At 41.3% G+C, this 144,179-nt stretch overlaps 1 protein-coding gene across 6 annotated transcripts; it reads left to right on the top strand.

Moving 5' to 3' along the window:
* Positions 1-14,811: 14,811 nt before the first annotated feature.
* On the top strand, positions 14,812-97,895 carry CCDC85A (coiled-coil domain containing 85A). Of its 6 annotated transcripts, XM_075035380.1 has the most exons (5): positions 14,812-15,719; positions 18,442-19,357; positions 79,147-79,223; positions 88,636-88,755; positions 95,868-97,895. In XM_075035380.1, exons 1-5 carry the CDS (start codon positions 15,501-15,503, stop codon positions 95,955-95,957), a joined length of 1,422 nt encoding a protein of 473 aa, XP_074891481.1. In that variant the 5' UTR covers positions 14,812-15,500; the 3' UTR covers positions 95,958-97,895. The 6 variants fall into 6 exon arrangements, with proteins under 6 accessions (XP_074891481.1, XP_074891486.1, XP_074891485.1 ...); XM_075035385.1 differs by lacking the exons at positions 79,147-79,223; positions 88,636-88,755 and adding an exon at positions 71,294-71,367 and having other exon boundaries at positions 14,813-15,719; positions 95,868-95,896; XM_075035384.1 differs by lacking the exons at positions 88,636-88,755; positions 95,868-97,895 and adding an exon at positions 28,838-28,914 and having other exon boundaries at positions 14,813-15,719.
* The last annotated feature ends 46,284 nt before the right edge of the window (positions 97,896-144,179 follow it).

Raw genomic sequence — 144,179 nt, forward strand, 5'->3', positions numbered from 1 at the left:
GATCCATATTTATTTATGTATTAAGGAAAACATAAGAAGTGTGCTATTGATTTCATTGATTGGAAACATGTAACTAGCACCAAAAAAGACAAGTTAGAATGGGTACCAGCTGCTCAGGGCCTTCTACAGCCAGCTAAAGAGTTAAGACATGAGCAGAAAAGTCATTTGAAAGAGGTAACCATCAGGCTGGATAAATGCTTTTGTCCCTCTACACTTACAAGTTCAAATGTAATGCTTGACAATTATGTGGGGACATGTGAAAAAAACCAGATTCTTACAGGAGAGTCTAGCTGGGCAGTTTGCATTGGTCCATAAAGACAGACAGAGAACAGCAGAGCAAAGACGGTCTCAGCCTACACATCTAGCAGGAAAAATGCTGCAATATGAATTAATTTTCATTAAAAAGGTGTGTGAAACAGCAGGAGGACAAACTGAAACTCTGCACATGGAGAGGGCAGTGGTAGGAAGGCATCAGCAGTGAGACGCTGTGCTGCAAATTCTTGTTGTGGAGGAAAGGCAAATACATTTACCCTGCCAGCTGAGGCAGGTTTCTTTTTCTTGTAGGGTGTGTATGACAGCTAGTGTATATGGGTGCTTCTAGTTTTGGGGATTTTTGTTTTGGTTTGGTTTTAGTACCTGAAAACCCTTGAAAACTGTTGGAAAAATCTAATAACCGTGAGTTATCCAGGCACTTGGTCTGACATCTGTGCAGACCAGTGGCCTGCAAAAAAAAACAGAAGGAACTTTTCCCTTCTCAAAAAGGTCAATCTGTTAGCCACAAAAACAACAGATGTTGAAAGGAAGTAATTTTAAACTGTAAGATTTAAATTGGCAGCAGGGGAAGATGAGTTGCCAAAATGTGTCTTTGTTTTGTGTTTCTGAAAGCCTCAATTCCTCCTAGTGGAAGACTTCCATGTTTGGCCTCTGCACAGATATACTTGCATTACATTTAATCTGCTGTGGCGCAATCAGAAGGCTCAGGCTAAAAGAAAAATGTCCCATAAAGCAGGTCCAGAGCAGTTAGCCTATGGCAAGCTCTGTACTGCTCTTGTTTTAGCACTAGTGGCACTAGAAATGGTGATTTTTGAGGTATATCAGTCAAGGCTGCAATCACTAGGAGTCAGGTGAGAGTACTTGCCACGTGGAAAGAAGCGATGGGGATTTGGTCCCTGGAACTTCCCAAGTCTGCATGTGAGCACTTCAGTCCCAGGGTAACGGCAGCTCCAGTGGCTTTTCCTGAGGAGCTTCACCTTGTTTCTGATGTGGCATAGCTGCTGTAGGATTGAAGTTACTGCACAGAATCCCCTGTGCATGAGCAAAGTTTAAGAAAAAGAGATTACATTAATAGGGGTCTGTGGAAATCAACTAAAAAGGCAGAATTTCAAGGAGAATAAGAGAGCAGATGTGGTTTCTCATTGAGTGTATAGAATGGTTTAGAAACTCTATAATTACTTTGTAATAAGTTGTACAGAACCCTTTTTAATTATTACACATACGTGCAAAGAAACAAGCAGCATTTTGTAAATGTAGTGGTCAGAGAAGGAGAGTAATTGAAATGTTAATTCTAATCATATGCTATGCTCATGCATTGATTTTTAAATTCATGTTATCCATTAATTAGTTTATGCCTGTAAAGTGCATTGAAGATAGAAAATGCTAAAAATTACTATGTACTATTGTTACTATCGTTATCTACTAGGTTTAATTAGTTCTTGTACATTTTAATTGGATTATTGAGATGTAAACTTAGAGAATATGATCTTGGACCAAATGCTATCCTCAGAATCCTGGTGAAGTGAGCAGATGCAGTGCTTGTACATACAAATAAGACTAGCTTGTTTATGCGGATTGATACACAAGTCTCATTATATTTGTCCTACATGAACACGTGCATCTGATGGCTTCCCTCTTGCCTAAAATGATCCTTGTCTAAGGCTAGGCCGGGACACATTCAGCCTGGGCTAGTGATGGTATTTCTACAGAAGGCTGTGTCACAGTGCTAAGCAGTGATTTATGGCCCTGGAAGACTAAAACCAAGAAGATTATAGCACAAAGATGAGAAGATTTTCAATTTCCCTGTGGGGCCAGCACATTTCTATTACCCTTTGAAGAAGGGGAGTTGGCTTTAAACCAATAGTATCTTTAACAGTATCTGGTTGTAGCTTTCGCTTTTTTCTTTGTCTGTAATAATCATGAAACTTGCTGACCTTGTCCTTCATTCTTGCCTGTGTTTCAGAAGGTTGTATGGAAAATAGCTGTTTGTATTCAGCCTTATTTATTTATTTATTTAGAAATAACTGTTTTTGAGGGAAGCATTAACATCTGATCCTCTTGGAAGAAAAACTTTGGGAGGTTTTCCTTTCAATTTGGTCCAAACTGCTTCCCCCTGCAAGATCAGGGACTTTTTGGGTTTGTTCAAAGTTGTAGATGATCTAGTTCCAGAACCTGCTTTATTTCCCAAACAGTAATTGGGCAGCTGGCAAATCTTCCCATGTCCGCTTGCAACAAGGCTCTGCATTCCTCATTTTTTCAGAATGTTTTGGTGCTTATAAGTGCTTATAAGACCCCTGCTTAAAAATCTCCCCCCCCCCCAAAGCATTACAATAGAAAAAGGAATAAATTTGCTCTTATTATGAAAGACATTTATCAAAGTTAAATCAGCTGGGATTTTCCGATACATGGCTGACTTGCAAAATTCTCTAACATCTTTGCATTTTTGGCAATGTGAGGAAGTACTTACCACTTGGATTACTGGAACTGTAGGGGGATTCCAGTTGACAAGAGAAAAAAGTAGGCGATGTGATTTTTATTTTTTTTTCTTCATTATTTTTTATTAGCTGTTTCCCTCTTCTAATTTTTTTCTGTCATTTTCTCTGTGCAAATGTCAGCCTGCTTCTAATAAGAGATCAGGAATAAGGCTGATTGATAGGTAAATAATTGAGCAGGGTACCGATCCAGTACTCCTTGCAAATAATGGAAAGTCACCTATTGAAGCCAGTGAGTTTTGGGACAAAATCTAAAACATCTAACAGCTGTCTGTTTCCATAGCACTGAGTTCCTGATTAAAAAAATATTGAGGTTTATCCCTCTTTTTAATCATAGCTTTCTGTTAGTCAGTTCTGGCATCTTATCCCCAGTTCTTTGGACTTTGTAGGACTGAACCAAATTGTCCCTGTCTTCCGATATTAGGAAGTTAAAATCTTTTATTTAACCTTTGATGAATGTTTGCTATGTCAGCCCAGGAAATCAAGTTTCTGGATTAGATCCTCTTTTATTTTACATGGTGCTGCAGTTGCAAGAATTTCCTATGCAGTGATCTTGCTTTGTGCACATAGTTTAGCTAATGTTACAAACAGAGAAAATACTCGTCCCCTGAAGATCGGGGTTTGGTTTTTTTTTTTGGCCTCTAATATTTCCTTGTCGGAAGCAGTTGTTTCAACTGCAGCCTATCAGTTTATCTTCAGAAACACTTGCCCTTGGCAATTGTCATACCTCAGCTGTGACAAAATGTACAGCAATTTGATTCTCTTTCCTTTCCTCTCCCTGTATATTCCAAACGTTACGGTGTATGTCATCCCTAATTGCTGGGAATTGACTGAGGTTGGCAAGATTTGCTGGCAGTTCTGAAGCAATGGTTTGTGCTGTACTTAGGTTAAACGTTGTTTCTCAGTATTGCCAAGTTGCCCCCCTCTCTGTTTTACCTCTGTTTCATTCATTCTCTACCAATGAATTCATGCCCCACTTAAAAATGCAAACAAGCAAAAAAACTCCTCACTTCAATGCCCACCTATTAGTGCTCCAGCAGTTTCCAGAGTTCATGCATCTCCTCTTGAATTGATTAAATAATAATAGCTAAAAGGAGTATGCTTAGATGAGAAATCCTGATTTCGGTATTAATTTTCTTTTTGCTTTTACTGTTCGTAAGCAAATAGAACAAAATCTCCAATAATGTGCATATCATTGCAACACTATTTTGTGCAGAATGTTATGATACAGCATGTAATGTTAAGCTAGCACTATATAGAATAGTTCACTTACCTAATATATTGAACACAGTGTAATTAAATATTTAATGGATTTTTCCTGCTGAGAGGAATCAGCAGAATAACTGAAGAGTGTGTTCATGGAGATGAAAGTTGCACAGGAAGGTGATCTGTGGGGATCACTGTTCATTCAATAACCTCGTGAGCTGCCTTTCCAATTACTGTATACCTTTCTTCCAAGTGTGGTATTGCATGCATTAATATGTATATGCATATTTCAGCAGCCCCAAACCAGTAAAGAATTTCAAAGTATTATTGCATGACAGGATGGTAAATATTAAGTTGATTACTGTTTGCTGAACTGACAATATAGTTGGAAGCCAATATATAATTTGAAAACGTTCAAAGAGTCAGAACAGAACATGGAGTGAAGATGATTTTAGCAGTGATACGGAAGCAGACGCCTGCAAGCATGGGATTCACGGGCCATTCTCTGCACATTTCACCAATGGTACACTTCCAAAATGTTTTATAAAGCTTCACTTACTGCAAGCAGCAGAAATGCTGTTAGGAAAGCCCAGGCCAATGCACAGTGTCACTGACAAAGCCATCTCTGCCATCACTGCACCAGCTAAACAATCACTTCAGCCAGACTGAGTGAACCAATATAAGAACACTCCCTGTTTAACGACAGTCATCTTTTCTCCCCTGCAATCTCTACAGACCCTGTAGTCTCAACTTCTAAAGGCTCTTATCACTTGGGACAGCATGCCATTCTTCTCTCAACCACTTCACATCAGCAAATCTCCCTGTGGCTGCCCAGGTTGAGTTGTATTCGCAGAAGGACCACCCTTGCTTTGAGGATTTAAATACTTCTGTCATTTTACCTGTTACAGCTCAATGCCTTGTGTCCACAATGGGTCCAAGTTTTTCATAAAAATCATCTGCCCAGGCATTTTGAGGTAGCTGTTTTGGTTTTGGTATCATGGGCTTCATAATCTTTTCAGGTTACATAACTGGGTTTATAACTGTTTGACATAATTCTCACTAATACACTCCTTAGAATTCCAATATCCATTTTTCTTCTCTTTTCATTGCAAACCTTATAATCCTCCTGTTTGACTTCTGCTACTTTTTTAGTGTGGTTTGTTCCTTCATTAGTTTAATGTGTGTGTAGGTTTACAGTGAAAAATGACTATAGGTTAAACAGGACGGTCTTACTTAACTAGTTCTGCCCCTCCCCCTGCACTTTGCAAGAACCAGACGTCTTGGGGTGTAGGCTGTAAATTCTAGGAGCATTGTCTTTTTATGTACTATATTAAGGACAGTCTTCTCATTTTGTGTTGTATAGCTCCAACTCAAAGGGGTCATACTCCATGGCTAGAGGTCTCAGATGCTATTGCAGTACAAATAAATAAGTAATGCTCAAGGTGACTAAATGCACTACAGTCTTTATCCCATCCTGAATGGCATTGTCAGAACTGATAATTAATTGCTAGAATTGCTAGAGCCAGTGATATCTGCATAAGGCCTGAGCAAGTGAAAAGTGTATCTATTAGCAGGCAGCTCCCTTCTACATTCATGTACTTTCTAACTGATGTGAAGGTAATGACTGTACAAAACTGCTTTAGTTCCAACTTAAGCTTGCAACTTCACTAGGCATTGTGATAGTTTCACTGACATATCATTAACTCTCCTTTCTTCTCCAACAATTTTTCTTGTTTTTTCTCATCAAAAGTAATCTGTGAATACCAACTTTAAAAAAAATGACAAAAGGTGTCTGCTCTCCTGTGTTGCTTTCACTGGACAAAATGAGAACCAATCAATGTTTTGAATAAGCCCAAAGGGCTCTGAATGCTGGCTTCTTCACCCATATTATTAGCATGTTGCACCAGATCACTGTGAGGAATTACCAGTGAACTGGAGACTGAGGGTTTGATCAGATGTATGATATATACTCTAAAAAATATTGCAGTAGTTTTTAAACTGCTGTAGCAACACAGGGAGTGCATTCAGTCAGAAGTATTGCTTTCTGTTAGATAAGCTCTGAATGCTTCACTGCGTAGGCACCCAGACTTTGAACGTTGTTTTTTTGTTTTGTGGTTTGGTTTTGTTTTTTTTTTTTTAATTAAAAAGGAATGGGGGGAAAAGCCCAATTCTGAAGAACAGGGAGAAGGAAACAGGAATTATCAGAGCTGCAGCTGGTATAAAGGAAGTGAATGTTATCACAGCCACATCTGCTAGAGAGGTCATGTTACTCCTGCTGCTTTTTATTAGATAAATTTGAAGGGGTTTTGTCTTGGAATACTGTCTTGCAGAAAGAGCTGTACAGAACAAAGCACCCCTCAGAAGAAGCATGGGTTTAGGGCTGGCAAAGCAACATTGCAGGTTAACTTAGAAAAACACCTGTTAGTAAATGAACTGTTCCCAAGTTGCTGTCTTGGCTCTTGAACCCAAACAAGACCTCTGAGAGGGCCCACTGTGAAAAGCAGCACTCTAGATGCTGTGGTCTGGCCATCAGGTTGGAGAAGTGCTGTAGGTGAAGTCAGAGTTGCACTGAGGACATGAGACTTGTATGGACTGATGTGTGAATGTCTTCAGCATGGGTTCCCTGGTTTTATGCTTTGCTTTCATTACTTGGTTTCCAATTTTGTACTCAAGAACCAATGCTTGCCTGGAAAGAATGGTTTTGTTTGTATTTTTAAGCTAGTCTAGTATTTAAAGTGAGTCTAGGGAAATCTTCAAAATAATCTTATTTCGCTTCTCTCTAAATAGGTAATCCTGGTAAAGATGTGAACACCTCAGAATGAGAAGTCAAGATAAGTTGGAAATCCCTGGAATTGTTTCCCACTGAGCTCCACTGTGGAAGCTGTCACTGTGTAGCAGCAAGAGATAGGGAGAAATCAGCTTCAGTGACAGACTGCTAGTGTCTCTCTGGCAAAGGGGTAAGTGATGGATAAATAACCAATGATTTCATAAAAGCCCATCTTATTGCAGACAACAACTGCATTTTGGGGAGATTTGTGGAAACTGCAGAGTCTATTTACAAAATACCATCCTACCAAGGAACAGGATGGATATAAAAGGCCTTCATGTAGCCATGTGGCAGCCAGAATGAGTGGGTGGTGACTGATTTAAATATTTTGGGATAAATGAAGATGATTCTAAATGAAAAGTACTGTGTTACAAACCATTGAAGATCTGTCCCATATAGTCTTGTTATAGATTAGTTTTATTTAAGCATACATAGCTTTACAAAAATGCAATGAATAATCTCTTTTTCACAAAAAGGGTTTATTAACAAGTGACAATAATGCCACCGAAGAGACAGATTAAAAAGAAGCTTTTAGCTTGAAAAGTTCCAGTCTTTTGTTTCGCAGATTCAGGGAAAAGATAATAGAGTATGGAGGCTTTCCTCTTCACTTCATTAGATAGCTGGTTTGGATCACAGTTCTTAGGACTTAGGAAGTCTGGCTTATTTGGTATGATAGCTTATGTGAATGGACATAGAGTCTGTTTTCTGTATAGTTATCAAGGCACCCACTACTCCAGTCAATTCATGTCAATTTTCATTCATGATACCAGAGCTTAAACTTGAAAAAAAAAACATAGGAAGGCGGGGGGACGGGACGGGACGGGACGGACGTCATTTGAAGTATCCATCAGGGCAAGAGATTTTTTCCATGTTTCTCCTTCCAGACAGTGGTGCCTGTCTTCCTAGCATGGTATTGCTTAATTTCCAAAACCTTTAAATTTTTTTCCAAGGACTTACCCTACCTTAATCTCATCCCAGTGCCTGTGCTTACTAAGTATATTGTAAATGCTTAAGTGTATACTTTACTACAGTTGTGTTGGTGTCTTAGAGGAGAACAGATCTCCATCTTCATCCCTGTATATACTGTGCCAGTATTTGCCACTTGTACAGGGCTGGGAGAAGGAAAGGGTTATGCTGTAGGGCGTGCACCTTTTCTCACTCTGCACCACACAGTCATCTACTTTACTTCCATCAGCAATAGCGGAAAGAAGCATCTGGCCCCTTATTAGCTCACTAATCAAATATGAACACAAAACAAAGTCCAATGTTACTCAGACGATGAACAGTACAATTAAAACAAACCCACAGATGCTCTGGTTATGCATCTATGTTGGATCCCAGCCAGAACAAACTGTTAGCTGTGCAGAAAAGTTGCCAGGCTCTTCACGATAAAATCAACCCCATAAAAACGTTACAATTAACGATTTCATTCTAACATCTTTGGATGCCTTTAAGTTATTGTTTCAGGTATGTTTTCAACTGAGCTGGAAAGGTGCCTGTTTCTATATTTTATTTTGTCTCCAAGGATCAGTCATCTAACCACTTGTTTAACCTTGAGCAGTTATAAAGCATGTTCATTTACATGTACCTCACTGAAATTAACAAACGGGTTTAGGAGTATTGGCCAAGACTTGCAAAAGCAATTTCCGAGTCAGTATCTGTTCCTGGCACCTCCTGTGAGTAATCCGTGACCTGGGGAGCCCAAGTTTGTCCTGGAGGAGGGCCACAAAAGTCTCCAGTTTTCCAATTGAAATAAAAAGCAAAGTGCCCACATAAGTCCTTTCAGGATTTTTCATTCTATTATAGATTCCAAGTCAAATCTGCAAATCTGGCTGCGCCACAGTCACCACATAAACTCAAGCAGGAAGTGCTAATTGCTCTCTCCTTCTCTCGTCTGGGCCCTGTTTGGTGGCTATTCTGAAGGCTCACTGTCATGAGCATGTTTAATCTGCTCTAAATGCAGGCTGCCATCAACTGGGATGGTCTTGCTCCACCTCCATTCCTGGGGTTGTGTGTTCCCTCCACCTCACTTGCATACGATATAGGTACTGTGAGCCAGATCAGTGCAATCATCCACTGGAAAATCAGTCATTCTTTTTAAGTGGTTGATTTTTATTTATTATTTTTAAAATTTTTTTTCATTGACTCACCACACGGTTGCATGATAGCTAGATCATGAGAAATGTGTAGGTGGCAGTAGGAGGAAGTTCATAGCAAACTTTGTTTCATGAGAAATTCTTAATTTTGAAAAAAGGAGAGAAACTTTTCAACAATCTCAAGAAGAAAAAAAGTTTTTATTTCATTTTTTTCCTTACAGAATAAATAGAAACTATTTATCAGAGGTAATTTGTAGGGTTCGGCGTTCGGAAGATCTCGCGATGTCACGGAAAGTTAGAGGGTTAGTCGCAGCCTTGTGATGTACCTGTAATCCCACCTCCCCTTGTTAGTATAAAAGGAATTAACTGCGCAATAAAAGGGGGAAGTTGGCGCTCACACTGTGTGTGTTATCTGTCTCTTTCCCTGGTCCGGGCCGACCAGTGATCTAAGTGTGGCACCTTGATATGTAGCGAATGCTACAGTAATTAATTAAAAGGTTCAAAGTTGAAACTTCCTGAAGTTTTAAAAAGCCCAATGACTAACTCAAGCTGAGCTTTTTTTCCCCTCTCCAGATTGTTAACTTGAAAACATTTTTTTTTCTAGATTTCTTTTATATTTTATTGTAGTTGGGAATACATGAATCTTTTTCTCTTGCAAAAATATTTCTGGGATGAGAAAACTGCATGTTGCCTAGTTTAAAAAAATGCTCATAGTTGCACTGGAAATTATATTTGTGGAATTGTTTGTCATCTAGGTTGCAGTAAAGCTGAAACATCAGCAAGAGGGTTTAAGAATCACACAGTGTGCCCTCATGTAGCCAGCCTTGTCCTAGGCATCTGCAGTCTCTGCTGTTTCCACTCATTTTTCCCTTTCTCCAGCTGTTTCCGGTGCGTTGGCTTTGCTGTGGTGCAGTGCTTGGTGGCCAGTGTTGCTTGGGAGGGAGTTCACAAATGAAAACCTGTCAAAGTAGAGAATGGCGAGAGGCCTTCTGAAATGCCAAGGGCACGTGGGCACAAGAGCTGTGGAAAACCAACCAATATTTTGAGTCGCTTTCCCTTTCACATAACATACTGTCTTTAATCTCATTTAGAGCTGAAAAGGATGCTGGTGTATCTATACCTGTTACAGCTTTATTAAGAGATACAGTATAAATAAACCATGCCTAAAGAATGGGTTTAAGCCAGAGAATGTGAGTATAGTTCACATTGGGTTGTGAACATAATGAAGTTTGGGTTTGTTATTTTTACCTATCGTAAAGTAAGGAGCAAAAGACGAGGATTCCGTCTGTAAATGTTTTGAATACCAAGGTGTCTGTAATGAAGGATTTTGTTTCTGGCCAGCTTTAGCTAGACACCTTTATCCATAATATCCCTTGTGTGATGGAAGTGTGTATGCAATGAAGTAGAAAATATTACATGGACTGCCTAGTATCAGTCTATTAATTTTTATATGTACTAACACTCTACAAACACTGTATGAGACTCCGTTAGGAAAAGTTGTTCTATACTGTATTGTAAAATATTCTTACATGAATGCATTGATCTAACTTATACTGGTATAGTGAATAAAGGAGGGACAGCCAGGGTCTGTGCTTGCCAGGTTGGAAAATGAAGGCTCCTACGATGGTGAAAGGGCTTGAGGAGGAGTGGATGAATCCTGTGGCCAGCAAGTGCTTGCACAGCTGGTGTTGACAACAAGGATTTGGCTTTTATGACCATGGGACCCTCTTTGAGTGTCAATGGCTGTTAGGAAGAGATGGGATCCACCTGACAAAATCAGGCAAAAGCATTTTTGCCAAGATGCTGGCAAACTTGGTGAGGAGAACTTTAATCTACGAATGGACAGGAGAGAGCTGACGACAAACAGACAAGTGAGGAAATAGTGGACCAGATTGATAAGCAAGGGATGCGGGGTGATGCGGACGAGCGAGACATCAGATATTACACACAGGACTGAAGGGTGCCTACCTAAAACATATGCACCTAAATGAGGAGGTGCCAAGAGGACAGCATTTGCAGGACAAGCTCTACCACTTTTCCTGGGAAATCAGCACAACCGGGTGCCTCTTTGAAATACCTGTATGCTAACACAGACAGCACGGGGAACAAACGGGAGGAATTAAGAGGTCTGTGTGCAGTTGCAGGGCTATGATCTCATTGGGATCATGGAGGCACGGTGGGATAGCTCACATGACTGGGGTGCTGCCATGGATGGATAGAGGCTTTCTAGGAAGGACAGGAAGGCAAGGAGGGGGAGTCATCTTTTTTGTTAGCAATGGGAAGGTATGGAGCTCTGCCTAGGGACGGGTGGTGAGCCAGCAGAGAACTAGTGGGCTAGGATTAGACCACAGCCAGCGTGGGTGATGCTGTGTTGGGTGTCAGCTACAGACACATGAATGATGGGTAGAACATCTAGAGGCAACTATAACTAAAATTACTTGAACTTTTCATTTTTAAAGCTCTTTCCACTTCCTTCCAATTTGGGAATGACATTTTTCAAGTCTGAACTCTTCTCAGAAGTATTTTTGGAAAGTCTGAACAAAAACAGTTTAGCCATCTTCATGTAAAATGATTGCTATGAAAGTATTCATTTGCTATGACACATTTTTGGCAGACAGCTATTGAACAGCTTTAGGGCCTCATTGGAAATGTCCAAAAATGTTTTTAAAATCATTGTATAATTATTATTGGTTATAATAGTGCTTAAAGATGCCGCCCAGCAATCAGAGACTTAGAGCACTAGGTAGTCTGCAAGGGACAATGAAAAGCCAGTGCTAGCCCTCAAGGACTTGCAAGAAAATTTTCCAGTAAAAGTGACTGCATATCTGTATATCCAGGGGTGAGCAGGACACAGCAGTGTAAATGTTACCAAGTTGGCAAACCATGGTCAATGATGGAGATTTAGTTGGATGCAGGTCCACATTGCTGCTAGCATTTGGCGCACGGTGTGAAAGAATTGAAAGGAAGGGGGACCACCATCCCCCTTGCCACTGGACTGCAGCGATGCCAGCACTGCAATCCCCAAGCTCATCTACCTAGTCTCTCCACTTCAGCCTGTGAATGAGAATTATTCAGGGAGTAAGACAGCATTGCAAAAAATCAGCTTTAATGTGAAAAATAAAGTGTTTGTTTTGGGGCAACTGTTGTCATCGCTACTGATGATAACAGCCCAGGCATAGGGAAGTACTCGGCATTTGAGCAGTAAGGTGGACTATCTGAAAGTAAAGTTAAAATTGCCAGGAGATGGGAATAATTATGTCGCACTTCCCACTCTCATTTTGATCTTGTTACACAAGCGTGAGTGAATGTGAAATTAGGTCCTCTCCTTATAGAAGCGTTCCAGATTAGTTTCACTTGATACGTTTTTGGTTCCATTATTAGAGCTACATTTGTCCCAAACTTTTGAAGTTTGACTTTATTAAACTATTTCTAATGGCCATACTTTATGAATTCTCCTTTCACATTTGTGTCTATACAATAAAGCTGTGCCTCCTGAAGATACAAATGTGGAGGTGTTTCGCATTTGTGGAGAATGCAGCGTTCCCTGAAGCTGTTCATCTCAGATCCATGCTTTCCGTGGCACCGTGTGACCAAAAGCTATGAAATGCTACTCCTGAGAAACGCCATTAAAGTTGAGTTGAGGCAAGTGGACGTTCTTCCCTGAAGCTTTTTGATTAAAAACTTTCAGACATTTTTCAGTCAACTGTTTATTTCATGGAAAGAAATACATTTGAACTTTTAAAAATCTAACATCATATGACCTTTCAACTAATATATTGCTGAATTAGAAGAATAAGAAAGGCCTTTATTTATTGGTGCCTTTTCCCCAAGCTGTTCTTCTTTCATTGCATTAAAATGGAATATATTTGGGCATAAAAGATGACAGCTCCTTTTCATGGCCTTTTACTGTATTTTTGCTGTGGTTGGTCAGATGCTTTTATCTAAAGCTTTGTTCTTTACAGTGGAAGAAATTTCAGAGGATTTAAGAGAGTGATAGAGTTTTCAGAGAAAATAAATTTTTCACGCAATACTTAGCGCTGATCAGGAAATAGGATTTTGTGATGGCAAAGCTCCATGCTTTGCTGAAGTTCTTGTTGACAGTGATGGACTTCAGGGTTCATCTTGCAGCTCGGCAAACATGCCCGTCCTTTTGCGCTTCACTCTGCGGCACAGGGACTGTTTGTAGTAGGGTTGGTGGGTAATTCTCCTGCATCCTGAGTAAGCAGCCTGTACCTATGGCAGCAGCTCAAATGTGATTCCCACACCAGGACTTTAGCAAGTGACTGTTACGGCAGGAAGCTGGGATGGGCTTCTGGGGCTGTCCTTGCTGGGTGGTCCTCGGACCCAGCTGGATAGAACCCAAGGGTCTGGCATATTGCCAGGAAACTGGAGGTACATGAAAAACAAATCAGCTGAAAGACCATCTCTGAATGGCGCTTGGGAAGAGAAAACATGTAGGACTTTTTGGCATGGTGAAAATGCAAAGTGTAGCCCAAGACGGATAGGAGCAGAACTTCTACTGTGATCAAGTGACAGCTGATAGTTCAAGGAGAAGAAGAGGAATAAGAACAAAGGAATAGCATTTGATTTAACCATTCTCGTGGCAACTTTTAAATAGGACCAGAGCAGAAAACAATCCTTGGCTAGTCTGGTCCTGTGGCATTGGCTGATCTTCCAGCAAGCAGAGCAAAGAGTTCCTGAGGCAGCAAAATGCCAAAGGAGCCAGCTGGGACCGTGATGGTGGGACCGGCAGGGCACATGTTCTGCAGCTGCCTTCTGCAGAGCCAGCCCTGCTCACGGGGCTGCAGCCTTGTGATCTGCCAGTGCTGATATTAAGTACTTTCCATTTTCCTCTCAAGAATCAGAAATCTTCTTTAATGCTAAGTAATTACAAAATTGCAAAATTGGAGGTAGTAAAGGCCTATTAAGTGAGGCACCCTCCTCTGCCTGCAGGGGATTGTTCAGGGGGAACTAGGTGATTTAAAAATGGGAATTATTCACCTAATAGTTTCAGTTCATCCACTTCTGCTGCTGAGATATATCGTATCATCTTTCTTTGTAAGCGGCATGAATGGATTATCAAGTTTCATTCTCAAATCATCTGCAAGGCAGATTTATGTAGAGTCTTTGTATCTTTAAGCAAATTGGGAAACGTAAGCCTCTCGCAACACCGCGACTGAATGTTCCCAAGGAAGAAATAGAAATATCCCCATCTCAGTTCCTGTGGGGAGCTCATTTCGTGGCACGCGACCTTCAGCTTGAGTAAAGAGTTGCAGTAAGGAACTGTAACTACTTCTGCCAGATAACAGCTCTACAAGGCTTAAGTCTTCTCGCCGTAAATGAAAGATGAGGTGAACGCTGAGGCGGTGCTGGCTTTTGGTGATGTAATGCGACCTCTCACAAGCCGCCCCAGTGGAGGGATCTGACTGGCGTGGGGGTGGATGTGTTCGTACCCTCATTTCCAAGCGTAAGCCTCCTCACCGACGTGCCCCCTAAGCCCCGGGCCGGGCGCCGCCGCGCTGCTCTCCCCGGGCGTGCCTCCAGCCGGCTGAGGGGCAGCCCCACCGCCGCCCGCGGCCCCGCCCTCCCTCCGCCGACCGTTCCCTCGCACCCCCGCGAGGCCGCCCGCGGACGCAGCCCGGGGGGCGGGGGGGGAGACGTGACGCCGGCCCCGGTGCGGGCGGGAGGGACCCTGGGTGCCCGGCCGGGCCCCGTCCCCCGCCTCGCTCCGCGGGGGCCGCCCTCCGCCGGGCTGGCGGGAAGCGCGCGGCAGGTGGCGCCCGCGAGCCGCGCGGGGGACAGCACCGCCCTCCCTCTCCCCCGCCCGCCTCCGCCCGCGCGGGCCCGCACGTGGCGCGCGCCCCGGTGAAAAGCCGCCAGCCGCCCCGCGCCCGCCACTGGCGCCGGCAGCGCCCGCCCGCCCGCCCCGCTCCTCCCGCTGCGGCGGAGCCGGGCCGCCCGCCCCGCATCCCGGCCCGCCCCAGCCTCTCTGCCTCCCTCCGCCATGGTGCGTTGGCTCGGGACTTCGCATCCTCCCCGCTCGGCGCGCCGGCATCCCTCAGCCGAGGGGCGTCGGTTACCGTGAGAGAGGCACCGCTCCCAGGGCCGGGCTAGCCCTGGCGCAGCAGGGCCGACGAGGCACGCGCTGCTACCGCTGACCTGTTGAAAGAGCCGGGCTCGCTGGGGTTTCCTTTGTCTTGGTCTTTTTTTGGTTGTGGCGTTTTTTTTTGTCTTTTCCTTTTTTTTTTTTGTCTTCTCGACGGGGGAAGTTTGCTCCCCAGACTGTGGCCCGGCTTCCTCCACACCCTTTCCTCCTCCTCTTCCTCCTTTTTTCCAGGATCCGCCGCCTGCGGCCAGAAGTGATTGCCCTCGTAACCCCCCAGCCCCGACCCCAGCCCGGCCCAGCCGCCGCCAGCGCCGGAGCTGGGGACGCCCCCTCCTCCCGCAGGAGCTCCCCGCGGGCTCCGGGCTCGCCCTTTCCCCGGCGCACCGCGGGGCGGTGGGGCGGCCCCGGGCGGGCCGTAGCCCCTTGGCGGCGGGCTGCCGCGGAGGCTGCTGCCGCCGCGGGTGCCCGCTGGGGTGCCCCCCGGCTGCCGGGCCGCCACCATGTCGAAAGTGGCGGCGGAAAGTTGCGGGGCGGCGCCGGCCGAGGACTTGTCCAAGGTGTCGGACGAGGAGCTGCTCAAGTGGAGCAAGGAGGAGCTGATCCGCAGCCTGCGCCGCGCCGAGGCCGAGAAGATGAGCGCGATGCTGGACCACAGCAACCTCATCCGAGAGGTGAACCGCCGCCTCCAGCTCCACCTCGGCGAGATCCGCGGCTTGAAGGTAGTGGGGTGGGCAGGGTGGGACTCCTGAAGTTTCTGCGGTGTCTCCGCGTCCCCCACCCGTCCCGCCGGGAGCGATCTCATCAGGTGGATGGATGGTCTGGGAGGAGCCGTTACCGAGAATCGCTTGAAAAGTGAACAAGGACTGGAGTCAATAGTGTTTGATCCCGCTTAAAAAAAAAAAAACCAAACAGTGTCCGGTTAAGAGATGACCGACTGTTCGGCAGGCTGGGGAGCACAGCTGCTGTATGCTCAGCCCAAGTATGCTTGGGGTGGATGAAAACACTTGTCACTTTTGTGTTAGACTTCACTGGTTTTCAGTAAGGTTAAACGATCCTCTCTGAAGTGCACGTGAAAGAATACCTGCAGAGCTGTAGACTTTCAAAAGGTTTTGTGTAGCTTACGCTGGTTTCTGTCACTATTTTAAGATGACTTACTCATCTGTCAGGCAGTCTGGTAGGCTGCTGGAGAGAGTTGGTCATGTGCAGGTTGCAGGGCAGTGTATGGCGGGTGATGGCAAACCCTTGGGCTCGGTTTCGGGATGATCAGAACCAGTCCCTAGTTTATTGTCTGAAAAAGACATCTGGTAACGCATCTCAGATCAAACCAGTTTCGATTGTGTACTTATGCAGGCTACAGTCAGAGGCAGACCAAGTCTGTAATGACTTAGCCCTTCTTAATTTAACTCCTTCATTGGTTGAGAAGCATCATCCCTGATGTTTCCTTCCCAATTCCAGGGCTTGGGAAGGTAGTGTGACTGTTTACGGATAATCACCCTGATGTAGCATGTACACGTGCATTATAGAGCTAGAAAGTTATCTTAAAGTAGGCATGGCTACAAAACATTTTCTGTCCCATTGCTTTGAGAAAGGACATTGTTTTTAGGAAATTCCTCAGTGAGGTGAGGTTGGAGGGAAGGAGAGGAGAGACAGAGATGCAGTGTGGGCTTTTGAATTATTACCTGAGAGTACATTAGAAAAGATTTCTTCACTTGTAGAATGGCTTTTAACAACTAAATTATTGAGAAAATGTCTTTGATAATAGTGTGGCATAACATAAATAGCATTTGGGGGAAGATTGTTCCTGTCTCCCAAGTTTTCCTGTTCTGCAAAGTATGAGTGTGTGTGTCTCCCCTCCCTCTTTTTGACAATATATGGTATCTGAGGGTAAAAAAGACCCATCCGTGGTAGTACTTCAGTAAAAATAAAGTTTACATTTTAAATACAAGTTACATTACAACAATAGTATCTTTCTCCCAGTTATGTACAAAAGTGTTGTGACCTCATATGGGTTTATGCGTCTTCCAGATAAGTAACAAAACACACCAAGATGTGTAGGAAGGAGTGACAAATTCCTCTCTCAATTCTGAACTCCTTAATTGATGTTTAACTTCCACCTTTTGTTCAGATGCCTGAGCTGGAACTTTTAAAAGGTATTTGAGAGAATGTGGGTTTGAGCCCTGTGTTGGTGTCTGGACATCTACCTCCTTTGTCCTGTGTGAAATAACTGGTCCATAAGTAAGAATGACCAGCTGCGCCTAGTTTCGGTGGATGGGTGCCTCCTGCTTCTTCTGACTGATGAATTGTGGGCTTCCACAACTTTTTTTTTATTCCACTGTGGGGTCATTTTAACTATCTCTCACCAGCACAGATTTTTAAGGCTACATTGTGGCCTCACTGAGATTTTTCCTTTGTGAAATATGCATTGAAATTGGTCAAGTTCAAAGTTATTTTGGGGCAAAGATCAGACAAATGCATGCATGCATGCACACAAATCCAGTGGAGTTACAACAGCTTCCTTTTCTTAAGCAACATTGCTAAAATGGTCTTTCCTAAAAAAGGCTAAATTTTTAACAATTGTGGCTAATCTCTACTTCTAATATCATATGTAAGAAGGAATGAATATTTAGATGGGAAAAAGATAAATATGGTCACAAGCCAGTTTTATTAAACTAGGAGGACGAAATACTGAAAATGTTTTCTTTGGCGTATTATTCTGCTATAGCAAAATCTTGAACACTTTTGCTTCAGAGCATTTGCTTCAGACTGTTCCTCACTTAGAGAAGGGCATGGAATCATGTACTTCATTCTGTTAGGAGTGAAAAATCTATTAAAGCAGATTATTTCATTTCAGAGTGGTTGAAGCAATTCTGATTAAGCGATGACTGACAAGGTTCTTTTATGGAAATCTGAAACAAAATCAAACAAACCCCAATTTTTTTAAATCTCTAAAATGTTCATCTTTATATGTGAATATGCTTTAGGGAATAGAAGGTATAAATGTTATCAATTAATTATTTTAGTGAGATTACAATTTCCGTTGTACCTTGCAGTTTTATTCAGCAATAACTCGCAGGTGAATATTTCTCAAGGGAGTGAGATCATCACGAGAGCGCTTATGATCTTTGCCCAGTTTGGGAGATAAATTATTCTGGTATTTAGCATGAAAATTAATTAAGCACTTGAAACTTTTATGCTGTATCACAAGTTAGTCTCTGAACCCTTCAAGATTATCTCCACGTTAGTCACTTTTTACTGGACAGCAGCTTTGTTTGTTGGAAGCATGATGCTGTTATAATATGCCAGATCTACACACACAATTATTTATGCCTCACTTGAGTGCTTAGATGATGAGTATATAGCAGTGCTGTTCACTGGCTTGTGTAATGGTATAATGCTAATTCTTTTAGACACTTCTCTGTCATGATAATCTTTCTTTTAAAGGATATCAACCAGAAGCTGCAAGAAGATAACCAAGAACTGAGAGATCTTTGCTGCTTTCTGGATGACGACAGACAGAAGGGCAAGAAGGTGTCCCGTGAATGGCAGAGACTGGGCAGATACAGTGCTAGTGTTATGCACAAAGAGGTTGCCTTATACTTGCAGAAGCTGAAAGAATTGGAAGTGAGACAAGAAGAAGTGGTTAAGGAAAACCTGGAGCTGAAAGAATTGTGTGTGTTGCTGGATGAGGAGAAAAGTGGTGGAGCAGGCAGCCGGAGCTCTATCGACAGCCAAATCAGCCTGTGCCAGTTAACCGCGACGAGTGCTTACATAAGAGATGTCGGTGATGGGAGTAGTACTTCTAGCACAGGAAGTACAGACAGTCCAGACCATCATAAACATCATCCAAGTACTAGTCCAGAACATCTTCAAAAAACTCGGGGCGAAGGAAGCCCTGAGCATCACAAACACAGGAATATCAGCCCAGAGCATCTGCAGAAGCCCAGGAGTTCTGGCAGTCCTGATCATCACCTGAAAGGACCAAGTCCAGAACATCACAAAACCATTGTCAAAGCACCTGAACAACAAAAGCACAGCAGCAGCAGTCCAGAAACTATCCCAAAGCACGTTTTGAGTAGTAGCCCTGAACACTTTCAAAAGCAGAGGCCTGGTAGTAGCCCTGAGCATCAAAAGCACAGCGGTGGCAGCCCAGATCATCTTCCAAAGCACACACCGAGTGGAAGTACAGAACACCTCCACAAAGTGAGGGGTACAAGCCCTGAGCATCTCAAACAACACTATGGAGGGAGCCCAGAGCACCTCAAACATCTCAGTGGAGGCAGCAGAGAAGGTACCCTCAGGAGACAAGTAACAGATGACCTGTCACCTCACCACAGAAGTATATACAATGGAATGAATGGTGGGTCAACACATTTAGTGAAAACTCACTTTGAAAATTACTAAGGTAGTTTCAGTGCTATTTAAACTGTTTCTGGAAAAGGGATAATGTTTTATGTGAAATGAAACTTAACAAGTCTGGTGTCACCGTTATTCCTTTAGCAAGTGAATTAACTGGAATATACCTGTTTGTCCATCCAGCATGTCTTGGGTGGATTAAAAAAGTAGAGGAAAAGTGCATCTTGAGTGTTGGTGTAAGGTATAAAGAAGCAGCTCTTGGCCTTGATCCTGCTCTGTGGTTGGTAGACGTAAACTGTTTGTCCCTAGGTAGATTTCTGTTTACATCAGAGAGGAATTGCATATGTTTCTTGTCCTGCCTATATTTAAGTCAGCAGAATGGAGGTGAATGTCTACAATTCCATTTCCACCTTCCTAACCTACCCTGTCTGTAGCTTTAAAGATTTTAAAATTTCCTGTTTATTGATGGAAGGCTTCCTATATCCTTTTCTATAAACTTTAGAAAAGACCTCAGATGAAGAGCTAGGCTCAATATAAATGAACCTGATAAAGCTTTTCAAAGCCTTGAGTTTGCATGTGTTTAATTATAACAAATGAAAAATTAAGGAAGATCTTAAGGGGTTTTTTTTGTGTTGTTATTGCTGCATTTTAGAAAGATACCCAATAAACATGCCTAGCTTTTAAGAGCTGTGTATCTTCACAGATTGAAATTAATTATTTTTTTTAAGATAGTCGCTATTTAAGTATTTTGTTATTTTGAAAGACAAGTGGTTACAAATATATTGAAATGAATGAAATACAGCAAATGAAATGATTAAAACCAAAGTTCAAACATCCTGCTATGCTGTAGAAGTAACTGTTTCTAGACTTAGTAGAATTTCTATAGTCTGCTCCATTTTGTTTCTTCTATGTGCTTTGAGATGTTTTCATGGAGGAAATTAGCATCACAGTTGAAAACCCACTTCTCAGACCTTTACTCTTAGATTTGAAGTCAAGCTCTGTGAAAGTGAAGATTTTGCCTTAGTAAATTGTCTTGGATGGAGTTCATGTGTTTCCATTTTATAAGCAGCTGTGAGAAGTTGGGTTGACATTGGTGGAACTGGCCACTTGTTGTTGGATCTGCTTGTGAGACGGAGGGGACAGTGAGCTCTGTGCTGGGTGCTATCCTCATCATTTATCACATTGCTCCCTCACATTGGTCCATTTACCTATCATGTTTGATTTACAGAATGCCTTCAGTTAAGATAACCTGCTCTGTAGCGGTAAATCCAGATTACTGTCAGTGAAATTCATATACTTGATGGGGCTGACAAACCCCAAAGTGGTAAGGGTAGAGACTCCTCTTTTTAATGATTTAAAAATGATTAATAAGATGAGTGTATGGCAACTGTGTGAAGATGTGTAATACATAAGTTATAAAAGTTGGTCTTACAAAACTTCCATTAAATACTGTATTTCTTTCTCCATTCAGTTCATTCTTTTTAAAATTGACCTCACTGTAAGTAGCGTGACGTATGGAACCAGACTTCCTGAAAGCGGCTTCTTACTTGCACTCATGATGTTCATCAGTCCAGTCACTGTTTATGTAGAAAGGTGATCGACCTGAGGTTTTAAGTATGTATTTTTAAAACTCATGCACAGACGAAGATAAGGTTTTTCTGTTCCTGACATGGTGGGCTTTCTGATACTTCTTTTTGTCCAAATAGTCTTGTTAAGAACTCAGCCATATTATTAACAGTGCAATGAAAGCAGTTGTTACTTCAAACCTGGTGTCCTTTGTGCAGAGTATTTCAACTATCTACGATTTGGACTCGGGCCATAAGATGCTGGAGAGGGCAGCTGGTGATTTGGGAGTCTGTTTATTGACTTTAATCACAGTTTTGCCTGTCCTACGCTTTATATAATCATTCTTGCAGAGGACTTCTTTAAGCAGTAAGTTGTCAAACCTCTCTCCTTTCATATTTTTATAATTTGGTGCAAGCATGAAGTTTAATGCTGACATTTGTCTGACCTTGGTCTGGTAAAACTCTTGACAGCTTTGCTCTGAGGAAGAGGCCTTAAACTTCAGGATAATACTTGGTCTTCACAGCAAGGTTGAATCGTTTTGGGGTTTTTGTGTTTTGATTTTGTCAGCTACAGTAAAATTGTGGAGAAGAACAGTTAATATGGAAGTGGTAAAAGTGCTGGCCATTATCACTTGTTACGGTTGTGAAAGTAATGTGTAAATCTTAATTTGTGTGTTCTGTGTATAGCTGTATACATGAACCTGCCAATCAAGTATCAGTGAGGAACTGTGCATTGAGCTGTAATGAAAATCCTGATCTTTTGCATCTGTTGTAAGGAATAGTGAAATCGTGAGAACATAAGTTAGAAAGTGGCATGGAAACCTGGCCCTAAACTCTGGTGAGCAATATAAAAGGATGCTATTTTTTATTCTTATCCCCAAATCATATAGCAAGTAAACTATATCATGTTGGTGGAACCTAGTTTATTTTAAAATTTGGAGTATATCTAGCTAGTAGATGTTTGATTGCACATCTGTGATTACTTTACAGGGCCCTTCTAATCTTATTGCAGTACTTGTGGATTGTCATTTGAGCAGCAAGTGAAGTGTTTGTGGTCCTAACTGATGAATAGCAAAGACTGACATCTTTTGACTCCTTTGCAAATAAAGGAATAAAATAATGTATTTTAACTATGTAATCAGAACTTACCAGACTCAGTACAGGCCTGTCGCATCTTCCTTGGTCTTAACTGGATTCTGAATTGGATCTGAGAGAAGGTATTCAAACCTCATTCTAAAAAGTACTATACTGTCTACCTGAAATTGCTGTTCCTAATTGGAAAGCATGTTTCTGAACAGCCTAGCTATTCCTGTTGAAATGAGAGCTTCCATATGCTGCTAACAGCTCCCATTTACACAGAGTTCTGGTCTTGTCAGCACTTGCGTGACCACAGGGAAGCGAAGTATTCAGTTACCTATACCAGAATTTTCTATGTAAAGACATGGGAAATGGAGGTAGAGTATTTACAGATTTCTGACAAACTGTTAAGCTAAACTTAAAGCAGTTGCAATATAATATTACAGTGCTACCAGAAATACAATGTGTAGCTGTAGTCTGCTTTACAGGATGAGGTATATGCATTAATCATTTGGGCTTCATGCATATTTTAAGCTGTCATGAGGTATGCGGGAAGTTATTTCAGTCTGAGGCTGTCTTTGGTCCATAGGCACAGCTGACGGAATAAAGGATGAGTTGATAACATTTCTTTCATAATTCTTCTCACTTTCTATGCTCAAACGTTTGATCTTGGTATTTTTTTCTTGTATGTCAGCTTTCATTTATAAGATTTATAAAGCCTTAAAAAAAAAAAAAATTACTTCAGGGTTCTCCTATGTATTTTTCTGAAATGGGTGTCCTCAACCTTTGGAGTGACAGAAAATGGGATGTGAGAGCTAAATTTGGCTTGATGTGTGTTAATTGAAAACATATGTATTTCATTTTAAAGGCTCTAACCAAATAAAACATGGTAACAAACTTTTGCTGTGATCACACCTAAATGTTCTGGATAATGAGCACAGAGATATTTGGGCTAGAAAGATTGCTGAAATTAGAAGATGAAATACCACCAGTAAAAACATTTTAAAGAGAATGTTTATGCAACCTAGAATAATACATGACAGTTTAACTCTGACACAAATATGTGGGCTATAAGTGCCTCTATATAAATTCATGTGCTTTCAGCATTTGCAATCTAAGTGGTGTTTTTTATTCTAAGCAATTTATTGTAAACTTTCTATTTTAAGAAGTCCTTTGCTTTACTCTGGGCTTTGACTTTTGTGTGAAAGGAAAGTATCAGAAGGCTTTCATATGTGCTTTTTGCTTCCTGCTGAGGTTATTAATGAAGAGAAGTAAAACTGCTGACTAACACTATATATACTGCTGGAGGTGTGAGGATTCTTACAGAACAAATGCAACAGCACCTCTCCTTGAGCAAAGGTATTTGTAGGCGAAATGGAGACTCAGCTTAAATTTTGAACAATTTCTGCTATAAATGTGCTTCTTATAAGGAAAATAAAATCTAAAAATACTGCACTGAGTAAAAAGAGGAAACTGCAGTATGACTTCAGAGAGAAAAAAAACAATGTTACTGAGTTAACTGATATCCTCTCTGTGGAAATAGCTCACATCCTGCTGGCCAAATTGTGAAATGATGTCATATTTCAGTGTAGGTTTGCTTACATGTTATGTTTCTTAAAGTTGAAATGGAAATAATTTGCCTGTCATTAATAGCAGTACGATACTTTGTGTGTGACTTCCTGATGGCACCCACCACTGTACATCTGCTGTTCAGAGCCTATTACAGCATTAATTACTCTTGACAGTAACCTGTTGTATAAACAAAGGCTACAGGGCTGATAGAATTTTTTGCTTGCCAATATGAAGTAATCAACTATTTATTTCAGAGGTTTATTATTTTAAGTGTAGAGCTCTCAAACTTCATGTCATTCGGAGTCTTTCCATTGAATTCCATAGGTTTCATATGAAACTTGTAAATTAGTTTTAGCTATTACATGCTGTAAGAGAACTGGGGCATGATATGTGAATATGTATGTGACTAGAGCATGCTGCATTTATTACCAAACTAATTTTTTGTGGAGTAATTTATCAAGTTGAAAATGTGGCTTGTAATATCACAACAATGAACCTCCTAGAAACTCATAGGGCTTTTGGGAGAAGTTTACACTTCCATATCTTAACTTCACTGACAAAACCAGTTTTGGTTTGAATGTTTTAATATAAGGTGGATCATCCTTCCAGCAAAACTAGTGCTATGCTAATGGGAAGCATGATGCCTCTCCTTATCAAGAAACTTGCCTAGTTTCAAATGGTTATATGGTTGTTCCAGCACTCTGATTACTGAAAAGTTCAGTGGGTGATCAGAGGCAAACAGTGGTGTTGATTGCAGAGGTTTACTTCTACCCTGTCTATTTGACGCTAGGTAGGCAGCGGCACTACATGTTACAGTGGGAAGTATAGGAAGGATTCAGCTGAACAGCCTCTCTTATTACAGGACTATGAATACACCACAGCCATGTGTGATAGACAGCAATTTCTGTTAAGTCACTACTTTCAAGTTTTATACTCTTTCCCTTAGGTTGCATGTTCTACTACACAAGTGGCTTGGTTTTGCAGTAAGGACTTGATGCTAATTCAGTCTTTCTTTCATGGAAGCAAAAATCAGAGTAGAATATAGATATATTATCTTTAAACCATCACCAGTGTACCATGTATCTATTAGAACAAGGTCTATGTTAGTCTGTGATGAGTGTGTGTTAATAAGGTGGGAGGGAACTGGTGCTGACTAGACAGCTTCTGCCAGGGAGTTGGTTGCGCATCTCCCGGTTCATGTGGCATACCACAGTTACACAGAAGCACTGATACAGCCCGTTCAGTAACTCTCCCTTCAGACCTGTAAATAGTGCCCTTATCTTCCAGGCATTTAACCAGTATGACGTGGAGGCTAGCAGCTATGCTGGCTGGCTGATTAATTTGAGATGTGTGGCCATAACTCTTGTTTTGAGTGTCTGTTGGAACTTCACTGACATTTGACCACAGACCTCCAGAAGTGAAAGGCTAACAATAAATCACAGTGCCATTATTGACGATGTCTTGACAAACACTCTACAAGCCAGCACTTTTGTGCATCCCCTAACTTTACTAGGGTCACACCTGGGATGGATCTGACATGCTAATTTTTCTTTTGTGTATGTCATTGTATGTTTTTAAAAAGAATGTATTTTCTGAGTAGTGAGGGGGAGTTTGCTTTGGTATGTACAGAAGACAATAGAAAAGCTTATTTATTTTTCGTGGTGATTGGGTCAAGATGCAAGACATTTGCCTTTACCTCTGAGAGCTCATCAGTAGCTTGCACAGATGGCTGTTAGTGTTGTCTGCCTGAAATATGTGTGCAGATTTTTATTTTATTTTATTCTTTTAGTGCCAGTATGGAGAGTCCTCACATTAAACCTTGTCTGAGTCCTTGCTTGGAGAGAATACCTTTAACCTGAGGACAGGACCTCATGTAACAGAGTCCTTTGCACAGCTTTCTGAGTTACAGTGTTATGATTTTATAATAGTAAAATATGGGTTTAGAAATATTACAGTGATTAAACTGTCAAATTATCTGAACTCTGGTGGTTATAATGCGGAATTTGAATATTATAATAACTCTTGGCAAGTGCTGCTTGTTTAAGAACTTCAGCCTTGTAGTGTATATTATGTGTGTTAATGAAAGGTTGTCCTGTCTCTTCTGTTCTATCTATTGATGGGATCTTTTTTTAAATTTTTTTAAATTTTTTTTTAAATTTTACTTGGAAGTTAATAATGGAGAGTTGCTGCAGGTTGTGCAGGGATTGGAGCTGAATTGGTTAACAATTAGGGAAGAGCATAGCAGTATAGCATAGGGTTAAAATTTTGTACTACTATTCACACACAAAGTTTGTAGATGTTGACAGGAGTCAAGGACAGTGAGGCATTCCAAATTATAGGTTATTTAATGAGGTATAATAAAGCTTTGTGTACATAAGAAAATGACTCTAGGAATGGAAGTTCATTGGCTTTTGAGGTAGTAAGTCATGTCTTAATCAGTAAACTGAAGCACAGCTTATCTTAGGTCTTATTGCCATATACACAGATAAATAGTTACTCAGAGAGCATTGAGCATTATCTTCAAGTCATGATCTTGATGTAAGTCTTGTCTGCATGTGCTTCTTAAAGAGTTAAAGGGTGAGTTCTGTTAAGAGAAACAACTAGGACTGAAACACTGAGCTTTGAATTTTGCTTAATGCAGAAGGAAGTACATCTTAATATACCACATCCATACTTGTGAAAAGGTTATAAACCAAGTTATACAGTGCTTGTGGTATGATTGGTTTTACCACAAGCTTATACGTGAATCTGTAGAAGAATCCACTGTGTACCCATCAGTGTTCTTGTCTGTCTGAAGATAGTTGTGGCATTTAGCCTTAGTAAAGAAGAAGGGGTAGAGCACTGTACCATGGAATTTGGATTATAATAAGTGTTATAATAGGATGCTCAGTTGTAACTAAACTCTTGAGCCTCACTAGCAGATTTAGCCAGACTCTCGTTGCTGTGAAATGGCACAGAGCCCAACAGCAATTAAAATCCCGAGAAGTATCATACATTCCTTTGGATAATACAAAATGAAAGATAACATTTAAAAATATGGAAATCCCTGGTGTTTGGGAGAAGAGATCTGATTTGTTTGGTCTAAGGCAAACATCAGCTTCTAAGTAATAGAAACTGAAGGTGAACTTCACTCTGGGGTGTTATTCCATTGCTGTTAATGGTAAAAGTTTTTGTGTGCCTCTAAACAGCCGGTCCTAGTCCCAATGGGTGGGATGGGGTGGGAGAAGATAAAATACTAATTGCATTGGTGGTCTGATCCAGTGTGGCAATTTCTAATTTCTGTAAGGTGGTTCTTTTGGTCAGTGTTCCTTTGTATGTGGATGTAATTTTCCCACACACTTGTTCTCCAACTGTGGCTTGTAATATTCCTTGAGGACTTAATAATATGGTCTTCATTGTTAGTGCAAACTTGAAGTACTGTGAAGGGTTTTAGTAATGTACTTTCGTTCCTTTATATACATGAATTAAGAATCTTCTATAATCTTTGGGGCATTTACAATCAAGAAATCTAAAAACATATTTAAGTAAATGAGGAGAAAAATCCACCCTTCTCCCTTTCATCTCTTTGTGCTATTTCTTCTTTCGAAATCTGATCACTTGTGATGGGCTTTTCAGACAGTTTCATAACAGAAAGATACCAAACAAAATGAGAAAAGGGAAGGATTAGCCTGGAAGAGGCCTTGAACAGCGGGACTGAAAGACAGTAAGATATACTAGTAATAACAGTAATTTGTTTCAGAGGAAATTAATTATACAAGTATAACATGTATAAGATGAGTATACAGTGTTTTTTAAAGAATAAATACACCAAGGATACTAGTCTGTGCACATTTAGTGTTTTTGTAAATTTTTTTGTTGGTTTTTTTAGTACTTTTAATTCTGCAAGATATGCAAAAAAGACTGAGGATTGTGGTTTGAGATCTATCCGTGAGCATTTGGTACACAGCATGAAAACGTTTGCAAATTTATTGGTTGTGAATGGGAAAGCTGCTATTCTGAGCTAGGCTGTCTTAAAAGATGAGCAGTGATGTGAAGGCTGTGAATAACAAATAGTCTTAGTTCAACTTGTCAGTTCTGCTATAAAACTTCTGGCATATTTGCATTGTTTCTGTACATTCTTGGAGAGAGGAGGGAACCAGCAGTTTTGCACCTGTATACTTCAGAAGTACATGTTTCTTCAACCCTTTAGTTTTTATTTGCATGAGTTATGTGAACTTTGCACTGAATTATTATAAATATTTTGTCAGATCACAGAGGGGAAAAATGGTGACAAAGTTTGTAATGCTGATTTGTAAAAGTCCATTTAATAATTTAAGTGGTTATTTAGACTAATCAAGCACAATAGTGTTCAAGCACTGTCAAGACTAAAAGATATGCGATAGCTGAAGAAGTGGAGTGACCCATGTGGTAAGCAACAATATTGAATGTCTTCTAAAGGTCTCCATTTTGGTACTTCCTCAAGGTTGCCCAAATTATTCCAGAGCTTTTATGCCTGTAATATCAAAATTCTCTAATTTGATCAGTAATTAGATACCTCCTTCAAATGTTTGACCTCAAAACTCTCTAGATTTCTTTCACTGTATCTCTTTAAGTTCCTGTGAATTGTGAAAATTTGCCTAGAACAACACTTGCTGTAGGCTTTTGGAGCATGTACTTGTAATGTGGATTCAAAGTAAAAATATATATGCTTTTTACAAAGGTTACAGGGCTGATTCATCACTATGTAGCTTACATTTATGCGAAGTTCAGATAAGCGTGGAGAAAAGCATTGATAGGTGACCCACATCCCCTCTTGGTTTCTGAGTCTGTTTTTGTTTTACAGTGAGTGAATTTTAATGATGTTAAAAATCCATCTTACGATTTTTGTGGTCTGAAAACATAACCAATGACATTAAGATGGGTCTCTAAAAATACTGTTTGAGAAGGCAGCTGAATACATCAAGCACAAGCATATGAATGCTGTGAGGTAGAACCTGAAAATTGGCTTAGATCCTTCGAAGTATTTGAGCAGTTCACTCCTCGTTGGCACCTGACTTGCACTGAAATTGGATGTCCAGAGAGAAGCAAGATGCCTAAATATCCATGCTCTTGCAGTGCTCTGAATGAAGTCACTTGTCTCTTATTGTCATTCATCTTGCTTGCTTGTGTCCGTTTTAGAATTTTTTGTAACCTGAAGTTAAATTTTGAATTTTAGTTTTTTGCAATACCATTAAGTCCATAAAGAAAACATGAAAGCAAAGCATTCCAACAATGTTTTTTTTCCTAACCAGCTCTCCAACCACCAAGACCAAAGGCTCTGCAGTCTTAACTAAACAGCAGAAGATGCCAGAATCTATGTCTCCTCCAGGTACAGGTGCTAAGAACTTTTTGATTTATTCCTTGTTGTTGGAACTTGACAGCTGGTCTACACTCCAATCAATAATGCTGAATGCTACATTTTGACAGCTTGCAATCACAGCATATGCAAATAATTTGGAGAACTAGGAGGACAAAAGCATCCTAAGCATATTAAAATAAATCCTAATTTCAGCATTAAGACATTGGTATTTGCATATTTTACCTTCTTTATGAATGTAATAAAATGGAAAGATTTCTTAACCTTTTGGAGCGTACTGAGAAGTTGTATTCAGACTGATAAAAATGAATTGCTGGATTGCCTGATAGCATGGAAGTGACTGATCAGACTGTCTTGGAAGCTTGGATCTCAGAGTTTTATCCTCTCAAGTCACTCCATCATCCTGTTTTTGTCAAGAATGAATTCGATAGTGCTAACTCCTTGTATTGATCACACTGCACCAAGTACATCCAGTCGTAGACCCATAGAATACTGAAAAGATACTTGGGGAAGTACAAAAAGAGATGTAGCACAAAAGGACTTCCTTGACCCTCTTTCATGATAACTCTACAACAATCCAAATTAAACAAAGGGTATTGTACTTAAATGACAAGTAACACTTATCAACTGCCACCTGGAAATGTGTACTTCAGGCACTGAAGCTAAGTTTCCTGGGCAACATATTCTATTCCACCTCTGTTGCTTGATGGTGTTTCTATTTTATTTTTTTTTAACTAATCAAATTGACAGAGTTGCTTCTGATATCAGTTTAGAAAATGGATATTTGAAGGATTAGTAAAGAATGTTTGAATGAGAAATAATTTGTTTGCTTTGAGAGCAAAACACCTGTTGAATTTGTCAATATGAAAAGATCTATACTTTAAATGTAGCAATCCTTGGCTTTGTCTGCTTTGTGTTTCGTAGAGGTGCACTTAGCAGATGTATTTTTCAGTAAATTGGTGTTGGATATTAATCCTACATGTCACTAAACCTAATGTGAGATTCTTGGATATTCATTGACCTTGTTACAGGAGAAACAGGGTGTTGACTGTGAAGATGCAGTCAGGTGACACTTGCTCTCAAATTTAACATTTTCAATTAAGTGCTTTTAATACACCCAAAATTTTGTTAGGTTTTAATTGATTTGTCCTTGTAGTGCTCCTCAGAAATACATCACGATGCATAGGAAGCAAGAGGCTCTTGAAACTCATGGGAAAGGATCTGTAATGGAAGATGAAAGTGATAGTAGATTTTCACTACCCGGAATGAGAAAAATCCAGATAATGTTTGTATTCTGTTTATTAGGAAATGCTGTTTCCGAGGGAACCAGGAGTATCTGAGTTCCAAACGCTGAGCCTCACTGGTCTGTGTTTTTACCCATCAACATAGTATTCAGGTGCTTCAGGAGTGTGAATAGTCGTGCTAGTTAAATGATGTATAAACCAGCCAGTTGGTTTACTCATCTAGCTAGCATGACCGTTGATACGGTGCTTACTAAGTGCTAAATTTGTGTCCCATTATATCTGGTGAAACACAGGGGAAAAGGTTCTTTGAGAGACAGTTCCTTCACTGCTCCAGAAGTCTGATCAGAAATCTGGAAAGGATAAAGCGGAGAACAGTGTCAGTTTTAGCCACATCCAGAGACATTTGTTGCATACATAGAGAACTGTTTGTTGAAATATGTTTCTTTATTTTTAATGGTGTAAATCAGAAGTAGCTCTTTGACCTACAGATTGCAGGCCCAGTTCTCTTCTGCATGTAAACACCATCCCTTTAGCAGTCCAAATATATTTCTGATTCAGTACTCAAGCCAGCTGCAAATCTGTGGAGGTTCAGGGATGGATGAGACTGTAAATCTTGGCTTGGCACAATGCTGACTAAGCTGTCATCTGTGGCCCTGTCGGCTTTCAACTCTGTCAGGGCTCATCCTCCAAGCCATGCAAGATGTGGCCTGGTAGCTGCAAACCAGTCAGCTGGGCTAGAGACTGACTGTGTGGAAGTGTGAGATTTTAGTGATAGCTGGTCAGATGAGGCTTGGTATCAATTTCATTGCATGCAAGTTTGCTAATGCCTGTTCCCATTGGGTGGGGAGTATTCTCAGAGAGATCTGAGCATCCTCTGCCTTCCTCAAAACCAAGGTGTGCTCCTCACTGCACAGGTGACTGGCTTTCTTCACCTTCTGGTATGGCATCACTGCAGTGGGATCATCAGATCTTGTATCCTGTTATCTTGCTCCGGTTTTGTGAAAACGTGTTTTTAATTACATATTGTGCAGAAAACTTAACTTAATCCTCAAAACCATGAAGCCAAACTCTGAAAAACCCAAACCCAAGTATATATCAGATCTGAAAGCCACCAAAATAAATGTTCAGTGATATCTATTTTGTGTGTCTGTGGTACATTTAAATTTTGTTTAATTCATGAATATCTGGCAGAGGGAAAGACTGAAAATCTGTAACATGTTGGTCATCGGGCTAATGATATTTATGCATCTTCTGGAAATTATCATTGCACTAAGTCCATTCTTTTCAGGCCCAATCTGTTGGGCCAAAACCTTTTGCTTTGGTTCATGCTGCGTAAGCTCGCTTCTGTGTTTTGGTGAGTCCTGTGAGCTTCTGAAAGGTCCAAAGCAAGTCTGTGATCTCAGGGGTGGGGACTGTGGTATCAGGCAGAGGAGAGGAGGACGTTGCTGGTTTTCTTTGCTCACTTGGTTGTTGTGGAAAGCCATCAGAAAGTCCTCTCCTTGCTCCAGCTTCTAACTGTGGAGTTTGAGCCTGTGGAGGCTTGTGGACCAGTCTTGCATGACTGTTAGGAGATAAAGCAGCCCTGACTAGAGAGCTTTGGCTTTTCAGCTGGAGATGGATTAACTCATGGTAGTTCTATCCCTGGAGATCTCTCGTGTGTAGATCAAGATAGCATCAATGTGTGGAACTTGCATAGATTTACGTGCGTGAATGCTCCCCCTAATTGTAGCCAAGGTATTGGTTGCACAAAGTCAGAAAAAATGACTTCATGAAGTTGAGACCTTGATGTATGTAGAGAACTATGGATATGCTGTTAACCTGAGTAAATGCTTATACCTGTTAGTAATGCCTGGTTATTACTTAGAGCTTTTTATCAGTAGTTCTCACAACAATTTACTGATGAAGCAAACATTGTGATCATCTTGTGTATGAAGAACCTTGAGCTAAACAAATGACAAGACAGGATTAATCAGCCACCAACTAAACCTTAAATCCAGGTTTCCTGAGTTGTAGCTACCGATTATCCTGTTGCATCATACCACTTTTCTAACAGCTTTTTCTTAGATTTGTCTGGTTTGTGTGGTGTAAAAACTGGGGCTGAGGTTACTCACATGCCTAGAAAACACCTTTAGGAACAATTAGCTTGATACAAACATTTTCAATGTGTTTCCTCTCAAAATCAACTTTTAAGGCAATATTTCCTTCCTTCCTGAATTTCCTGAATTATGCTAACCAGGCCAGTGGGGAACAAAGCTATTCCAAATTATTTTGTGTGTGTGTGCAGCAGGCATATTGGAAGACGTTAATGTACCTTTTGCCTTTACAGGGGTGCTTAAAAGTGTCCTTGCACATATAGAAAGTGATTTACAACGAATCTAAACTTGAAGTGCTGTGATAGAAAAATATAGCTTCCTCTAGTAAAGCTGTCTTGTTTCTTGTGGCCTGTTTTTAATGTTGCAGAATAGTTGTGTGGCTGTAGTTGTCTTCATTTGGGAAATCAAGATGCTGATACAAATCGGATGGCGTGGTCAGCTATCAGCTGAGGATTTCAGCTTGCTAACTGGTACAATCAAAAGGAGTATTCATCTTTCATCAGGATGAAATTTGAAAATGAAAGCTCTTATACGCTAAAAAAAATGAGAACAGAATATTTCAGCAAGATGGTAATTTGGCCCTTAGTATCAATCAATAGTGTGGCATCTTGTGAATATGCCAGGGAAGAGGGGAAGTGGTACTTAGCAGATATAAATCTCCATGAGGACTCTCAGTCTGAATATCTGTGTGACTTGGCAGATGTGGAAGATAGGAACTTGGTGAACCAGCGTATTTTGATATTTTTTGGCTGAATGCTAGTAGACTCATTTCTAGCAGGTAGGTGGTTGCTGCTGCTATCTATCAAATACTGCAGCCTGAAATGTTTACTTAAAGTCATGTGAAGCAGTGGCTGTGTTCGAGGGAAGACTGGGTAAAGGTTCTCGCTGTCTGTCAAAAGATGGAGGTTTCTTGTACAAAGTAACTGTAGCAGAGTCATTTCTAAAAGTGTTTATGAATGGCACTGATCAGAATTCAGTCCAGGATTTTAAAGCTCCATAGTAATATACACTCACTCAGTGGGGAATCAGGCTTTGACGTTCAAAAATGACAGCCTAAACATTTTCAGTCGGTGATATGTGATGACAGGACTACAGTAACAATTCTTGTTATGAGTAAAAAGTTACTGCAATTACAGCAGCTTCCTGCCATGCTAAGTAGTGAGGTTTTAATGGCACTTCTTATGGTGAAATGTGGTCTGAGTGCAATTTAATGTTTCAAACCTGTGCAGAGATTAAAGAGACATTCGTACTGTTACTATTTTAATCTTACTTATAAACTAGAACAAACACCAGGTTGTGTGTCCTGAGCATGATTTAGCAAACTGTTAGTCTTTTAATTATCTTCTTCCTAATTAGATTGGTCTGATTATTTGGTACTTAAAATAAATGCATATTTTTAAGTTCTCAGGGCAGTAGCTTTTGGAAAACATTCACTGCTTTTCATTTTACAGGCATTTTGTCTTTCATGCTGAAGTATGGGAACATATGGTGCTACTTCTGATGTAGCACTTGTCTAAATATCTTTGCTTGTAAAATTTTCTGCAGAGCCATATAATTTTCTCCTGTAAAAACATTCCTAATGTATTTAACCAATTTTATGACAACAGCATGGGATTATCATGTTTTTGTCATTGTAAACTTTTACTGGATGTAGGTCACGAAATTCAACTGTGAACCATGGATAAGAAAAATGAACGGTAAGTAGCTAGAAATTCAAAGAGACTAGTAAGAAATTTAATAGTGATAATTGCATAAAAAAAAAAATAGTTTATCAAAACACTTCCCAGATATTTTGAAAGGGTCAAAATAGTAATTTTATTTTTAAGCTGAACCTTTGGGATATCACTGACAGTCAGTTGACACGGAATCCTCTAATACGGTGTCCATGATACTCACGTAGTAACTGGTTACGTCTCACATTTTGTGTTCAGTCAAGTGAACACATTTTCCAAGTGACGGTGTTTCTTCCGTCTGAGCCACGTGAAGCTTGAGTCATGAGCATGCATTAAAACATGTAAAATAGCAACACATTCATCTATATACAAAGAAGGGAAACTGAAAATATTTCTGAGACTGAAGAGTTTGGCATAGCTGGAAAAGTTAGAGGAGAAGAATAGCCAGAATACTTTTGTATACTTTTGTCTACAGTGCTAGACTGTTATCTGGCATGAGAGATGATTAGCAGGAGGCTAATTGACCTGTTAAATAACCTTCTTCAGAAATGAGCAAAAATGTTTCTCTCAGGGAATGATGCAGACCTAAAACTACTCTTCTTACATAGCAGTGGGAAAGCAAGGATTCTGATTAACATGGTCCTCCTGAAGTAAAGTAAGTTGCTAAGGTAGGGGTATGTGATACACACCACCCATATTACCTGCCACTCTAGGAAATGCTCTAAGGTGTAGGACTGGTGTGGTGCCAGGCTGATGATGGGGTCTTGTGCTGCCCTGTTGCTTCCCAGCAGCTATGTTATCCAGGAGCCAGCAGCTTGAGTGCATATGAGGATGGAACTAGGCAGACTTTGAAAGACAAGCTGCCAGAATACCCTAGTGTGTCTTCTAGGAGTACGGGCAGGTTGTATTAAATGAAGACCTGAAGCACCTGCTTAGAATAAATGACCGCTTGTCTGCTTTAGGCTCTTGTGTGTAGTGCTATAGAAATGTGTGTGTGTGCTGATATGTGTGCTGTTATCTTGCTTCTTGTGAAAACAAAATGACTCACCGTGTTGTCATGTTGGAGATACTGGTTTAGTTAATGAAATCATTTGGGTTTGATACTGCTTCTGTTTATGCAGGTGGCTGACTTTATAGACTTGCATGTTCCCACTGAGTTCACAGACTTTTAGAAGCAGGGTTGGTTGGTTTTTTTGTTGTGGTTTTTTTTTTTTTTTTACTGGTGTCATGGAAATATGAGCTGGGACTTAGAAATTTATTCCAGGGGAAGGAGGCAGCAATCCCTTTTTACCCATAATGTTCTGATCTGAAGGAAATCTTGCAACTTTTCTTTCAAGAAGTTCTATTCTTTCACTGTCTGCTTTCAATAAGATTGGGATTTGCCATGGAGAGTCTCAGTCCACATTTGAAGACAGTCAAAAAATTGCAATGCCTTTCTCTCCCCAGGGTGCTGCCTTCATTGATCACCCCAGAGCTGGGCTTGGGCCCTCACTGAAGACATGGTGGGAGCTGCCTCTGCAGCTTTTAGTAGAGCAGAAGCATGTCAGGCTCTCTCTCTACTTCACTGGAAACAGTGAACCAAGTACAGAGCTCTTGACAACCCCTATACCTTGTAAAACAGTGCAATGGATGAAGCATCTTCAGTCTCCATGAAAAAGGAGAGGGAGAGAGCAGCTCCACCAGTCATGCTTGGGGGCCTGCAGCCCGGAGGCAGCGAGCTCTCTTACCCAGAGCTGTTACAGATGGAGTAGCAAGTGCACAATTGCTGGAAGCGGAAAGGAAGGAGGAGGATGAACTGAACAGGATCTCCTTTCTCTTCACTCCTGAAACTGGGTTCAGAAGCTGATTGCCATCTGTAGGGAAATGTCACTCAGGTGTGAAGGTAGTGTTGTAGCTGTAATGGGACCAGGCTGTGTTTGATGCTGAAGGTTCGAGTTGCACCCTAGTGAGCACAGGTGATAAAGTTGCTCAAAAGAGAAGTTATAGTTTCTGAGGGTTTTTTTTGAGAAAAAGAAGGTAGATAAGGTTAGACAGATTCAGAGTTATATTAAGGAGTGCATAGGTTGTAAAGTGAAGGACTCTGAAGAAAAGAAAATATCAAAGTGAAGGACTCCAAAGAAGGGAAAATGTAATAATCCAGTTACCCGAAGTTGGATTATAGTGGATTTACACTGTTTTTTAACAGTATCCCTGCTTCCAGAAAATGGAGGTGTGGGAGAGCAGAATTAGATTATAGGGGCAACCAGAGCTCCAGCATTTCCAAACTTGAAATGGTAGGAAATGATGTAGGTAATGACCACTTGATATATCACTTATTTGTGGGTGACAAATATAATAATTGAAAGGTTTTGTTAATGACTATGCAGTTTTTAGTCAGTCTCAGGTATCAGATTGATATCCTGCCCACCTTGTTCTGCTATCAGATGAGAAATAGGACATGTATTAGAGTATCTGCCAGCCATGGTGTAGCTGCCATCATGGTAGTGTTGATCCTGACTGACTCACAGTGGGCGCTCAGGATTTTTACTTCCATAGCATCTCTGAGCTCCCCCTGGCTTTTGGTGGCTTGAGCACTTGAAGGTGTCTACTGCAAGTCTTCTCTTGAGGTTGAGAATGGAGTAGGACTACAGCTACTTTAGCATTCCTAGCAGTTGATAGTGTAGAAATGTGAATTTCTTTTTATATAACCTCTACTCCTCTACCAGAGTTTTTTGTAAGGCAGGATTCTTCCCCTGCGTATTGGAAAGCAGAAATCTTTCATTACAAAATATTTAATTTTTCAAACAATTGCTGCCATGACATAGGTGAAAAGTCTGTGTTAGTTGAACTCTGCTAATAAATCTGAGCTTTCCTATTTAAAAGGGAGAAAGCAAAATATGTTTTCTATCCACTTTTTACTAAATTAATCTTAACTATTTGTGAAAGTCATTACTGTGAGTCCTTTGATAGTTACTGCTGTTGAAAAAGCAATTACATTGGAAGACCAACTAAAAATCTAACATGAGGTTAAAAACTACAGTGCTAGTTTCGCTATCAGTTATATGGGGCAGAGATGGACTCCTGCTGCCTTTTATAAACACAGTTTAGACTATCTGCAGACAAGAACGGAGGTAATCCAGTTATTTGGATTCTCAGTTTTGCTATTAAATAGTTAAGTTCTTCTCTTTTTATAATTTCTTGCTGCAACAATATATATTCTTAAAAATCAATTTGTCAGCCATCTCTCTGCAAAGTGCGAAATCCATTGCACCCGCTTTAATCTGCTGGGATTTGACTGAAGATTCAGGGACAAAAATTGGACAGATTCAGCTATGTGGCAAAAGTGGCAAAAGAGGTTGAGTCTAGCAGTGCAGAAGGATCTAATAAAGATTTTCCATGGAAGATCCAGATGGCTTTCACTGCATTGCTCTTTCGGCATTGTAGAGCTGCTTAAAAGCTTAGTGATGTGCATGTAAGCATAATCAGAATGATCCATCAGGCCAGGGACAATGCACGTTACTCTGAAGTAAAAAAATAGCTTAGCAGATACGTTTGGTTGCAGTCATCTTAATGCATTGAAGTTGTAGTTTCAGTATGTATAGCCTTATATCTTTGGCCCTGATTTGTGGTCATTTACAAACAGCTGTAACCTAATGTGCTAAAGTGATGCTATTGTCTTCTGTAAGCTTTTCTGTGTGTTCCTCGTTTTAAGTACAAAAGCAGCATTTGCTGATTTGAGGACCTGGTCTTTTAAAGGGCAAAGTATTCTTTACTAAACTTGGCAGTACAAGAAATCATGTGGTTCAGGGAGTCTGATACAAACTTAAAGTTCAGACCATGTTGATAAGTAAACTTTAATTAAATTCAGATTTGGAAACTATGCTTTGGGCATTGCAAAAAAAATGTTATGCAGATCAAAGTAATAGATATTGTTGACCAGAATACTTGAAAAGAAGAATGGTCTGTCCTTGTTTCCTTACACAACACAAACCCAGCTGAGAGTTGGGTGTGAGAGTCCTTGTAAAACACGGTGTTGTCCTCCAAGTGCTGCTTTAAGGCAGCAATTAATTAATGTTTTCTATATGGGTTATATTTTGTTTCCTTTTATACATTGGGTGCAGTGTAGTAAGAGGCTTCATTTCCTTTGTGTATTGGTGAAAGATGAGTGCATGTGTTTTCTACCTCTGTATAATACTGCTTGTCAGATAAACTTGGTATCATATCTAGACCTGACACAGTTTTTGTAGTTTTAACAGTACTATGCCTGTTCCCATGAAGGCCAGCTTTCACCTGTACCAACACCGAGATGTATCACTGCAAACCTATGAGTAAGATAAGACTCCTGTAAAATGTTTGGTTTTCCTTGATTTATTTTTGATAGTGGGCTGTATAATATTCAGTGTGAGACAGATGTAGGAATTCCTCCTGGTTCCTCTTGTTAGTCCTTGTCTAGCAGCTGTTTAAATGACAGAGTGCTGTCTGGTTAATATGGCAGCATGAAGTTTATGGTGGTATGAAGTTCCTATAGGTGCCTGTGCTTTACCACTTTGGAAAAAAATCTCAGATTAACTGCATGGGGGAAGAATTTGATTATTCATTTTATGTGTGTCCATACATGGTAGCTTTTATTAATTTAGGGGGCCACTTATTTCAAATCAAATAGAAAATGTTCACTCAACTGCACAAATAGGACTATTCATCTATATAGCTATTATCAGATTAATTAAAGTAAAAGCGGTGAATTAACTTCAGTTACAAAGGCTGCTATGCACTACTTGATAATCATTTAATTATATATTATATGGATATAAGGTACCATATAACTAACATGTTAAATTACAAATTTTTGGTCAATCATTAGGAGGGTTGTTTTTGTTTTGTTTTCTAGATTATCAAGGAACTTAGCTAAATAGTCTTAGAAAGGTTGTAGGTTTGAAAGATTTCTTGAATAATTTGTAATGGTTAGTTTTAGCCTTATGACTATTTCTAACTATAGCCTTAAGTACCTTTCATCTCTTAGTTTGTCTAGATGGTAATTTTGATAAATTTAACATGAACCAAAGGTACTGTGAGATAGAAAACTTTCCTGGAATGTCACTGAGAAGAGAAATAGATTTTTTTAATTTTTTTTTTTTTTTGATTGCACAGAGCTAACATGAAATTGCCTTTCTGTTTCAAAAAAGTGTAACCCCTGTCTGAGGCAGAGAGTACAGAGAGTAATCCAATGCAGGTACCTGGGGACTGCTATCCCACTGCCAGGGTATTTGGTGGAAAGTTAAAATGTTTATCAAGAGAGGATTTTTACATTTCCAATTTCATTGTAAGGTAATATGTGCTTCTCGGGAAAATATATAGACGTGGGCTACATTCACACACACCACACGCCCCCTTCCTTCCATGCAGTATATATGCTTTTGTACAAAACTCCAGATAGGATGTGAACCTATTTGTGGGAAATTCTGAATCTGTTTCAAAAGAATAGGTCAAATGCAAGAAAGCACACGGTGTGGTAACATATAGGTTATATTGTAGCTATACAAATAAGCTCAATATTCAAATATACAGGCTGTGAGATTCAACAACAAGAGAGAAAGTAGAATTAATACAAGTGTTGCCAATCTATTACTGTACCAAGGGCAGGAAATTAGACCTGCTCTCTGCAATAAATTAATATTCTGAATGCCTTGCTGTGTGCCAGGCTATATCTAATGCTTCAAAAGAAGAACTATATGTGAGTAGCACTCGAGCCATTATGTCAGGAACTGTGATTACATTTCTGGAGATTGGAATAATTTTTTGCCTGTTTCCTTTTGACACTGCTTTGGTGACCGCTAAGGGACAGCAGTGTTTGCTTGCTAAATAGGTAATGGTAGGCTGGTAAGATAACTGTTCTCCTTGAGGAATTGCAGATTTTAGTCACTGATATATTAAAAGTCACAAGTACTGTGAATATGATTTTGACTGTGGTTTGGTGCTTTTTCCTCAAGTCAAGGAATTGCATGAAGTATTTAACTGCTGTTCAGGAAAATAGAACTAGATGGGGAAATGCTATGGTGATGGTTGTTGAAGTTGTGGAGAGAAAGAAGTACAGGATTGTGCAGCCTTTAGATGAGGTTCTGCTGTGCTGCAGTTATTCCTGTCATCACTTTAGGTGAGGTTAAAGTCAGTGGAAAGACTTACGTTGACTCCTGTTTCTGACAGTTGGCCTGATAAGCATAGGAATAAAGCCATATGAGTGGGACTTACCTAGCAGTGCAGTGTAAAAGGACAGGCAAAGAGAAATTTGCGGTAGGTGCAAAGCTTTATAACTTCATATAGATGAACAAGGTCTTTCTAAATTTATTAGAGACTTTTCTTTTGAAAACTTTTTATTTCTTTCTTAATACCTCAGATTAAAAAAAAGGCAAGAGAGTTGCCTTGGTTATGTTTTGGTCGCTTCTGAATGTCAGTGTGATGAGCATTTCGGATCCCAGTCCTGTGACCCTGTGTTCATCACAGTAACAGACATGTTGAAATGATAATTCCAGAATCTTGAGGGTAAATAGGCAGAACTGTGAATTTGTTGAACATATCTTAACGTTAGATGTTCTGGTCCTTGAATGAAAAGAGCAGAATATCCTTTTTCAGTCACCCCCTTTGCTAAAGATATAAAAAAGAAGAGAAATCCATATACAAATATATCCTATGTTCTTTCTTACACACACGCAGGAGAGAGATTCAAAGTAGAATCAAGAAAATGCTGAGCTAGGATTGTTGGGCCTGTTTTCTTGCCAAACAACAGAGTCCTTGAAGCAGGAATAAGAATTATGATTGCCAGGAGCCACAATTGACCTAGCAACCGTTGGGATGCTGTAGGTTAGCAGATGACACGGGTAGTTCCAAAGTACCGTTTCTAGCCTGTTTAACCCCATTTTGATTTTTAAGAAAAACGGAATGTCAGAAGGAGAGAGGAAGTTTGCTGCAAAGAACTGGTCACACAAGAATTCTCTTTTGATTTTATTTTCACAGGAACATATGTTTCATACTTGATAGTCAATTCTTTCCCTAAATCTTTGTTTCCCACAGTAGTTAAAGTATGAAAAATCAATATGTATATAGTGAAGGAAACAGGTGGGGTTGGAATAAAACCTTGGCACAGTTGGCCACACATAATATGTCCTTTAGAACATAAACAGAGGAGAAAATTTCTTTTCCTCAATAAAAGAATGGCCAGTAAACCATGGGGAGAAGGGACAGAGGGATTTGGAAAATGCTTAAATTGCTTTAATTTCATTTTTGGTGGGAAGAAGAAATGGATTTGAATGAGAAATTGATCATACACAGTTTGATCCTCTTGCAGAAATATTGCCATTGATTTCTAGAGGAACAGGCCACATTGTTTGCGTGTGACTATGCTTTTCTGTTGGTGTAGACTAAGTCACTGACACTCAAAACCCCCCTCTAACCCAACCCCTAAAAAACCTCACTACAAATGAGCAAACAAAATCTACTTGACTGCATGGAGACTAAATTAACTTTTTAATCTGTAATATGATTTTTATGCCAGAGCCGTGGCAGCTGAGGAGATATTTTCCTTGAACTTTTAGTCCTCAGACTAACTGCACACTTGCTGAGTATTCAGTAGTTGAAATGGTTAAGTAATTTTCTAAAAATCACATAGATACATAAAGCTGAGACTTTTTGATTTATTTTGAGCTCTGAGGAATATAATGTGAAAACCTATTCAGGTTCTACTAGCTGGCCAGAGACTACGGTCAGTTTAATAATACACAGCTAAATTTACCATGATAAAGTGCTACTTCATGCATGAAATAGATGCTGTGGTCCTGTGGTGGTGATTGATGATTTATTACCATTAAAACTGTAGAACCAATGTGCAGAATTAATTTTCAGTGGATTATTCATGATGTCACTTGTTTGTACACCCTGGAATCTTATACGATTGAAAAATATAACTTCTTTAAAAAAACAAACAAACAAACCCAAAAATAAAATATGAGAGATTTTAAAATTGTGCTTTTCACAACAATACCCCCCTTTTCCTTGTGAGGTGTTTTACAAACCTAATCTAGCAGCAGTTTATGCTGCAAAAGATGTTTATAGCTTGCTTTATTCTGGTTCATTATCAAATTACTGGTCGTCTTCTTTAAAACTCTCAGGGGATTGACTTAAGCTTAAGTGTATAGATCATCCCTCTCTGCATGTTCCTTTGTTACCCACAGCAGTTTCTGGGCTGATCTCAGCTGACAGACCTCCGTTTGAAACTCCAGGCAGTGGGAGACCAGTCATAGTGAAATGCTCACATCAGGGCTTGCTCAACTAGGGGAATTCTCAGCTCTAAGTTATGTACCTGGTTTTATCCTTTAGCTTCTGGGGAGAATAACCTGTTTAGGCATAGGATTAGCAAAAACTAGAAAACTGAGAGGAGAATCCATCCAGCAGAAGATGGAGAGGGGAGAGGTAGGTTAGAGGCATCCTCTCCTAAAGAAAGTTAGCAGCTGTGGTATGGTGTTCCCTCTCTGGAGGGCAAGCACCCAATGGCACAGAGTTTTGGGGTTTCTCCTGGTGCAAACAAGACTTGTGTTTGGTTCTTGTGCTGTGGGGACTTGAAAATACCTATGCTGCTTCTAGAGTGGGTTCGTCAAACTCAGAGCTATGTAAATGTATACAGCTAGCCTGTACTGGAGGTCTCATTTTCGTAGTCTTGAATATATAAAATGAGCTCATGATGTGCATTGGATTTTGTAGGTGAGCAGCGCATGTTAGAGAGTCCTGCTGGAGTAAAGAGCAGCTCAGCTGCTGAACAGCTCAGCAGCAGCAGGCTGCAGGTTTGTACGTGTACTGGTGGAAGCATGAGTGTTGACCGCTCTTAATAAATCTGTGGAGTTAGGCAACATAGGGTATATGCTCTGACAGTCTCAGTAACACCTAAATGTTGGACTTAGGTGAAACTTTTCAGGTGCTTAGTGGTTTTGGTCCATGCCCTACAGAGATCAGGTGAGCCAATGACTGCTTTATTCAGGGGTTGTTGAGTAATCCTCCTTTATACACAGGCTCTTGTGCAGTTCCAGACTGACAGAAGGGCTTAGCAGTGTCTTAGCTAACAAAAGCAAGGACTCGGTATTTTATGTAATTCTTCATTTCTTTAAAAGAAAAGAAGCTGTACATTTGCAAGTAAGGCTCTTCTCGGCGTTTGTAAGCTGAACAGGGTCAGTCTGGGTCATTACCTGGATTTTTAACCTCTGGAAAAAACACAGATGTGTTTAGTGATGGAAAACCCATTATCTTTTAAGTCAGTCATAAATACTGTGAGGGTTGAAGGTTGAAATACTAAGCTGAGATTCTTTCTACTTGTTATTTGAAGTCCCAAAGACCAAGAGCTTTAAAGTTTTTGCAAGGCTCTCTGCAAACGTCAGCAGTGGAACGTATTATCATTCACTTTTGCCAGAAACTGCTGTATGATGCTGTGGTGTGCTTCTAAGCAAACACAGCCCTGTATGCCTGTCTGCTTCGAGTCCTGAAGCAGATTCACTTTTCTTCTCTCATCACAGCACCTATTTATTCTCTTTATCACAACCATCTTTTGTCTTATATCGTCTGTTTGCCCCTTGTCACTGCCACTCTTCAGTGTTATATTTTTGGAAGATGAAATAGATTTAATTATAAGCAAAAATGCCTGCTGAGGATGGAAGTGGTCCAGGACTATGTCAAGAAGAGATCATTCCCATTCTGGGGAAAATCTCCCTTCTCTGACCTGTTTCCTCTCTTGGAAATGCTGTTTCCCTACACATCTTCAGAAAATCCAGTGCTGAAGAATTTTAAAATATATAAGCCAGATTTCTGCCTTTCATGGCTGGTAAAGTAAATAACTATCAAGTGACTCTGCAATCCCCCATGCTCTGATTACGTGAGAACAACTGCGGTGCCCTCTGAGCTGCTCACAACTGATTGCTATACATTACAGATACCAAGCCCTGCAGTACAACAAACCAGTGAGTATTCTGTTTGGTAAAAATCAATCGTGGTTATTCTTTCTACATCTCCCTGGTTTCTTATCTGTCATCTCACATTTATCAGAATGATCAGTGTTTGGAGTTTCATACTTACATCTGGCTTGACTGATGAACAGTGGTAGATATGAAAGATAGTTTCCTTAAAGGGCTGTTGGCATCTCAGTCTTCACCCGTGGAAAAACTGTAAAAAGTGAATGAATGTTGATGTTGCAGTAAACCTGGGTTTGTTTTCAAGCACTAAGCTTTATGCTCAGTGTAGTCATAAAACAATGATTTCAACTTATTGACTTCTGGAATGTGAAGTCATCAAACTTGTGTTATGGAAAAATCTTTTTATATTAGAGAAATGTATCTTAGGTCAAAAATAGTTTTATTTGTTTTTCTCAGCAGCCAAACCTCTGTGGGCTCTCTACTAGCTCTCAGAAATGATCTTCACTTGGCTGTACTGGTACTGTATGTTACTGCCTGAACATACTGCCCGAGATCTGTTTGCTGTTCCCCCGGGTCTAGGCTTCCCACATTTCCTATAGGGGTTCTGCCTTATCACTGAGGATGTGCAAGGCATGAACTCTTTCAGAACCACTCAGCCTTGGCTTTGCTGTCACTGGTAGAATATGTTTTACTGTTTTCTTTTGCAAATACTGCTTCAGTTTCTCTTCTGTCTCCATGGTGTACTCTTCGCTTTCTTTACAACATAATAATAATAGGTTTTATTTATTATAATAATTATTATTAATAATAGGGGAAATTTTTCATATTTCTGAATCTCATCATAATTTTAAAATACCTTATGGTTGCTAACAGAAAAGACATTAAAATTTGTTACTATCCTTTAGACAGGATCCTATGATCACTCTATCAAAGTCTAGATGGGTGATGATCAAACTAGCTCTCTTTTGCAAGAAGTGTTAGATGTGACAGATTGAACAGATGGCAGGTTGGGCTTAATTTTTATATAAGACAAGAAAGATGCTGTGTATTTCAATGCTGGTAAAAGTGTCCCTTCTTTGGACATTTTAGCAAAACAAAAATGGTTCCACAGGCTACGTGGGTAGAAAAAGGGGTAAAAAAGCCTTTGGCCAAGAACAGCATTATCCATCAAAAATATTACTTTTTGGAACATAAATAATTAGTAGAATTAAAACTTCTGAAAAGCTAAAAGTATTGTCAGACAGCAAGGAATGAGTGACAATCTTGAAACAGGATAGAACTTTGGAATAGAAAACAATAAAGGACTAATAGCCTGGGCTTTAGATGCCTGTGAGAGCAGGGAAAGGAAGTTGACTGGAGCCATGCATTGGATCATATAAAGTGTTGTATTTCCAAAAGGCACGGGTATCATTCCAGCTTCTGGTTCTGGCAGCTTGAGCATTACACTTCTACTCGTGGTCTCGATTAAATCTTGGCATAGTTCTCTCTCTCTTAGATACTTGCAGAAGATTTATGCTTGCATCCCAAGGCAGAATTTGGATTTGATGCCTACCTGAGGATATATTGCACTTTTTATCACGTGTCCAATTTGGACTATATGCTTCAATTTAGCTTTTCCCAGTTGAATGATAAAGGAATGGCAGAAACATAGTAAAGAAGGAATGAATGTCTGTCTTGTATTGGAAATCCAAAACAAATTCAGACCAAGTCCATCAGCGTGCGGGAAGTCATGCTACCTCTGTACCCACTAAGGCTGACACGCTGTAGTGGAAGTTTTGATTCTTAATCTGGAGGGAACAGAATTAGAGCTCTTGTACGTGAAATGCCCCAAAATGTTTGCATGACTAATGAGTAAGGCAGTTGATTTGATGGAGGAGTTGTTGGTTTGGTTTTTTTTTCTTACATATTCTTTTCCTTTGAGAAACCAAAACAAAATCCTTTCTCAGAGCTGAGGTTTCCCAGGTGGGCAGTGTCAGCAGGAATCATAAAAGCCTCTGAAGGGCAGAAGGATAGTAAAGAAGTGCAAGATACAGTTTATAGGCAGTATTCCTTACACATAACACAATGAGTGGTTAAAACAATGAGCAGATTTGGTGTCAAGTTTTGAAGATACTGCACTAGAGCCAAGAAAAGGGGAGAAAGCTAGGAAGCACTGGGATGTGCTGAGGGTAATTTTTGTCTAGATACAAGACATAAATAGTAGCTGTTTTGAAGGTAAATAGAGGTTGCAGGACACCAGAACTTTAATCTGCTTTTTGAAATTCATATCAGGGCTGCTTTGAGTTATGCTGAATGTGCAGAACCTGGAAACATGTCCTGTGTCAGAGTGTAGAAGATCAGTGTTCTCTCCAAAAGTCAAATTCTCATGCGGAGTACCAGTCCATGGGGATTACTCGGGGAGAGACGTTCAATCACAGTAACTTGGTAATTGCTGCAACGTCAGATGTTCAATGTCACAGTCTGATACTAAGCTTTAGTGATGTTCTGGATGTCATGTCAAAAGGGATAGATCAGAAGAAAAGTGTCCGGGAATATGTTGCAGTGCAAGTAGTCGGTGCTGGCACTATTTTTGGCATCTTTTCACTTGCCTAGGCAGTATCTTGATGAAATCAAGTAAGACTGAATATGTTTAAGGTTTTGGAGTGGAAGGAGAATAATGATGATGCTTTTCTTGAGGCTAATTCTTATCTCACAGCCATTTCTTCACCTCTTCTTTCTCTGATAAGAGGTGGGTCTAATTACAGGAGCTAGTTTAATCTTATTTAGTAATAGCTGGAAAACAGATTGTTTGTTTGTTTGTTTGTTTACTTATTTATACAACTTAATAAATCTTGCTGCTTTCACTTTCTTTCTCTTTTCTTCCTGAAAGTGTTTTAACAAATGCAAAGACACTGTAATGAGGAGGGAAGAAAATGATTCCTGACTAAAGAGCTGTGGAAATGAAATTTCTCATTTCCTTTAGCAGTAGTAAAAGGAGGACCTTGTGAATGTGACTCTATCCAACCAGCCCCCTGCAGCCATAGGGAATGGGTACCAGTTTGTGCTGGTGTTCCAAATGACCAAATAAAAGTTTAAAATTTTAAGGGCTGAGATGCCAAACCCTTAGCTAATGTAAGGTGGCACAGTGCAACAGACTTCTGGCTGATTGAGAATTCGGTGTAGATTTTCAGATCTTCAAGCCATTTCATACATTATATCAAATAATGAGAGCTATTCTGGAAGCTGCAAAGATTTGGATAGTGGCCATCCCAGTGATGCATAAATTTTTCTTTTACATCTTCCTTCCATACCCTGACTTTACTGCTTAATAAAATTAAAAAGTCAATTTTAACTGGTAAGCTCAGCCAGTATATTTTATGTAATTCATGATACAGACTTCACTAAAGCTGTATTATACACAATAGATCTGGTTGCAAGGTGAGGCATTATGTATCCATAACTCATCTTCACTGTAATCAAAAGTATAACTACCTTAACCTCCATCTGAAAGCAGACCAGTGCTGAATTTTTTTTAAGGAATCCCATGTACATAATGTGGATCTTGTTAAATTTCCAATGCTTTTTTTTTTTAACTGCTTCATTCTGTTACCATGGCACCAAGTGTGCATAGTTGGCCCCAGGCTTGCTTTTCTGCCTCCTGTAGAAGTCTATGCAAAAAAGGTAGTTTTGTGGGTGTCTCAATAATGCTGTAGCTTTGAGTGCACTCTCTTTAGTGAGCTGACAGCTTAAGCAGGGCCATGTGTGTATTATAGTCTGATGCACAAAGAAGGCCTGGTAGCAAATCCAAAGGTGATTGATGCTGCAGCAGAACTTTAAAAATAAGATTAATTTAAGTGGTGGATAGAGTTGTCTGGGTTTTGACCATTCAGCTTTGGGGTTCAAAGCTAAGGAAATCAAGCTCCATACTATACTTTATAGGTTCTTTTATTTACAAGTAAGCAGCTCAGCTGAGATCTTTTTAGCCTGACTTGAAATTCTAGCTTGATGGTTTTCTGATAAATAGTCTGTCTCCTGGCCTTTTCTGAAGCTTTAGGAAGAAATGCAAGCTGTGTGTGAAGTTGCAAGAAGAATAAGCTGTATTTCATTTTTACAGGGATTTTTATCAGCCGCTGTTTTTATTGCGCTAATACGTTAACACCATTAATTTTCAGGTTTGTTCCTTAAAAGTTTAAAGCTTACTAAAAGATGTCAGATTTTTCCAGTATTTCCTGGGAATGATAAAGGAAAATTTCAGTGAAGATGCATCAGTACTGGATTAAAATAGAATATCCAGCATTGTACAGCCAGTGTGCTAGGTGTATTGCTTATATTCGAGCCTCTCTCTCAGCTGCAGCTCAGACTTCATAGGGGTCTGGACAGGAAGACCAGTTATCTGTTAACTTCAGAACAGGTGAGGGCATGATGCAGATGCTGTAGTGGGGTTAAACAGCAGGACCCATCTCTTGGTTAAAACAGCATCTGTATTACTCTGCATTTGATTTGCACCTCAAAGTATGTCTAACAGGTATGGGTACATGAACTTCTATGTACCCTTTCTGGCAGGGTGGTCCTTACTCTCATTTGAAACATTTTAGGTTAAAGAAAAGGAGTCAAATGCCTTGTATGTATATAGACTAAATCTCCTTTCCTTTAATTTCATCATTCTGCATTTGCTGTTCACAAACATAAGGCTGGCCTGTGAACTGCAAGAGCAGGTCTACCAGCTGGCATCTCTTCCTTCGGGTCACTGGCCCTTGCTGTAGCGGTGCAGGAGCAACCAGGGAAATAAATACCTACAAATTCACACAGAAAATGTTTTTGCTATCTACAAAGTATTGACCTGGCAGGTGAATGGGAGCGGCTTTTGATTTGTTGCTGGCACGTGCTCCCAGTGATTAGTTGCCTTTTGTGAACTTGACTGTTAAACGACAGAAAGCGCTGGCATTCCAACTGAGGAGAAATACGACTACTCACCTGGACTTGACCAAAGTCTGCTGCCTGAAAATCAGGTATTTATAGTATATGCACCCATGGAGAAAGTGCTGCTATTATATTTGGGACGCTTTATTGCTATATCTAACACTGTTACCTCTAGTGAAAAACCTTACCTTTTGTTTGTTAATTTTTCTTACCTTGCTCTAAGCTCATGCCACATGTCACTTCTTTCTGCCTCTAGATGACTACTGCCATATGTCTGTAGGTTCCTTAACAAGAAGAATAAAAGGACTTTCAGGCAAGTAATGAGATTAAATTGACACAGTATAGGACTGGAACTGAAAATGTTAAGACTACTTCTATGCCTTCAAATGCCCTTTTACAAATGTGATGGGTTGACCCTGGCTAAACGCCAGGTGCCCACCAGAGCCGTTCTATCACTCCCCCATCCTCAGCTGGACAGGGGAGAGAAAAATATAACAAAAACTTGCGGGTCGAGATAAGGACAGGAGAGATCATTCACTAATTACCGTCACGGGCAAAACAGACTCAGCTTAGGGAAAATTAACTCGATTTATTACAAATCAGCCAGAGTAAGGTAATGAGAAATAAAACGAAATCTCAGAACACCTTCCCACCACCCCTCCTTTCTTCCCGGGCACAACTTCACTCCCGGATTTCTCCACCAAACCCCCCCAGCGGCACAAGGGGGACAGGGATGGGGTTTACGGTCATCACACGTTATTTTCTGCCACTTCACCTCCTCAGGGTGAGGGCTGATCACACTCTTCCCCCGCTCCAGCGTGGGGTCCCACCCACGGGGTCAGTCCTCCACGAACTTCTCCAACGTGGGCCATTCCCACGGGCTGCAGTTCTTCACGAACTGCTCCAGCATGGGTCCTTTCCACGGTGTGCAGTCCTTCAGGAGCAGACTGCTCCAGCGCGGGTCCCCCACGGGGTCACAAGTCCTGCCAGAAAACCTGCTCCACGGGCTCCTCTCTCCGCAGATCCGCAGGTCCTGCCAGGAACCTGCTCCAGCGCGGGGTTCCCACGGGGTCACAGCCTCCTTCGGGAACCCACCTGCTCCGGCGTGGCGTCCTCCACGGGCTGCAGGTGGAGATCTGCTCCACCGTGGACCTCCCTGGACTGCAGGGGGACAGCCTGCCTCACCAGGGTCTTCACCACGGGCTGCAGGGGAATCTCCGCTTCGGCACCTGGAGCATCTCCTCCCCCTCCTTCTTCACTGACCTTGGTGTCCGCAGGCTTGTTTCTCTTACATGTTCTCACTCCTCTCTCCCGCGGCTGTTTCTCACTCTCCCAACTTTTTTTCCTTCTTAAAAATGTTATCACAGAGGCGTTACCACTATCACTGATTGGCTCGGCCTTGGCCGGCGGCAGGTCCGTCTCAGAGCCGACTGGTATGGGCTCGCTCTCTCTCGAACACAGGGGAAGCTTCCAGCAGCTTCTTACAGAAGCCACCCCTGTAACCCCCCCCGCTACCAAAACCTTGCCACATAAAACCAATACAACAAACTAAGAAAAACTGCCTTTAAATAAATGGTTGGGACATGAAAAGAGAGTGACATATGAAAGAGAACAAAGGGAGCATCTGCAGAATTCACAACCAAGGTGTGAGTGAGTACAAGAAGAAAATCCCAGTTAAAGTGGCAATCAAACAAAGATTTTCCCCAGAGAAGGTCTCAAATATTTGTTCTTCCGTCACTTTTTTTAGAAAAACATTCAAATGTCTTTGGGAGTAAAAACATGTTGTGGATAATGTTTGCTTAATATGTGAGTCATGCCTAGAGAAACAAACTTACTCAAGATGCATTCCATAGCAAAACAAACTTATTCAAGATCAACTTAATTGAATATTGTAAATTTGTCCAGTTCCACTGGAATTTGTTGTAAAGTCGTCATACTGTATCAACCTAAATATTTTTTAAAAAGATATTCTGTCTTGTTATCTGTCTTGCTAGTGCTAGCAACCCTCTCCCACTTTTATATAATTTTTTCCTTGGTGGCATGAGTCATTTCCTGTTACTTAGGTTTGTGAGGCTAAAGAGCACATGGACCACTGTTTGTGGCCCCAGTATGACCACGGTACTGTCCAACTAGGATAACTTCAATAGGAATGCGAAATAACTAAGGCACTTTGCCCAGTGCTAAAATGATAGCATTATCAATATTGATATTGAACCTGGGCATTACAGCTGAAAGGAGGTCCTATGCATGTGCAGCATTGGTTAGAAAAAAGCAAAGATGATGCTAGGTCACATGGGGTTGTGACTGCTACAGGGAACGTGGTATTGCATGTATATTTTGTATAAGCTTTGTTGTAAATATTAAGTGAAGTTCTGGTCACCTCTGTCTTGGGGACAAAAAGATAATTAATTGGTGAAGGCTAGTTGGAAAAGACTTTTTAATCTCTGAGGAGGAGAAAAAAATTGAAAATACATAAACGGTGAGTAACTGCAGAGGACAGACTGAAGCTTTATTTTACTTCTAGAAAGTATAGGAGATGCTCTATGAAATACAGTAGCAGAAGATTCAGAGTCAATGAAAGAAATGAACATGTTGTTTAAATATATAAATAAATTTTACAGCAAAAAGTGGTGGTTGATACTTAAAAGGTATTTATAATAGAAAAAAGACTGAAATGTGGATATTGAGAATGTTCAGGGTCATCATAATTGACTGAAACAAACTGTATTCCACAGTAATTACATTTCAAGATTCTGTTCACTCTAACAGGGCGTGTTCCCTACCAAGATGGACAAGTTAACCTGTGTCAGCCTGAGGTGGGGTGTTGACCTGTTACTCTGCAGCATCTTGAACTAACCACTGAGAGACTAGTCTGACTTCAGAGCAATGTGGCAATTCCCGTTTTGCTGAAACAGCAAGTTGATTTGCCTGCTTAAAGGCTGTATTCACCCTTTTATGCTGAAGCTTCATTTCATACTTAAGTCCTATTCCATCAATTGTTTGCATTTATTTTTTTTTTTAATAGATCACTTCAGTGCACAGACACATGCTCGTTTGATGGGGAACCTTCTGTGAAGTGTCTGCCTGTATTTGCAGTATAGACACAGCTAGTATGCATTGTTTGGCTTGCACTCGAAGTGAGCTCATCGTGAGGATGCTGTGATTTTGAAGTCTGTAAGCATTAAATACTGTAGCTTACTTTAGTGCGAGTGGATGGTTATAATTAAGGGAATTCGCAAGTAGGAACTTTGTTTAGGTTCTGTGTGCAGAAATAACACCATACAGATTGAATTCTAAAGATGGACACACTTTTTTATATGAAAATGCAGCTGAACAGTTAGGAAAGAGGTTGCATAGACATAAACATGAAACTAGGGTGAGAGAGAAGCCCTCTAACAGTATCTGCAAATAAGAGAGAAGGCATTACTTACTATGTATTCAGCAGCATCAAGCAGGACGGAAGCTGCAGGACCAAAAAGGAGGAGGTGCACAGTACATCAGGCATTTGGTTTGGGGTTTACCTGCTTCCTTCCCTCAGTTCTGCACACCAGCGATGTGATGGGGAGCACTCCACATTGATGTGTGCCTGGCAGCTCCCCTCCATAGCTTGTCTACAACCCCATCTATTTTTACAAAAGGCAGGTCTTTTCCTAGGATTCTGCCTAGCACCAGGTGGGAGAGGGTCAAAACATCAATAGGGACTCTTTTATTACCATTAGGAGACAAAAGGTGTGATAACTTCAAGTTACATCTTCTTAATCTGTGCCCTCTGCTATCCTGGCCCTCTTTTTCTGATGTAGTCACGACTTGCTCTGGGTCAAGCCTTAAGAGCAATACCCAAATCTGTTCAAAAACAGAGAAGACCAAGTAAGCTGGTTTCTACTTTGACTTGCTGCAGCCAATGTTGGTCACTGCCCTTCTGCTGCTTTCTCTCTTGGCCCTCCCTGCTGTATCTTATATTAGCCTTGTAGGTTCACTGGGCTAGATTGCAGCAGCATCCCAAATGTGCCTAGCAATGGGAAGACACAAAGGAATCTTGTTCTTCCCACAAAGACTATATACACTAGACAAACAATAAGAGAAAAAAGGGGTGTGAAGAGCACTACACCAGGTGGCTATAATGATCAGTGTGGTGATAAATACACTGTTTATTGTTTATATATTTTCATATTTTTTCTATACATTCTGCATGCACAACTAAACAGAGTAAATTCCCTTCCTTTTCTCATGAATTCACCCACTCATCTTCCACTCCCCTAGCTGCTTACCAGCTTTGATTTTATTTACCTTAAAGTGAATAAATTTAAATGAAGAATAAATAAAAAGGGACTAAGTAAATGGTTTTGACTTGCAGTTTCCTGTAGGTTACAGAACTGGGTCATTTGAAGGAATTTAGATCTTGAATAGAAACAAGTGAAGGGTTGGTGCTTGCTTTCATTTGTCATTTTGCTAGAAGTGTAATAAATCCTAGGTAACGGACTAGGATGTTATTGTTGTCAGATTGATAAAGTCTGCATGGAAAGTACTGTTCAATTCTTTTAAATTACAGAACTGCCAAATTATAAACAAATTCAGTGGAACACAAGAAGTTCTTATGAATTTTATCTCTTTCATTTTACAATGCACAATATCAAGCCCTTTATTAAACCACCTAAGGGATGGACAGTGAGAATCAAGAAGTCTGTTACTGTTCCCAGGGGCCTACTCCATCCCTCATTTATTTGACTTCTTGTTTTTACTAAAACTAGTATGTCTCATCTAGAAATGATGTAATGCTGTCAGACATACACGCAAGCACGCCTGCAGGTAGATGAGGTGGTAGCTTCTCTGGGGTGACAGTGGGTATGCAGAGCATGACCCCTTTGCTGCCTTTTGAGGGATATGGTGAAAACCATACTTCTGTGTAGCACAAGAGTTATTTCCTGTTTTCTGCCTATTAGCTCATGTACGTGAGATAAATCTGATCTAGAGACTTCACTGCAGGAGAGTGCACAGAGGCCCTGTAAAGATGAGCAGTGCTTTGGAATAGATTCTAGGTCACGGGGGGGGGGGGTGGGGTGTATTTTATTTTATTTTACTACTTAAGATATAAATTTAGAAACTCATTAAAGCTTTGTCCTCATGGATTAGACATACTTAAAACAACTACAGGATTTTCTCTGAAGGATATGATAGAATTTGTTGACAAGATTAAGGATGGGCAAAGGGTGTCATCCAAAGCCCACAGAAATCAGTGAGGAGCTTCACTGACAAAGGGCTTTGGATTGGGCCTTCAGAATTTTACAAAGGGGAAAAAAAAAAAGGTTGTTTTACTTCTTGGATAAGTAATAATTCTTTACTACTTCCTAATAGAAACCATGGGCATTGATTTCCCATAGATTTATGTGTGATGGTTTGTAAGACTAATTTTTATAAGTGGTTTCTGTTTGCAGGTGTAAGCAATCTCTTACTGCACTGTCTGTAAAACTACCATTAAGCAAATGGTTGTTATCAGCATGTACTTTTTTAAAGCTTAATTTTATTTAAGCTTTTTTTTTTTAAAATCCAAATATCTCTAAAATTGCAAAATGAGAAAAAAATCCGTATCTAGTTCAGATGGCTGAGAAATCTTTGAGAAAATTGGTTTGAAAGCATGTTAAAAAGATGGACACAGCTCTACAGTTTTGACTGTGTAATTCTAAATCCTATTAATTCTAAATATAATTGCATGAAAGGAAAAGGAAGATCAGGGAGAAATATAACTGCATGGAATAAATGGGTCTCTTAAATACATATACATTCTGCATTGAACTTACTTGCCCTGAAACCTTATTTTTAATCTTACCTCAGGTAATAGATCTCTCTTTAGCAGTTTCTTTTCAGAGTAACACCTTAGCCAAGGGAATATGAAAATTATAATCCTGAGGTCCTATTTCTGGAGGTTTATAACTCAAACATTGAAACATTTACTCTCAGGTGAAATCTGCTGCGTGAGGTCTCCTGGTGTCCCGGCAGGGAAGTTTTGCTGTTCCATTAACTGCTCTTTGGGTTGTACGAGCTCCTCAGAGTTGGCTTTTCTGAATTCATCTTTGTGTAGGACAGCAGTAGGGGAGGGCGATTGAATGGCATACCCACAATACTGTTGCTTTTCAGGCTTTTCACCGTTAAGATCTCAGCTCAGAATGCAGTTACGGATGGGAAATGCTCTGACTGTTCAGGGCTCGGTATTCTGGTCTGAAGAATAATTTCTGAAACGCAGAGATGACTGTCCACCTTATGCACTTTAAAGCTGTGGTTGGTTTCCAATGTCATCCCTTCCCTACTTCATTTTGTATTGTAGCCTGTTGTCATGATTTACAGCAGACAGCAGTTGCTGAGAGCTATTGCACCTGAATAACTGAATCAGCAAGTGTCTCACTGCATTTTAAGTGCCTAATTACCTAATACCTTTGTAGAGCCTCATGCAAGAAATTATTTTAGTAATAATTATTTATTAGATTCTTATAACTGTTACCTTTGCTTTGAGGGCAAGGAAGTCCTTTTAGTTCTGTGTGAACAGCAGCTGCTGATTTCTGCTCTTTTAAGTGCTGAAAGCATTCAGGAGCCTGATGGAGGCTGTTCTTCTCACTGGGACTTCTTTTGGAAATACCTTTTTCATTAACCCAAATGTTACAGGATCTAGCTTCTTGGATGTGCCTAAATATTGAGGTACTGAGGATTACATGTACTAGCGGTTGGATGGGAGATACTTTTGAAATGAACTGGGATTTCTCGAGGAGATGAGCTTTGTCCTGGGAGCTGTGATACATGGCTGAACCTTTGTACTTTTAATGCCAACTTTGAAAGCATGTGCAGGATCAGGTCTTGAGTAAAATGAGATTGGTGTGAGTAAAGGTAGCAGATCTGATCCTTACTTATGTTTAACTAAACAGCTACTTTAAGTTGCTGTTAAGAAAACTCTGGGCATATTGTAGTTACTGCTGTAAACACATTGTAAACTGATAGACTGCTTTGTGAAAGTAGAAATTATTTCCTGCAAGTACTTTACTACACTTTCAGTTAAGGGTTCTAAAGCATGTATGTGATGCTATTTTCATGTAACTTATTATTTAAGGTATCTATTAATCTCTTCATAATTTTACATGTTACTGCCACAAGATATAGCTACTGCCTTTTCTGTAAGAAACATTGTACTGTCATGTATTATACTTCAGGGCAAGGTTAAGACTCAGTCATTATGCATTATATCTGGATTTAAGAAACAGAAGCGTCATGAATCTCAATTCTCTCTCTCTCTCTTGCTCCTTTTGGCTTTCACATCTGTTATGGCTTTGATTTGAAATACTTGAAAACTACAAAATTTGGTCTGATGTAAATTTAAAGAATTGTTTAAGCAGTTCACATTTTTATATAATCTTTTTGTTTCAGTGAGCTTTTACATCTCCATATAATTAAGAATTTTTAAAAGTCTTGAGTTTTCATCTGACTCTACTGAAATCAAGAGAGATTTTTCCTAGTGGCTGCAACAGGAACAGAGCTGGCACTTGGCTGCCTTTGAAAACCAGACCCATAATTTATTAAACAACAAATCACTGTCAGCATTTACAGTGGATTTACAGTGGATGTCAGCATTTACAGTGGGTATATACAGCATTTACACTATAAATATACCCATTAGCTTAATCATTACAGAAGTGGAAGAGTTACTGTTAGCTTCAGCTGGGACACTGCTTGGCTACCAGCCAAGGCCAGGCTGTTCAATTTTGGCTAGTTGCAGCGGGCTCACTCTTAGGGAATTTGTCTCGGTGGTGGATGGCTTGTTCACTTTCTGTGTATCAGACCAGACACTATTGCAGCTCTGCTGGAGGAGGCAGCATGCAAACATGTCGTGCGAGGCAGTCCCTTTTACTGAAGTGGTTGCCTCTGAAAGACAGAAATGAAGAGGCCCTGTGATTTACAAAGCAAGTGTCATCTCAACCTGGGATTAGCACCCATGTTTCCTGATGCCGGTGGCCGTTTGTGGTCTGTTCTTGGGGCCGGCTCTTCTGTCACTTCAGTGAGGCTGTGCTTCTTGACACAAGCTGGAGTTCCTCTTACAGTGCTTGGAGCAATTATTAATACAGTAGTTGTACAGGAAAATGCAAATACAGGTACATATTTTGTATGGTATCTGTATAACTTGAAGTGAAAATCAAATTGTTATGCTTTCACTGAGCTGAATGAAGGTGTTCTGATAGTGGGAAGAACCACAGAGAAAAGCTGTGAATGTGCTGCAGCAGGGCTACACAAAACATGCTGCTGTGTAAAACAGTTATTCTTCTGTGTTGGTGGAATTCACCTCTTAGCATTCTGTCTATTCAGGGACCCCAAGTCAGCATGTTTAGAGAAATGAGTACAGCTTTGGAGACAGTAACCTGAGTTCCACCTAAATCCTGCTATAGGTGTCTAAATCTATTTTAAATCCATAGGTGCACATAGGTGGAAGAGGCACACTGTCGTTGGCACATGCACGTCTCTCTTAAAACACATTACTTGGCACTTCAAGGGTGAACATGTCAGGTCCAGACCCTCAGGAAGAGCTGTGGCTCCACTGTGTTCCCATTTGTCAGAGGTCCAGTGGCTGTGGGCAAGACATGTCTTCAGATTGTTGACAACTTTGGTGCTGCTACAACCAAATCCCTAACTGACAGCACATCCTCTAGGACAGCTTTGTGGACAGTCTCCCATCATTTCAGTCACTGACTTCACATCTGCTGTAATTTAAAGAAGCCTTTTTTTTTTTTTTTTCTAAAAGGGAAGCTAGAAAGCTTTTCTGGTTTTCTGACACAGAAGCCAGAGAGAGAATAAAGAATACAGGGCTTGTCCTCTATTTTTAGGGAAAATTACTTCTCTTCACACCTGCTTGCATTGAATAATTCAAGTAAACAAATCAGGACCAAACTTTCACTCAGCCCCTGCACATTAATAATCTTAACCACACAGCTTCCCATCATGGCTCTTTAGGATGGGGACATTGTTTGAACTGTTCTATTACAAGAAATATATGTCATGAACATATATATCATAATGCTCATTACATTTATGATGCTTTCAGAATTAGAAGCCTTTAAAAGAAAATGCCGTAAGTACTTTCTTCCCATGGAGGCAAGTCAGTAATTGAATAATCTTTTGAAATGAACTGAGTAAAACTAGGCATTTTCTCTCTGGAGGTGGATAGAGACCCCAGGAATAAATATGGGCAATGCCTGTTCTGAAAGGAGCATTTAAGGGAGAGGATCTGTTCTGGTCCCTGTGCCTATGGCTTGGCACACCTACATGATGTGTGAGGGACAGAGGGGCATGCAGTAGGACTTGGCAGATATTACGAATTCCTTGAACTGCGGTAAAGGAGGCCCTTCATGACTTTATTCTCCTTTTATTTCTTCCACACTATGTAACACCAAGTGCAACGAGTCCTTGTAACTCCCATTTGGAAGGGTTATTTCTTGCTCCTATAACAAAACAGGCATGGTAGGAACAGATATGTGTGAGGACAATTGCTGAAAATACCCCTCCAAGGGTCACAGACGTTGGTGTTTGAACGGTGCACGTGCCTGATGCTCAGTGGCACGGTTTTCAAGCTAGAACTTCCAAGTTGGGCAGAGCTTCAGTCTCTGAGAAATGACTCTTGGGTCCATGGCTGGCTGCAGAAGGGGATGCAAAGAAACAGTCAAAATGGCAAAAGTACAAATGACAGGTCAGACAGATAATAGAAGTGACAAACCACATTATGGCCAAATTCAGCCCCTTCTTAAGCTAGTATTAATCTGAAAAGATAGCAGCAAAATTAAGCCTTCAGAATGAAAAGGCATGCAAAGGGGATCTTTAAATTGACCTTGACTCAAATTATGGTAGTTTTACTAAAATAATTCATCCACCCTTGAATGTCCTAAATTTACAGCTATGTGGCAAGTTCTACATGCGAGCGAAAACTGTTGGTTGAAAATGCAAGTGCTGTGAAAACACTGGGCTGGAAATACTGGTGTGCAGATGGGTGTTACTTGTCTCTAAGCACTCTAATATGTGCTGCCCCTCTAGGTAAGCTGCATGTTGTGGGACTGAGGGCGTAAAAGAACATCTTGTGCAGATCTTCAAAATACTCTGATGAAATCTCTGTTTGTATTCACTGTCAAATATTTCATCCTCCAATGCTTTTGCAAAATGCTGAATTAATTCTTGGGAAATGGCAGTAGAGCTATTCTCACAGCAAATAAAGATCTGCAGCATACTAATATTAAATGGTACATATTTTTTGGAGGTCAAATGTAGCTATATAAGCATTCAAAAAGTTTCTGTGTGGATGCTCGCGCTTTGAAAAAGGCCTTAAGTGGCACACTTGAAGATGGACTCTTTTCACTCTTTTGAAACTTGTCCTCTGACTTTTCTTTGCAACAGGATCTAACTTCATTTGAATGTTACTTTTGGTTTTGTTGTTATTTTTTAAAAGTTTGTTTTGTATAAATAAATCTTAATCTTAAATCTTCATTCACATGGCCTCAATCGTGCTGCCTTTTTCAAAGCGTATTTGTCTTCTGTGGGTTCTCCAGCTGCAAAAATATACCATGTGAATGTCTGCCTGCCCCAGGATCAAAATGATGTTTCTGAGTGTGAAATTTGACAATGTGCATATTTATGCAGCTGATAAACATGTCAAATATAAGAGACGTGTTTGACAAGAAGATAGGAAGCAAAGTTTTGAGGATGTGGAGGCATATGTCCACTCTTACTGTTTTCCGTGGGATTTCAGCTATTTTTGTTGGCGTATCTCTAAGTGTTCAAGCTAATAGTTATGTTGACGGATGATATGAAGATGTAAGGAAATTGCAGTGTAAGGAAAATACTTATTTATTAATCCTCAGTCTCAGAAATTGTCGATGACAGTAGTGAGAATGGGGTAAAATCTGAAGACTTTGTTATGATCCTTAGTGAGAGTTTCTTAAGTAAACACAGAGTGAAAATTGAGAAAGTACTTGGGAGTTTGCTAATTATGATTGCCTTCATGAAGAGAGAAGTCATATCTAAAAATGTGCATACATCATTTGTTCTAATGTAATAAGCAAAAACTATATAAAAGTAATTTATTGGGGGAAAACAGTAATTAACCTATCCTGTTACCACGAAACAATTTTTTTACTAGAGAGGAGTCTACTGGGGATAGCAATCTTACCTTTGATTATGTGCTATTACATTATGAAAACTGCAGCTCAAACTCATCTTTCATTCAACAGATTTTCAGTTTAATGTAGTATTAGTTTATTGAGCTTAAACTTGGTGTGAAGATTGCTAAAGGTGATGTTTCAAATAAACATAATTTCCTACAGTCTTTTCACAGTGAAGCTAGAATGAATGACAGACATGAAATAATCTTACAGTTAAGAAATATGACTTGTAAAATTTGGCTGTTTTGAGTAACAACATCCCTAATTTCTTTTACACTTGATTAACTTTTATATTGTGGTTTACAGGGCCAGGAAGACTTAATTGTAGTGTGAAGTGACTCACCAAGCTCTGTTAGACTGAGTTCTTGGTAAGAAGTGTTTAAGGTCTCTTAAAAGTCTGTAGCAGCAAGAGCAGTGGGTGAAAGCCAATTACTGGTGAAAATGCTAAACTTAACAATTGGCAGGTAAAGACTAGTGTTTGGGAAATGACTTTCAGCATGATGAAAATATATACCAATCCAATAATACTGATTCCAGGTCGCTGGCAAAGGAAAGGAGACTGTGCTGGGAGAGGTGCCCCCGCCCTGCTCTGAGGCTGCAACTCACACTGTGAAGCTTTTTTTACAGCTGGGCAGGGGATGAGGGGGAGTCTACATTTGTCCTTAGTTTTGGTCCCCAGTTTGGATATTTAAATTGGCTAATACGTAAATTCTGCAAATGAAGAGTCATGCCTCCCCTGGGTCTTATGTGACCCATCCAGTTATGGGCAGCATTGCCACAGAGAGCAGCTGAACTTCTGCCGAGTTGCAGAGAGGGGGTGCAACAGTCTGCCTGAAGCATATGTATCAATATACATAAAAAATAAAAATATCAAAAGTACATAAATATACTATTTATCCATCTCTCTCTGCCCAGGAGTACAACTAAACTTTGAGTGGGTCACACACCCCTTTGCTGGTTCTGCTGTGTTCAGCTGGTTGTGTGTTGCAGTGAAAGCGAGCTCCTTCCTTTCTGCCTTGGCATCACCCGCACCCAGCTGAGCAGCAGTGGGCTCGGCCAGACTCGTGGTTTGTGCCTGGTTTCACTGCGTCTTAGTTCGTGTCTGCTCCAATATCAGTCATCTTCAAATTTATATGACCCATTTTTACTGCACTGTAAAAACAGAAGCGATTAGTGGCAGTACACCCTGCCAGGGGTGGCAAAACCTCCAATCGCAGAGATACACATCAGCAAGGGGAAGTAGAATTCAAACTCCCTTTTAATTTGTGCTGAGACATTAACTGGGAATTATGAACCAGCACTATTTAATGAAATACATGTTCTTTAATAGATGGGGGGGGGGGTAGGGGTGTGTGCTCAATATGTAGGACAAAGTAAGTATCGTGTATCTGATTGAGTTAGTGACAAATTTAATCTAGTGTATTACACTGCTGATTCAACAGTCTTATTTATTTTTTTTATGATCAAAGTGACTTTGGCTTGACGTGATCTATTCAAAGCACTAAATGAGCTGTAGGCTGTATGGGTTTGACCCACTATTTCAACAGGGAAAGGAATTTAATTTGAGAAGAGTTGCAATGTACAGTATAGGAAATTTATTTTTTTCTACAGTGTGGGAAAGCTTTTCTGTCACACGTGAAATTTCCCCAAATATGATCCCCAAGCAGTAAGTAATAATTTGCAAAGATATTTCCCCAGAATATGAGCACTTACTACATAATTTGTGAAAACTTGTATTTTCCATGATATGTTCCAAACCCAAATCCAAAGGACAAATATCCTTTTTCCAGACATTTATCTCAATCAATAGATTTGATTGAACATTCTTCCAACATGAAGGTAAAAGACTATGTAAATACGTTAAGCATGGGCTGAATTTTAGTTTTGCCTTCGTGGGAAAAGCATCTTGCAACTTTATGAGTATTTTTAAAATTGAAAGTGTCCTGCATTAGTCCTAAGTCAGTCTCTGATTAAGGACTAGGAAAACTGATTTGGATCTTAAAGCAGTACGTGTCTACAATGGGTTGTCCTGTTCCTAGGAACTCCCTGTGAGATAGGTAGGATCTGAACACTTGGGGATTATGGACTGAGGCACCTTTACATGTCCAAAAGTCAGTTCTAGGCACAGTCACTCCAGGCGCGTTCACTTGTGGTTGCTGTACTACTATAGAGTTGAGCAAGAACATTTGCTGATGTGATTTGAAGAGAAAGTCAGTTCTGCTCGTAGTTTTAGTTGTATATGTGAACATTTATATATATGTGCAGAAAAATGGTTTTTAGATGAAATTTCTGTATTGATCAAAATGCCAGAGATTAGATCTGGCTGATGCTTACTCTGTAACTGCACAATGTGTTTATAGTATATACTTTTTTTTCAGCTTTCTATGTGTTATCTTGAGAACTCAGTTATGATAGAAGAGTCGCTGACTACTTTTTTTGACACTGTTGACTAGAGTTGTTAAATATCTTATGTGCTAACAAATTTTTTTTAATAAAAGAGTAAAATGTCACTTTTGGCAGTACTGCAACTATTGTTGCAGTAAGTATGGTGCTTAACAAATGTGCAGTCATAAGAGCTTTCAAAAAAAACCACTTTCAACTTTATTTTAATGTATTTGTTTTACGGTTCTGAAATGTGCTTAGTTGCCAGCTGAGGAAAGAAACTGGTAGGTGGCATCAGCAGTGGTTATTATTTGGGCTTTGACAAGAGCTAGTAGAGAAAAGTAGGAATTGACATTGCATAGTGAGCGTTTCTGAAACAAAATTGGCTATTGCAACATTGAACATGTTCAGTGGCAAATGCTTTGACGCTCAAGGGATCCTAGACTCTTTGGAGTTAATGGATGACTTGAAGAAAACCATCTAGAAAAAAAAAAATCACTACTACTTAAGTTTACAGGGAATTCTTTACCATAACATAAGAAACATTGTGTTCATGTTAAGAATAAGGCAGTAAAGATAAGGTGATTTTCTGAAAATAAGTTTACTGATTACTACTTACTTCCTCTGATTTTACTTTTCCAAACAGGTCTGCATTCCTCTGACTTCTACAATAGGAGATTTGTCTCACTTGTTAGTTCAAATTGAGGTCGTTTCCTTTCTCCGACTCTGCCTCCCTCTCTTTCTCTTTTCCATTCTGAAAGCTTCAAATCCAAGTGTGAGTCTATCCCATAATCTTTTTCTAACTGAAAGATCTAATCCTTTTGAGACCTGACCCTTTAATCTTGTATTCTTCTAAGACAGAGCAGTGACTTGCATGTTCATGCTTAAAGCATGCGTAAGCATTTTCATCAAAATATAAAATGTCCTCGGTAAGGATGATAACCAGCAAGCAAATCTGGAAGGTGACAAAAGGCTCATTTTGTTACTGGTATTTCTTGTAAGGAAAGCTGGTGTCTGTTCAGTAACCAGTCTGAAATAAAAGGCTGGTCTTTGATCATTTGTTGCCCTGGAGCAGTGTCCTGGTCACAAGATCATCAGTGCATTTGGTGTCCGTGGTTGAAGTTTTTGTGTTAGGTCAAAACCAGTTTAAGCTCAGGGGCAGATCAGCCTTAGAGGAAACGGTGTTGCTGCGTGCTGTGGCTCTTCTCTGTTCAGCTGAAAGTGATGCCCTCAGCTGCAGCAGCACTCAGGCATGTTTAGATGCCTTTTAGATAACACTCTTGATGTTTAGGTGACAATGATAAATGTTTCATTAAAATGTTGGCCAGGCAGCTCTAATTCTTTTTCAGTTATGGACTCTGGTTACCAAAGTCACACACCTGGGTAAGCCTGGTATAACACTATTGTTGAATCTTGGGCTTTTCCTTTTTCTCTGATCATGGGAAGCAGCCCTTGGAGTCAGGGTTCCTGGGAATTGTGGGTATTACTGAGAAATCCAGACTTTGCCTCTTAAAGCAATTTGAGTTAGTTTATAGAAAACCAAACCAGCGATATCAAGAGCTCTCTCCGCCTGTCTTCAGAGCAGGTAACAATTCCCTTTGTGGGGAATACAGAAACCAAATCCTTCTGCCCATCTCCAGTATCAAATGCCAGCTTGGTGCTCTGTTCAGTGCAGTTAACCCTTCATAGCATCCTTGTATCATTTACTAAAGGAAGTACTTCATTCAAACTTGAAAAAGCCCGTGGCCTTTTAATATCCTCCCTCTTTTCATCACACATATCCTGTGACTGTAGCACTTTTTTTGCTGTCCCATACAGTGTAAATTATTCCTGCGTGCTGTCTGTGGAGCAAGGCCTCTGGTCATGATATAAGAAATACTCTCAGCAAAACTCGGCCAGCCATGTCAGCTGCTTCTGCAAGCATCCTTTAACAAAGAGTGAAAATGAAACTTAGGGATATTGTGAGTCATTGAAGTGGAAGGACTCTTGTAACAAGCAGGTATGGGAACAGGAGGAGGCCAAGGTGGAAGAGATGTTAACTCACCTACCGCTTTCTAGCCTATGACGTGGTTTAGAGATGTATTAAATGCCTTTTTCTCTTCTGCCTGTTTGTAACAGTGGGACAAATAAATCCCAAACCACACCCTCCCCCCAACCCCCAGCCAAAAACAAACAAAAAGAAAACAAACCAAAAAGCAAAGCAGGCAGTTCCCATTACTACTATTCTAGCTCCATTTGCTGCCCAAGTGCTTTGGTCTACCAAATTCTGTTTGTCTGATAAGGATGGAACTTCCACTCTGCTGGAAGATTTCAGTTCCTGCCAGCGTTGGATGCCAAGTACTCCAGAAAAGGTTATCTCAGCTGTCTGAGAAAATGCCGTTTTCCTTGGAAAGTGCAGGCTGGCCCGGCTGTGCTGGCGGCTGTCAGCAGAGAGGCATGTAGCTCTGCCTGATAATTTTGCTGCTGCTGCTGTTGTGGAGCCTCATTGAAATGTGTTTATGCTACAGGAAAGGCAAGCTTATAATTTTCCTGAGCTCCTGGCACGTTTCCAGGAAGAAGTTTTGTGTCTCAACTGTTTCTGGAGTCAGTAGGTCGTAATTGCTGCTATTAGAAGAATGGGAGGAAAGGAGATTGCGTTTACTCTCCTGTCCCATGCTTTGAGATTTTTCTGTTAGTCTTTGTTAAGACTGGAAGTTTCTGTTGAGTTTGTGAGCAACGGTCTAGCTAAGACCAGTTCTCTGGTAAACTCTGGTGGAGGCCAGACAGCTGTTACCATCTAGGAAATACCAGTGGCTTGCTGGGGGTCATCTTCTGTGTAAGATTTCTCGCCGTATTTAGGGATTTGGGTAACACTTAACTGTAGCATGACAAATCTTGGTGCTACGATGCCTATTCTGGTACACCCGTAGAAGCTGGTGGATGGAGGAAGCATTGTGGCATGTCCTCCGGTGGGAGGTTTGCCAGCCAGGGCGGACAGGTTTCCTTCTTGGGTGCAATGTGATGCAAACAAAGTGGCGGAGGGTAAGTGATAGAGGTGTCCTGCTGTTTCTGTAGGTGAACATGAAAGCAGGGTTATTGATGAATGGCAGAAAGTAATGCAGATGGATTGGAACTGGTTGTCAGGCTTCACAAAACCCACAGAAATGGAGAATATAACCCTCCCGCAACAATTTATTACTACAGATCTTACGTTCATGTCCTAATTCACATGAAAAATGTTGTTCATAAACTTAATTTTGGTCCAGTTGTTTTTCCATTTTTTGCCAAAATTTTCTGTAGTGGAAAAAGCCCACAGCCTTCTTTTGACCATATCCACTTCCAGCAGCAAAAGGAAACCCAGCATTGCTGGAATTATTATCAAAATTCCTTTGTCTCCACAGGGCAGGAAGCCAGACTGCATTGTTTTAATGGCATTTTTCTAGCCTTAAACCTCCAAGGCTGTCTATATTTCTCACTTTTCTTCAGAAATCTCAGGATGCTGTCTGCATTTTGTTACAGCAGCTCCCTGACAGCTCATTTATACACTTAGTCTACCTTCCTTGCCCTTAGCACTACAGTATCTGAGCTCATCCCTGTGTAATAAAATAGTAGGTAGTCTAGTTTTGTTATCTTTTTAGCATGACTTGTGGTGGTCATATGTATGTAATATAATCTGATTTGTAATTCCTCTTTGACTGTTTTACTTGTAGTTTTCCTTCAGTTTGTAGTTACAGTCACGTCTGTCTCATTGCCCAGAACTCTGGGAATAATTATGTCTTTTTGTCTTCATTCTAGAAAGTCTCAGGAGATACAGTCCTAGTTTGCAGCTGCTGGGAGAGAAAAACGTTGGTATTTTATTTTTCTAGAATTTATTATATTTCACAACAGTATTATATTTCAGTTTCAGTATTAGTATTAATCAGATAGACACGATAACTGTGACTGTACCACACCACCTGCTCAGGAAATGCTCAGCTAAGGAGCAAAGATCTCTCTTCTGTCTTTTTGTCTGCTGAAGTAGCAAATTTTTAGTTTTTGTAATCCTATAAAAGAAGCCTTCAGAATGTGGCCAGAATGAAATCCTAATAACTCTGAGGCAGGTAGTGAATGAAAAGACTCTCACCTCACACGCATGTGTGCACAGAAACACGTGCAGTCTTAATTTTTGAGGTCTGTCTCATTATTCTGTGTGCACTGTGTAGTGTAAGAGGGACCTGATGCTGAACGGGGCAAGAAAGGGGCCTCAGGAGGTCGCACAGCCCCTCTCCTTATGCCGGGGGCAGAAGGATTAGTAATGAATCGCTCTGTGTAGATCTCAGCCTGAAGGACATGACAGTTTCCAAAGCCTTTGTAACCAAAAGCCTTTCTCAGTTATTTGTATGTTTAGGGAGAGGAAATACGTAAATTGCTTTCCCATTAGTGAAGTAACCAGGAAATAAACAGAAGAGACCTTGTTTAAAATATTTGTTTTGTTCTGATGATGTAGATAAGCAGCTGGGAGAGCTCTCAAGTTTGGCTGCTTCGTGAGTCACTCAAAGCTTTGTCTGGATGTTGAAGCCCCTTGTGCAACTGAACAAAGTACTATATCCCTGCAGGTGAATGCAGATGATTTAAAGAATTGCGGAATTATAGCAACTGTTTATTTACCATTTTCAGGTTCTAGAGTACTTCCTATATTTGACTGATTTCATCCCTCTTGAATTAAGTGGTACTTGAAACATAAAAGGAGAAGGGGCAGGGGCAGCCAACAGCAGCATGGCATCATTTCATGTGTTTAAGAGACAGCTCAGAGTGAGACATGCAGGTTCAGAAATGGCCTTGTTGGGTGGTCGATGACCATGTTGGCAACAAAGATGTATAGGCGGTTCTGCAAAAGACAGTATTCTTTATTTAGAGCTGCTTGGAGATATATTTGAATCTTTCTTCTAAATGTTTTGGAAGTGTAGTAAAGTGAAAGCACTTCATTAACCTCTTCGATTAGGAAGATGATCACATCATTAAAGCCCAAGGATTAGCTTCACTAATACTGGTAAAAAGCCGCATCAGTGGAGGGGCTGCCAGCAGGGCAGGCAGTAGCATCCTAAGGAAACTGCCACATCTGCTGTCCCGGGACCAACGCAACCTATATGGGATCACTGGAGAAATCTTTTATGCTGACCAGTAAATGGGCAGCTGGTTATTGAGTATGCTGACTTAGGAAGTCTCAGGTGATTTTGCTACAAAGACATTGCAGATACATGACTAGCAGAAAGGGAGAGAGAGCCCAAGGGGCTCAGCTGCCATTTGCTGGGTCTGGAAGATACATCGTTACATAATCATTAAGTTGATAGCTTTAAAGCAGATAAATGTGTATAGTGCAGCCTATCAGTAACAGTATGTGCTGTGCTTTGTTACCTGTGTTTGAGATTACTTTTAAATTATTAGTGGCTTAATCAGCATCATGTTAATATTATAGCAGCATATTATGATTGCAGTGAAAGAACTGTGAAAAGGGATTGAGAAACCAGAAAACTGTGTTTATGTGGTGCATTTGGTTTCCTCTGAAGCCCTGATAAAACATAGGTTCTCCTGTTTTGTGCCTCTCACAAGTGTTATTGTTCTGAGTCACTTAATTATGTGGTTTTATATCTGTATACTTTCACAAAATAAAACACAGTCTTTGATTAATTCTAAGACCCAGCAGCAGTTTAGGATACAGCCATAGAGATCTTGGGGAAGGCAGGAAAAGGCAATGGGACAGGAAAAAATCTGGGCTCAGGGTAGAGAGAACCATATGTCTGACCACGTGAATGGGGAAATATGCAAAATGTGCCTAAACCCTGTCCCTGGGAAGGCTTGGATGCCTAAACATGCAGCGTGGCAGGGTTCAGGCATGCAGCACCTGAGTCCCCACTGCCTGGCTGTCACTGCCTCGGCTGTGGTTCTGAAGAAGCAATGGCTGCTAAGAGTCTTACTGGAATAATTGTATAATCTCAGCATCATATCAGGACCCCAGATATACTAGGTCAGATCTCAGAAATTAAGTAAATGAAGAGTTGAAGCTCGGGCAGGATCCTGCACTGGGTAGGTGCCTGGGCTGCTCTGGTACAGGCATCTCTAATCCCCTGAGGTCAGGTTTGAGGTATCTAGAACATGCAGGATACATCTGCAGAGTTTTCCAGAGTACTGAAGTAGTTTAGTAAGGTGCTGATTTCAACCGGAGCTGGACATTTAGACTGATTCCTAATCTCTGAGATCCCTTTTGGGGCTTTCTGCTCCCAGGGATTTTGTCTGGAGACATGGATGCTTCAGCTGAGGAGGAAGCAGCCCAGGCTCTTGTGTTACGTGGCCTGGCATGCAGACTATTGGGGATGTGAGTGCCTACAGATAGTGACATACTTGCACTGACAGATTTTTGGCTTAAAAGCCATGTCATTTGAATACTTCTTTTTATTACTCCCTTCCACAATCGGCCCCCAAAAGTCTTACAGAAGAGATGGAGGCTATGCAGACAGCCTTATCCTCTGCTATCGTGTAGCTGCCAGCATGTAATGGATAGTTAATTTTTCCTCAGAATTAGGTTCTGTGCTGAGATTGCCAGTGCAGTAATTTTACAAAATGGTCATCTTTCCTGCTTCAAATGTGACCAGGCTCAGTAGGGACAGGAAGGTGTTATTTTATGATGACTCTTTAATGGGCTGTGGGAAGCAAGAGGGTGGGTTCAGTCTCGAGGACATACTTAATCTTGCAACATCTTTTATTACATTTAATAGCCTGTCCTACATCTTAATCACTCTGTGTAGAGAAATTAATCCAAAAAACCCTTCTGTCGTGATAATTTTAAATCTTCACTGTATCTGCCCACATTAGCCTGTCTTCCTCCGGCAGTTCCCCAGCTTCTGCTCTTGCCTGATCCCGGGAGTGCTCCTCATCACTCATTCATAGAGATGGATAATTGTATAAATCTAGCTTCTGTTTCCCTTGGAGACCTGCTGGTTTTGTAGTTTTCCCTGCTGTGTTTCCCAGTAAATATCTATCCTTTACTAAGACACTCGGGATTTTGGGGAGGACGTTCTCCCACTTCTTTTTGGCTAGGCAGAGGTGGTGACCTGCTGTAGTTGGTGCCTCCTGCTGATGCTCTGCCTCTGGGAGGAGATGCCGCACTGCTGCCAAGTGCTTGTTGCTGCAGGGACAGGCTGCTCGGATGGTATCTCAGCCAGGCAGGCAGCCTACCCTGGGCCAGAGGATGCCTGCAGCCATGTGGAAACACGTGGATGTTTTGATGTCTTTGTTTCTAGAGGCGAGGGTGTCCCCCTTCACTTTCTCTTTCTACTTAGCGATCAGGTCAGGCCCTCCTGGCAGCGGGCGCTGTGTGTAGCTGCAGGCTCTGTGATGCTTTCCCATCCAGTGCTACCCGGCACGCCTCGTGCATGAGGCAGGGGTGCGTAGCTGCAGGGAGACTGACAGACAGGTGTGAAATTCAAAATTAGATCTTGTGCTTGTTAGAAAGTATGACTCATTATTCCAATAGGAAACTGTATATTGGCAGAGCTTTTAACACGGCTAGTGAGACGTTCTGAGTTTAAGAGTGAACATAAAAGACTCCTGACCCTCTCAGCAGCTTTTCCTCTGCCCCTGAGACAGCAGAATCTCACAGATAATGGCTGAATTAAATCCTGCTATCTTCTTGGGTTAGTATTACGTGATACCTTTCCCCTGAAGACTGGGTGTGCCGGCATTGTTCTGCACGTGGGAGATGCTGTTGCCACCCTGGCTCTCCAGCAGGGCTTAGGCAAGGCTTTGTGCTGCTGTCTGCACACTGCAGTTCACTGCGGGATGCTTCTATTGCAGGAAATGGAGCAGAAGCAGGATCAGAAGGGAGCCAAGGAGCTAGAAATAGAACCTGAGAGAGTGGCCTTACTGCCCCACTTGCTTTCGTAGCACTGCCTGCTGCCCAAATATCTCTTGAAGCTGTGATCGTATGGTTGTCCAGGTTCTCCCAGGTGAGTCTACCTCACTGGAGGCCTCTCCAAGTAGGGGGAGATGTAAGGGGTCAGGAAGGGACTCCCTGACACAACTTGCTGGGTGCCGTAGTCTGCAGCCTATAGACGGTAGGATGCAGCCTGCTGCCAGACGCTTGCAGTCTGTGGTGTCCAATTTATTTAATGGTGTATGCAGCTACGGCATCCTTCCCAGCCTTTGTCTCTCTATCCAAACTTGCCCCACATAAACACAGAATGTGAACTGTTGGTTTCACCTGCAAGGAGATGCCTTACCCAGGAGGAAGAGTATGGGTTGGTTGTTCCTTCAGATATTCATGTGGCTATCGATCTTTGTTGTGAGTTTTGGCATCTGTTCTGTAGTTGTAGCAAGAAAAAGTGTGTGTGCTGTTGTTCAGTGGCTTCAGTGATGTGAAAGCTTCTATTTCTGCTTTCTCAGGAACATCATTTGAATTTGGTTTTGAGTCACACAAATAGTCACCCATGAAAAGGGAGTTTAGAGGTTGGATAACTGCCTCCTAACAAGGCATTAGACGAGCACAAAAATGATTCATAGATTTGATTTGATTCAGAACTCCTGGAGATGTAGTTTTCCATTTTGGCCTACATTGCAGTCTTCCAAGTGGAAGCCAATATAATTATTAACTAGAGCTTGCTGTACCAATACTAAAAGTCTCAAACAAACTAACTTTTCTGCACTATGCTTCTTCAACATCTGATGATTGGAGCCTGTGAAATACAATTCTACCTGATAAGAAAGGTGGCTGTGAGCATCTGTGGGGAGTTGCAGAGATGATGAGGGACCTTTAGCGCATGTATTCAGCACCTCAGTCAGTTTGACCCTCTGGTCCTCTCCTTTTTGCACTAATATTGCTGTTGTTGGGAAGCTTTATATATTCATGTATTGTTTTTTTCATTTTGTTGTACCACAAATGGTCATTTAACATGGGCAGAGCAGAACTGGGAGAAGCTGGAGGTGGCTGTGGGGGTGCATGGGGCCATATAGGTGTACATGGCTTCACACTGGCCATGTGTTTTGCAGGGGACCCAGGGCCTTTTCAGCAAGGGACCACTTAAGAGATGCAAATCAACATGATCAGGAGGCACTGATGTAAGGTAAAAATGTCTTTTTTGTAGATTTCTTTCTATGAAACAGTAGTGAAACCCTCCCTTATTTATCTCTCTGAGCCAGCGCTCACATCTACCTTCTTCCCTAAGCAAAGCTATTCTCAGGCTTGCCTCTTCCAGCCTTCCATTTGATTTTGCACAGGAGCCCCCTGAACACCCCTTCTCTCCTTTTGCTGCACTTCCAGTTGGGGGATGTGCCTGCAGTTGGGGCACACTCCTAATGAGCAAATGAGAGCGCGGTGGCATAGGGACAAACCCAAGCAGTTAAGTAAGTGGAGCTGATAAGGATTTTACCAATCATAAACCACACAAAATCAATACTAGAACAAGCTAACAGTCAGTGAGAAAGGTTTTAGCAATAGCGTAATGGGTTTGATTTTCTCAGTTTTCATCAATAACGTGGCAAATGCATTTAGCACAGGCTGAAGCAGAGCTAACAGGATATCAAGCAGGCCAGCAAGAAAAGCTTTGCCATTGTCACCTCTAGCACGAAAAAACCCCAAACAAACCAAGGTATTACAACAGACCATTAGCGTGACAGTGTTATCCAGCTGTTAGCAAGAATGTTATGAGTAGCTTCAGAGAAGTAGGAAACAAAAGCTTACCTCGTCTGACATCTGATATCATTTTTAGGTACTCCTGTAGTCGAATCCTTTTTCTCTGAGAGTTTTTTAAACTCTTTTTTTAAGCTTTTTTTTGGTAGCTGAATTTAACTGGAAATTTTGTGGCACCCTAAAGCTAAACATGCAACAAAACCTCCAACAAATGCAAACCTAAATCACTTCTTAAGTGGAAGCCAACCCTATATTTTTAGTAGGCTGTGTCACAGGCAGCATTTGGATGACCTCAGGTGTTCCTTGGGTGTCCGCAGCAAGAGTGAAACCCCTGGGTGCTGCTGCAGCAGAACAATGCCTACACCTTACCACAGGCAAGCATGTGCACAGCAGCCTGGTCGGCCCAGACCTGCTTACCACAACTGCGTAATCCACAGTGCCAAAGTGGCACTTAAATCCAGACAAATGCAAACACATTGGCAATCTGAGTCAGACAGCATCGAGGAATCGTTAAAGGCATAGCCAGGGCCTTCTCAAGATAACAAGAAATATTTTTTCTTGTACTAAATAGATAATCTGTGATTAAAAGGTGCTGCAACTGAGAAAACACTTTTTATATGAAATTTGTGTAAAAACATCTGATTACAGAGATAACGTAATTAGCACATGTCTGTGTGTAATGTGTGCTGAAAAGGGGAAACATGGCACATGTTGCCTGAGAAATAAAACTAAGTGGCAGGGGTATCATTGCATTCTGGATGTTTGAATTAGCATATGTAAGCTTTTCCCTTTGCTAGGATTCAGTTTTGAAATACTCAGTGAGCTAGCTAAGCTTAGTTAATTATATTTTTAATTACAGCGAGAAGTCAAGAAGTGCTGAAATCCGTAATCACAAGAAATCTCAGCTTGGGGTGGGACAATTTCAGACAACAGCAATATTGAGAAATGTGAACCCTATCTTAATGGTAATGCTATGGTGTTCGCTGTCCCAAAACTTTTTGAGAATATGTGCCTTAGTGGTAAATAGCTCCTAAACATTTTGGTGAGCTTAATAAAATTTTGCCTTAGGCAAACGTCTTTCTGTCTACATGATAGCACTAATCCTAAAGTCTCTGTGTTACAGCGGAATTCAGCTGCACTTTAATAAGTTCTCCAGCAGTTATTTAATAGGAGTGTTATGCAAGATGTGCAATCGTAATAGAAAATCATAGAAGACAGGGTTAAAAATGACCTTCGGAGGTCGTCTAACCCTGCTGCTGAGAAGCTGGACACTGCCAGCGTAAACACTGAGCAGCTTCACCAATTCAGAGATGCAGGTCATGTAAATTTGCGTCAGTGTAAATCCAACTGTGATTTTATATTTTTTTTTCTTATATTCGAACAGGGTAGCTGAAAGGGGATAGATTGCAGTAATAACATATTTCAGCCATGAATATTAATATTGAAGTAATTAAATCAGATGACTGGGAATTACAGGACAGGGAAATACTTTGAGTGTCATTGAATCTGCTCCACAGTTAGCATAGAAACCCTTTCATAAACGTATGGAGCTGTCAGTTAATTACAGGGGGGTTTAAAGTAGCCCTTGCACAGCCTTGTTTTTCATCATCCATTTATTGAAAGTTTATTTCATTTTCATTGCGGGATGCTGGGTGTGGATTTGAATGACCAAAATCCGATTTGATGTGCAATTATTATATTCCTGCCAACACAGTGCAGGAAGAGCAGCATAACAAATGACTTTCCCTGCTGAAGTTGAATATACCTTAACTGAACCTTCATAGTCATACATCAAAGTATCACTACACATAACATGCTAAATTCTTTGCTGAGGTAAGTTGTTGGCAATTTCCCTCATTTATACTGTAGGTGTTTAAAATATGCGTATTTGGATGTGACAGCTCTCCAGATTCTGGTGACCTCCTTTAGGAACATGAATACCAAATAGAGCTGAGCCAGTGGAAGCAGAAAATGTTGATGTTAACAGAACCAAGGTGATGTCTGCATTATCATGAAATCGTGTTTTTCCGTTTTCTGGCCGTGAGGGTGTAAGGACTGGCTGCTGCTGCTTCAGAGCAGCCTTCTGTCCAGTGTAGCACCTTCTCTTCATGCTGGCCATAAGTTAATGGCCAGGGATTGAGGCAAACAGTATTATTCTTTTCTTGTAATACCTCCCGCCTTCTAAGTATTTTCATCTTGGAGGATTTCGCTCTACTTCCTCTGAGATGTTTGCTTTCCTCATCCACTGTATTAACAGTGTTCTCTGAAGTTAAAAGATTCTGTAAATTTATTTTTTTTCTTAACTTCCATGAAGCAAGTAGTATCTTTTGCATTGATGGGTTTGTCCTTTAAAGTTGGTCGAAAGGAGGTTTGTGGAATCCCTGTGCTCAGTTTTTGCAGACAACTATTATAATTTGGAATCAGTGTTTTTTAAAAATACAGAAAAATGGAATTTTAGTCATTGAGTTAAAGCACTTCTTGCGCATTACTTTCTGAGTTTATATCAGTACTAGAGGTGTTGCATCTCCTACTCTTTCTTTACCTCAAATACTTGTCTGGTCATTAGATATAATCCCTTCCACCTGCCATATGTGCTTGTTACTCAAGCTCATTTGAACAAGTAGAAGTGTAGGCTGAACCCTTGAGTTGCCTGTGAGTTGAAACCCTTCAGTCTGCAAAAAAACAAACCCAGAAAAAAAAACAGAAAGTATCAGTATTTAACGTGACATCCTCAACCATTCTAAAATAGCAGAGAATAATCTAGCTTAAAGAACATTATGAATTACTTGATAGACTGAGATCAGGCGCAGTCACACAAAAATGGGTAAAGCCAAGGCACAAATAGGCATTTGGCAGCAACTTAAGTGTCTGATAAAGTTTGACATAACCCCAGAATATCTACTAGCTTCAAGAGTGTGGATGTCAAAAGAAAAAGAGATCAGCTATGTAAATATTGATGTAATAACATGTTAGAATGATGGATGTGGAGAAAGGGTGTATTGTCACTGAATTTCCCTAAAAGCAAGGTATTACTGTGTCTCTAATAATTTGGAAGAGAATTTTAGTTTCAGCCCTGGAATGAAGCACCACACGGTGATCACACTTTCAATGATGCTAAGAGCACAGGAAGTGCAAGTAGGGATGCTCATTTGGTAGGAATCCATTCCTGAGAATGGGAATTGTTCAAGATTGTTGCTCCTGTAGAAGTGCCTAGCAAAGGAAGATGGGAAGGAGCGGAAATAATGTAACCAAGAAGCCCACAGGTGATGAAACTGGTAGTTTGGCTACTGCAGTGTCACGTCTCTGTGATCAGATCTTGTTTAAATGTGGGCCCAAATTAATTGTTTGTCTGTTTTTATTTGAGTGTGTGTTTAATCTCAACATAGTTAACCGTTTCTGAGGTATTACCCAGAACATAGGAGTTGAGCTTTTATGGTGTGTCGTGGTTTAACCCCAGCCAGCAACTAAGCACCACGCAGCCGCTCGCTCACTCCTCTCCACCCAGTGGGATGGGGGAGAGAATCAGGAAAAAAAAAAATCAAACTCATGGGTTGAGTTAAGAACAGTATAATAGAACAGAAAGGAAGAAAACAATAATGATAATAATAACAATAATAATAATAAAAGAATTGGAATATACAAAACAAGTGGTGCACAATGCAGTTGCTCACCACCTACTGACTGATGCCCAGTTACCTCCCAAGCAATGATCTGCCCCCCCAGGCCAACTCTCCCCAGTTTATATACTGGTCATGACATCACATGGTATGGAATACCCCTTTGGCCAGTTTGGGTCAGTTGTCCTGGCTGTGTCCCCTCCCAACTTCTTGTGCCCCTCCAGCCTTCTCGCTGGCTGGGCATGAGAAGCTGAAAAATCCTTGACTTGGTCTAAACACTACTGAGCAACAACTGAAAACATCAGTGTGTTATCAACATTCTTCTCACACTGAACCCAAAACACAGCACTATACCAGCTACTAAGAAGACAATTAACACTATCCCAGCCAAAAACAGGACATGGTGTTAATACAGATGCTGTTTTTCCCTGGTTGTGTTCTCAGCAGAGGAAGCTCGGCAGATTTGTGTTTGGAAGTTTATCTATAAGCGGTCTACAACTCAAGTTTAAGATTCTGCAAACAAGGGAGGGCTTTTCTGTGTACTCGCAGCTCTGTGAAAATGGGCAATATGAGATAAATCTGTTTGGGGAAGGATAAAACACAAAAAGGTTTTATAACTAATGACATCAGCTAGGGATCATCTTGTTTGCACAGGTTATGTTTCAGAGCAGTGGTTGCCTGACACATTGTAGCATCTTATTAAGTGCTTTATTATAAGACAACAGTAATGTTATGGAAGCGATCCTAAGTTTCTGTATTGCCTTCCCTTTGGGTGACGTTAATTTTCAGCTTAGATACTGAAGCTGAGGCATTACTATCATCAGTTCATTCTGCTTCAGTTTTAAATTGCTTAGTTGTCTTGTGAAAATTTGCCTGGGATGACAATGGGAGTGGTATCAGGTAACTATTTTCTGAATGGCATTTTAAGATTTGCTCTTTATTTAGAGCTCTTTACTGGTCTCCAGACTGATTAAGAATAGATGGGTCATATAGGCCTTCTCATAAATACTTTCAAGATGCAACTTTTGTTTGTTTGTTTGATTTAAAGTTTGGTGACAGTGATTCACTTTGTGTATTTTCAATTCCTCCATCTTTTATGTCCTTGATTGGCTTTTCTGCTCATTTTTTCCTCTAAGCTCATAGCATCACAGCATAAATATATTAACAGATACTGAAATATATATGCATCTAGTCTATGTGCCAAGAAGACTCACATAAATAAGGATTTGCTAGATCAAGCCTTTGGTAGATGACCTAATTTTCCATTTTAATCAAATTAAAAAAGGATATTTATTTAACTGTTTCACACTTCAGAAGGGTTAATAGGCACAGAGATTTCAGACCAAATTCTCAGCTGGTATGAACTGGCATCGGGAAGTTGTGACCTGACAGCAGAGTTATGTGATTTGAAGCAGCAAAGGTCTTAGCTCTGGACTCCCAACATAAAAGTGAAGAAATAAAACTGAGAGGCAAACTTTGCCAAGAGGTATACTTCGTATGAGGAGCTAATACATGGTAAACCAGAAAATTACAAAAGACCCAGAGCTGAAGAGAATCCAGAAGGGAGCTTGCATGAAGTGGGCTGGTGGGCAGAGCTGGGAAGTTGGACTCGAGCATGAAGTCCAAGCCCAAGCTAACATAGCAGTGGACTTGAAACTGCTCGTGAGTGAGAGATGGCTTGTGCCAAAGAAAGCGCATACTTCACTCCCAGAAAGTGCATACTTCACTCCCTCTGAAAAGATGGCTCCACAGAAACTGCCATATGTAGAAAGCGACAGAGAGAAGAGATGAGATGTGCTAGGAGCTGTTGCCTATGCTAATGGCCATAATGGTGAGGGAGCTTCTGCAGCTCCTCCCAAAAGTAATGCTGCTGGGAAGGAAGCTGATTTGATGGGAGGGACCCTGTCGTATAGAGTTAATTGAATAAGCTGTTCATCTTCTAAGTGCTCATCTGAGCTAGGCTTAGCGACTCTCCAGAGATGCACCCATCACTAGCTATGAAAATCCTTATGCAGCAGAGCACGCAGAACCTCAGATTACCTCTTTCCTTTTTATTGTACAATGCTATTTTTAATCCAGTGCCTTGCTATATATTAATAATTTTTGACAAATTACTGGGTTGTGTTGTCTTTGTGTTGTCTAAATTCCCATGCACTATCTGTGCATGCATATTTTAGCCTATTGCAGTCTCATAAGAGCAATAAGCAACACCTTATTTCCCATCACCTTTATTTTATGGGCAGGCTGGCATGGTGATTAGATATCAGAGGAAACTGGTGCACAAATTAATCTGTCAGTTTAAACCAGTGAACAGCTCTGTTGTCAATGAAGCTTTGCAGGGTTATATCAACGGACAGTACTGCCCCAATACCCATGGATTCTGTACCATTAATCATCAGAGAGATAATTTTACTAGTTACGTGGTAGTACGAGTACAAATACGTTACTGGAATTGACATCTCAGAGAAAGTTGAGTGGATCATTGAGTCAGCAGTGAGTACATGGTGGACTTCCATCTACGTACAAGGAGGTACAAGAGTCACAGCAGTGTTTCTGCACTGAGAAGATATCTTTTCTCTTACAGTCAAGTGCTACTTTCTCAGGCATTTATTTCTCTTAGATACAGGACTTTAATAGCAGAAATTCTGTGCGACCCAAGATGTGCATGGTGATAAAGTGATTGGATGCTTTTAGGGATGGATCATGGATCTACTCTTCTTTCATAAAGTTCTTGGGAACAGAGCAGACTAGGAGTGACTCATACTCCCCATAATCAACCAAATTGTCTCATGAGGGTCAGTGAGGTTACTTGTGAAAAGAGTGGGCAGGATTTTGCTCTTCAACCAAGCTCACATAGCAAAGCAGTGCTGTGAGAGCATGTACTAGTGTGGTACTGCCCTGGTGTGCACGGGGTGAGGAGTACACACTGTGAGCGGTGCTGTGCCTTGGGCTGTCCTGCTATCAGCCAGGCTCCAAACCCTCTCAAGGCTATGGGGACACACATCTGGTTTCTAGCACAGGTTCAAGCTGTGACAACGTGTCCCTAGCAGAAGCCGAAGCTTGAGCCTCTGTGTCGGCAAGCTGCTGTATTCCCTGCACGCGAGATCACGGCTTGCGGGGGGAGGCTGCGTGTGTGCCATCGGACCCCTGAGGGACTGTGTCAAGGGCCTCTTTGACTGCGTCTTTCTGCAGAAGAGTATCTTCTCTTTCAGGGCTTTTCAGCGGTGACTTGGTGGGATAATGCGTTACTCTCATGGAGTATTTTCAAAACACGGTACGAGCTCATGGAGCTTAGGGGATGGGTTGGAAGAGCTCAAGGCTGTGTTGCCTTTCTGTAAGATACCTTGTGTCTGAGAAGGGACCACCTTAAAGCGCAGCAGTTTAGAATCAAAAGCACCAAGGAATTGATTGGATTAATTCTAGTATAGGTATTATTTGCGCTGCCCTTGAGAGGAACAGAGCTGAATGTTTAATGGACATTTGAGAGAGGCAATCTGCTGTGAGTACAAGTCAGAATGTGGCACAGGCTCTGACGCTAGTAAACACAAGCAGATCTCTGTGGATAATATGAGTGTTTTTTTCTTTTTGATTTTTAGAACCAACCTTGTCCTATGTTAGGCAGCTGGAGGCAAGAGTAAGACAGCTGGAGGAGGAAAATCGCATGCTGCCCCAGGTGGGTGACTTCTGTTGGTGGGAACAGTAGCCAGCAGCTAGACAGCAACGCTCGAGTCTTTGTGCTTGAGATAAAATCAGTATTACTTGTCATTTGACGTTACTGTATTCGAACACTCAGGCTGATCATTTGGATAAACAAAGGCACTCGCATCTGTTTGCTCATCTTGCTCATGATTGAGTGCGATAGTCATTTAAGGCTATGGCAATGCTTTCATTAACTTTTCTCCTTTGCAGGTGTTGATACCTTGCTAAGAAAAGTTCACTGGAAGCTGCTACTTATAATTAATTAAAGGGTTGAAAATCTCAGTGAACTGACCCTTTATATTCTGGTTTTATTTCAAGAGCTTCTTGTTACTAAAATATCAAGTACTTTTTATAGTTAACCAAAATATTTTGCTCTAAAAATGCAAATGTTTTAAGTAATAATAATTGGGTTATATAATTTTTAATATTTTGAGGAATATATTACATACATAAATGCAAGACTGAAATTAAATTGAATAAATAAGCAAATATGAAGTTAAAGGTTTTCCCAATATGTTTTTAAGAGTGAAAAATTTTGAAGTTCATTAAAAGAATGAATCAGAGACTTATAATTTTTTATATATACACATATATAGCAGCACATGCTTCTATTATATTTTGTTAAGTATTCCTTAGAAAAATCCATAAAGTCTCCAAATGAAGCTGCCCACTTGAAGGAAAAAGAAGTTGCATTTTGTTTAAATCAAACACTAGTTTAAATGAAGATATTGGTCTGAAGAAGAAAAGTGCCTTTTATTGAACTTAGCACTGTTATTTGAATGTAAAATCCAAGATACCAGTGAAATGTAGCGAGAAGTAAAATCCACTGGCTCAGATTAATTCATTTGTGTAAGCTAAGATTAGCTAGAAATCTCAGCCCCAAATTAACAATTTCCTTAAGGTGGATTTTAAGTAAAGTGTGGTGGGTTTTTTCCTCACCTATAATATGACAGTTGGAAGGGCCTCTCTAGCTCTTGTTTAGCTCTTGACTTGCTCGGTGACCTTGAGCAATTTATGTAACTTCTCTGTACCCTAATTTTTTGATCTGGAAAAGGAGGACAGCAAGAATGGTTAAATGTCTATCCATTAACATGTATAGAGTCTTCAATAGGAAAGACAAAGGTTGATCTTCAGTGATAAAGAATATTTTCTTGTCAAGAACAGTTTCAGGGCAAATGTTAACAAACCTGCCTGAAAAAATACCATTGTGGTTTGTCTTGGGTCTGGAACAACACCTGGGGATAAATTGTGCGGAACATTCTTTGTGGGCAAAATCTTTAGAAGTGGCCATATGTTTTATTTGTCTGGGTTTTGAGGTGCTCAAGTGGAGACCCATGAAATGCATTACCAGATCTTGCCAAAGACTGGAACACCCACAGTGTGGGCGTTGAGTTCATTGAAAATATCTTAGTTGGGGTGCCAAAACCAGAAAATAGTGCTTATGAAAATAGCACCTAAGCCCATAGCTGTTGCAAAAGTAATTGTAACAAAATATGCTGATTGTGAGATTTTGAAGGGGAAGAACTAGGTGAGCAAGCCTGCAAAACTGCTTTTTATTTTTAAAAACACAGGTCAGTTTGTCTTATGTTTGGTTTTGTTGGCACAAGGATCTGTAATAGAGTTCTGAAAAATCTCCTAATATCTATAGATATTTTATTATAAGAAATAATGAGTGACAAGGGTTCACGTTTCCTGGCATATCTTACTCACCTTTTCTCCTTAAGAAAGTCATTGCTTTGGGGAGAGGAAGAAAATGTAGACACCAAGCTCATTCCGGCTTTGCATTCAGTTACCTTGGCGTTACATTTGCATGAGTTCGTTTTGGGGGTTTGTTGTTCCTGTGAGTAACACCTTGAACGTGCTATCAGCGGTGATCAGGCCCTGTCACAAAGACGAGGATGCGGGATGGAAACGCATAAGCTCCTGGCCCTAGTTTGATTCCATTTAATGGGAGGAATGGGAGTTTGTCGGGCGTTAAGCCAAACAGAGCGCTTTTGACAAATCAGCTGAAAATAAACGATGAGCTCCACAACTGATGAAGGTTTTTGGCACAGCTCTTACTCAGCTACAGTGTTGTGCCTTAAAATTTCACTACTCCTTCAGTAAGAGAGTGCCTTTTGCTTTTTGCATAGCACCTCTTTGATAGCGTACTGGAGCACTGGGAGGGCTTGGGAGTTGCAGGACTGCACTTTCTATGAGGGAGGTGACGACTCGCACTTGTGAGTGTGACACCTCTGCTAGGTCTTTACTGAAGAGTCCTTGCCTTGCTTTCTGAGACTTTTTTTCTCTCCTCCTGCCACACTTTACTTCTGTTTCCTCTCTGCTTTCAATATCCTTTCTTTCCCTCCTTTTCTGCTTATGTGTCACTCATGAAAATGCACTGGCACATTTGTTGACACCCTCTTCAGATAAATCACTCCTTTCATCTATCATGTAGGCGTGGTTCTTTTCCAGTTTCTTTTGCTTTGCTTGTCTCCCTCCATACATATTAGTTTTCTTTTCAAAACCCCACAGACCTCTTATGTAAAGGTTTTATTAATATTTAGTGGCAAGAACGTTTCCAGAGAAAATGATTTTAAGTGCTGCCATCACTGTTCAAATGGAATCTGAGTTTTTGTTCACTCTGCTGTACTGAAGGGCTTCTTTGTCAGGGGAAATGCAGTACCACCACTGAGTCAATATTTTAGTTTGATCAGGTAATAGAAAAGGTATAAAAATGTACATATTCACTTAAGCCTGTTAATGTCTCTTCCTGTGCTGCACAGTTGTTCTGGTGGCAGTTTATAGCATAGTAGTGGGCTTAAGAGTTATGAGAAGCCATAGATGGGTTGTAGGTTTGCTGTGTCGGCGAGAGCTGTAATTAGCTGTTCTTTTTTGTTGTTGTTGTTGTTGTTCTTTTTTTCCTTCTCTCAGATAGCATGTAGCAAGATATGATCCAGACCCTTTCAATTTCTGGCCACAAATAGGATTTTTGTGCAAGAAAGCAGGTACTTTCCAAGATTTATGGTATGCAGCTGGGTCTTCTGTTGAGAATGCCAAACTGTGCTGGCTGCGCCCGAGACAAGGGGTGTGCAGCTTGCGCTGGTGCTTCTCAAACGCTCATGTAGGTAAGGTTGCGTGACAGCAGTGTGTAGAGGCAAAAGGATTTGAGCAAGAACATTTCTGTTTTGCTGGATGGATTTCAGACCAGAGTAGTTCCCCCGCGGGGCTAGGGCAGGAAAGCTCTCTGCAGCACACGGGCTCTGGCAGTGCCGCTGCCTTCTGCTGCCTCAAAATGTACATGAAACTACAGCATCGCAGCGGATTGAGTTTTGTCACTAACATAAAAAAAAAAACCTTATCATAGTATGGCCAGTGCTCTAGCCAGAACAGAGTGTCTATGCATATTGTAATGAAAATACTCAGCAATAATTAAGAAAATATGTAGGGGCCAAACAATGGATTCAGATTCCAGTTACAGCTTCCTGGGCTGTCACAGATCTGTTATGTCAGTGAGTAACTTCAGCTAACTGAAAACAGGAGTGTCCTCCCAGACTTGATGTGGTGGGTAACTCCTATCCATGCCTTATGCTGGAGGAAGCTAGATCAGGATCTGGCATCCACATGTCAATTAACTGAAGATATCCCTGAATTTTCGTAGGGGTAGTATTTCAGGGTTGATAAGCTGAGCTGAAATGTTATGGAAATGTGGACATCTGTCATATAATGACAGTGAATGCATTTGCAAAAGATATACTTGGCAAGCCACCCAATTTAAATTGCTTCAGTTTATTTGTTTCGTGGGAGGAGGGAGCAAGAGGCAGAGATGGAGAATTGTCAGACGTTTCCCCCTTCTAACTCTCTGTCCTTGTAATTTAGCTTTACCTTTTAATGAAGGGGAAAGGAAGTATTGCCAGGATGCCACTTTGTGAGCAAACAAACTGCCTGGGTCAGTGCGGCTGGAGGCTGGATGCGGGGAGCCGAGCTCCTGGCTTCCACAGTGGGCAGCCCCAAAGCCGTGAGGCAGGTGTGGTGCAGGGCTGAGCCGGAGCCCTTCTGCTCCCTCTCATGTGGGCTTTTCTGCTTCCATTTCCTCGTTCTTTCCTTTACAAGTCTTTTGATCCTTTTTTCATCTCTTTGTTGTTTCTCTTTCAATTCCGCTGTTGCTTCAGGCACTTTTGGGGGGGTTTGCATCCTTGCTAGCCTTTTCCAATCCTGGTACCTTTAAGTGTGAAAATGACAGGCATGACCCTTAGGCATGCAGTAGTTCATTTTTAAGTACTTCCAACACTTTCCATTTGCCTCTTTCTTCCCACTTCCATTAGATTATCACATTTTATTTCAACCCATGTCCAGATCTTTCAAAACCCTTTTTGCCAAGATCTGTGGATTTTATTTTCCTTCTGCATGGCATGGTTTTAGTTATAAATCTAATTAGAAGATGGGAACTGTTTGGTTAGTAGTGTCACTCGCAGTCCAATAATGTTTGTCTCCTCCCTTCCATAGCATGTAGAAGAATAGGGAATCCTTCAACCAAAATGTAATTAAAACCCATCATACAAACCCATGTTACCTAATCATATCACTAAATATTTGCTGAAAGTAAATCAACAGCATCCACACACCTGGTTCTTTCATGTGCTCTCATCCTCAGTTTAAATTAATAGGTCATTAATGGAGTGACTTTAGTTTACAACAGCTGAGGTTCTGACCAGAGTCTTTGTCTCAGGGTGTCCTAAGCATAGCACTTCCATCTTGCTTGGCACGGGCAGGCTGAATAGCAAGAGTTTATGGGCAAGATACAAATTCAATAAAAACCTGATATGCAAAAAGAGTTGCAGTTCAGCGAGAAGGACAGATACTTTTTTTTTTTCCAGAGTAATTTCCAAAAGTCTGGAGTTAGTTTGTACTCATGATTCTCGAGTAGAGTCCACTGAATCTTCCAGATTTTAAATAGTGGTGGTTTTTATATGTGTGGCCTCCAAGATTTGGAGGTGCTGCAGCCCAGGGCCTTTTTCTCTTACCAGTTCATTAGCAACAGAGGTTTGTGAAGGGCCTGCTGAAAATGGGTGTTTCGGAAGGTGTGTAGCCAGCAATGCTTTTGGCCACTCAAATCTGAGTGTGCTTCAAATATGCTATGAGAATATGTGGATTTTGGCAGTGATATGCAGAAGTAGCAAGGTCTTCTTCTGCTGAGGTCTTTGAGAACAGGAATTATGGTGAATAACTGCAGCATTTTAAAATTGTGCATTTTAATTGACAGGAATGTTCCCAAAAAAAACTGTTGCCATTTTGTTTAGGGTATTATTAATCCAGCAGAGCAACATACTACAGTTCACTGCTTTCTGTTTTTTCTTGCTCCTCCTGTTTGAAACAAGCTGACAAACACGGCCTGTGTTTTCTTTGAGCTAATGAGGAAATTGAGGGCTGAGGAAATCAGAAAAAAGCTTTGAAAATCAGGTAGTGATTGAACCGGTGTGACATTTACCCAGCAGGAAGAATATACTTCCCAGTAAAGCACTTGCCTCTGGGATAAAAGGCTGCTGGAGAATGAGGTCTTGTGCATTTGCTGAGGTAGGTCTCCGATGGTAAGCGAACAGAGCAATGCCCAGTGGACAGGAAAATCATGTTCTCTCAGAAGCTCTGGTGAATTGACTGCTACTGTCCTTGGGGCAGAGACGGACCGTGTTTTTTCCTCCTCAGCTATCCCTGTGTGCCGTGGGGAGGTTGTGAGTCAGGCAGCAAGCGGCATGCTTCCTCTGGAGGAGCTGGCAGACAAACTGCCACTGGCTTGAGCTATACAGTGTGCTTTGCACTACAGTGGTTTTCATTCATGACTATCCTTATCAACAGTATGGATTGAAAAAAATTATGTTTTCTACTGGCTCAAGTAAAAAGGCTCATGATTAGTTCTTTCCATCAGAGAATACCCTGTTCTACACAGGGGTCTTTATTCTGTCTGTGACCACGGTACAGTGCAGGGTTTGCCTCTGGCACTATGGGAGAATGGCCTGAGTATCCTTAACATTTTGCAGTCAGTGCAAGGGAGATGCTAAATTTCCATTTATCTAATTTTTTGTTATGTGATATTCTGGGGTTGAGTCAGATTTCCTGTGCTTTCTATTCACTAGAGTCGTGTGTTGGCATTAGATATTTTGTAGATTTACTTCCCACAGAAAATGGATCCGCACATTCAGTGATTGCACTCTCTTATCTTCCTGGCAAAATGTACACGGTATATTATGTGGATTTTACCTGCTTCAGACAATGTGCTTTCTGCAGCAGTATAATCTGCACAGAGTACACATTAGACTCAGCGGAGGCAACATGCAAACCATGCTGTAGCTTGGGCACAAGGGCTGGGCAGGGGCAGTAGGTAAGGTTGGCAGTGTAGGATGAGGAAAAAAAGTAAGTTATTTCTCAGATGTTAATGTTGTGCAGCACTGTTTATTCAAAATTACTCAAGATGTTTAAAGTTAATATAGATTTCAGCCTATGGAGCCATGACTTCATCCCTTCTGTCTTATTTGGTTCCACTTCCACAGCTTTGTTACTGGATAATAAATGAAAAGATTGTCCAAAACATGTGGACACATGAGATGCCTACTTTGAGTGGCTGTAAGCGAGTGCTATGTGTGGAGCTAGAGGAGCAAGGGAACAGGATTTCTCTTCCCGTCCTCAAGGTCCTGCTCAGGATCCAGTTGTAATCTGGGTTGGGCAGTGGCAGGGAAGGGACTCAGTGCAAGGAAACTCAGATCAGGTTCTGGTGGAAGGTTAAACGTGGCCATGCTCCCCAGTGGCAAGCAGCAGCTGTGATGATAGGTCTGAAAAGCGCACTTTCCTCGTCTCCCAAGGTACCTTGTTTTCACACATCACCACTTTGGCAAAGAGCCTTTTCCTCTTGTTTTGCTTCACTGCCTCAGAAACTCATAATGCGGTCAGTAGTGCTGATGTGTCCTCAGGCTCACAGGCCTTGCCAAGGAATAGGAGACCCACATTCAGGCTGGTCCCATCCGCATCATCTGCTGGAATAAGCTTCCTCCAAAGAAGGCAAAAGCTGTACTGCCTCTGTGGAGTGGCCTCACCTGAGATAAGAAGTCCCTGAGCTGGACTGCCTTATTTTTTAAGAAAAGCTTATGTCTCTTATCAAGGACAGAGGGAGGAGGGACAAGGATGTCCACAGGGGAAATACTAATTTTCAGTCTCCTACCAACATGTGTTGAGGATGCTGTCTGCTTAAAGCAGTGTGTACACAAGTTTCTTGTTCTCATGAAGAGAGACAAAAATGTGCTGCATATGGCACAGAAGAGGCTGTGGAGGACAGCTGCCTGGAGGAAGGCCTGAACTCTGACAGCAGCACAATTTGCAGGACTTTTGGATTTTCTCATATTCAGGAGGCTTTAGATGTACAATCTGTCCTAATTTTCCTAGCTTTTAATAGCAATATTTATATTTCACCATTCAAAACTGACAAAAATCTTTGCTGGCCCTGGAGTCAGTAAAGAAACAGAAAACAAAGCTGACTAAGGGAATTTATCCTAAACCAGAATTGCTCTGGTCTGCTTTATTACCCCCTTTCCTTCCTCTTTCATTTCCTTTCTCAAAGTATAGCATTAAGTCTGCCCAGTCACTAAGAGATCTATAAATCCTTCCCAAAGAAAAATAGTCCTAAACCTCCTTCCATCCATACAACAGCAAATTGATAATAGTCATTGATGCAGAGAATTGTAGGATGATACACTGCACACTGCCCTAAGTGTGTGCCAGTATTGTCAGCCTAGTTATGAGACCCATTAATGCCCACTATTGTGGTTTACACTGCATCCATTGCTTGGCAGGTTAGCAACACTGGAAGATGAGTTTGTGTACCAATTGGGATTTCATATTCAGACTTAAGGTACCCTTTCTGTGGGCTTAGCATATGCAGCTTTCTCTTTTTTTTGTTTTTAATTAGTTGTTTTTTTTTTTTAATTTAATGTGTGAGGTTCAGTCCTGCAGGCAATTGCTGGGATCAAGCCTCACATGCTCGGTAGTTGCAAGGGTTCTCTCTGCCGTGTGCCCTTTTGGCACTGCTGTGAGCCATGCAGCGTTGGTTACAAAGGCCTGGGCATATCCTGACGAAGTCATGTACAGCATATAAACTTGCTTTGGACTGGGATACTTTTCAGTAAAACATTTTCAGGCAGACTGAATCTGTGAAGTTCAGCCTCATGTCATCTTTCTGTGCCCTTTTTCTCCCACACCCACCTTCATCTTTCCTGTTGTTTAGATTATAGACACCTCCAAAAAGACTGCAACGTGCTATGTGCTTGCTCAGCAGGGCAAATTAGTGCACATCGGGGCACTGATTCTTATCAGAGGCTCTTTCCGCTGTCATTGTTTTTCCTTCAGAAATGCATTTCCCACACATTCCAGCAGGAGTTACTGCTACATTATTTCTTAATGTTTCCTACAGTGTTTCTTACTCTGTAAGAAAGGAACTTTTAATCTCTCAATCTTAGAAATATTTTTCTTCTTTATATTCCTCATTTTTTCAAACAAAATTCTGCATGAAGAATGACAGTGAAGAGCATGTCAGGTTGAAAGCACCTCGGAGGCCTCTACCCGGGCCATCACTGTCGCTGCAGCTATCACGTTGCTGTCCATGAATGCAGTAGGGGTATTTTTAGCACTCCTCTGAAGCAGGCTGCTTGCTCAGGTTACCTCGGCACTGCAGTTGCTCCAGGAGGTGCTTTACATCCTGCGAAGTCTGAGGTGACTGAGCTGTAAGAGTTGAGGTAGTTTGCATTTGTTTGGCAGTGTCCTGAAGAACCCTTCCAGGCGTTCAATGGGAGGAGAAAGCCTCTGAGGTTGTCACTGTTGGGTATAAATGGACATCTGACAGGCAAGCAGGGGGACATGCCCTTGCACCGGAGCAGCCAGAGGCAGGGAAGGAGTGAGCTGGCAGCCCGGACCTCTTGGCTCCTTCTCTGGTTGGCTGCGGCTGAGCTTGTGTCGCAAACCTTGCAGCAATATTTAAAAATGTGAGTTTTGCTGAAGGAACAACCTCCAGAATTACTGGGATAAAATTGGACATTCTCAAAACCTTCCTCTGGAGTTGAAATTATCTCTCTGAACCTTGCAGCATTTTGTGAGGCAATGTACCTACATAAGAAATTTTATTACTATGTCCTGATTTTCCAGATAGACACCCTTGAGAGCTCGAGTGTTTGGGTGGCACTCAACAGTAGCACTTGAGCTGCCTCACGTGGATCTTGGTTACTGTGGCACAGAAAAGGGGAACTTTGGAGTAAAACATGCCTTCAGTGCTTCTCAGCCTTTTTAAAAAGAACAATAAATAATTGACATCTGTTTTAATTAGTTACCAACCCTTTTCTTTATTAAATAGTTTTTAATTTTTTGCGAAGGATCCCATTAGGATGCCAGGAGGGGCGGAGGGGAGTTACTGCTCTGCAAACGAGCCAGCTAGCATCAGTGGACATGGCTCAGCCTCTCAGCAGTCTGACTCAGTGGTAAATGCTCTGAAGGTAACGCTCCTCCGGTACAGTCCATGCAAAACGTCGTGTCTGTTACTCAACACGTGTTGTATTGTCCTGGCAACATTCCTGTGGACACCACTGGGATGTTACTGTCATGAGCGGGATTGTTTTTCTGTTTGTCACTCATTGCATCTGTGGACTGTGTGTTTCTCAGGGCAGGGATCTGGCCCTTACAATGGGGCGATGCCAGCTGTAGCTGCTCTCCAAATTACTTACACTTGTACAGTTTTTCTTTAAAGCTGAAAGTGGTGTTTTTCTGAATAAGGAAGTCTTTCTACTTCATCTAGGATGCATATTTGTTCTCCTGTGGAAAATAATGGATTCCTGTAACCCATGCAGAGAGAAATACTTTAACGCAAAGTTAAAGCCAATGCGCATGGTATATTCATAATAAAAGTAGCAAAACTTTGGGCTGAAGACCATGCATCATGATCCTAAGGTCAGTGTTGAAATTTCTTTGAGAGCAGATGTGATTTACTCTGAAGTCAGGGTTGGACTAGAAAGACCTGTGTTGCATTGATAAACAGCAATTGACACAAGCAATTGGAGGGGCAAATTTGCAAGTTCTTACCTATGTCAACAGTGAAACTGTTGCAATTAATGCAACTTAGAAAGCTGTTACAAGATGCAATGGTTTATCAGCTGATCTGAATCAGCAAGTGGCTGAGTTCACTGTCCCACTGCAGCGTGGGTGTCAGCTGTGTCCATGCTCCTCTGGAGAGGATTAAAAAAGGATGGTGAGCTGAGCAGAGAGCAGGGACTTTGTATTCCTGTCTCCTAATGTGGACTCTGGTGTGATTGTTTTCTTGTGCTTTGTGCATGTCTTCTATCCTATACTTCACTCATTAGCTAAACTGCTTAAATATTCATTCAGTTAAGTGGCTGTTACTCCCAACCTATACAGATGTTGCAGGGACATACTGGTTACTTGGAGGGGTAGGTTTGCACTCCTCCGGGGGAGAAGTAGAAGGGACCTTTGTAGATATTTGCTCTGGTTTTGAGCTTCATGGAGATGTACAGTGCACAGTAAGAGCTCAGTAGTGCTGTTGACTTGCCTGGACATCTGAGTTTATGCGCAAGGTGATTATCTTCCACGTGGCTGGGTGACATTGACTTCTCCCCTGTGAAGCCTGAGGAAGTAGGTTTATGCAAGTGAACTGTGCACAAATCACAGCAATCGGATCCCTTCCTGTAGCATAAAACCCGGGTGCAGTGCTTTGTCGCAGCCGCCTCACCTCTTTTTCTGGCATCCGAAGGGGTGAAGCAGCAGCAGAGCACCTGAGCCCCTCTCCATGCACACACAATTGCAGGTCCCCTTCTAATGGCCACTCTGGCCATGTCCTCCTCGGCAGCACTCTGCCCATGAGCGTGCTGGTCTGGCCCTTGTCCAGGAGAGGTGTTGGTTCACGGCTGCTGAGGAACGCCCGGTTCAGCAGTGCTCAAGGTCCTGTGTGCATCTTCCATATAATTCACCTGCTGCTGCCTAGAAAATAAAGCTATGCCACATAATTTTGTCAAGAGGTCACGCATAATTATCAAAAAAAAGCCTTTTGTAGTTGTCTTAAAATAGCCGTTGTCAAAGACACTTCCCTGAATGGAACATTTAACGATATGCTTTTGACAACCTGTAATAGCTGGTTGGTGTACGTGAAATATTTGAACAATGGCTGATGACTTGGTTGCTGAAATGGATTGATAAGAAATACACAGAATATAGTTCAGTATAATGTGAAAGCTCAGCTTCTAGTTTGCTAGGAGGTTTTGCAGCAGGCAGAAATAGATATAAATGATACTATTATATTTGAAATGGAAAGTGAGCTGTCAGCTAAAGAGACTGCCCAACCTTCCTCATCCCCAGCCAGGGAGGAGACCCTGCTGTTTCCCAGAGTGAAGCATATGGGTTTGATCCTGCCCTTCTGGGGAATGCAGAGCTCCCACTTGCATCACTTAACAGAATCAGATGCAGGAGGAAGAGCAAGCTAAAGTAAGGAGCCTGCTTTTCTTTACAAATTTGGCAATTTGGAATTCCTGGAAAAAAGATATAGTCTTTGTTGCAAAACCTCATTGTTAGTGCAATCCCCTTCTGCACAGCAAGAAATCTAAAGAGCAGGAAGGTATTTTAAAGTGATGGATCCATAAGAAGACAGAGGGAGGTCATTGCTAAAAATAGTGCTGTTTTTTTCCTGAGTAATGAGGAGGCTTTAAAAAAAAAAAAAATTGCCTGTGAATCTCCCACTGGTGGAGACAGTGGTAAAAGACAGAGAAGAGCTTTGCCATGCAGCTGGTCTGATAAAGACTCTTCCATGACCGGATCCATTGTGCAGGGTGGTTGAAAGAAGAAGTTGCCACGTGTGCATCCCCATGCCTGGACCTTGGTGATCTTCCCCACCCAGCCAGCGGTTATGAGATTATTCCCTATGTGGAAGTGGTATCACCAGGGATATATAAGTAGTTATTTTATATGTCAGGGTGTGTTTGTTTCTTTTTGCAAATTGTATATGACCAAACTGCATGCTTGTGCGTGGAGGTCTGCATATTCCATGTAGGTTTGCTTTGCAGACCAGGGTTTGTATTTATGGAGTGATGATCGTTACCTAGTCTGAATGCCTGAATAACCAAGGGCACAGGCTTACCTGCAAAACTTGTTGTATTTTCCTGTCCTGACTTCAGTGTCACCTACTGGAAACTCCACTATGTCATCTACAAATTAAATGGAGGTATGCTTTAATGGAAGATAAGGTCTGAGGCTGAGTGTAGGAGTTGCTGCAGAAAAGTAAGTGTTCTGTGGTACCCAGGAGGTCAGGCAAGAAGATTTAATGATCCCTCCTGCCCTGAAATCCAGAGCACTGTAATCAGTGTAATTATCTTTAAATGCAATTGGTCAGTTATATATGTATGCCCATACTCAGGAAGGACCCATGAAAGCTTAAATATACTACTGCTCTTATTTGTTGCTGCAAAACAAATTTGTAAAATAAAAGTTCCTTTTCTTTCTTTTTTTTTTTTTTTTAAACATACCCTGGTCTTGGAAACTCAGGAAAATATAAATCAGCAGGCTGTTAAAGACTCTTAAGACTCTTACCACTACCTTAGTGAGGCAGAAAAACTTGTGGCTCAAGAAATGTGCGGTATAAGTTTAAGGTGTTTAACTTTATATTCCATATGGAGTCTGGAAACACCTGAAGATTCAAAGTACTTTTTGTTTAAATGCTGACAATATGCCCTTGAAGATTTTATGTGGAAATTAAGTCAATTACTGTTTCTGTAATGCAATTACTGTTTTACTAGGAACACTATAATTTTAACATTCTGGTTAGTATTGATCAGAAAAATCTATGTGTGATAGTGTATCTGGGATAAAGTACTGTATGACTCAGCTGACCTGAATTTATCTTTCATAAGAATAAAATTTGGCAAGTATGATGAAGTCTGGCAGCCTCAGTTTCCCCATCTGTACGATGGCACCTATGCATTTTCCTGCCTACACTATTCCTTTGCAATTTATGGATAAAAAAGCAGTTTCTAACTAATACATATTTAATAGTAATCCATAAAAGATCTCGTGATGTAAGTGATGACACTTCTAAAATGCTAATATACTAAATTTGACATTATCAATTCATTTTTGTAAATCCCAAATATATACTTGTATTCTGCCTTGTCTCTTTGTTCTCCACCCATTCAGAGCTCTGCTGCTGGCATTGAAATGCTACCTTTTCTTCTGACTTTTATAATCTATGTCTGATTGGACTATTGATATATTATAATACTTCTAAAATAGTTGGTTATTTCCTTTCTGGGTTTACTTTTTCTTACATTCATCTAGTCCATGTTAAAAGTACAGTGGATTTGTGATAAACTAATTACTATGTTTCTTTTCTTTTGCATTCTCATTGCAGTTCCTTCCAGTTTGTAGCTCACTGTTTTGCTGCAGCTTTATGCACTGTGGGTGTTTTACACGAAACGTTTCCCATGGCTTCGTTTTGCCTGTGAAAACAGTGGAATGATGACAAGTTTCATTTTGGGCTCTATAATTTTGGTGCATAGCCTTGATTGGTACCGAAATGCAATTTGGATGTATCATTCATGTTGTAGGAACTTTATGGTGTTACATGATCATGTTGATGTTTTATTAAGATAATGGATGTGGAAATTGTATCCTCAGGATGTATGTGCATATGGCGTTGGTACCACCTCATCAACAACGTATTTGGGAATGGTTTTGCTTTGTATTTATGTACTTGCATTGTCTGAGGAGAACATGGCAATGTGTAGTGGCAGGTTTAGAAGTAGTTTATCATGTATTAGTGAGCATGGAGGTAATTGCAAAGCGCAGGAATGTTTGGATTAACTCTGGAGGGATGTTCTTCATTATTTTCTTCAGGAGACCGGTAAGTTTTGTTCTCAGAGCTGCAGGACACTCACTTGGGGAAGATGGGATATGCCATGTGGGACTGGTGGGGTAGCTGGGCAAGAGGCGTCAGGGAGCCCAGAGATCTCCACGAGTATTTCATGCTGCACATGAAGTACCATGGGCCTCAAATGCTACCACAGCTGGCTGGTGATGTAGCTGCTCTCGTCTGCAGTTAGGGTGCAGGTAGTCTGCCTGGCTTCCAGGAGAAGATTTCTCTGTCCTTTCACTCTGGTGTGTTGGAAGTAAGCTAGAAATGAATCGCCATGACTGTATTGTGAACCTCATAGCTGTCCTTTATTCAGTCAAGGTTTCTGCTGAAATTTTGAGTGAAGTTTTTGGTACTGGGCTTTTTACTCTGTCATAACTATTTAAAACACATTCAGGAATGCTGAAGTATTTACATTTACTTTTGAGTGCTTGTAAATGCAAAGTAATTCCATTAGTGCTGCTTGTGACAAGTCAGTGTTGAACTAGAAGAAAACAACCCTATATGCAAATCCAAAATGCATATACAATGCAGAAGGCCAAATAAATACGTGTGCAGAAGGCAGCAACGTGTACAGCTGTCACGATTGTGCCATGAATTGTACATACACTAGCACAAAAGGAGAGTTTGGTGATAAATCTGCAGATATTTAACCTATATCATCCCATGTTTCTGAAAAGGAGGCAAATAAAATTACTGTGATGCCTTCAAGACCTAGCTATCTCTTGCACTGTATGCACAAGCAAAAGCAGTTGCTGATAAAGATTTCTCCATTTCCCACCCATAAAAATGGCATGAGTATTCCTTTTCACTCCACCTCGTCAATTCTGCTTAGGATGTCAGCTTTCCAGGGCTGTCCTGTACACGTTTGTCTCTTCCTAGCAATCAAGGGTCATTTGTTCAGCTGGAAATAAAGGACTTTGGGAAGTGTCACCTTTTAGTTTATTGTTGTGTCAGCATTAGCTGCTTGGTAAATATTGTGTAATGTTTATTGACCAGAAAAATTGTTGAAAGGCATATGTAGGTACAATGTGCCTTCTCACAAAAGCTATCCAAGAGACCTTTCTCTTTGGTAATATTGTTAGGAAAATCAGCAACCAAATGTTGGAAAGAAAAGCCTGTCTCATCGTATCCAGCCCTCCACCATCTCCGATGGCTCAGCCACAGACAGCTGTTTTGGGAGGTTTCACTGAAAACCCGTTTTTCATGCTTTCACCATGGCACGGAGTTTCACAATACAGCAAGCATAGCTAAAACACATGCATATTTTTATGATGATAACTTCTGATTTCAGGTTGCAAGATTCTGGTAATATGGAAAGTTTGCAGGGTTTGGGTTTTACCCACCCATTAGTATTAAAGACAGTTCCCTTTAAAGGACTTCAATTTGTTTGGCCCTATGTAGTAAGACTGTAATTTACTGCTTCCAATATTGGAGTATTTCTGGTTTTCATGCTTATAATCAGGTTTTCTTAAGCAAAGGCTCAGAGGAACTGGGGTTTTTTCCCATCTCTTGCACAGAATAACAGTAGGACTTTGGGGTTGTTCTGCCTTTGCTTATCAGCTGTAGGAGCCGTCTTTTCAGGATGTTGACTTCCCAGGATCCAGCTGCTTTGTGTTTATCCAGTTCCAGCTAATGCAATCTCTCTTTACTCCTGGGCTTTAGCCACTGTTAAGATACAAATAATAAATAATGACAATGGAAAACGGTTTTTGGCTTTCATGACAGTCATATCGCTATTGGTCCAGAGATTAATGAGTGGTTTAGTAGCAGTTATACTTTAGCTGGTTGCTAGTTGATTATTATTAAAGAGAAACAATCTTAAATTGCAATACATAGTATGGTGGTAATCACCACTCTTGTTTCTAGTGGCCCCTGGAGGAGATGCCTGGTGATACGACACAAGCTACTGATTCTCCTGCTTGTAATTGGTCAATCTTTTTATAAATCATTATAAAATACTTCCCTAATTTGGGGGTGTATAACTTCTCTGCATTTTTAATTCCATAATTGTAACATGGATGTTACACAATCATGAATGGGAGTAGACGTGAGTATGAGGAAGGAAACCTTTATAACATACAGTCCACACTAAGAAAAAAACTGTTAACTTCTACTAAATCGTAGATTTCGCTCTGGTTCAACAAAACACACAAGCATGTATAGAAAAGTGACTACATGCACAATTCCTCTGATCTCAAGGAAGAACAAATGAAATAAACACTTGAATGCCTTGCTTGATTTTAAGAGAACAAGTAAATTATTTGAAAAAGAGGAGAACTGCTCTGTGCTTTTTAAACTGGAAGTGTTTAGACTCCTCTGGACTGAGCTTTGTGCTTCTGAATTGTGTTCTGTGAGAGAAGTGGTTTGGGAAATAGTTGAACAAGATTTCAGTTGAGGCCTGTAAATGCCCTCAGTCTTGTGTCTGAAGCATAAAATATCCTAGTGCTGCACTTGCTAGTTCATTTGTCTCTGTTTTTAATCATTTTTTACCTAGAAGCATGTGCTTTCTGTGTTCAGAAGGAATGTTGTATCCATTGAGAAATACTCTCTTCTCCTGTTGTATGTCCCTCCCCTCTGTCCTCACCTGTGCTGCATGGTCTGCGTAATGAACATGAGGTGTTTCCAGGTGCATGTCTATATGAACACCAGTACATCTTAACTAGTGATAATGAGATCTCTTTCCATCCCTTCCTTTAGGTTGTGTGGAGGAAACTTGGAGATGCTGCAGGGTCGTGCCCTGGAATTAGACAACATTTGTCAGGAAATCAGTATAAAGGACCTATGTAAAAGGCCCTGAGCAAGTCCTCTCTCTGAAGGGAAAAAGTTTGAACTGCCGATGAGAGAGAAGGAACTGACTGTGTCCACAGCGACTTCCCAGCTGACAACAGGCTGTCTGTATGCAGTACAAGAGACTTCGCTGGAAACTAGTAGAGATTCTGCACAGAGGTCTTTCAGGGGAACCAGGTTGTCAGTGTCCCCTGAATACTGCTGTTTCAGTATACTGGCTAGTGAAACGCTGCTGCCACATCATCACTTCAACACACCATATTTAGAAGCACTGAGGTATTTCCATCCTAACTAAAAGATAATTGAGATTCTGCAGGAGTTACATGAAATAAGTTTTATTTTGGTTAGTTACAGTGAATCTCTAATAAGTCTGAGTGAATTTTCCACTGGATTTAACAGAGGTTTTTCACCAGGCTGGAGAGAGACATTGATAAACTGTGCCTTTGGTCTCTGCAGTTTTGAGAAAGTCATTTCTTAGTAACTCACACTTCAGTCTGTAAAGTATAAGTTAATGGTGCTTAGGCAATTTCCAGGTGATTTTTTTGCTTTGGTAGAATACCTGCCTTTGGAGGTGCTAAAAGACCATAAAGTCTCCTAACCAGCCAGTAGTGTAGCATAACTACAGTACTTGTAGTGAAACACAATTTCTTTCTAAATGAAAGTAAAGATAGCTTTCTTTTCGATTCACTTTGCACACCTTCTGAAGACGTGTGTGATGTTTGCAGCCCTTTAATGAACAGAATACTTAGGTGTCACTATTACAGGTCTCAAATCAAAATTTCCATCAGAGGTTTTTTCGGAAAGTATTTTCCAATTGTCAGGATGCTAATTTCTACTGTTTAATTTAGAGACATACTGGTTTATTTAACAAGAGTCTCTAAGGATCTCAAAGATTGCACTGCATTATAAAAAAGCTTTTCTTGCCACTGTAGCATTCTTTCAAAGAAAAAGGTTTTATTATACTCAGAGCATGTCTTTGATTATTATGAGGCAAAAAGCTCTTGTTCAGATTGCCTAAGATTTGACCAGACAGCGCCCTAGATGTGCTTAGTTTATTTTTATCTATGTGTATGATAATAGTTGTGTGTATTGAATTGCAATGATAGGTATTTTGTGTATATCTAAAAGCAATGATAGTTTCATGTATGAATGTGCAACAGGCTTGTGACTGAATGCTGTTGCTTAACTTTTTACCATAGCTGAGCATCAAAAAGACTAATAAAAGTTAAAAAAAAATAAAAAAAATAGGAATGCAACAATTCCGGGGTTTCTGGTTTGTTCTTGGTTACTAAGATTTGAGCCAAAGTCAGAACCTCTGTTTTCTCTGAGCTTGCAACATGCTGTATTCGTGGGCTATTTGCAGTAGAATGTAGCTCGGTTGCTGTACTATCTTTTGTTATATAGGACTATGATGTAAATCTGCTAACTGTCTTCAAAAAAAGTGTGTTAATTTGCAGCAGTAATTACATTGGTTTCTGTTGTTATTTTTACTTGGTACCATTCAATGTAAGGCCTCTGATCCAGCATTGCTTTCTCGGGCAAAACTCCTGTTTACTCTGTCTCCTTGAGTTGGAAATGCAGAATCCAGCCTTCCATTTTGAAACATTGCACTCTTGCATAAATTCTTATATATAACCCAGCCCAAACAGTTGTCTGTTATATTTACATGTTGTTTTCTCCCATACATATTGTTTGCATAGTTAAACTTCAATTGTTGTATTCCTATATATCTATATATATATATGAAAAAATGTAAAACATGTACTTGTGCCTGCAGTATGTATGTGCAGGGGCTAAGCTGAGGGACACTGGTCTTTTGACACTACACTTGTGTAAATTTTGATACTGTATTAAAACTATTTTTTTACAGTTCTGCATACGATTGGGTATCAAGTATCTGTGTTCATCTTAGCAACAGTAATAAATTATAGAATCTCACTGTTGTTTGCTCTCCTTTAATGACCGAAGCCATGAGGTGCTTGGGCTTGCATGCAGTTTGCTTTGAAGGAGCTGTTTGAAGTGTTTCCTGCTCAGTTGAGAAATTAGCTGCATGTTATGCATTTTTGTTCACTTTCTCTCCAGGTGTCTTAAAAAATCCCAGATAGGTGAGCTTCCTTCTATCTTTTATGCTAAATGAGGTAGCTATGGTATACAGACAGCGGGGTGCCATGGGGCAGGTCCAGGTTGCCACCAGCTGCGTGCCCCAGGTGCGACATGTTAAGTCCCCAGCTGTGCCGCAAGGGCAGCTGCCGGGCACCTCTGTGGGGCCCTTCCTCCCTGCTTCTTGCACAGCACAGCTTTGAGGCGAGGACAGGGCGATATGGAGCTCCCGGAGCCGTTTCGCTCAGGTAAGAGACGCAGACACGTTTGTGGTACTTGGGGAGGCTGGTTGTGTCCGGCCGTGTGTCGGTGGCCTCCTGTACCCACCATATCTCTGGCCCAGGACTGGGCTCCCTCATCCCCTTGTGGGCTGCATGTGTGTCAGGGGACAGTGCAGCAAAAGGGCTGCCGATTACTGCTTGTGCTGGTGAGCAGAAAACTTGCACTAAATTTTCTGGAAAAAACCCCCACCTTAGTACAATCAATATCTTGAAGCTAATAAATCCTGTGGGTGCTCCTAAAAATACAGCTTACTGAGAGGAGAAAGTGGGCAGTGTGTGGAAAAGAGGGTCAGTGCTCTCAAGGCGTCCTGTAGCCTGCTGATATGTCTCTGCACTAATGAATAAAAACTGCTGTAGTAGTTACAGAACTTCATCTCATCTGTCTTGGTCTCTGCCCACATGGTTAGGTGTTTCTCAGTAAAAGGTAATCGCGCCAAGCCTCATGGACTCCTCATTCTGTTGTTTTTAGCAAAATTCTTCTTCAGTCGAAAATTTGCACATGTTGTTGCGGGGCCATTCCCAGCTTCTGAGCTGAGCATGCATGAGCTATAAAATTCACCATATGAGTGAATTTGAAATAGCACTTGTGTAGCGGGTGTAGTGAGTGGATTTTACATTCTGGAGTGGAGAAGAGCTGCCTTGCTGAAGGCTTAGAAGGTGAAGAATGGCAGTTTGTTTTTCAGCAAGTGAATGGTTTCAGCAGAGCCCGTTCCCCAAAGGCTGCAGTTGATGGACATGTTTATGAACACAGCACGAAGCCAGTGTGCCCTTTGTAATGTTTTGAGCACAGCCAGCCCAAAGAGCCTCTGCGGCATGGGGACGGTACCTGGCCCTGCAGTCCTTCATGCTGCCCAAACCTCTCAAACACCAAATGCCCCACAGGCTTTCCATGTTGCTGTCGGGAACCTCCCCAACAAATACCACTCTTGCTGGGGCACTGGTTTGTTTCATTCTTTGTATGTTTTTGAAGTCCCAGGGTGGTATGAATTCTTTATACTGATCTCACCAGTTTGATACAGAAGAAGGTGGCTCAGCCACTTTTTTTCCCCACTTTCAGGAGAGAAAAAGTATTGATAAGACTGTCCTTTATTTTGAATTCCTGCAGAATGGACTCGCAAATACAGCTGCCAAGTATATAATGCCAAGACCTCCTTACACCTCCACACTTGTGTTTTGCAGGCTCAGGTGAACGATGTACACAGGGACCTCAGCCATGAATGTCCCCAAGCCAGCAACTAGATCTGTGACTCTAGTCATCCAAAAACCTGAAGGTAAGAACATCTGACTTGATAGTAGCTCTGCCTAGATTTAATAAAAAGAGGTTCTGCATTATTTAATCAGCCAGCGAACAGGCATTTGCTGGGATGCCTCATGGTTATGGTACTTTCTAGCACGTGCAGTCAGGCCCAGAAGTGAATCACGAGATGGCATTTGCCAGAGCTGGCAACTCACATCTGGTATATGCAGTATTGGGAACGAGGAGGAAGGAGCAAATAATTTTCTTGCTAGTAATGACTCTTCTTTTTTTTCTTCTTTTTATTTATTTTTTTTTTAAAAGAATCTCTCTTCCCTCCTCCTTGGTGACTCCAGACTCTTCATGGGTTCTTTTGTCCCAGAAATAGCATGGTGTGGCTGAGATTTTTGATATGTGGAAGAGAAACTTTCATTGTTATGAAAAGCCAAATACTGGGGCCACTTCACAAAAAGATCAGAGAGGAAGGCTTAGTAAGACTACATGGAATGCTCCTGGGCACTCCTGCTGACTTTGGTGGAGGGTCAAGCAACCCAAAAATGGTAGTGTGAATGAAAATAAAGTTTTAAATGGTCTTACATAAATAAAAATTATATCATGTTTTAAAAACTTAAGAGAGAACATGGACCAGAGATGTAAGCCTTACTTGAATCTTTCTTAACTGAGAAAGCTCAGATAGTTCCGTGGGAGTAATTAGAAAACTGACAAATATTCACGGGGGATGATGAAAAATAAATAAAACCATAGCATCTTCTGATATTGATACGAGGACTTTGCTGGCCATGCTGGAGCCAGGCTGTGGGTAGGTCCAGCCTTGTCCAAGCGTTACTGGTTCTTCTCATGCTACTGCCTGGTGGGGAAGGACCCCAGGGACTTCATTACTTGCTTCCATCTGAAACAGCTTCCTAAACAGCTGGTTCACAAAGAAGTGCCAAAATAAAAATAATAATGAATTATTTAATATGTTTGTTAGAACACGATAATTACTCTCTACTTGAATAAGAATTTGTTATAATTATCTCTTCAATGCCGTGGCCATGGCCCTGAAGTTTGAAGTTGCTTCTGTGGGTTTTTCCCCACCACTGTGAATAGGTTGAAGTAAATTTTTAAAATTATTTATTTATAAGTGTTCAGCTGAAACAGTAAAGGAAAAAATAGCATTGGGAACCCATCTGCAGACTCTGGAAAGAAAGAGGACAAAGAGAAGGTGGATGGGGACTTGCCTTGCCAGGATCCAGGCTGCAGGTGAATCCTCGCAGTGTTTAGGTGACTAGTGGTACAACCCATTTGCTATGCAACTCAGCTGTGTGTATGGTAATCATAGAGGCCTGAGAGAAAGGCTGTGTGAGAAAGAAGGTGGTTTAACGTTTTCACATGTGATTTTATTTTATTTTTTTTTAGCATTGCTCTTGATAAATGCCAGGGGACAGGGTTGGCCCACGAGCAGTAGCGTTCCCTGGGCCTGAACACCTCAGCTGTAGAGCAGGAGGGGGTCGATGGCATGTTTTTTTCAAGAAGCTTTGAAAGTCCCTAGTGACATGAGGACATCTTGGCTAAGGTGAGTGCACTGAGCCCTGTTAAACAGTGGCGTCACTCATGGCTTAAGTGTAAAGGTCAGAGAGTGAAAGGAAAACACTCTCTTGGGTTTTGTGGTGGCCTTTCAAAATAGGATCCAGTTTGTTGTCAGAGTGGTGGGAATTGGCCTGAACATCAGTCTGTGGCATGAGGCTGTCAAGCTGCTCTGTTTTCACAGGCGTTAGACTTCATAAGAGAGGAAATACACAATCCAAAAATATGTTATTTTTCTCCCACTGCTGAAGGGGAAGTGTTCACAGACTGATGCATGTGCCCATTTAGAAAGCCCCAGAGCACCCCAGAGCCCACCCTACACAACCTTGAAAAACCTAGGAAAAGCACGCCATGAAACGTTTCCATGGGAACTGTAGCTCTAGTCCTGCTAATAAAACGGACCTATAACACAAATGATAACAGGTCCCAATTTCTGCACCAAACTACAAACAGTGAACACTACAAAGGGAACCGGTAAAGAGCAGAAGTGTAAATCAACAAAACTGCTAAATTAGGTACATACGTGCCTCTCTGCAAAAAACCACAACCATATTAACAAAGCCCTCTGGGGCGGGGGGTGGGGGGAGATCATTTTAATTATAGCACATCCAGCCAACATAAACCCCATGGATTGTGTGAAATCAGGTTTGTTCTTCTGATACGCAGCAGGAAACCCTGTAGCAGATCAAATATGTTCAGGGAGGCTGTCTTGCTAATTGCCGCTCCTAGCTGAGCCAAAGAAAACTATTTAGACAAAGGAGAGAATTCACTTTTTATTTAGTATTAATTATGAAATAGCATGTCTGGATGGGCTTCACAATAACACTACATTTCCTGGGGAAAAAAAATGTAGTTCTAATCCTGTGAAATAATTGGAGAATTAACCCCTTGCTTCAGGCTGCAGCCCCAACATGTGCTTACAATTAAGTGCAAGATGAATGATGTCTTGAATAAGGCCTTGCCTTCAATCACAGCAGATTATGAAACTCATTTTAAAGCCTTCTTTACAAGCATTCTTCTATGTTCTCACCGTACACTTATGTTAAAGCAATGCATTCTTTTCTTTCTCTTGTGATTTTCACACTTCCTTTTGGTTTTTATTTTTTAAGTCTGTTGTTACGGCCAATTTGCAGCATTCATTTGGCTTCTCACTAAATATTCTGGAGTTTTGCACCAGGTATTTTGGGGCTTGGATGTGTCACTTGGGTGCTCTCACTTTGTGCTGCCAACAGCCTACCAAACATTGACTGGAGGTTTTATTTTCCTCCTGTGCTTTTCTCCTGCAGCATGCGAGTGGTGTCTCGGAGCAGCTTAGCTGAACATTAGCATTTGTAGCCACGGACAAACAAAACCAAAGTGGCAGGGAAGAAGTTGTGATACTGAATGCCAGAAGTGAGTTCTTCTCAGACTTGGTTAACCACCTTCCACACTTGGGCAGCAGGACTGGAGTCACTGATGTTCAGGCTAGGTGGTGGTGTGGCCCAATAGAAAAGGGGAGCGATGACGAACGGTACAAGTATGTGCAGCCAGGTTTGTAGGAAGTGAATGAAGAGATGGAGTAGGAATTGACTGAGGTTGAAGGCTGCTTCTTACCGTTGTGTAACAGGTCCTAGTGATTACTCTGGTTTTGCTTTCTTTTACATCAAACTTCAAATATGTGTAACTGCAAAAACTGCTTCTTGGACACCTTCTGCTCTGGGTGGTTCCATCTGGAAAGACAAATCATCCAGAGTGTGGGAAGAAATCTTCTCTCCAAGGGAACAAGGTATCATAAATAGCATGAGGACCTCTAAATCTCAGACTTTGTGGTTCAGCTTCTGTCTTGCTGAATGACAATGCCCTCTGCCCTCGCTTAGCTGCCTCCTGGCACCCCTGTCCATCAGCTCCCTGAAGAAATATTAGTCTGTTGGTGCGCATAGTGTCATCCTTCTGCGCTGGGGCAACGTGCCTTGCTGGCAGGACTGCCGGCAGCCTTAAATGGCCAACAAGTCTCTAGGGCTGGAAGGAGAGCAAATGTTAGATGCCTTTACAGCTGAAAACCCTTTAAAAAAGAGAAGCTCATCATAGCTATTGAGCCTTTTGTAATGATGCATGAATTAAGAGCTGCTACTGAACTTATTCACAGTATAGTAAGAGAATAGTATATGTTACTAGTTTCCTAGTTGTCAGGATCAATATTTAGCATGGTACAGCCTCCCTTTTGCTCAGGTACCCACACATGTTCTGTGGGTCTGCATGCAGGTACACATATACACACACTAGGCTTTCTTTGAAGGTCACTGAAACAAACAGGACTTAGGTTAGCTTATGGTCTGGTGCATGGTGCAGTTACAGGGTGTTGCAGATGGCGTCTTGCGCTCTTCTGAGCAAAATCGGTTCTCTGCTATAATGCCCAAAGGGCAGCGTATTTCTCTTGATAAGGCTCCCAGCACAGTTTCTCAGCTTTCCTGATCAGGGTACTGGTACCAGTTAAGAACTCAAAGTAAAATTAAAAGCAGAAACGTTTGTGGCCAAACTGCTTATTTGTATCTTGGCATTCAGTGGGATCTGAATGAGTGATTTTAAAGTAAAACATGCTCGTTTGGGCTGGCCTGCTCCCTGCAGACAGGTAGAGCACCTCATGTCCAGATGAGGTAACCTGCAGCTAAGAGGACTCCAAGCTTCTTCATTTAATTACAGTAAATGAATTATGTGTACATGTTAAACAAAACAAAAGTTTTTGCCTCCCAGAAATTAATTATAGCTAGAAATTTTTCTTCATCTTAATTTTTTGCTAATAACTTTAAAAGGGGGGAGAAAAGGTAAAATAATGATGAATGATTAAACCTTGTCTCCATAAATCCCATTAATAACATTAGGAGCAAAATGAAATAGATGTTGAAGGAGGTACACTCTGAGATGGCTTCACTAGAAAGGCAAAACTACATAACTAGCACATTACTGTTTGTTTCTGTACAGGAAGATAACCACTCTGTATGCAAAGGTGCCACAGACCACCAAGAAGTGCCAGCAGTCCCCATAGTTCAGGTGCACCCTTGCTGCATCCCGTGGGGAGAGCCTGGCCAGCTTGTCCCTAGACCAAGGGCTCGATGGGGCAAAGCAGAGCTGCCACCATCCTTTGCCCACTTGGAAGGGGTTGTTTGGGCTTGATGAACTGCACGTGTTCTGCAGCCATGTGCATAACTGGGCGGACAGGGAGAAAGGCAGGAAGGCACCAGTATATTTCTGTAATCATAAATTATGCCATATGTTACCTGGAGTTCAGTCTCTAAATTCTGCATTGACCCCAACAGCATGTGGCTGTAATTAAGCTGTCTGCCAGAGCAGGTCTGCCCGGTGATTACACGTCAGGGCCTGACTGCACGTGACAGTGGAGGAAAGGGGTCAAGCACATGAGGACCTTGACAAACCGCTTGTGAACAGACGAGCTGTTACCACAATTTAATCAGGCTTTGGAAAACATGCTGAAACAATTCATAACAAGTAAACAGGATAGGAGTGGCCTGCAGTCACCTGCAGGGGAAGCTGTTGCTGTTGGCCATGGCATGTGCAAGCGGCTGAGTGCCAGCAGGGAGCTGTGTGGGCCACGCTCTTGGGCTAGACCGTACCAGATGTGCAGGGTTCATCCCTGTGCGTTGGTCACCCCTTACCAACCGCAGTGTTGCTCTGTGTTTGATCCTCTTGGATCATCCTCATTGTGAAAAAGTTTTCCTTATATCTGCCCAGAATTTCCTGTGTTCCCATTTGTCTCTCATCCTTTCACTGGGCATCTCTGGGGAAAGGTGCATGCCTCACGCTCCAGCTTCCAGCCATCCTGATGGCCTCTGTGGACTCATTCCAGTATGTCCATGTCCATCTGGGGAGCCCAGAACTGGACCCAGCACTCCAGATGTCTCACCAGTGCTAAGTAGAGGGGAAGGATCACTTCCCTCAGCCCTATTTTATAAGCTCTATAACACCGTGGTGACAAAGGCTATGTTGGTATCTGACAGAATGGAAACTACAGGAATATTAATATACAGCATCCATAATCCATATGTGCTTATGTTAAGTAATAACTTTACTGTGTCCATCAAAATGTTTCTGCAAGCACTAATAGAAAACTGAGATTGATGTAAAGGCAGGTATGTGCCAGGAGTGTGCAATAAACATGCTGCTCTAAAGTAATTTTGGAGAAATCTTCAGATTAAAAAAAGATAGAGTGGTTGCCTCAACAAAAGAAAAAAAAAAAGTGACTACTTCAGGCTGAGTAGCTTCCCTTGGTCCTTTGAAGCTCTTCCTTTTCTCAGATGAAAGGTCCATGTGACCATATACTTGACTTTTTCCCTGCTAATATCCCTGCCTTAGCAGGAAGAAGGAACAACAGAGAGAAGATGGGTTTTGATAACATTCAGACAGTGATCTGGTCTGCTCCTGAGCGGTGCTGACACTAGCGCAGATAAGGTTTTATCTTTGATCTTGATGAAATAATTGATGCTCAGCATCCCTCAGCGATGCTCATGTGTCAGTTGAAAATTTCTTCATCTGTTTTGGTTCTCTGCTGTTGACAAAGGGACTGAGGGGCTTGTTCCTGCCTCTGTCTCCATCCCAGGGAGGCGTTAGCAGACCCCGAGGACTCTCGCTTCTCAGGGTCAGCACTGCAAGGTGGAGGTTTTGTGATTTTGGGATCATGTCAGGATGGCTGCGTGGCTGGTAATGGTGTCTTGTTGCCAGTCACTACAGGACATACCCTGGCATGCCAGCTCCGATCTGGCCACGCTCGGTTTTAGCTCTTGTGCTTTCTACGTCAGAACTGGCGAGGACAGCAGGGCTGGGAGGGTCCTCTCCACTCTGGTCTTATGGGGCTGTTTCTCATGTGGTTTTTCCCTCACACCTCGCTGCCAGGTGCCATTTTGTCTGTTCTTAAACCCGCTTCCCCTGAGGTGCCTCTGGTGAGGCTGAGGGGCTGGGCGGAGTCCTGGGCTGGAACCAGCCAGAACCGGCTGGAACCGGCCATGCCCGGCAAGGGGGCGGGGGGGGGACACCACACACAGTCCCTGCCTCTCCTCACAGAATGGCTGACACCCAAGCACCCACAGCCAGTGCAGGTACTTGCAATATATATTAAAAAAAAGCACCTGAATTTTCACACAAAGGGGTAGGTGGAGTCTCACGACGAGCTCTGCCTTGTCCGGGTGGTCTGAACTACCTGCCGGACCCCTCGAAGGCAGGCATGGAGGACATGGCACCCTGCCCTGTGGTGCCCAGCCTGTGTTGTGGGCAGAGCCTGCTCCTCCCTCCCCAAACTGTCCCCCTTTGCGAGTATTTCTCCAAGGTGGTGTCAAGGTTTGGGAAGTGCCGAGAGCTCTGTAACTCTGTGTGTGTGAGGGCAGAACCCCGTCTCCCCGCCAGCTGACCTGTGTGAGTCTGTAAGGGGAAAAAATTGGTTTGAATTTGGAGATTTCCAGTCATTTTGTGTCATAGAGGGAAAAGATTATTTCCTTGGGCAGAACGGCATCTACCTAAATAATTTGTTCCTCCGCTTACTGCCCATGGTTAACTCTGCATGCTCAGCAGCCATTGGTATCAAAGATCAAGGAAAACTTTTTGAATGCACGTTATAAAAAAACGTGCTCTAACTCACATTGGCTGCATTTCAGTTTTCTGTCATCATAGAAACTATATAAACAGGAAAGTCCATAAATCAGAGCAATCGCAAGAGGGAAAGATATTTAGACTAATTATCCCATGCTATTCATTTGGATGGGGAGGAAATACTAGCAGACTGGTTATTTTTCCTAGGAGTAATTAAATACGTTCCCTAAAAGGTTTCTGACTAAACTGCCACATTTGTATTTCCTATTTCACACATTATTAGGCTCTGAGTTCTGGTGGTCTGAACAAGAGGAGCTAAAACTATATAAATTATGGGATGCTATTAGAAGAGAGCTGTATAACCAATCCAAAATAATGCTCTGGCTTGGTCTCTGTTCAGATGTGTCCTTTAACTTTTCTCTCTTTACAGAGAAATAAAGATGACCAAAGGGCAGGAAAAACATGACTGCAATGCCGGAGTCTTAGCTGAACTATAACTGCACACAAAACCAGGTTTTTATTCTGTTTTCAATTACCTGAGTGATCCGTACAATATTTAAACCCACCAGGAAAGGTAGCGCCGGTTTAGCTGGGCGGATAGTCATTTAAAAGAAAGGACCCAATTCCCTTCACATTTCTATTGCTGCTTTAGGGACACAGTCCTGTTAACTGGGATTTCATGGGTATAAATGACTGGAAAATTATCTCAAAATGATGCATTTTCTATTCTCGTTTTGGTGTGTCTGTTGCGATTTCCTGGGGAGTAGGTAAATTACATGGAAATTGTCAAATTTAATAATTAAAAAGATTTAAAATTCAATTTAACCTGGCAAGTCCTTTCTTGTGGTGAAAACACCTGAAACAGTTATCTTGAAGCAATGGTTACTACAATTGGTGGAAACGACATGTCCATCATTTGTGACTATTGGTAAATCGCCATTGTTGGCGGCTGCTGGGAACAGCCTAAGGCCCAGGAAGGGAACCGGAGATTGTAAACCTGTAACTATGGTAAAAGTGGTAATGCATGTTGAAAGGAAATGACAAAGCTATTCCAATAAAAGGTGAATACACTAGGTAAGGTCCTGAACTAATGCCATTTGATATACCTCAGCTGTAAGTGGATTTTCCCCTTCTGTACCTCCTAGGAAAATTTGGTCCATAAACAGTAGAAATCTAACCGTTGTGATAAAAAATGGTTGTACTTCGCAGGTGCTCTTGCTCTTATAAATAACTGCAGTAGAGCTTAGTAGAACAATTAGGTATTTATCAAAGTGATACAGCTATGGTACTTGACAAACTATACAATTCTAGTTGAATTACATCAAAATACAGCCATGTTGTTAACAAAACAAAAAAAGATCTACTGGGTGAAGTGCAGCAATCTATACTTTGCAATTAAAAATCAGCTTAAAGGAGTTTTAAAAGATGTTTTTCTCATTTTGAAGCTTAGATTTTCAGAGGGCTTCAGGGAATTTACAGCATCTATCAGATATCTCCCCGTCCTGTTCACTCCCGTGTAACTAATTTATGCAGCTCAGAACAACTCAATGAGGGAGTGGAGATATAACAGGGATAGTTTTACATGAATAAGGCACCAGCCTGGACAAGGTGTTCCTCTGCTCATAAGAATTTAAATTCATTTCATGTTGGTCTGTGATTCACTGGATGCTTTCCTAAAACTTCTTGCTAGAGGGGAATCTGTCAGATGGGGTGTGTTAATGCCTTGAAGAATAACCCTGTGAACATGCTCAGCGATGGTGCTTTGTAAACTGCTGGTAGAGAAAGGTAAGTCTGTATGGGGTTTACTTTGGGTTTGTGGAGCCTGGTGCTAAAAAAGCACGCTTAGTTTATTTGGCCTTAGCTTAGTGTTTATCTTAGTATGCGATGTGGGGTCATTGTCTATGGTACCACTGGGAGATACGTGCAAGTGCCTGGTGGCCTTTGCTTGGGAGCACTGCTCAGAAAAATACTGCTTATTGAACTCTGTTCTTGGGGAAAGGTCCCTCCAATCTGCTTCTGACTTCATCCCTATTCCTTCAAAATAATTTCAGAAAAGAAAAGAAGATCCCAAACAGCCTTATTAAGACCTTCTTCCTCTACTTTAAAAACTCTAACAGGCACCTGTTGTTGTTTTTTAAAGTCATTGCAAAATAGTTATTTCCATGAAAAAATGCCTTCATCTATTTGAGAGACACATTTGGGTTGCACATACTACTGCTGTGCACAGGAGCATTTGCTGCTGATTAGAGGGGTACAGCTCAGTTTGCAGAGCAAAGCGCTTGTACAAATGGATTTCTCCTCTTTGCCTTCTGGTCTCTCTTCCCGACTTGAGTTTTCCACGTGCAGAATGGTCTTCACTCAGAGAAAAGACCATCTGCATTTTGCTGATGCTCAGGGGAATAAAACTTTGCAGATGAGAGCTGATTTCAGTTCTTCTCCTTTCCTGCCTTGATGCTGGAGTTGGTTTTGTGGCTGTGCCAAACAAATTGGCAGAGGCTGCTGAGCCTTGCAAAATCATGCTGATCTATGACCAGAGTGGCTCTGCATTCCTTTTATCCTGTAGGAGTATCAGTTTATTTTGTGTATGAATTTCAGTGTGTCAGAGAAATACCATTTATCCTGCAGACGGTGACAATAAAAACGTTGCATTGCATGATACTTTAGCTGTAAGTCAAAGGGACCACTTCCCAGCCTCTGCCATCGGCAGAGCTTCTCCGCTCAAAGTAAAACCGTGGGATGGAGAGAAATAACGCACAAAGGAGGAGAATTTTCTGACCGCCTTTGCTAATGCCACTTTACTGGGCTCTGGGAAACTCCTTGTGATGTAATTGCAGGGGTGGTTTCCATCACTGTGTGCAGTGATGGGGGCGGGGGGGGGGGGGGGGGGCTCTGAATCTGAATGTACATACGCGTGTCCCCCTCCTGGCCATGGAGCTTGTAGCAACCAATAGGTTGCCTTGTGAACAGGAGAGCTGCTATTTCTGGGCTGTAAACTTGGCCTAATTCTCTGACACCCCGTTCTTAAACAGGAATGCTTTCTCTGAAGGCCACAGTGCTGCACCGAGAGGAGCAGTACACCCAGGCGTTGTCGTGACTCCAGTTTGCTGGACTGTCATCTTGGCTCTCAGCAAAAGCAAAAGTGAGTAGCAATTTCCAAAACACTTGAGCAGATTTCCATTTGCAAAAGCAGCTCCCGGCTGGGGGGAAGCAAGGAGGCCCCTGCCTCCGGCTCACTGCCCCGGCGCATCTACAAGTGGTAGGTGGCAAAGTTCCTCAGCAACTAATATACTTTAAAAATATATGTATTTTAATTTCAAAGAATGCTGATTCTTATCTGATAGTTTGTGCAATATATCCTTTGCATAAATAGATTTTTACCTACTCCAAGATTCACTATTCATTTTATTGTGGCAGAGGGTTTAATAAATTACAGGAGACAAGAATAAAGAGGAAAGTCCAACATTTAACCAGAGTACAAAGGAATCATGTTGACGGGGAACTATTTTTTTCCCCACCTCTGTAATAAATGTACAATGTTTTTCTCCGTTATCAGCTGTTGGCTGTGGAAGTGAAAATATAGAGGCTGGTGACCCAAGGCCATAGAAATGAGGAAATACTAGTACATAAAACCAATTGCACTAAAATATTAAACTTATCCAGAAGATAAATAACGGTGTGTATTAGTAGCGGTAGGAGAGTGATGGTTTGCTATCAGCCCTCATAGTTAACCCCATGCAGAGCATTGCTTGTGGACTAAGGGCTTGATAGATGCTCTCAGCCATTCTGGTGTAGCAGGAATCAAGATCTTGTGGTTTACATTTAACTCAGTGGATCAAGAAAGAGAAGCCAAAAAGCAGAATTTATTGTTAATTTGCTGAGTGTGTACATTAATACTGATGCAAATCTGTATGGCTTAGCCCACTTCAGGATCATATGGTCTTTAAGGGACTAACGGATCATGCTGCAGCACTTGTGCCTCCTCACTCCAGAGGAGCTGGTATGTTTCAAAAGTTCTATATTTGAAGTTTGGAGGAGAGTCCCTCCTTGGGACCCACAGGGCGGGCAGCTCGTCCGCAGCTGAGCTCAGGCAGCAGCAGCAGCATTCAAAGAAGAAGGTGTGCCCACCGTTTAAGTTCTATTGTTCATCCTGTCTCTTTCTCTGTGCCGCTGCCTTGAAGCTTGCATCACCGGTGGTGAGTTGCAACACACACACACACACACACACACACACACAAATCCTGCAAATGTTTTCTGCCTCACATGGACAGTCCTGCCCCTGTGCAATGCACGAGCTGAGGACATAACCTGGTACCAACCTGTTCCCATCTTTGTACTGACTTTTCCTTCCTTAATACGGCCATTTAGAGCTGAACAACACAGGTTGTTAAACAATTTTAAGCAGTCCCATTTTGAACCTTGTAAAACTAATATTTAATGAAGTGAAACACAGATCAATGGTAAATTTTGTGCAGTGGCTCAGTTGTATTGATTGCAAGGTTCAAAGACTTTCATCATGGACCTGTTAAACATTTATAATGTTAGGGTTGAAATGATGCTTGGCAAATGCTAACAAGGTTGAAAAGGCGGTGTGGGTGTGTTTGCTTCCTGCTTTCAAATAATCTGCTGCTTTTCAGTCAGTAAGGAAGGGTGGGAAACTGGTTGTCTCATGGGAGATGCTCCTGGATCAGTTTTATTGGGTTGCAAAGAAAGAGACTTTTGTGCTGGTGCAGTGGCAGAGGCACTACTGCAGCAGTTGTGGCTGCTGAGTATGGAGATGTTGGTGCCCTCACTAGGCACTTGCATTGTGCAACACTTCTCTTTTCCTTCCCGAGGTGATTTTGGCTGTTACATGTGTGCATGCACTTGTACAAGGGCTAAACTTGATCTGAGCATGACAGACCGTGAACAGGGTCTCCCTCCTGCAGCACGAACCCTCTGTGTTTCGTGCATGTGGCAGTGTGGATGGCTGTGCAAGGTGGCGCCAGCTACGGGGCAAGGACCTGCTGGAGACTGCATCTGCCACAGTGGCTGTTTGGTAAAGCAGATGAGAGTATAATTTAGCTGTATTTGGCTTTGGCACACTAAAAGCTGGATCCTGGCTCCAGTCTGGTCCCCTAGTGAGAGGTCTGTAATTTGTAACCACTCAAGGATGCTGGTGGCTTTTTCTCTGCTTCGCAGATATATGTCGTACTCTGCAGTCTCAGCTGAGCCGTGCACCCCCTCCTGCCCAGCAGCGGGGTGGAAATGGGAAGATGTATGATCAGGCAGACAGTACTGCAAAAATAAAATCGATACAGATCAACCGAAGAGTTTTAATCCTGCCTTGTAATAACTCTGTATCTATCCATCCCCCAAATACATTACAAATGTTGCATCACTGAATACTGCTTGCTGGCAAATCAAAATATTGTGATGTGATATAATATGTATAAATATGTATACACACATCAAAAATGGACCCCTTTCTCTGCGAATGGGTGCGTGCATGCACAGAAACAAAACCAACCAACATTCATGGCAAGATAACAGGGTTTAGGTGCTGCGTTTGACCCTGACATTTCATGCTCCTGTTAACTGGTCAGATGACAGTCACACACCTAACAGCTGGATATAAAGGGTTCTTATTTCGTAAAACAGCATCTACCTCTCCCATATATATTCTGACAACAGCAATTAAAAACATAGCAGCACACCAGGCAACTGCTAAATATAGTATGGCCTGAAGTTATAAGCTTATGTTTCCTGGATTTTTTTGTTGTGATTTCTTTTTTTACCCTCTCATGGATGGTGCAGGAGAATTTAAATGTCAGGTGAGCAAACCAGAAGAGGAGGAGGAGGAGGGATCCCCACCTTCGCCACTGTGGCAAAAGATCAGAATTAGAAATAAGGAGAGTTTGTAAGGAAATAAAGGACCATTAATTCAAAATGAGTTTTTGCTACCTGCAGTAAATAAAGATCCTGCCAATTCTGGCAAAAGGAGGAGAAAGCAACGCTGAACTAAGAAGGTGTTGGGGCTTGAGCTCAGCAGAACATTCATTGGCCCTGGACTGGGAGCTCAGAGCTGGATGGCTCTGCTGAAGCTCAGTCCTGATGAGCGCCCTGTGGCTGTGCCCACAGTGTTCCGGGACATCGCAGCTCCTGTGCAAGAAATACTGTCTTTAGGAAATGGACAAAGAGGGAGAGCTTAAATTCTTGAATGTCTTAATTCAATAGGATGACTTGTCACTGCTGCAATAACACAAAATTTGCTTGTGCGTAATAGATTATTTATTTTAGGGAGGCTGAATGAAGGAGGGAGCTCTCTCTCGCTCTGTGGTATGCAAACGTTTATGGATCGTTTGGCGCTTGGTTTAACAGCTTAGGCTTTTAAAGACTTGACATCTTGTTTGTATTACCTAAATAGATATATGCTATTTCCGGGAGCTGTTGCTACTTCTGGGCTTTCCATGACAGTCTTTATACACTGTTTCATTTTTAGCATGGGAGAGGTCACAGCATTTTGCTAACTCAAAATACCTGACACTGACAAGAGAAAACAAATTTCATTAAATAAAAAAGGGGTCAGCACTGTACAGGCTGATTATTTATAAATAGTGCTGCTAGTCAATACCTGATGGTTTATTGAACTTAATGAAACTCCTGGTAGCCAAACGTGTATTTTAAGAAGGCATTTGACCTTGGGCATCTCTCCTGCTGGGGGGATGCTGTCTGCTGCGTCAGTGGTTCAAAATCAATAACCTCCAGCACTGTCCTGTTAAGGGCTCTTGTATTTAAGGGTGATATTGTAAAATGTGACAATATTCTGCTGACGAATGACTCAATACTGATACCCCTGTGGGGAAGGGTGGGCAGGGTTATGTGGTGACTCTAAAAATGCACTGGTAATGAATGAGGAAAAAAAAATGCTGGGGATGCCATTTTATCCATTTAGCGCTTGGTCTGCTGCCCTTGCGGCAACCTTTACCAACACAGTCTGTGGGTGCCTGAGCGAAACCTGTTTGTCTGTTGTATTTCACAAATTTCATAAGATTGTTAGGGCTGTGAAATTCATACTCTGTTATTCTCCTGCTTTTAATAATGTTAGCAGAGTGAAGACCCCTGTGTGCAGAAATGATTCTTGTCTGACTTGTGCACAAAACCAAGGCTGTAGCCCAAAAATCAGTGCCCAAGTCTCACTTTTAGGGCTGGCTGGACATTCTATACTGTTGTCTATAAATAGATTGAGGGTGAACACCAGAGAGGGAGAAGAGCTGCAGAAGAGCTGTCTGGTGCAAGAGCAAATGGGGATAAACTAGCAGTGGCTGCATTTATCGTATCAATTGGAAGAGAATATCAAGCTAGCAAAAGCGTCTTCCTATAAAGGCTGAAGCAATAAGTTGAATTTCTTTTTAAGATTGACACTTAGTTCGTGTGAGGAGGTGTACATCGGTAGACAGACGGTTGGGTTCATTGACTTGCAAAGGGCTTTTTCTGTGCCTTAAATGTTTAAGGCTCCAGACTAACCGAGATACTGCGCATCAAGGAACTTCAGTACACAGCATCGTTTCGAGGTTGTTGGCACTATTCATGCCCTAGATTGATGAATTTTCTGGGTTCTTGGTTTTGGAACTGGGACGTATATCAATGTTGAGAATGCTGTATAAACTTCATATGAAATAGACAAATCTGCTTATGCCAAACAGCTGCTCTGTAACTTGTGTTTTAAAATTTATAGCCTTTCAGAAGAATAATACTGTTACTTTCTTGTAAACATGCCTCTAATGGCTCCAAAGTCCATCTGTGTAAACAGACTCCTATGTCTTTAGCTTGATGCAGACTGACAGTAAGAGAAGCAATAAATGCAAGTGTACAAATAGATGCGTAATTGCAAATTTCCAAAATAACTTTTCTAATAATATCTTTTAAATGCTTTATGTACTAAAGGGCTCAGTGGGTCTCTTCATAATACACAGTGTGATTAATTCAAATGAGAAAAAACAGTCATGCAGACAGGCTTTACAGCTAACAAACAGGATGCATAAAATACGCTCTGCCTCACTAAGGTATTATTGTCATCTGACATTTTTGCAAACCCCCAGGAAATTTATTTTGCATTAACTTCTGGTAGTGCTGATGGAGTTGGTGAATTATGGCCTTTTTGTCTTGAGAGTTGAACTAATTCTCTGTGCAGATTTTTAGAAGTTTCTTTTGCACAGTTCTGAGTTATGCACATTATTAAGAGAATTGCACATAGGAAAGGTTATCCCAGCAGCATAGGCAGTAGAGTAGACAGTAAATGGCATTCCTACATCACTGTGCATTAAGTTGTCAATCATAAGCAAAGACAGTGGACCTGTAAATCCCATTTTTTTCCGCTAATAAGTCTTAGAAGTTTGTTGCCGGTTTAATCCCCTGTGCATTAGCTGTGCAATGTGTTTTTAAATATAAATCCTGGACCTTAACAAAAGGGCCTGGTTGCCTAACCTGAAGGAACCCCATTGAGACACGTCTAGATAGTGAGTGGTAGGGACTTCTGATGATCAATAGCTACCTTCTGGTAGAGGCTGGGGTGGTGTCTCCAAAAAGAAGACATCCCAAAACATTGCCTGTTTGTAGAAGGCTGGGTACATTGATCTTTCAAAGTAAAATCTTCATGCATGAAGAAGAATCAAGTCTCCTTTGCTTTTGTATGTGCTTTAAGTAATCTCTTACTTAAAGACAGCACATTTTTGGTAGCTATGAATGGTTCTAGACCTGCCTGAGTATTTCCCAGGACTTGGGTATGTAATCAGAACCAGTGTCCCTTCATCTGTCTCAGACATTTGGTATGAGTAAGTGCATTGCTGTGCTGAAACAACAGACCACAAGCTATACTTAGCATATGTAAAAACCTAACTCCCTCTTCAACCTGAACAATAAGAGTTGCTGGGAAAACACCTTGAAGGAAATCCCCTTAGTAAAGCCTAGTATGTGGTTTTCTTCAACGAGCTTTGACATTGTTTGAATATGTGCTTATCTTGCACCATGTGCAGAGCACCTCCCAGTATTCTCTACCTGAAACTTCAGTAAACTCATTTAGGAAGGAACACTTCATTTCCCTTGCTCAATCAAAAAGCATTTTTTGCTCTCTAGCTTCTAAAGTCATCCTTTTACAGAAAAGATTTGCCACCCTGAAAGAAAACAGGCAGAAGAAAACAGAAGAGGAGTTGCTAAAGAGATAAATGACAGACTCAGCCTTAAACCCTACACTTGCAATTTATTTGAAGAAAGTGTTCAGGGAGTGCAAAGACAGGACATCTGTTTCATGTTATTCCTGAAGCAACCTGCTTATTCAGCTGCAGACATCCCCACCTGCTCCTCTAATGAGCTTGGATCTCACAATATTCCCCATTCACCCCTTTGAACCTGGACAGAGCTGTCTGAAGTAGAGGGGCACTGCCTAAAACTTAGCAGAGTGAACCCTCTGCGCATATGCGGTTGGAGTCTCTTTAACTCCAATGCTACTGGAGTTGTGATGGCTAAATTAGGCATTACTGTACATGGTCCCAATGTAGGCTGTTGTACGTGCAATTAGAGCAGTCTTGGGGCTTGTGAGGAGTTTGGACTCTGGCCTTCAAGAGACAATTTTTCAGCGTGATCCTTTTCTAATGCACCATTGGTGTTTGACATTTACAATCGACTGCTTACGCAAACTAAGGAATAGCAGAAAGAAACTGATTTTTTTTTTCTCCCTGTGCTTTAATTTTATAAAGTAAATATCACAAAGAAATGCTTTGCAGGTGCTTTTTAGCACAGTGAGCATAACGCTTGGGGAATGCAGTTGAAATCCTTGGCCAAGGCTGCAGAGTCACCGTGTTTCAAAATTCATATGACTGGTGAAAACTCTGGACCAAGTATTCACAGCCTGCAGAGATGCCCGCAGCAGTGGAAAAAGTGCTCTAAAATGGTGCAGTCATCTGCTCAGGCAACCTTGTTTGTACCATGTAGAGAGAGGAAGGGAATGCCCTTGAAACTTTGCCGAAGCGATAGATCCTGGTCCGAACCCCCAGGTCTGAAGATGTCCATGGCAGCATGGTGCCCGCGATCCTTTGGAGACTGGTGGTTGACAAATGTGTTCAATTGTACCTGAACACTCTGAGCTGACTTCTCTTGACCTGTACAGCAGCATAGTGAATGGGGCAGCGGGCAAGACAAAAATGTTTTTTGTAGACTCCCAGGGAACGATTCCTTCTCGGGCAAAAACATTCCTGAGAGCCTTTCTGTGTGTCCTTCTTTATACGATACTATTTTTTTCTCTCCCCACAGCCAGATACACATTCTCAGATGCAGATCCTCTCACTCAAGGAGAAAGACCTTTGGTGTTTTTCTGATGCTAAATGCTGCTATTAATTTGCCATTTACTTTGTGTGACGGCTTTTGCCTTTTACTAGCCACTGTTTCCTGGGCTAGTCTTGACAGGAGAGGACGCATCTCTGATGGATTCCCAGGAGGGCTCAGTGCAGGATCCTTAGGATGTGGGCAATGACTAAGGAAAATAAGTGAAAAACTGAAATTCCTTGTGTCAGCACCTTACAGTAAATAGTCTCAAATAATTTAAAGAACATGATAAATGTAATGTACCAGGCATTCCAGCTGTCTTCCCAGCAACTAATGATGTCTTCTCCCCCAGAAGCCATAGGGAAGCAGATACATGTGTGAGGAGCAGTGGGCAGCCCTAGTACAAACCCAGGAGGCTCTGAAGCAAGTGGCTGGAGTCAGGCACAGGGTGAGGCAGCATACTGGAGTTGATGCAGCCACTTTGCTGTCATACATACAGTTTTGGTAGTGTGAAGGTGAGTTGTGTGGGAACTGTGAGATGGGGTAGCTGTATTTGACAGCCCTGAAGGTGGTGTCTGTAGTCACAGACCAAAAAGAGCATCTCTGGAATAGTGAAAATGGCTTCTCGGTGTTATCCAAAAAATCATCTAAAATATCACCAGCTGTGAAGGAGACAGATTTACTCTCCTGATCAGATAACCTTCCTGGGTTTGTCACCCTGAGCAAACACAGACTCTTATTCCTTGTTGGTATTTCATTTCCTTTGCCACTAATTTTTCAGAGGGTTGGGGTAAATATCAACAGTGCTTTTTGGTGCCAACACAAACCTGGCTGTGAGACCGGGATGAGCTGTGGTGGTGGCTGCAGACCATCCTGGGTGAAGACTGGAGGCACTGGAGCTGCTTAGAAGCTTTGCTTGTGCCTCTGCTCCCCCTGCCAGGAACCCTGCGTCACGCTAGTGGCCCCACGCCATGTGCCGAAAGCAAGTTGCAGCGAGACCGTAAGCCGTATGATCAGCTATTGATGTGAAATCCGATAGTTCTTGCAGAGGATAGATGATTGTCAGAAAGCTTTTATATAAATGCTGGGTTGAAGGAGTCCGTGGGATTCTCTATAACAGGAAATTTTGTGTCTGTATGTTGGACCTGACGAGATGAAACTCAGCAGCGGTAACATTATGAAGGATGAGTGAAAATGCGATCTGCAAAAAGGAACCATAAATGCATATAATAAAAGGGGATCTGCAGGTAAGTGTTTCAATAAAGACCACTGCGAGAATCTTCTTTTTCATAATGGTAAAAGGCAGATCCTCTCTGCTGCTGTCTTCCAGGAACAGCAGATCCAGAGAACAGAGCTATGACTTTGTCTGTTGGAGTAAGCAGGAGCAAATAGCTGCTTTCTCTACTGGAAAAAAAAAAATAAAATTGGCAGACATTTGTTTGCCTGATGCACAGTGCTCAGTGTGGAGCACTCAGATTGTATCTAACTAGCAGCGTTTCCATTTGTAAAAAAACATCTCATGGTAATTAGTTTTATTGGTTTTGGCCAAATGCCAGGTGAAAGCCTGGATGCTAAGACAGATAATACATAGCTATTGGCATGGTGCTTCACAGGTCCGGATATGCTCCATTTCCAATAGCTTTTGGTGTCTTTAGTGACTTGTAATACATAGGCATTGCACATACTGAGTCAGTGTAGATAGCATAGTACATAGCTAAGTGTCTTTTCCAATGCCCAGTATTAAAATTTATGGTATTTAAGTTGATATATCTGTGGAATTAAGTATAGTGTTTTTCTCTTTGTAAATGGGGTGGATATTTCCTATTATTGGCAGTTAGACTTGTTGGGGCAGAAAAATAAATGAGAACAGGGAATTACAGAAGGTTGTAAACTCAGCTGAGCACCAACTATATATAATTATACTTAAGAAATGGCAATAATAGCTGGAAACTATGGCATGGTAGAAAAAATTTGAATCCTCACTGGAAGAATGCCTTTGCTATTTGTAGCCAATTTCACATGCTCAGTAACTTAGTTATACATTGATTTCTATAAATGATACTTTAGCTCACAAGATGGCATTTAGCATATTAAATCAAGTAAAGAAGAATATTGGACAAGGGGCTGTTGGACCACACAGGGCAGTCAGGGCTCTTTTCTCACTTACGCATTACTGGCAGTGATCTGATAACTCTTTACTAGGACCATGAGAAATGGGAGGCTATTATAAAAAAATCTGCACACCATAAAAACTAGCCTTTTTCTTAGCAGAAAAGGCCAAAGTACAAACACTTATCTTAAACCTAGAGGTGGTCCCTTCAGCCTGGGACTGAGACTTGCTTCAAAGGGAGATCATTAGGGAAGTATTTATCACTGCTATGTGTATTGCACCTCTTCCATGAATAAGTAGACATCTTCCAGACCCACTACTATAGTTTTTCCTCCAGTGAGAAAAAAAGTGATATATACACAGCAGATGCTGAGACCCACTGGAGCACTGATCCTAGTGGTTAGGAGCACTAAAGAAAGATCAATACCAAACTAACAGAGCATTAGATATGACAGGTTTTTTCCTTCCTCCTGAATGACTGAACAGTTTATTCACTCATAAATTAGAAATAAGAATAAAAAGGGGGCATCTTCAAAAAGATTCAGTAACCATCGAGGTTAACAGTGGCTTAGGAATTTCTTCCCTTGTGTTGCTCACTAACCTTGCCTGCAAATCTGACATTGATAATAAATAATACGTGGCTGCAGGATCTCACGTGATAATAGCTGCAGGTTCACAGCATATGTAACAGGTCAATAGCCTGCACCATGCAGCTAATATCCATCATGAACAAACCAAGTGTGGAAGATGCAAAAGATCAGCTTATGCCTATTAACCACAGCACACACTGTAAAGTAACTTCATATCACCACTTAAATTCTGTCCCATTTAATTCACTAACTCTAATACTTTCAGTAAAACAATTGATTAACTCTGTTGATATCGTTATCATGATCTCTACCAGTCAATATATTTGTCTCAATCTAGTCTTTCTTTGGGACAAGAAGGTTCTTGATACCTCAGCAGATTATTTGCAGTTACCAGTTTTGTTTAAGCATTGTGATTACTGGCTTTAAAGGGCTGATTTCATTCCTGTAATATTCATGTTAATAACAATAACTTTTGAGAAGCCCATTAAAAGTCTGTGATGGTAATTTAAAAGAAAGGTCAGATGCACCGTTCCCCGTTCAATTATGATCAAGTTAGTAACTTTTGATGGATACATTAAATGATGCTGTCATCCCTGGGCATATCACAGAATCAAAATTAGGCTCCTATTTCATTCAGTGTAAGTAACACCTGCAATGAAATGGTCTTTTAGCTAAAGCAGGTGTTTTCACAGAGGGAAGGTTTGCTGTTTTAAACTGCATTCAGCCAATACTGCGGGTGTCTGCCAATAGACAGCAACCCATAATCTATATATAAATTAAACAAAACCCCTTCATGACAAGAATATTATTAAAGCTGCAAAGTCAGACACTTGGAGGCGAAGAAACGCCAGCATCAAAGTTTCCTGGGTGACCTGAGTTTGTCCTCTCCTTCCATCGTGCACATGCATAATGATGCAGCTTATAATTAAGCAGCCAGAAATTACTATTTTTTTATGCCATATCCCTGTATTCAGTACCCGAAATGCCCTTGCTCTTGGGCCTATGCAGTGCTGGGGGCTTGGCTCTGGACCATTATTACCTAAACAAATAAGGTGGTTTATGGAATAACACCAAGTTTCTGCCCTGGAAGGAAACATGTTAGGGGTGTCAGGCTTTTGCTTCCACAGTAGCTTAAATACACCATTAAAGTCAGACTTGCCACAGTGTGGATAAGGATGTGAGAACGGGGCTCCGCAGTTGTACAAGTGCCATCAGAAGTGGGCTCTGGGCTTTGCATACAATGCTGTGAGCAAAAAGATGCTGGAAATCTTGCTGGAGTTTCCCCTCACATTATGTGGCTCTGTGGCTCTGAGCGTATGTGCGTCTGGTGAGCCCTGGTGGGATTTTAAGCTCATTTAAAAATAACATTTGTGCTTTATAAGGAAATACATTTCTTGAGGAATATGGAGCATCATTCTGGCAAGAACAGGACAAGTTTCACCGGTCATCTGCTTCTGCATTTTAAACTTATTTCTACATAATTCTGGTGCTAGGTAGTATAAAAGGCTTTTTTTTTTTTTTTTCAATGCATGTCAGGAGTGTATTGTTAGGAGTTTTACAGAACACAAATGGCAATATTTGCAACTTCCAGAAAAAAATGAATTAATGGGGTATGATTTTTTATCTCCTTTAAACAGACTTAGCAGCAATGCAGCCACAGTGACTGACTGTGGTTGCATACCTCACTGGCCACTTCAACAGATCTGTTCCTCTATGATCTGCTACTTTTATGCCCAAATCCCTGCCATGGGCATGTAGTGCTCTCAGCATGGCTGGAAGGAGCTCAGCCTCCACATCCAAGTATATGTAAGGGGGCATGTCCATTCCCCTGGGTTACCTCAGCTGGCTTCAATATGCTGCTAAGTTTTTTGCTCTGTATTAAGCCTCTGCTAGCAGTGGAGCCAAAGTAAATTAAATTAGGACTGGTATATATATGTCTGCTGTGCTACAGTCAGAGCTTCCAGCAGTGTTGAGGGCATGAGATCAGCAGCTATAGATCAAGGCTGTGCTGTGTCCTCAGCTTATCTTTTCACTCTAAATCTTTTCATTTTTGTTTTGGGTTCCTATTTTCTCATTGTTAGATCTGAAGACTGGCTTTATAACTATCTTTGTACGGTTTGGGCTGGAGGGTCTCTCAGCATGTCATGCTCGTACAGGGCCTGCCTACCTGTGACATAGGGATTGGTGTTTCCAAGTGCTTTTCTGGTCTCTGTGAAATAATAGTGCAATATAGATGTTTAAGTGTGAAAGAAGAACTCAGGCCCAGAAAATGAATAGAAAATCAGCTTTTCAATATTAACCCTTCAGTTGCTATAACTGTATTATATTTTGTGTGCATAGTCATCTCTTGTTTTGAATTTATTCATTGTAAGGACAACAAAAGGGGGAAAAAAACCCCAGTTTTATTCAGCATGATTTTTTGATAGAGATGTTAGAGATGATAGATTAAGTTTAAATTTCTGGAACAAATGTGTACATTTACACATTAAAAGTTCAATTGTTTTCTTTTTAAAGAGAAGTTTTTGTTTAATACTTGAGTTTACTCTTTCTTCAGAAGGCAAAGGAAATCCTGGTATAGAGCTAGAGACAGGGAGTCATAACAGAAGTTAAACTGAAATTAAACATGAAAGATTTTTTTAATCTTTTGTCTCTGGAGCCTGAGAGAGTACTCCCTCTCCAGTGAAGGCATCACGAAAAGGGAAGTTCAACCTCACTGAAAAATGCTTTATTCCTCTGAGACAGAAAAGAAAGTTCAAGTGGAAGTATTTTTAAGAGCATCAGTCTGTCCTTCTCTGGTCAGCCTGTGCAAACCCACCACTTCTATTTTGATTTGTGAGTTACTTTGCAGTTTTAAGCAGCTGGCAACAGATGGCCCAAAGATCAGCACAGACTCCATCAAACCCAGGAAAATCACCCCTTGAAGACACAGGGATGGATAGAAATTGTATATAACTTTATTCATTGAATAGTCTATGTGAATGTACAATGAACCTAGCAAAGGTCAGATCCTGGCATGAGAAGTTTGCAGAAATGAAGCAAAAATGTTAGGTTACACAGGATCTCACCAGTAGCCAAAGGATTTGCAGATCAAAGTGAATGGTGCTCACCTCCCGGGACAGAGTCGGCGCAAGAGGGTCTGCTCTCTCTGATCATTTTCCTCGGCATTTAGTGGCTCTGTGTGAATTATCCTTCAGATTGGTTTCTGGAAGGAAAATATCATTCCCAGAGGCAGGATCAAGCTGCTAAAGGTTGGTCAATGAAAAAATACCACTGGTTTTATTTACAGAGACAAAACTTAGCCTGTGTCGTCTGTAGTGTCAGCCTCAGCTTTCATACCTATGGTAACAGCTGGAACCAGGGGTGTGCAGGTAGAATGAAAATACACTTTGCCTTGTGTTAGGGAGAACTGTGTGTTCACCATTTCACTTTTATTCTCTTTGGTTGTGTTTGCTTACACAGGGCTGTAATCTGGTAATCCTCTATTTCAGGTAGTAATCTAAAATATGGAAGGACATGCCTAAATTGCATAGATCTGAAAACACATGAGGTTTGCTTCTCCAAACTAGAATATCATTAAACTCAGCAGAAAAGTGCTGCAAATGTAGTGTAACTGAAAGCTACATCAGACTCGCGGTATAAAGGCTGTGTTTATGAGACAGATGTCTCAAAGGCAGTGAATATATGCAAGTCACACTTGCAGCTAAAGAACATCCTTATACCTTTGTAGAAAAGTTTAGCACCTTCTCAGGCTCATAAGGTTGGGGGTTTTTTTTCCTGGGCTGGGCTGGTGACTGAAGCTCACATGCTTGCAGTATAGTAGCTTGCTGTCATCTCATTGGCATACTGGTTTGCCATTTACAATTAAATCTAAATGTCTATACAGGCATTCCCCAAAAGACAAGAATCTGCTTGCAGTGAGCTTCCCAGGTGACAGGAATCCAACTTCCCAGCTCGTTTGCTTTCTTTGACTTTTTGAGCATGGAAAGTTACACGATGCACCAATCTGCAGGGACCAGCACGCTGCCACTTAATTGTGCACCGTAATCAGCTGCTTGTTTGCAACCCTCTGCATTGACTTAGCTTTGTCCTCCAGCTGAGGGCATGACAGGAACTGAGTCTGCAGGCAAAAGGCACAAAGGAAGCTGAAGTACTGCTGAAAGCCTCTGCTTCGATGCTGTGGGGCTGATTGGGGTTGTGCAAGTGTAACTTTTTGTAAACTTTGGCTCTCAGCATATACTTCAGCATGTACTTTATAGTGTACTGACAGGTAAAGGGAGCATAAAATACTGCATATACAGTATTCTCTTTGGCAATTTCCATTACCCAAGGCAAAACTGGACTCAAAGGGCTGGGGTCCTAAAAGTCTTTAATTCCCCTATAAAGATATGCATGACCCTGGATTAATTTGAAGTCAGGAGAAATAGGTACCACTCAGCGTTTCACAGGAGTTTGCAGGCTCATAGGAATGAATCCATGATATACACCACAATAAACTTCTGCAGGGGTTAAGATGGGTGAAGCAGGAGAAACATTCATTGCATCATCTGAGGTGAAGGAGCTGCAAAGTTGTTCTGCTTTCCCCAAAAAAGGAAGAGTGAAAGACCTGTAGTCTTGCCTTTGTTTTGCTTTGCATTAGTAAAAATTTGTGTATAAGCTCTGTAGAGAAATGGGGGTACACAGAGTTGTGAGAAAACACCTTTCACCCAACCAGCCATAAAAGTGGGCTGTTGCAGAAATGAAAAGCACTGGGGATGGTCCAAGAGAGATGTGACTTTGCTTGTTCCAGCTGTCCATGATTCAGGTGCTCCTCTGCCTAGGGAACCAAAAATGTAAGTGTAGAAATGGCAAAATAACCACAACGTTGAACCAAAGTGCAACGTGCTCAGAAATTAGTTGAATAAGATATTATGTGTTTGTACTCTGTAACCATGAAATTATGCTTTTGGAAAGGCTGAAGCAGATAAGCTTAGCCCTGAGGCTGCTTGAGCCTACAGTGTGGGATAGCTCTTTGGGTCCTTCCTGGAATATTTGGCTTCCAGACTCCTTTCTGGAGCTTTAGCCTTTCTCTTGTAAAACAATCATTCCCTGCCTTGGTGAAATCTCATGAAATATAATCAACATAAATGTAATTGCTGCAACCCTGTCTGGATTGAAACGTATGCTATTATATCTTAGGACACCAAGAAATGGTTGTTTTTCTTCAAGGCAAAATTTCTTACATTCTTGACAGCGTTTTGAAAAAAAGTGTTGTATGTGGAGTGAAAATCTTTGATGGAGAAGTGGAAGAGTGGAATAAATGTGAGTTATAGCTTAGTTGTTTTGCTTTTTAAAGGTGAGGACTTAAATTTCTAAAGTGGCCATCCAAATGCTAAAAGGCTAACTTTTACAATTTATTACAGCACATTTTCTCCTTTATCCCCAATAAAACAATGTAGACGTTCCTGACAATACACCTCTGTCATCTCATGTAATAGATGACTCCAATATATTTCCTCAAACCAGAATACCACAGGACTGTGTTCGCTTTAGTTTGTTTTACTGGTCTCTGTGATGGGCAGAAGTTGGAATGAGCTCTAAAAACTTGATGGATAGTGACACCAAATCAGCAAAATGGTAAAAAGATCATGTAATCCCTGTTTTCCTATGGTGTTTAACTGGACTGAGGTCCAAACCAGACCTGGCTTCCTATGGGTTGTGCTTGACCAGGAAAATAGATCTATGCCACAAATGAAGTTCCGTACCTTTTTTCCTTTACTGTGGTGGATGCTACATCTTGATATGGCAGAAAGAGTGAACCTGGAGATACACAAGGAGGACAAATGCAAATAAATGCAAAAAAAGGAAAGTCATGCAGTTCTCTGTCTAGGCAAGAAGCGGGCAATGAGCTGACAAACCAGACTGAGGAGTGATTGCTCCTTCTGTCACCACACCAACTCCAAAAACCAGGTTTTAAAGCCAGGGACAATATTGGTCCTAGGAGTAGTTCAAGCTGCAGCTTATAGGCACAGGGAAGGAGCTTGGCTGGTTATCCCAGACCTGTTTATTGTGTGCTGCTTACTCCTCACTGCAGAGCAGATGGTATCTGCATGAGGTACTGACTTCAAAAGCAAATATGTTTGCAACCCAGGCAGAGTTTTGCCAGCTGTCAATATGTTTGTTGTTCACGTGGTGAAAACTGGGCCAAGTTATGAGAAGGGAGTGATCCTGTGCATGTTCTGATCAAAGCAGGTATATCACTCAGCAAGAATAATTTGCTCTACTTTTAGTAGTAATTTGTATTTTTAATAATTTGTGGTACTTCTATATGGCCTTACATTTCAGGGGGTTCAAATATATCTGACTTAATTGCCTTCAAAGTGCCACAAGAAGTAATCAGTGGTTGGGCAGAGCACAGCACAGACTGCACTGGGCAGCCAGTGATAGCACAGGGACTTCAGAAATACGTATTTACAAGCTCAGAGACTTAACGCATTGGTTTTAGCTGTACAATAAATCAGTAAGTAATTTGTTTACTGTTGTGGTTTAACCCCAGCCAGCAACTAAGCACCACGCAGCAGCTCACTCACTCCCCCCCCCACCTAGTGGGATGGGGAAGAAAATCGGGAAAAGAAGTAAAACTCGTGGGTTGAGATAAGAATGGTTTAATAGAACAGAAAAGAAGAAACTAATAATGATAATGATAACACTAATAAAATGACAACAGCAATAATAAAAGGATTGGAATGTACAAATGATGCGCGGTGCAATTGCTCACCACATGCCAATCAACACCCAGCTAGTCCCCCAGCGGCAATTCCCCGCCCCCACCTCCCAGTTCCTATACTAAATGGGACGTCCCATGGTATGGAATACCCTGTTGGCCAGTTTGGGTCAGGTGCCCTGGCTGCATCCTGTGCCAACTTCTTGTGCCCCTCCAGCTTTCTCGCTGGCTGGGCATGAGAAGCTGAAAAATCCTTGACTATAGTCTAAACACTACTTAGCAACAACTGAAAACATCAGTGTTATCAACATTCTTCGCATACTGAACTCAAAACATTAGCACCATACCAGCTACTAGGAAGACAGTTAACTCTATCCCAGCTGAAACCAGGACATTTACCTACCATAAGGGAAAGCAATGTAACTTAGAAAGTATTGATGTTCAATTTGCTTGCATTTAAACATACATATATATATATATATAAAAAAAATATGTATATTATATATATCCTTAACATCTATATTTAAGGACCTATGTTCTTATTTATCTTAAATATTAGATTATATACAGTGAATACATAATATAGCCAATATAGTAAAATATACAACATATCTTTTCTTATAGTAAAATATTTGCTATATTTGGTTCACTACACTTTAGTTTATTAACATGAGTTTTAATTAAGTCTAGCGAAAATGTTATTTGTCTCCTGTAACAGTTCAGTAGAGAAGTAGGACAAATTCCAGCAATAATTGCATTTAATCTCTTTAGGGAAAAGGAAAAAAAAAAGATATATTATGCTTTCTAGTGGTGAACATCAAGGAAGGCATCTTCTGAGAAGATCTAATGTTGTGTTGAAAAATGGACAATTACATTGTTCCTAAATAAAGACAGTGATCCTGCATATATGTGCTTAATTTTACATGAGACTGAATCAATTGGGCTACTCCCATACTTAAAGTTATAGAAATTTTCATCAGTATTTTGAAACCTAACAAAAAATGAGGGTAAAATATCATAAAAACCAAATGTGTTTGTTGCTCCATCTCCCCTTCCGCCATCTCTTCAGTGTTTGAACTGCTGATTTGGCCATAATTAACAACTAGCTTGTGAAATAAATTCCCTTTTGTAGATTGAAAATGAAGTTCTTCATAACCCTCTGCTTGAATTCCTACTTCGATACCATAATGTATTTTGGCCCTGTTTCACTGTTGTCTCTCATTTGGAAGTATCTCAGTCTAATCAGATTTGAAAATATCTTTTCCCAAAGCTCAAGACCTTGCTTATATTTACTAGTGTGGGACCAGCTTTTGCTCCTAGCCCCAGGTACAGTCCCAAGTGTACAAACTGGCCATGGGGTGAACTGGTGGCTCCACTTTGGAGATAAATACCAGTAAGGATGATGATTTCAACTACTTGGTAATAAAATCAGGTCATCAAAAGTTATAGGAATAACCGAAGGAGCCAACTTTCAGGGTTTTTGTGTGGACATAGTAGGGCTTATTTTTTGTTGGCTATAATAGCCTTGTTACTAAATGTTAGATGCTTGTATTTTGAATACTTGTAAAAGAAACAACCAATTTATGAGCTGTACCGTAGTTGAATGAATTACAGAATGACATTGGTTTCTATTCAAATGCCCAGGAGTGTATGTGGAAATGCAGGTGATAATGTACTTACTGGAGAGTGAACTGCTTTGTTGAGTAGATAAGGAGCTGATAAAGGAAGTTACTCTGGACTCTAGATGCCCTATTAGTGGCGTAACTTGCCTAAATTACTATGACTTCAGTGACACACTTCATGGTCAGTAGGGGCTATTTCTAGAGTGTATCTGGGATAAGGTAACTGTATGACAGGCACAAAAAGGATATTTCCCAAATCGCAGGTATTTTTACTGGTGTAAACATGAATAGCTCTGCCAAGAGAGCATGGTAGATGGCCCACATCTAAAGACCTTTCAATGTAACAGGAATTTTTCCACTGCTTTTTCTGGCATTTGATTCAGGGTCCTCTTACTTGGAATTTGGCTGAGAAGCCTCACTAAAGCTATACAAAATCTGGGGTTAGTGAACTGTTTATTTCCATTTCTGCTTAAGAAAATCAATGTGACATGGAGTATAAAATGTTTCTGGAGAAGATTTAGTTTAGTTAAATTGTACTTTTTTGCATGTTCACAGACCACTCCACCCTAGCCTGTGGATTTCTGCCACATGACTTATTTATTGCTTTTGTCTAGAGATGGAGAGCTGGATGGCTATTTCTGTCCTTTTCCTGTTGGACTGGCTTGTGAACAGCCCTGCTTCTGGGTGGTTCAGGTTAGCAGTGAATTCAGACACCCTTCAAAACTACCTAGCAACTTTACTTACTAAACCAGTTATACTTTGTCTTAAATGGGATATTCATGTAGCATTAATATGTATAGGAACATATTTGGAAGGCACTGAAGAACGTGTTGAGTATGTTCATTTTTATTATTACTGCAATCTTTGCAGAGATGCAATGCCCATATGATGCATGATTACTTTTGAAAGGACTCTCTGTGTTCTCACATTTTCTACAAATCCCTTTTCAATATTAGGTCAGAACACAGAAAAAAATTGCTAGGAAAAAAAAGTGAATTATTGGCAAAATAGTGATTTTGCTGAGAAAAGTTCAACAAAAAAAAATGACAAAACATCTCTCCTATCTGTCTCTTAAGCAGTATGAACTCTGTCTTGAGACATTGTTCATTGTTTTCATGCTTGGAGAGAATAGAAAGCCTGTGACTCTTTTTCCTAAAAAGAGTAATATATTTTCTTCTTTTGGTCTGGGCATAGCATCTGACACTTGGAAACACTATTGCGGTGCTTGCCTTCACTTATCTTCTGTTCTTATCTCTTGAGCCTGCCAGTAAGTCACAGGGAGGTTTTTTTGTGTTGTGAAGGCATTTTTTCATTCCTTTCCATGTTATATGATGTCTTTATCATTTACATTCAGGGGAAGAATGAGGCTCTCTAAGAGCACAAGGCCACATTGCTTGGGAATCTCAGCTCTGCACATCTTTGGTGTGCCTTTGACTTGTAGGTAGTGAGTTTTAAATCTATTTTAAAATATTTCTTTTGCAGTAGTACAGAACAGTCCTCACCATGAAACACAACTCTCTTGTGCTAGGTTTTTTAGAAACATAAACCAAGAATAAATAGTTTTTACTGCTTGTGGGTAGGGCCCCCTTCCAGTTATCTGTGATATGCTCTGACCAACTATTGAAGGTAGCCTGGGTGTGAGTGTAGATATACTAGCACCCTCCTTAAATTATCATGTCCTCACTATTTCTGCAGCCACCTGAGAGTTTTGGGGGTATATATTGTGATTGTTTATGATCTATGATTTTTTTCGGTTGGTCTTGTTGGTGGAGGGTACGATGGTGTCACGGGGGAAGGATCCGGGACCCTCCCCAACTCAACTGCATTAACTTGCAAAAAAAATGAGTTTCCCCTTCCCGAGCAAAAGGAGAGTTTCAGACCCAGCTCTAATCTTTGTACATTAACGAGGCACTTCCAAAACCACAGTAAGGAGCGTCCAGGTGGACAGAAGAAGGACTGGGATAAAACCTGGGTCACAGCCTGGGCTGACTGCACAGTGAGGACATACCCAACATGTCCCTCTGTGGCTCTTCTGACACTGTCCCATGCCCCATTGCACTGCCAGGACAGCACTGCCTTCCTGCTCTCTCCTCTTGCAAAAATCCATAGTCCTTTCTTGTCTTTCTCTTCCAACTCTTTATTGCTTTAGTAATACCAAAAGGATCTCCTGCTCAAGCTATAAGAGAGGCAGCTTGTAATAATAGAGGCAAGAAACCAGCACAAGACATTTAGTAGTTGGACTAGAGCTTTGTTTCCAGGAAATCTTCTGACCTCCCAGCGCGAGTGCAAAGAAACATTGCTGCCTTGCAGCCTAACTAAAGCATAGAGCTAAAAAAACCGCAACAACACCAGCTCCACCCCCCAACATAAGGAAGTAAAAGCATCAGTCAAATCTCTCCAGTAACTAAGTCATTTAAGGCATCAGCTTTTGGGTGATCACCCTGCCTGTTGGCTCTCTGCAAGCCTGTGGCACTGGACTGTGCTGCCCTCACTCCCATCCAGCGTGGTGGTCAACCGTGGGACCAGCATTCCCTGACTTGCACCCTCTGAAAGCTGGTTTGTCCTCTGCTTTCAACTGATTACCTGAGTGTGATTGCTGAGTGCGTAGCAGATGAGTCTGTGGATATTGCATTGCGAAGGGAAACAATTGAATTAGGTGCTTTGGGAAAGGGCTGAGGAGTGTCTTGCATGGCCTTTCCAAAACAGTGTGCTCCAGAGCTGTTCCCGAGCTTATTGGCAGTGAGCCCTATTAATTCAAAGAAGCTGCTCTAGGACCACTTGGGAGATCAGGGAAGATTAAATAAAAGACCATAAGTGCTTGAAGATGAATCCTTAATACCCCTGATGAAAGGAGGCTGGATTAAATGAGAGTTGCACCTCTGCTTCTGTTAGCTTCATTTCAGTGCAGGGATAGCTGATCTCCATCCCAGCTTCCTCCAGCTGCCACTGGAAATCAGCCAGCCCCAGGCCGGAGGAAAGTTCAAGCCATTCTGACATTAAGCTAATATCTTTTCTGGATGTCTACACTTTAAAAAAAAAAAAAAAAAAAAAAAAAGATAGTTGTGTAAGGGACTGAGGGGAATATTGATTGAGACTCTCAGGATCTGGTGGCAAAAGCGTTGTTTAAAGGATGGTATGAGTTTTATAAACCCACGAGCAGTGGCAAAAATGATGAATCAGAGGGAAGCTCTGTTAAAGAATAGCCTTTGTTAAAAGAAGATGCTTTCTAGGGGAAGGCATATCTCAGCACTAAAATATAGCAAGAAAGTGTGAACAATAGGCCTAATTCTTCTATTGCACTTTGAAAAATAAGGACAGACCTTGCTGAAATACATGGGCTCCTGCAGCTGGCAGGCAGGGTGATCTGTGCTGGGGGAATTCACTCTTTCTCTGGGCTGGACTCCCAGCTTGGTCTGAGACTTGTCTCTAGGGATTTCACCTCTTGCAGGCAAGCTGTGATGATGGCTGGATGCCAGCAGCTACTATAATGGTGGGGGGTTTATAAGAAAATCAAGTGGATGGGTTTTTTCTCTCGGAAAGTTCTCATGGGAACAAGAAAATAAATATACAGGTTGCTCTTGACTCACATGCTGCAGCTGCCCCAGGGTGTATAAGCAGATGCTGGGTGCCCTGGCTGTCCTGGAAGGCAGAAGGAAATTGATGTATGAGGGAAGTACACAGAAATTGCACTTTTAAGAGTCTTCCATAAGTAAAACCAAATACTGAACAAAGAAGTGGCCTCTTCTCTTCCCCCCTTTCAAGGATATTTGCTATTTGTTAGACGGGATCTGATTCTGATCTTACCTATTTTGCACTGCTGCAACTGGTGAACGCTCGAGTCTTTGACCAAAGGCTTTAACTGGCAGATCTGCCACTGCTGGCACTCTGATGGAGTTTTGCCCACTTTTTGGCTGCAATATTTGCAGCCTACCTGTTAAAGTTTATCTGGGAAGACATTTGAAAAATGTTCTGGCGTGGCCCTTTTCAGCAAAATGGTTTTGTGTTGGTCCTGGGAAGCCAATTTCCTTGGTGAAGCTTCTGGCAGGGAAGAAGAGCTGCAGCGCACCACTTTTAAGGGACTAATCTTGATGTGTTTATTTCTGGTATTCTTGTTAGAGCTCAAGCATTTTAGGGCAAGCAACATTTTTTATTTTTTTTCTCCTCAGGGGGATTTTATGTCATTCTCTATGAGAGCTATGAGGTTATAGAAACACCCTGAAATCTGCCTCAGCCATCACTTTGGGGCCTGGTTCAATACACGCTTGTGTCTTAGCTGGAATCAGCGCCCTGTTCTCTTGCATTGCCTTCCCTTGCAATCCTTGCTGAAGTGCCATTAATGGGAACACTAAGCAGCATGTTGGCTTTATTTGTGCTGGTTTTCTTGCATTGTGGTACTTTAGGCCTGGCAGCAACTGGCATATTAGCAACCATTGAGAGCCAATATATTCCAAAGAGAAGGTGAATAGACTGGGCACAGCCCACCTGAAGGAGATTAAATCAATAGCACCACACTCTCAGAAAGTTCCCACACATTTTCAAGACCAGAAAGGGCATTAAGGTAACGTCAATGGTCTAAAACCACAAAAACCGAGATTTTGGACTTCAGGATGAAGCCCAGGTTTTTTAAATGCATCTGCGTGCCTCGGTAGTGCAGGCGCTCCTCCACGGGGAGTTCCCAGGGAAGTTTGTTTGAAGTTACAGCAGATGGGCACAGCCATACGCAGGGGACGACTCTGTGCTGTACTGCTGAGTTGTCTTTGATGTCTTTCTGACTTGTGTTGTTATTATGACTACTGTTACTGTCAAGGCAAAATGTAGGGATAGCGCAGCGAGAGGAAGACACTGATCTGATTATAGTGACAGACTATGAAAATAAACCTTTCTCTAAGAGTAGAGTTTTGACAGTTCACATTTTTTTCAGTGCATTCTCAAAGCATGGGATATTATGATCTTTATTTTCTCACTGTTCAAAGCAAAAGGTTACATGCAGTAGTCATGCACAGATATGCAAAATTAAGTGCATTACTAAAACAATCAATAATTTTGAGCCAAATATATACCTTTTAAAAATCTGCTGTGTTTCTGACTTTTTCCCTTATGCTGACAGCCTATAGTAGAGACTACACTGTTGAGCACCACAGCTGGAACAATATGGCAGGCTGTCAGGATGGCAGAGCAATGAAGCTTTGGGATGTTCAAAAGACACCTTCAACTGCACTGGGCTCGGCTCAGCTTTGCAAAGGCAGCTAAATGAGAAGTTGTTACCTGAGCTGGGAGATAACGAAGTCTGATTGCTCATGAATTTATACCTCATAGTTGATTGTAGGCTTTAGCAAAGCCTTTCCTGCAGCACAGCCATTGATATGGCATGAGGCTTGTAAGAAAGTCAGCTTGCAGTCACTAAAGAAGGGAGAAAATACTAATTACATATGCAATCAGTTCTGCTGGCAAGACAGTGATGAGCTTTCTACAGAATTGTCTGTGGAAATCTTTTTTTCTTTTTTGGAAACAAAATACTCTTGGAGAATACCTTGGGAAAAAAGGTCTTGACATTTTTGAGAGGCAAAAAAGAAAAATACCATACAGTGGTTTTTTCTTATAAACATTGAATGTGCAGTGCCTGGGCCCATATTCCTGTCAGCAATTTCCATTCCCCTCCTATTTTTACAGGTGAATTTTACATGTGAATTTTGTCATTACCTGGGAGGCACAGGAATTGCCTTGTTTTACCCCAACCCGAATGCCCTTCTGTTAACAGGTACTGGGCAGAGAGCACTTGGGTTTTGACAACTGCCCTCTGTGTTGTCCATCGAACAATGCGTTGAATAATGTGCATTGCAAGCAATGCCTGCTTGCAGCTGGGATGCCTCTCCCTAGCAAATGACTGGCCTAAAGGATGGGCTGGTTTCTGACCCTGGATGAGAAAAAGGGGCTGTGATCCTGACAGCAGCCACTCTGGGATGCTTCCCACTTGCTCCTCCTCCTCTTCAGAGCTCAGGCTGGTGCATCCATCCAGAACCAGCCATACCTGGTGCTTCAGAGAAAGTTCTGTAAAACTTGGCTGTCCACACTTATGTTGGAACTTGCTGGCACAAGAAATGCCATCAGTGCAGACAGGTAGCAGCTGCTTGTCTCTGGGGTTTAATCCTTTTCTGTACTGCACCTCATATTGCTTAGTAGGACTGTGTAATTCCCAAAAGGCAAAAAAGGTGTTGAGCTGGAGGTGCCTGTGAGACCTGAGGCCAATGCACAGATTCAGAGCAGCCAGGCTAACAAGCAGTGCAATAACATAAAGAGTCATACCCTGCTCTGCACCTCCATGCCCAGTTCCCTCATATGCTTTTTGGGTCCAAATGGCTGTGAAAGTGTTGCTCACAGCCTCTCTGGATGGCAGCAAGCAGGCGTTGTGAACCCCGGGCTGTGAGGCCAGTTGTTAAATATATGCATTATTTATCTCCAGGGGAGAAATGCCATGCAGTAGGGCAGCAGCTTTGGTCCACATGTGATGCTGCTATCAGACTTCTTGTTTCTACTAGCTGCTGACCTCTGCCATCTTGTGGAGTTGATTTTCAGAGGTCAGTGAGGTTCTGTGGTGAAAGAAGTTTTCTTTTGCTTTGCTTTGTAAACCAACACCAGGCAGACTTGGGTCTGCTGTGGTTGGTGGTGGTGTGGTGTTGGCTGGTGAGAGTGAGTCCAGGCTGGCTCCTGCCCTCCTGACAGCAAACACACAGCCATCAGCTTGAACAGCCAGAAAACCTCATTCTTTACTGAGGTGTCAGGTATGGTAAACTGCACCTTGATTTATGAAGATTATCTCTAGAGAATCTGTTATCTAACAGAAAATAAAGAACATTTATTTGTATTCATTCATAATAAGCATGAGGCAAACTATAAACTGCATCAAATCAAACATGGATTCCCTCTTGGATCGTGTTAAATCAATGGTAATTTATAAATATTTTACCTCCTTCTTTTTTGCTTAAGATGGGGAGCAAAGGAAATTTGTATGATATTCCACCAAATGGCTAAATAACATTTGCACTAAAGAACAGCAAATGGATGCTTTTAAAATTGTGCATGTTTATTCAAATGCAGGCATCAAATACGTCTGTTTGCCTCAATCCTTCCTGTTATTACAGATTGCTTGTTAAAATATCAGACACGTTTTTATCAATTAGAAGTTGCATTTTTAGAGTGAAGGTGCTGTGGAGTAACTGGTTGGATTATGCTGAAGTGTTACCTGCACACCCCACTTTGGAGTACTCAGTGTGCACTGAAGGAAGCAGAGATTTTCCCACAGATTTCTGTGGCTTTGGATAATCCTCTGCTCCTGTTCTCCCACCATTTGCCCTGCTGTGAATCTTGCTGTCATCAGCATGCTTGCAGGATTTGGGCACTGCAATCAGCAGATAGCAGGACAATGTGTTTACGTAAGGGGGATTTCTGTATCAGGATCATATACTGTGCTTGCATTGCTGTGTCAAGGAAGCAATATTTGATGAAAGTAAATATCAACTTTCCGCTTGGATCTGTGTCTGCAAGGGGCAGTGGGAGAGGGAAGCTGCTTGTTCCTGACCGGTTGGATTATGTCACTCCTATTTCTCAGCAGAAATGTTCTCCCTTTGTAAGTGAAAAGAGGATGTCTCAAGGAAATCTATTTGCAGTGCTCTGACCTGCACTCCCAGTGCATTTGGGGCTAGCAGCACACCCAGTTTCCAGCTGTGAGGAGTGCAAATGTGCTCTGCCAAGCTTTCCATATCTCTGCCAATTTTTCCTCACAGTTCGGATGGTCGTTTTTTAAGACTTGTTACAGCACTTTGCTTTTTTTAAGGCAAACCAATGCCATCAGCCTTGCATTTAAATGAATGCATGTGATCAGGTAGATACAACCAATGCAATAGAAAAATAAGGTTAGACGTCATTTGGAGATTTTTCCAGTCTTCAGGTGGGGAGGGTCAATTCCCTCCGATAACAACCTAGGAGAATTATCTGACCTGGTAAGTGCTTTAGGGCACTATATACAAAAAAACACATTTTGTAAATGTATTTTAACCCTCTGGAGCTGCTGGCAGGCAGCGTGGTGGGTGTTAGAAAGTGATTTGGTGCTCACACAAGATGTGTGGCTTTGAACTGACTGTCTTGGGGGGGACTAGACACTTGCTGCTGTGAGGGAAGGGCCATGCCAGGAAGCAAAGAGCGTCACCTTTATGGTTGAAATCAATCAATACACCCATTGATACTTGTTCTTCCTGCAGGTGATTGTATTTTAGGTGTAAGTGCTCTGCTTTTCCTGCTGCTTTGTCACTCCTGTGATTATGGAAATAGCGCTTTCTACCTGAGAAAAGCACAGAAAGATGGCGATTCCCAGGCTGGGGAATAGACCACAGTCTGTGAAAGCTGTGGCTGTTTTCAAGTAAGAGATGATCAAATGCACCTGACAATGTAGCCTAATTTTACAGAGCTTATCACAAGAACTATTTGATCTCCACACACTTGACAACACACGTGTTGGAGGCAGCGCTCTGGCTGGATTCAGCAACAGAGCAGCCTCGTGCCAGAAAATGCAAACCAGGAGCGTGATGTAAGACCTGCACTGATGCACCACAGGGCTGCCTTGATGAGAGGGACACTGACCAGCTCAACATACAGGTGACCAGCTCATCACAAGGGGCTAGCAGCAGCCACAACCCCTGCATGCAATCCCTTCACCCTCGGTTTATAGAAAGCCACAATGAATCCTACCCAAAGGCACTTTTGCAGAACTCATTCATGGCTGAACTCTTTCTGTGCTGGTTTTTCTTTATGTCCACAACTAGTTTCCTGAAACAGGGACAATCCCGTGTGCATCCCATCTCTTATTGAGGTTGTAATAGTGCATTGAAATACGCAGGTGGAAACAAACTTGTCCACATATGCTAATTGCAGATCCAGCCCATAGATTTTTGATCATTTGTGCTAAGCTTTTTTTCTTCTTATCCCTCTTGGATGCACTACACTTGTAGTGCCTCTTGCTCTCAGACAGACAAAATTCATGGCAATTTGCTGCTTTTATTAGCAGCCTTTTTTCCTAGGAGAAAGATTGGATATATTGTGCTGTATTAGTAGTATCCAGCTCTCTGTTACCATGCCATTGGGAGGCATGTTGTTAATAGCTGAATGGTTACCATAGATTTAGACTGTCCTCGCTTTGATCTAGGGGTCTGCAGATGACTGGGAACAGTGACAGCAGTGTACAAGAGTGGGAGGAATAGTTGGAGCTGCTGTGTCTACCAAGCGATCACGATGCAGTTTTGTTTACGTGGCTGTGCAGTTCGGTAATTGAGCTTAGCCTCTATGCGGTGATCGAGCATCACAAATTCATCTGCATCTTCTCATAAGGAGATCTTCTGCAGGCAGCAGGCACCAACAACCTGCTTGCCTTCGTCCTTGCATTTTCATATTAATTGCTAGCAAGCCTTTCTGATGAAGGCGTTTGAAAATGGGAAAAAGAGGTAAAACAGAAAATTACAAAATTGCAGAGGATGGATTCAGTAGTGCTGTTTGCAAGCTCTTCTGCTCACTGCTGGGGTCTGTCCTGGGCCAGGAAGGAGAACAGGGCTTTGAAGAAGTTCAGTTCATTCCCTGTCCAAGGCCAGTGGCGAGTTTCTGGGTGGAGCTGTGTGCCTGTACAGAAAGGACAAGCAGGGCTATTTGCACAAGCTTTTACTCACTGCCTGTGAGAAGCATTATGTCTGTCACTTATGGTGGAATTTTTCCCTTCTGTGGTTGAGAAAAAAGATCTTCATTCCTCACCATTCCCAATTACTCCTCTCCCCAATGCCCACCATGGACAGACATATAAATTTGAAGGGGTAAAGAATCAGCCTGACTCTTATATAGAAAAGCTGAAAATACTGCATCGTATGAGACTGTATTTAATGGGTGCATCCTGGGGAGCCGATGCACTAAATTACACATGTGCAAAGCATGACCAGCCCTCCCCAGTACTCATGCAAGGGCAGAGCCCAGGCATGGGTCCCTAATCCTCCCGAGCCATTGCCAATGCAACTTTTGAGAGACTTGCTGGAGTTAAGGAGCAACCGTGTTACTGAGGTCAGCTACACTGTTTGACCTGGAGCACTCTGCACTATCCCTGGCAAGGCAAAATCAGAGGGATTGGACTTAAAATCAGTAAGGGAAATATTAGAGCTTATATTAAGCCATAAAGAGTTAAGGTACAATATACTTTATCATATTTTAAGTCTGTAACATAAACAGTGTTGGGTTGTTCTTATCTGAGTGCTTCCAAGTAAGATTTTGATCACACCCAGCAGTTGCTGTTCCAGCTGAAGGGGTAGGAAATCCAAGATAAAATGCTGAGATCAAATGACCTTCCCCTCTCTCTCCTTATAAATGATATACATTTAAGTCCAGATGCAAACCTAGATTTCACAGCTGGTTTTTAGCATAGACTAAACCAAAATTTTTGATCCAAAGCTTGGCAATGTTCAAAATGCAGTAAATTATATCATAGCTTATTCTACTTTCTGGCGTAAACGAGGTAGAGTGAAGTTGTCAGACAGAACTCAGTGTAAAGTGAAAAAAGCTCCAGAGAAATGCTGTGGTTCACTGGAATATATATTTATTTCTTCCATTTCTAGAAATCTAGATGAAAGTCAAGGTAGGGAGACGGATTGTCCTAATGAAATTGTCAACAATAATTGTAATTAAAATGAAACTGTTTAGGTTTTAAACAAAACCGTTTAGAGTTTGACCACAATTTGCAGAGGTTAGTTTTCTTCCTTTCTTACACTGCAGATATATTTCTGCTAAAACATTATGTGTTTAGCATTGACTTCCATTAAAAAGACAGTAAGACTATAGGAAGCTTTTTTGCACAGCAATCAATCACTGAGAAGAGCTGTATGTGAAATATCAGAACTAAAAAGGTTATTCCAAAGTTTAAGCGGTGCAGGACTAGGCACACAACACCTTTTGAAATGGTAAAAATAACAGGATCACTACAAGGCTGCTTCTTGTTTGCTTATTTACCGATTTGGTGCTGCTGAGCAAAGGGCTGTGCTGGGGCAAGAATTTTGCTGAAGACCTGGGGAATGGAGTTGCTTCCTGGCCAGGGCAAGCTGTGCTTGTAAACATGGGACTGACAGCCATTGCATGAAAGAAATTACATTAATTAGCTCCCCACAGCTTGTATGGAAGTGCTGGTGTGTAATATGTCCTTAAACCACAAATGTGACATCTCTAGTGTTATGAAAGCAGTTGTCTTTATTATGCTTCCCTTCTTGCAGAACTCAGGAGAAGTCATAAGAGCTGCCTGTACAAAGGCAGAAATGTGGGTATTTTCAGTGGAAAACCTTTGGCTTCAGATTTTATCTCCTCCACTACTCTTGAGGGTACACAATAAATTTTCCCTAGTTATTTTCACTTGGGGCAATGATGCACCAGAGTGGTATCTTATAGCTTACCCTGGTACAACAAATATCTTCAATTTACTTTTTTACAAGCCTACTAATTTTTATGGATTTCAAGAACTGTTTATGAACTGAGAAACACCTGTATGATGGAACGGAAAAGAAAATAAACCCAAGCATGATACTTTAAAAATATCTGCACTGAACAAGCAGATAGACTTATGCACTTGTATCTCAGAAGTGAGTGAGATCCTTCACAGCTGATCCTTCATCGGCTGCCACTGGTACTGGACAGCATTGCTGTCTATGCAAGCTTTCAGCTCCAGGAGCAAAGATGTGCCCTAGACATTCCCAAAATGCTGCTTACGGTGGGCTCAATAGCAGCTGGGACAACAGACATGGGGGCTGTATAGTGAAGTTCATCTTCAGCGTAAGGAGACATATACACGGGGACTCACCTCACTCGTTGCTGCCATGCAATATGCTGCCCTTTGGATTCTGACTATATTTCTGAGGAATGGGGAGGTTTCTGGACTTTGATTGACATCTCTGGTCCCCTCAGTGACCGGAAAACTTACCATGGCCCAGCACAGCTGCAGAGGACAGTGCAACTGTCTGGATGAGCGGCTTGTGCTGTCAAGGTGGCCCAAAGTTTGGCCACATCCAAAAGTTTTGTAGGTGACCAGTGGTCCCTGGGTGGTACTTTGTGTCCTATAGTCCAGATTTGAGATTTTTGCTCCAAGACCTTTGAGCAAAAAGGAGATGAAATATGGCTTCTTTTTGCTCAAAGGGGCCCAAAGGTCTTGGAGGAAAATCAATTTACTTGACAGACTTGGCAAGGAGAGTTCTCAGCTGGTGGCTGGCCTCTGTCCAAGCTCTCTCCCTTACAGGGACAGGCAGGGTAATTTAGCAGATATTGTTACAGAAGAATGGGATAACATATTCATGAATATAAAAGTGACTGAAGAGCTTAATGCGTAAGCACTTGGGAGCAAAAATCTGTTTGGTACTTGATTTTTCCTCCTGTTAGGCAAAGGAATGTATTTGACCCTGTTCTGTGACAGACATCAGGTCAAAGTCACTTTGAAAAGGGGCAATGGAAAGCATCGAAATGGTCCACAAATGTTCGAACAACATGATTTCTCTCAGAAGTACACAAGATTTCTCCTTAGTCCATGGATATACCATGACTGATTTGTTTTATCAACAGCTGCTCCAATATTCCATTTTTCATCAGCTTTTCCTTACTGTTTAACTTTTTAACTTTCTTATCACCCCTGAGTGTGTTTTGTGTGATTTTAAATGAAATTTCAATACCACTCTTTTTCAAGAAAAAGCATTGCTGTTATTTTAGCATCCTTGAAGACATATAGTTATTATTGCCATAACACAGCAATGGAAAAATATGACTTTACTTGAACTCTTCTCTCTGTTTGTTTTTACTATCACTTTAAGTATTCTTGGGATTTAAGGATCTTTGAAAACCTTCCATGTGTGCAGCCACTGGTAGGAGCCATTGCTATGGTGTGGTGGATAAATGAGTTTTTCCGTTCTTTCCAAATAGAGTTAGTAATTGTGACAGGAAAACCAAGAAGTGGGAAAGGGGAGAGGTTGGCACACGCTCTTCTCACTCTCCAGCTCCAGTGCGTCAGCCCCTGCCTTCAGCTTTGCAATGTGAACACATTTTGTTGTAGTGTGAATGTGTTGCACAAAGAAAAAACATTTGTTGGTATGAATATGCCCAGTGGTATTTTAAATGAATCCTATGGTTTATGTTGCGTTTGTAGGATGGAGGCTCGTTTAAATTCATTAGCCTTTCATTATTCTGTGGAGCTTTCATTCACTGTTGCCTTTAAGCTGTGAGAGACCGAAATAAATGAGAGTCCTGGAATATCAAAAGAAGGTTAACACAAGGATTAAGCATTTCCTTGCTTAGCAGAGGAATAAAATCATTCTGAGAGTATGGGAAGAAAATTACAGAATGCAAATTGTAAATCTTAAATGTCTAGCCTTATTTCTAACCTGTATTTAGAGAAACCATGTGGCTATCCTGCTTTGAATTCTCAAACACTTGAAAATTACTGCTGCAAGGGGGTCCACTGCTGTCCCACTCAGCTAACGCTAGGGCTGCACACAGTGAAAAAGAATTATTCACTGGAGAGGTATTAAAGATCAGACTCTGGCACCGCGAATTTAAGGTCTGCTGTTTGGTTTTTCAGAACACTTTAGACAAATAATGTCAGGATTGATTTAGCAGAGCTGATCCTGCCTTGAGGAAGAGAAGGGAGTAACTGACCCTGTAGGATCTCTTCCCGCTCTGCTTTCTATGATACTGTTATCATTCTGGTCCTCTGGGACCCAAAACTGCACAGCGTTTTGCATCTCAAAGTCAGCCTGAGAGAAGGTTACTAAAGGCAAAACAGGTTCAGCCAAGAGTATGAGAGATACATTTGCAGAAGTTATTGAAGTATTATTATCTGACATCATTAACTTGAGCTTTTAGCCATAAGAAATGTACCTGAAAAACTTCATGGCCTCTTTCTCTTCCCTGGTCAGCAATGGCTTCAGAACGTATGAGAAAAATAACTCGATAAAGCCCTTTATTCCCCATCTTTGTAACAGGTGCAATAGGGTAACAGATTAACAACGTGACATGTACTTTACAGCCTCCCCTCACTTCCCACTGGCTGCCACGTGTTCCCCTGTCCCTGTATTACATGGAGAGGACAGCCCTTAGCTGCCACCTCTCTGATTCTACCAGAGCTACGCCAATTAAATAGACTTTTCTGTATTTATTATGGAAGAGTTACTTATACCTAGTGACATTTCTGCTGACTGATGTTAAAATCCCCTCTGCTTTAAAGTCAGCAGCTGCATCTTAGAGTGACAAACAAAACTGGTATTGAAGAAGATGTCTCCTGAAGTGTTGAATATGAAATTGTTTAATGGTAAATAATACAGTCTGCAAAGGTATACTGGGAAAATGGACTAAAAGGAGAAATCAGATTTAATGTACTCTGGTTTTTTGCTCTTTGCAGTTAGAGGAATTGATAATGCAGAGTTAGTGGGAAAGGTAAGAAAGCTCAGGGGAGACACAAACACCAGCATATATACCTCGGGAACAAAAAAGCTGAAGGTTTTCAGAAAAATGTTCTTTCTTTTAGTTTCTAGTTCTTCAGCTTATTGTTTGTTGGGTTTTCTTAAGAAACAATACATTTCTCCCTTTTATCTCCTCTCTTTCTTCTTTTTCATCTTCTTTCTTAAATTTCTCATTAGTTTCTGCTGTGGATTTGTGCAAGATCAAATGTTGTCAGCCTGCGCTGATGAATATCTATCTGCAAATGTTATATAATTAATCCCAGCCCCAAATCAGGTTAGTGCAGAAATAGCGCTTTACACGTTTGAACTGCCAATTATGCAGCAAAAAGCAGCCGCTGGTATTGTGTGCCATGCCAAGGTTTTGCCAGCAGAGTCAGGAAGACACAGCACTAAGTTTTGGGACGTAGAAATAAGGCAAAGCTCATGCTTTGTGTAGTTGCAGCCATGCTTATCCTATATCATGTTGAAAGTCCTATACCAATTTAACTCTGAATCTGTTGCACTCAGAATCTCCTTTTTCATGATCACAAAAGTGTAAAATGTTGTGGGGTTTGGGTCTTTTTTTTTTTTCTTTGTGTGTGTGTGTGAAACTCATTAGAATAAAGCAGTGAATAAGGTTTGTAAGAAGGGTGTGTTGTTTCTGGGGCAGGCTCATGCTGGCAGGCATCTTGTTCAGGCTTGCCATTGCCCCTGCTTCAGTGGTGCTCTCAGCTAAAGGGACTGGCTCTGTAACAGTCTTTATAATGAGGAGCATGAAGCTCCTTCTGAGCCCCATTCACTCAAGGTATTGCTCTGCTCTTAAGCTACTCACTTTTAATGAACTTGCTGTGACTTCAGTAGATTTATCCATGGGTAAGAAATTTTGCCCCTCTCTGACAAATTATGCCCCTTTCTGACAGTCTGGTGCTAAACTGGGCAATTTCACTTCAGAGTTTCAGAGATCAGACCAAATAATTAGTCTTAATTTTTCTAGCTCTCCATTGAATCTGTCATTTTTCCTGGCTAGCACTGGGACATAGCAGGGAGCCTTCGCTGCCACAGATGTGTAATCCCATTAAATCCGACGGGCCAGATTTTCAGCTGCAGCCACCAGGTACATTTGATTCAGGGACAGGCTGCATTTGCAGCAGAGTAGGGTGCGGTTTAGGCTGACTCTATCAAGATGCCCATCCTATGTGCTACACACAGGAGCAGCTATGGTAGTCAGTGCATTCAAAACAGTCCACTTCAGTGAATGGGGGACCTGCCAGCATTCAGCTTTTTAAATAATTCATGGGTCTACTGATAATTGTTATTTCAATATTTCTGTCTCATTTATTCTACAAGAAAGCCTGACAGGAATGCAGCTTTATTTTTCTTGGTTAGACAAAAAAGTGTTTGCTGGTTACAGAGCATCCCTAGGGAATCCCTCAAAACCAGACAGGGATGCTCATTATTTTCCACTGGCCATGACCACTGGTCTGTGTTAAGACAATTTATTGTTTCCATGTTTACTGTCAGAGAAGAATTTGTTTTGTCTTATTTTAAAACTCCTTGAAGCCTGTGCATAAACATTCACCTGTTTATCGGTAGTACCTAAATAAGAATTGAGCCTTTTATATGCTATGGGAATAAGATG

Source organism: Buteo buteo, chromosome 9 (assembly GCF_964188355.1).
Source record: "Buteo buteo chromosome 9, bButBut1.hap1.1, whole genome shotgun sequence".
Taxonomy (NCBI): Eukaryota; Metazoa; Chordata; class Aves; order Accipitriformes; family Accipitridae; genus Buteo; species Buteo buteo.

Coding starts and splice junctions, on each gene's coding strand:
- CCDC85A (XM_075035380.1), top strand. CDS start 15,501: ATGTCGAAAGTGGCGGCGGAAAGTTGCGGGGCGGCGCCGGCCGAGGAC. Junction 19,358..79,146: donor TATATACAATGGAATGAATG/GTGGGTCAACAC, acceptor TTTGATTTTTAG/AACCAACCTTGTCCTATGTT. Junction 79,224..88,635: donor AAAATCGCATGCTGCCCCAG/GTGGGTGACTTC, acceptor TTTTTTGCGAAG/GATCCCATTAGGATGCCAGG.